General features: G+C 39.5%; 1 long non-coding RNA gene and 2 pseudogenes across 1 annotated transcript; 2 read left to right on the top strand and 1 right to left on the bottom strand.

The window, feature by feature from the left end:
• The first annotated feature begins 77,744 nt into the window (after nucleotides 1-77,744).
• On the top strand, nucleotides 77,745-106,097 carry LOC123606307. The gene is made up of 4 exons (XR_006716220.1): nucleotides 77,745-77,759; nucleotides 82,335-82,340; nucleotides 93,640-93,644; nucleotides 105,673-106,097. It is a non-coding gene; the product is annotated as an uncharacterized LOC123606307 (long non-coding RNA).
• On the top strand, nucleotides 104,399-105,706 carry LOC123606300 (annotated as a pseudogene).
• Nucleotides 106,098-110,249: 4,152 nt separating the features above from the next.
• On the bottom strand, nucleotides 110,250-111,077 carry LOC123606303 (annotated as a pseudogene).
• Between the last annotated feature and the right edge of the window lie 33,102 nt (nucleotides 111,078-144,179).

Below are 144,179 nucleotides of genomic sequence, written 5' to 3'. Positions count from 1 at the left end.
CATCAAGGTAGAAACTCATAGTAAATAATCACTGTCTCAAGCAATACATGATTAATCTAGGAAATATGTTAGACAAGAAAATACCAGAAAGACCACAGGGCTATGTCATGTGTAAAATATTCCATTTAAATTACTTAACTCTGAATTTTAGAGATTTGTAGCAAGATTTACTGGAACAGCTTTCCCCAAATTGTGTCCAGGAAGACACTGTCACCATCCCATCAACCCTTTCCCACTCTTTGTCTAGCAACTAGGCTGTAACTCAGTGACCCTTCCTTTCTGCACAGGTGAAAGAGATCCAGGGTCCTCCCCTACATGTTTTTTTTCTAGATTCTACCACATTGCCCCCACCAATAACTTTTCAAACTACTCAGTAAGATGTATTTTATATGGTAGTGAATTTTAATATAAAATGCATTTATTTTGAAGACAATATTACAGTAACATTGATTTTAACTTTTTAAAAAAATTTACTCAATATCAATATTCAATTATCTCTTTTCATGTTTCCTTAGTTCTGCTCCATTTCCTTAGTTCTGCTCATATAGCTTTTCCACTTACCATCCAATTATTTCTCCATATTTTTACACATTTAATACTTAATGCTTCCATTTCTTCATCACAATATATTTCTTTCACCAGGATGTTACAATACAATATTTGTAGGGTATTTAGGACATGAGGATAATGTTTTCAATTTTTTAGGATTATAAAGTATGTTCATATGCACCTCTTCAACATTTTTCTTCTTTCATTACTTCCCTAGGATAAAAATCCTGGGTCAAGAAGTAAGAAAAAATTTCACACTCCTTAATACATATCACTATAGTGATTGCTTTTTTATTTATTTTGAGAGAGAGAGAGACAGGGAGACAGAGAGCATGAGAGGGGAAAGGACAGAGAGAAAGGAAGAGAGAGAATCCCAAGCAGGCCCCACGCTATCAGTGCAGAGCTGACACAGGGCTGTATCTCATGAACCATTAGATTATGACCTGAGCCAAAATCAGGAGTCGGACACTTAACTGACTGAGCCACCCAGGCATCCCATCATATTGATTTCTAAGAAGATCATACCGACTCATAATACTTCAGCAACAGAGGAGTATGGTTTTATCCAGCCTTGGTAGCACTAGATGTTTTATATATTTTGAGCATTTTGGCCTATAATTAATTATTAATTATTTAATTTGTATTTCTTTTATTACTAGTAAGAGGAATATTTTATATTTCTTAACTTCTATTTATTGTTATTCTATTTTTCTCTTTGTGATCTTTTACAATTATTTATTTATTGTGGTCTCTTGGTGGTAAACATTTAAAACAAAATAATTGGTCTATTATGCTGTTAAATATTAACTCTTTTATTACATATCATTGTATGTATTCCACAGTTATTAAAATTTTCACTGAAATTTAGAATTAAGGTCTACAGAGGTAATATTTTCTTTAGAGATTAGTTTTTTATTATTACACCTATATAGGCATATACCTTGCTTTAAAGTTTCTGGTTAGGTAGTGAACAAGCAATTTCCTACACTCTGGCTTTTACTGTTTTCAACATTTTAATCTGTGATTTCAGTAAGATGATAGGTGACAGCCTTATCAGACAGAGATCCATGAAGTGATAGGACAACTAACACCTCATTCTGAACTATGTGAAACAATGAACCAGTTCTAAAACATGTAATTTCATAGAAATAAGTATAAAGTTTAAACCTGGGGTCTAACAACTCAACTGTAGAAATAGAACATAAAGGAACTATTTCTTAACAGCAGCACATGTTTAAAGGAACTAAGGGGTTCAGTTGGCAGCAAGCTTACTATGAGTCCATAGTAGACATTTACTGCCCAAGACCTTATCTGATCCTACAATTATCCAACAAATAATCACTTTGCTCTGTACTCCTTAGACCATTCCTGGAGTATTGTGTTTGGTTCTGGGACTTTGGTACACTGAGCCTATTTCCCAGAAGAATGATAAAGGAAGATGAAGTGACTCAACACTAGGTCATGGAAAGAATGGGAAGTTGGCTTGGGATATTTTGGCTGATGACTAGAAGTCTCATGTAGGAGGTTATTACTGACCTGCAAATATTTTAATGTTTCCATGTCCTCTGAGGATCTAATTAGGGAAGAAACTAGCCATGGAGCCATCGTCTGATTAGAGAAAAGCATCCCCACTAGACAGATGAATTAGAGAAAAGTGCCATCTTCTCTGGACAAACATAGTGTCACACTTTGGTACAGAGAATGGCAAAGGGAGTGTGGCTACATTTCAGTCCCCATCTGTTACCTTGGTCACTCACTTTTGTGTACAGATTATTTAATTTTATACAGTGGCCCTAGTGCTAAAGAAGCGTCAGTAAATTATGGTCATGGACCAAACCCAGACTGTTGCCTGTTTTGGTTAATAAAATTTTGTTGAGGGGCGCCTGGGTGGCTCAGTCGGTTGAGCGTCCGACTTCGGCTCAGGTCACGATCTCGCGGTCTGTGAGTTCAAGCCCCGCGTTGGGCTCTGTGCTGACAGCTCAGAGCCTGGAGCCTGCTTCAGATTCTGTGTCTCCCTCTCTCTCTGCCCCTCCTCCGCTCATGCTCTGTTTCTCTCTCTCTCTGTCAAAAATAAATATTTAAAAAAATTTTTGTTGAAGACAGCCAAACTCATGTGTATTGTCTATGTCTGCTTTCCCACTACAATGGCAGAGCTGAGTTGTGGCAAAGCGCTATAAGGTCTGCAAAGCCTAAAATATTTACTGTCTAGCTCTTTACAGAAAAAGTTTACCAACTCCTGCTCTATAATGCTTTCTAATTTTCTTCTCTTCACAATTACCAGAATTTGTGGTGGCCACTAGGGACTTTAAGGGTGAGTGCTTATTTTTAAGAAGACTTTGGAAGAAAAATTGTTGAATCTTCCTGATTATTATGCTATTTGATCATCCTTCAATGAAATGTTGTTCTTAAAGTATGTATGTGTTAGATGCTTCCACTTGTGAATAACTGAAATTCACTTGGCTTTAAGCAGGAGGAGGTTATTGGAAGGGTAGCTTGATATCCATGAGAATCTAATGGCGGAGGTATGGCTGGGTCTCAGATAAGGACCAGAAGCATGGACTGAGCCTTGTAAGTCCTTGATCCCCATTTCCTATATCTCTGCTTCCCTCTGTGTACCCAATTTCTTTCATTTCTAATAATTTTTTATATGAAATTTATTGTCAAATTAGTTTCCATACAACACCCAGTGCTCATCCCAAAAGATGCCCTCTTCAATGCCCATCACCTACCCTACCCTCCCTCCCACCCCCCATCAACCCTCAGTTTGTTCTCAGTTTTTAAGAGTCTCTTATGCTTTGGCTCTCTCCCACTCAAACCTCTTTTTTTTTTCCTTTTTTTTCCTTCCCCTCTCCCATGGGTTTCTGTTAAGTTTCTCAGGATCCACATAAGAGTGAAAACATATGGTATCTGTCTTTCTCTGTATGGCATATTTCACTTAGCATCACACTCTCCAGTTCCATCCACGTTGCTACAAAGGGCCATATTTCATTCTTTCTCATTGCCACATAGTACTCCATTGTGTATATAAACCACAATTTCTTTATCTATTCATCAGTTGATGGACATTTAGGCTCTTTCCACAATTTAGCTATTGTTGAGAGTGCTTCTATAAACATTGGGGTACAAGTGCCCCTATGCATCAGTACTCCTGTATCCCTGGGGTAAATTCCTACACTTTTAATAATTTTTTAAATGTTTATTTATTTCTGAGAGAGAGCAAGATCATGAGCAGGGTAGGGGCAGAGAGAGAGAGAGAGAGAGAGAGAGAGAGAGAGAGAGAGAGAGAATCCCAATCAGGCTCTGTACTGTTAGGGCAGAGCCCAATGCAGGGCTTGAAGTCACGAACCATGAGATCATGACGTGACCTGAAATCAAGAGTCAGATGCTTAACTGACTGAGCCACTCAGGTGCCCCACTTTTAGTGATTTTTTAATCAAATGTGTACTTACAAATTTTAAAACTCTTTGTTATATAAGACCAATGAAGAGCAGTCCCTGCCCTGCTGTTTCTCACTCCTTGATTGTCATTTCCCAGAAGCAACCCAGAAGGAATGTTTCTGGCATTCCTTCCACCCATGTTTCTAAATAATGTGCCTATACTGCCATTTCTTGATTCTTTGAGTTTTAAATATTATTTATGTACTTCTTACTATGGAAATGAGGATTCTCCTTCCCTCTGCCTCCTAAGATATTTATATCACATATTTTTGCTAATCTTTAGGTATCTGATGTTTACATTGCCATGACTATGTGAATAAAGCAAACTTGCTAACAGTAAACCCTTCCAAAAATGGAAGAAATAATCTTGTGAGCTTACTGAGGTCTTAAAAACTGTATCAGGAAGCAGATATTTTCTTATCTTTATATCTCCAGTACCTTCTACAATGCCAGTATATGTGATGTAATCTTTAGAATGTATATTGTGAAAGAATTTAGCATTTAATATTTCCCAAAAAAGCATCAAAGTAGTTATTGTGGGGATAAAGATCATGTGTTCACTGGATTAGCACTTTTATTTTCCTTCAAGAATTTTTCCTTGCATTCACAGCTTGGCTGCCTGGTGCAAGAGGCCAAGCTATTGACCCATCTTGACATTGGACATGGCTTCCTCACTAAGCTTAATCATTTCTAGCTTTTGATTGAAAGTGAAAGACCTGGGACTCTTCTTTTCACGTACTTAGAGGCCACTGCAAGGTTATTAACTGGCTTAATTTCAATACTGTTGTGTCTCAGGGAATGAGGGACCCAAAAAGAGGGAGAGAGACTGGGGAATGGCCCATCAGTGGAGCAGTCAGACACGCTCAACATTTATTAAGCTCACCATCTTATATGGGTGCAGATCATGGCACCCCAAAACAATTACAGTAGTAACATCAAAGATCACTGATCACAGATCACCATAACATAATAATAATGAAAAAGTTTGAAATATTTCCGTAAGTACCAAAATGTGACACAGAGACACCAAGTGAGCAAGTGCTGTTGGAAATATGGCACAGATTGACTTGTTTCACACAAGGTTGCCACAAACCTTCAATTTGTAGGGGAGAAAACCCACAAAAATAAAAAAAATGCAATATCTGCAAAGCACAACATAACAAAGCACAGTAAAGCAAAGTATGCCTGAAGAGAGTAGTAGATAAGAGGAAGAGAACCATAACCCTTTCAGTGTTTCCAGCTTCCAAAGGGCATCCTGATGTCCTGAATGTGATGTCCTGAACCTAGCACACATATTTCACAGTGTAAGGATATGTTGGTTCAGTAACAAGGATTGAGATGAAGTCCGGTTTAGATTTAGGATATTTTTATTTCTATCTATTGGGATACCATACATCTATTAAAAATGCATGAATTTTTGTTACAAAAAAGCTTACTAATGTTCATACAGAACTAGGGGCAGAGCAGGAAATGGGTTTCTGTGTAGAACCAGATAAAATTGCATGTAACTGAGAGGCATACAAAAGTCAAGGCCTTTATTTAACTTTCAAGACTATCAACTTGACCTACAGTTGACCTTTATGATCATTATTACTGGGATTTTATGTTATAATTATTCACTTTATTTTATAATAATGATGAATCTTTCATTCACCTGAAATGACATTGATTTCATGTATCGATTTCTTAGTATAAAGTGGGGGAGGAGGAAAGGGTGCTATCTTTTGTTAAGCAGAGTGCTAGCTTCCGAGTGGGATGCTTTATCATATTGATTTAAGTAAGGGTTCCATGAGAACCAAGAAAAAAAAAATCAGAAACTTTATCTACTTTGAGCTATAGAGTCGGTCTTCAGTGAAAGGACATGGACTTTCCCAAAAAGATTTTCCCAAAGATGAATTCCTGTTTTGATATAGGAATGGTAGCTTTTGGTCAGGGGTTGCAAATCCACAGAAACACTTCATTAAAACTTGCACAGAATTTTAATAAGTATGAAAACTTTAAAAAAAATTATGGATCTCTGCCTATTCTTGAAAAATTGTTACTTCTGTCATCACTGGATCCTCAATCAACATGGTCACAAGGGCTGGACCTGAACAGGTTTTGTAACCTGTGTGTCCTCAGTAATATTTAAATTTACAATTCTTGGACTCTGAAGTATCAAGATTATCAAAGCTCCTGCCCTTAACACTGGTAGTATTTCACCCCCCTCCCTTCACTATTTATCATATCTTGGGTAGCATTAGGGGAGTGAAGTTACATCTTGGTGCTTTGAGGAGAGCTTTTACATAGTCCAATGGATATAGCTTTGTCATGATGATGTTTAGCAATTCATATTTTTTATTCTATCTTCTTGAAACTGGTCTTCTGTTTTTGTTTATTTGCTTATTTGCAAAATTTTTGGACTATATTTATGAAGCCAAAGTTCCTATGGGCCATTGATTCATTAAAAGGTAGGACAGAAAACACGGAAAAAATATTCTTTTGATAGAATACCAATGGGGAAGATATTAAGTAAATGATTGACTAATGTTAGAAAAAGTGGTACCATATTACAGTAGTACTATATTACAAGACACCATTTCCCTGAATTCCCTGAGGATCTTTCTAAATCACTAAAGACACCTCACTTTGAAAACCAGAAACTACAATTCAGAGTCACCTCAATAATAGTGTGTCACTGCCTCTTGCCCACCCTGAAGTCAGGATATCTACAGTGAACAATCTGAAGACTAATAGGTAGAAGTTATACTATAATGTATTTTAAATGCCACAGAGAAAACTAAGAATTAGTTCCATCTGAAATAGGTAGAATTATAGTTTAAAAAAAGAATTTTCTTGTTTTGTTAAGACTATTAGCACTGCTCTTTATGTAACTTTAAAAAAAATTAACATTTATTTTTGAGAGACAGAGAGACAGAACAGGAGTTGGGAAGGGGCAGAGAGAGAGAGGGACACACAGAATTCAAAGCAGGCTCCAGACTCTGAGCTGTCAGCACAGAGCCAGATGCAGGGCTTGAACCCACAAACTGTGAGATCATGACCTGAGCTGAAGTCGACACTTAACCAACAGAGCCATCCAGGCGCCCCTCTGTAACTTGTTAATCCACATCTGAATGTTAGTAGTTATTTTATAGTTGCTTACAGTTTCTTTTCTTCAAAAGTCTTGAAGACACAAATTAAGTTCAACTTCCTTTGAACCCCCAGCTTTTAACAGAGCACTTAGGTGTTCAGTAAATACTTGATGAATGGATAAATATATCAATTCACTAATTATACAACAGAAGACTTTTGGGGTAATTACTATTCAAATTTTAAAACTTGGGTTCTAAAACAATTAAATGTTTGGTCTCTTCTTTAGTTTCAAGTCTGTGTGTATGTGTATGTTTTCCTTACTATCTTCCTTTTACTTGTATCTTCTAAAGATGTTTATGTGGTTGATGTCATCCCACAGAAGACTGGATCTTAGGCTTGACAAAATGCCCAGCTAGGCCCATAAGCTTATAGAAGTTACAGTTCATTTCAGTAAGCATAAAATGTAGATTCTTGGGGCGCCTGGGTTGCTCAGTAGTTTAAGTGTCCGACTTTGGATCAGGTCATAATCTCACAGTTTGTGGGTTTGAGCCCTCCATGGGGCTCTGTGCTGATAGCTCAGAGCCTGGAGCTTGCTTTGGATCCTCTCCCTCCCTATTGCTCCCTCTCTTCCTCCTTCTCCTCCTTCTCTCTCTCTCCCTCTCTCTCTCAAAAATAAACATTTAAAAAATTTACTTATTTTTAATTTTTTTATATATGAAATTTATTATCAAACTGGTTTCCATACAACACCCAGTGCTCATCCCAAAAGATGCCCTCTTCAATACCCATCACCTACCCTACCCTCCCTCCCACCCCCCATCAACCCTCAGTTTGTTCTCAGTTTTTAAGAGTCTCTTATGCTTTGGCTCTCTCCCACTCTAACCTCTTTTTTTTTTTCTTCCCCTCCCCCATGGTCTTCTGTTAAGTTTCTCAGGATCCACATAAGAGTGAAAACATATGATATCTGTCTTTCTCTGTATGGCGTATTTCACTTAGCATCACACTCTCCAGTTCCATCCACGTTGCTACAAAGGGCCATATTTCATTCTTTCTCATTGCCACATAGTACTCCATTGTGTATATAAACCACAATTTCTTTATCCATTCATCAGCTGATGGACATTTAGGCTCTTTCCATAATTTGGCTATTGTTGAGAGTGCTGCTATAAACATTGGGGTACAAGTGCCCCTATGCATCAGTACTCCTGTATCCCTTGGGTAAATTCCTAGCAGTGCTACTGCTGGGTCATAGGGTAAGTCTATTTTTAATTTTTTGAGGAACCTCCACACTGTTTTCCAGAGTGGCTGCACCAGTTTGCATTCCCACCAACAGTGCAAGAGGGTTCCCGTTTTCCACATCCTCTCCAGCATCTATAGTCTCCTGATTTGTTCATTTTGGCCACTCTGACTGGCGTGAGGTGATATCTGAGTGTGGTTTTGATTTGTATTTCCCTGATAAGGAGCGACGTTGAGCATCTTTTCATGTGCCTGTTGGCCATCCGGATGTCTTCTTTAGAGAAGTGTCTATTCATGTTTTCTGCCCATTTCTTCACTGGCTTATTTGTTTTTCGGGTGTGGAGTTTGGTGAGCTCTTTATAGATTTTGGATACTAGCCCTTTGTCCAATATGTCATTTGCAAATATCTTTTCCCATTCCGTTGGTTGCCTTTTAGTTTTGTTGATTGTTTCCTTTGCAGTGCAGAAGCTTTTTATGTTCATGAGGTCCCAATAGTTCATTTTTGCTTTTAATTCTCTTGACTTTGGGGATGTGTCAAGTAAGAAATTGCTGCAGCTGAGGTCAGAGAGGTCTTTTCCTGCTTTCTCCTCTAGTGTTTTGATGGTTTCCTGTCTCACATTCAGGTCCTTTATCCATTTGGAGTTTATTTTTGTGAATGGTGTAAGAAAGTGGTCTAGTTTAATTCTCCTGCATGTTGCTGTCCAGTTCTCCCAGCACCATTTGTTAAAGAGACTGTCTGTTTTCCATTGGATATTCTTTCCTGCTTTGTCAAAGATGAGTTGGCCATACTTTTGTGGGTCTAGTTCTGGGGTTTCTATTCTATTCCATTAGCCTATGTGTCTGTTTTTGTGCCAATACCATGCTGCCTTGATGATTACAGCTTTGTAGTAGAGGCTAAAGTCTAGGATTGTGATTCCACCTGCTTTGGTCTTCTTCAAAATTACTTTGGCTATTCGGGGCCTTTTGTGGTTCCATATGAATTTTAGGATTGCTTGTTCTAGTTTCGAGAAGAATGCTAGTGCCATTTTGATTGGGATTGCATTGAATGTGTCGATTGCTTTGGGTAGTATTGACATTTTAACAGTATTTATTCTTCCAACCCATGAGCATGGAATGTTTTTCCATTTCTTTATATCTTCTTCAATTTCCTTCATAAGCTTTCTATAGTTTTCAGCATACAGATCTTTTACATCTTTGGTCAGGTTTATTCCTAGGTATTTTATGCTTCTTGGTGCAATTGTGAATGGGATCCGTTTCTTTATTTGTCTTTCTGTTGCTTCATTATTAGTGTATAAGAATGCAACTGATTTCTGTACATTGATTTTGTATTCTGCAACTTTGCTGAATTCACGTATCAGTTCTTGCAGACTTTTGGTGGAGTCTATCAGATTTTCCATGCATAATATCATGTCATCTGCAAAAAGCAAAAGCTTAACTTCATCTTTGCCAATTTTGATGCCTTTGATTTCCTTTTGTTGTCTGATTGCTGATGCTAGAACTTCCAGCACTATGTTAAACAACAGCAGTGAGAGTGGGCATCCCTGTCGTGTTCCTGATCTCAGGGAAAAAGCTCTCAGTTTTTCCCATGGAGGATGATGTTAGCTGTGGGCTTTTCATAAATGGCTTTTATGATGTTTAATTATGTTCCTTCTATCCCAACTTTCTCGAGGGTTTTTAGTAAGAAAGTATGCTGAATTTTGTCAAATGCTTTTTCTGCATCGATTGACAGGACCATATGGTTCTTATCTTTTCTTTTATTAATGTGATGTATCACATTGATTGATTTGCAAATGTTGAACCAGCCCTGTATCCCAGGAATGAATCCCACTTGATCATGGTGAATAATTCTTTTTATTGCTGTTGAAGTTGATTTGCTAGTATCTTATTGAGAATTTTTGCATCCATATTCATCAGGGATATTGGCCTAACATTAAAAAATTTAAAGAAAGGTAGCTTCTCAGTCAAGAACACCACAATTTCAGTATGGTTTCCTGAGTCTTACAGTGGGAGATTTTGGTTGATGGCAATACCAATTTGCTTGTCTCAGGTAAGGTCCTACCAAGTGCAGGAAACACTGAGTAGAACCTCTTCTACCCTCTAATCATGTCACTCAAAAACTTGAGCATAATTACCTTAAATGATTTGTGGAAATAAAAATCTGCTTTTCACAAGCCAGATCACCTGGATTTCCCATTCAGATGGCTGACACTATTTCTTGTGTGCCACCAGCACCTTTTTGCTACATTGTCCACCTGTTAGACAATAGTGACCAGGCATGAAATACTCTAGGTGCATATGTGACAGTGACCACTCTGTGGGCATGCTCCCATAATCAGATTAGTGGTTCCTTCTCTTAGTATTCAATAGAATAACCTGAAGAACTTGCTGGACATATATTCCCAGACCGCACTCCTATATATTTTAATTCAGTAACACCAAGATGAAGCCAGTTAACCTCTGATTACAACAAGCACCTCAAGTGATTCTGATGAATCAGCATGGAGCCTGATGTAGAGCTCAATCCCATGACCATGGGATTATGACTTGAGGTGAAATCAAGAGTCAGATGCTCAACTGACTGAGCCACCCAGGCATCCCTGTTATGCACCTCTTCAATGGCAGCAATCCACTGGCCATCTTTCACTCCTACCTCCCAGATCTCCATACATCCTTTATGAATCTTTTTCTCATTGTAACTCATTTTTCTATATCAGCACAGACATAGAGCTATTTTCTTACTGTTTTGAAATGTCTTTTATATGCTTTACTCAAGGCCAGCAGTTTTTATGATATGTCCTGTGGAAATTCAGCATTGTATGAAGCTTTTCTAAGGGATTTTAAATTATTCATAGGAAAAGAAATGTTTTCCTTTGAAGTATACTTTATTTGGAGACATACAAAATATGCACAATTTCTACCACCTTGAAAAGGGCAAAAAGAAAGCTGTTAGACTAGTTGACAACTTTATAATGTATTTATGAATGTCTGCTTAGTTAAAAAAAAAAATACTTAAAAACCTGTGATCAGGGTTTTCCTATACAAAACTTCCAAGAAAATTCACAGGTGACAAAAGAGCAAGTCAGATTATATTCTAGGTTCACTGCACACCAGACAGGCTTCCCATAAATCTTCAATTGCTTTGCAGCCATATGCACTCTCCAATCAGAGACAGACTCTAATCTTATTAGAATTAGGGGTTCAGCCCTCATTTGTAATATTCGAAGTATGAGAATTAAAGGCAGAGTAGAGTTTCCAGGAGCCTATATTTTCATTAAATCAAATTCTTCCATGCTTCTGTGCTTCCTGTCTTCAAATGCTTTTCATTCTTTTGTGAGGGTCTGGTCCATTAAGATGTCTGAAATGCGCATCCTTTGGGTGTGCTTAAGTAAAAGCCCTGCATGGCTGGCCTTCCAGAGTCCATCCCCTGTGAATGAAGTTGAATGCACTTGAATGAACAACAATGTATGAATATCTTAAAAAAAAAAAAAAAAAAAAAAACAGTACTGGTGATGGAGTTCAGCTCCATTCCAAGCACTAAACCCTTCCAGATGCAATGGAGCAATCTCCACCAAGTCAACTGGGAAAGCAAATGCAAACCATCCAGCTTTATTTAAACAGCCAGAGAAGGAGAAGAATAAATGCATGCTTATGATGAGGCTTTAGTGGGCCTTTAAGAACAAGTCATGCTAAATCAGCAATTATTTATTGAGCACATTCCATATGCAAGACTATTAATGCAAAATTTATATTACTATAGGACTCAGAAAGCTATTCCATTCACAGATATACCCCAACCCCCAGGCATACTGTAGAGGGCTTGAAAAGAGATTTGTCTGGTCCAGTGTGAGATGGTCCCATTGGACCCTGCCCAACACCAAACCACTTTAAGAGTCCTATGAGAACAGTTGGCCAAAGGATAAATACTGGGTGGGAATCAAGTTTTCCGTGAGAGGTGGGGTCCAAAACATCAGATGGTTGAACTAGATTCGTGTTTTTCAAATTGTAGTTTATGAAATTATTAGTGAGTCCTAACCCAACACATTTTTAAATATAAAATAGAGAAGAAGAAAAGAAAGTTATCATTTTTAGTTTGTTTGTTTGTTTATTTATTTATTTATTTATTATTTTAGTGATCTCTATACCCAACATGGGGCTCAAGCTCACAACCCTGAGAATCAAGAGTTGCATGCTCTTCCAAATGGGACAGCCAGGTTACCCCTCCATCCACTCATAAGTCCTGCCAGTTCTCCCATTTCAGACATATTAACCTCCTTTTCCAGCCACTCCCTCTTGTTGTCCTCTAGCCTATTACAAATAGTAAGTCTAAGCACTTCCATGAAATATATTAGTTGTGTGGGAGGAGAGGGTAGATGTGTGTGTGTGTGTGTGCAAGCCCTAGGTTTTATGCAAATACATTCTGATGGTGGGTAATGGTCCAAAAAATTTGAAAGCTACTCAACAAATATCTACTAAAACCTTTTCCAACACTGAGATCCTGCAGTTCTCAAATTTTCTAATTTCTACATGATTTTTAAATTACTTTGTATCAGTTATACTTGTATATAGTTTTAAAACTCAAATAATTCTACAAAATTTTTTTAAAAATCCAAACTCGGGCGACTGGGTGGCTCAGTCAGTGAACCATCTAACTTCGGCTCAGGTCATGATCTCAAAGTTTGTGAGTTCAAGCCCCACATCAGGCTCCATGCTGACAGCTCAGAGCCTGGAGCCTGCTTCAGATTCTGTGTTGCCCTTGCTCTCTGCCCCTCCCCCTGCTCATGCTCTGTCTTTGTCTCTCCATAATAAACATTAAAAAAAAATTCAAACTCCAAATTTTACCTCTTCCTTTCCCAGTTTCCATTCCCTAAGTAGTAAATGTTTACATTAATTTAGACATGAGAGGTCACTTTTCTATTTATAGCTGTTATTCTGGTTGCTAGCTCCATATTTCTAAATAGTATGCTTATACTGTTTGACTTTTTTCATCTGAAACATTATTTATTGATTTTTCCCACTGAAAGATGGGTATTTAGCTTCCTTACACCACACACACACGCACATACTTCCTCCCCCAAAATCTAATTCCATTAGTATTATGATTATGTTTAACTCAATTGTCACTATATTATATGACTAAATGACTATTATTTATATTTCTATATGACTATTATTTCTAGCTGAAAATACAGAGTAATGTGGTTATATATCTTTGCTTGCTTATTTTTTGTTGTCCCTGGAGTTATTCATAGTTTATTTCTTTAGTTTCTATATACATCTATCTCTTATTCATATACAGACTTTCAACAAAACTATAAATACTCTCTCAAAACTGTTAAACACATCTGGCAAAATGTCAGTTTCATTACTTCTTCGGGACTTCCCTCTTGGTATCCTCAACCCTCATGTGCCATACCGAATCAGTTTTTTTCCTGACCTGCTTGTCTGCTGTCATCCTGGATTCTGTCTTTACTGCCAGCCTGGGAAATCCCTGCATCACTCTCCTGTGTTGGATCTTTTTGGATTTCTGGATCCTATGTCATCGTCTTTCTTGGCTTACTCCCTCATTTAGTGGAATACCTCCTCTAGTAGCTTCTTGGGGGGGGTGGTGGGGAGGGAAGATGCATGTACATTAATTTTTTTGAGAGCTCTGTACCTCTCATAATTGATGAAAAGTTTGAGAATAGAATCCCGGGTTGGTAAGCACTTCCCCTCAGCATTTTAAGGAGACTATTTTGCTTTCTTCCAGTTTCTAATTTTACTGTGGAGAAACTTAATGCCATTCTCATTCCTGAACCTTTGTATATGACCTGTTTATCCTTTCTCGAAGCATTCGTGTCTTCACTTTGTTCTCAGATGTCTTAAAATTGATGATTATTGTTTTGTTTTGGGTTTTTTTTTTTTTTTTTTTGCCACATGCATCATGTTGGGTACTTAATACGGGAATGTAAACATTTCCCTTCTGGGAATTTTTTGTACTATTTTTTAATTTTCCCTCCTTTGTTTCCCTATTCCTAGAACTCCTTTCCTTTGACTAATTTTCTTATTTCTTTTCTCTTTTCTTTCTGTCTCTATTATTTTTCTGCATATTGAAATCTTTCATCTTTACCTTCTAACTCGTCTATTAAACTTTTTACTTCTGGTATTGTATACTCAATTTTAAGATCCTTGTTGTGTTCTGTGAATGATCTTTTCATGTATTATTTTCTCTTACCTCTCAAATTTTAATTATAATTTTCTAGTGTTTTCTGCCCCTTGCCTTGTCTGTGTACCCTCCATGTTCCTTTTTATTTTTTCTTCCAAGTTTTTATTTAAATTACAGTTAGTTAATATACAGTGTAATATTAGTTTCAGGTATACAATATAGTGATTCAACAATTCTATACATCACGCGGTGCTCATCAGGACAAGTACACCCCTTTATCCCCATCACCTATTTAACCCATCCCCTGTCCACTTTCCTGCCTGGTCACCATCAGTCTATTTTCTACAGTTAAGAATCTGTTTCTTGGTTTCCCTCCCTTTCCTCCACCATGTTCATTTGTTTTGTTTCCTAAATTTCACATATGAGTAAAATCATATGATATTTATCTTTCTCTGACTGGCTTATTTTGCTTAGTGTAATACTCTCTAGCTCCATCCATGACGTTGCAAATGGCAAGATTTCATTCTTTTTAAAAAATGTTTATTTATTTTTGAGAGAGAGACAGAACGTGAGTGGGGAGGGGCAGAAAGAGAGGGAGACACAGAATCTGAAGCAGGCTTCAGGCTCTGAACTGTCAGCACAAAGACCCATATGGGGCTTGAACTTGTGAACCAGGAGATCATGACCTGAGGCGAAGTCGGATGCTTAATCCACTGAGTCACTCAGGTGCCCCAAGATTCCATTCTTTTTCATTGCTGAGTAGTATTCTATTTTTTTATATATACCGCATCTTCTTTATCCATTCATCAGTCAATGGATATTTGGGCTGTTTCCATAATTTGGCTATTGTAGCTAATGCTGTTATAAACATCAGGGTGCATATATCCCCTTGAATTAGTATTTTTGTATTCTTTGAGTAAATACCTAGTAGTGTAATTGGATCATAGTGTAGTTCTATTTTTAACGTTTTAGGAATCTCCAGACTGTTTTCCAGAGTAGCTGCAACAGTTTGCATTCCCACCAACACTGAAAGAGGGTTCCTTTTTCTCCACACCCTTGCCAACACCTGTTATTTCCTGTGTTGTTAATTTTAGCCATTCTGACTGGTTCCAAGTTCCTTTTTAAATTTTTTTCCTTCAGTTCTGTACATTCTACTTCATGTTTAAGGAGTTCTTCAATTTTCTGGTGCTCTTTGGATCTCTAATAATTTTTAAAGATGAAGCACTGAAAATTGGACAGTGAGTAGACAGGGCTTTTAAACTTCACTTGGACAGAGGTACAGCCATTTATGGGAATCCCAAACCAACATTATCTGTTGGTTTTTCTCTTGGGTTGATCAGTCCCCACAAAGAAATCCTCCAAATTCCTGTCTGGGGTGTGTAAGCCTCTCTTTCAACATCTTCTCTATAGACAGGGCACTTAGAGTGCCTTTTTTTTTTTTTTTTTAAGTAGGCTCCATGCCCAGTGTGGGGCTTGAACTCATGACCCTGAGATCAAGAGTCACATGCTCTACCAACTGAGCCAGCCAGTCATGCCTCTGTCAACATTTTCTTGGAGCTGTGTAGGCTGCAGGAAGAAAGAATTCAATCTATTTAATGCACAGAATTACCCTGTTTTCAGGACAGTGCTCTGTGCACAGATGTGCCTGCTATCCCTGAGGCCAGAGTTCTTCTGATTCAAAGAGTCACCTTCTATCTTCTTCCAGGATGGGAGAGGAGTAGTGGCCTGGTATTGGGGTAAGGGAAGGAGACCTAGGAGCCTAACTGATTCTCATTTGGAGTTTCAGATTCAATTTCTTGGTCTTTCTGAAGTTCTGCAGCAAAATCTTACCTGATCCTGGGAATTCTTCATTATTAAATTAGTCTTTGGCTTTTTGTGGTCTCACATTTGTTTTTGTACTCCCCAAGTTTTGTTGCAATTGCCTTCTTCATTTACCTTGTCTTTTTGGGGTTTGTGCCTTTAAAACTTCATTTTTGTAGTTAGCATGGGTTAGTAGAAGCCATGTTTTCTTAGCTTTTAAAAAGATGACATATAATACTATGTTTTATATATGATTTTCACAAATCAATTTTCAATCATAAATTACAATGCTACACAAGAAATTCAGGGTGGGTAGGAGGTCAAATTAGCCTATTGTATTTTTAAATGCAGTTTGGTATTGGATTATCAATATAGCATTTTTTATCTAATGCATTAGAGGATTAGTTTAATTTAAACTAAACAATTCTGTTTGCTTCTCAACAGTGGAAAGCAGCATCACATAGAAGGGTACAGTTTTCATTCCCTCCCTCCTCCATTCCCAAGGCATTGAGCCACAGATCCATTACACATACACTTTGTTTCCAAACATAACTTGGAACCTTAAGGAGAATGCAGAAGACAGCAAAGCAGAAAACAAACTGTCTAATGTATTTGTCTGGTAATGCCTGCCTTGCAGTCAATCTGTATGTACTTTTTGTAGCATAAGAGAAATTTTGGTTGCTTTACTGGCTTCCTTTTCTCCCTGTACTTATATTTATGTGGCATCAAAAAAAAAAAACAAAAAAACAAAAAAACCCTGCTAGTTGCCCTTAGATGCTATGCAAGGAGAATGAGCAAGCAGGGTGGAAAGGATTTTCCTGATTCAGTGTCTGAATTACCTATTAATTGCACCCTCCTGGAATCATAGAAAAGATTGGGGCAAAACATCAGTGACCAGAGTAGAAAATAATTTTCCATAATGGAGAACGAGATGACAAAACACACCTCTTGTCAAATGGTTCTTTCTCTTTCTTTCCCTCTTTTTAGATTGCAGGTGCCTTGCCTAGACAGAAAAGTTCCTCCTCTGTGCATTCATGAAACAGTATCTTACCCATATCCTTCATTCACTCTTGTAAATACTTCAGAGCACCAAGGAGTTAAGAATTTTATGATTCCACTTTTTCATCAAAAGTTACAGAGGTAGTTTAAGTAAACTTGATACACTTTGCTATTCATTTATGAGATCCCCTGAAGTTTCTCAACATGCACTCCTTGTTACAGATAAGTTCTGAAATTTGTATAACCAACTTAGCTATTCTGAGAGGCAGCCTTGCTCCCCCGGTTGGAGAAACTGTGACCAGCATGAATGCAGCTCTTTCTGTAAGAGGAGGAGGGGGTCTGGAGTACTGGAAGGGGTAGGTAAGTTCAAATTCTGGCTCTGTCATTTATGAACTGGTTGATTTGGGTTCAGTATGAATTTATGCATCCTCTCAACAGCAACTGAAAGCTATGTAACTTAATTGCTTCCTTTCTTTGCCTTAGTCTCCAGAAAATTTGGAGCTAAATCCATCACTTCATTGTACCAGATGACTCATTTCAGGTAGCTGGCAGAGTCTCTTCCCTTTGTTTCCTTAAATGATCTTTACTGTGTTTGATTGCCAGTGTTGTATTTTATATTTCAGTCTATTTTGAGCCAGATAAAGTCATCAGGTAGGAATCGAAAATCATCTTTCTGCCATTGATGTTTCTATAAACTGTCACTAATCTAGGCTGACCTTTCTCTAGGTGGCTCTTTATATTTTACTCTCTGACAATTTTTCCTAGATGAGTATTGTGATGTACTGATTTAATTTAATGTTCTCCTTTTATAGAAAGGCAGGTTGGTGCTGATATTTTAAAATCTGATTTTCAAAGTTGTAAAGTTTTCTGAAAACCAATGCGGAAGGGGAAGCACATGGAGCTACACAGTTTTCACTTCCTATCAGAAGAAATTATACAAGTTCAAAATCTGACTTAGAACTACCACCAAGAGGGGCGCCTGGGTGGCTCAGTCGGTTAAGCGGCCGACTTCGGCTCAGGTCATGATCTCGCGGTCTGTGAGTTCAAGCCCCATGTCGGGCTCTGCTGACAGCTCAGAGCCCGAAGCCTGTTTCGGATTCTATGTCTCCCTCTCTCTGACCCTCCCCCGTTCATGCTCTGTCTCTCTTTGTCTCAAAAATAAATAAACGTTAAAAAAAATTAAAAAAAAAAAAAAAACTACCACCAAGAGAAGAGACAGAAACAAACCACAAGAGACTCTTAATGACCGAGAACAAGCTGAAGCTTGATAGGGGGAAGTGGGTGGGAAATGGCTGTTAAGGAGGGCACTTGTTGGGATGAGAACTGGCTGTTGTATGTAAGTGATAAATCGCTGAATTCTAGTACTGAAACAAATATTGCACTATATGTTAACTAAAATTTAAATTAAAAATCACTACCAAGAATTAAGTTCTATTTAAGTATACACGAAATTCACTCAGCAAGCATTTGCTGAATATCTATTATGCGCCAGACTTGTACTAGTCTCTCACAGTACCGACATGAAGACAGATCTGGTTGCAGAAATATGTGGCAGTCTAGTGGGAAAAACTAATAATAAAGTAAACAAATACAATAAAGTGAGATGAATACTATAATACAATGCTATGGGAACATGGAGTTGAAGCCAACTATTTCTAACAGGAATCAGAATTCTGATTCTTGAATGGTTTTGAATACATTTAGCCTTCATGGATACTAGTTTTCCAAAGTTGAAATTAGAAAAAGAAAAAAAGTTGAAGTTGAAACAATTTATTGTCTTATCAGCAATGCATTTGTGTTTTAGTGATTTCACATCTTTAACAACACTATTTGTCACATATGTCATGGTATCTCATTCTGGTTTTATTTATTTATTTATTTATTTATTTATTTTTAAGTTTATTTATTTTGAGAAAGAGAGGTGGGGGGAAGGGGCAGAGAAAGAGGGAGAGAGAGAATCCCAAACAGGCTCTGTGCTCTCAGTGTAGATCCTGACCCAGGGCTTGACCCCATGAACCATGATATCATGACCTGAGTGGGAATCAAGAATCAAACATTAAGCAACTGAGCCACCCAGGTGCCCCGCATTCTAGTTTTAATTTGCATTTCCCTGATAAGTAGATGTTGGTAGAGGTCACAGGACGAGAAGGGTGGAGGGAAGAAGAGGCATCAATGACAGAGAAAGCAACGTATATACAGGAAGACACAGAGACTAGGGATAATGGTGTGTTTGGCAGGTTCAAAGGATGACAACAGATGAGACAAGAGAAAAGACAAGGAGCAATATAAAAGGTTTTGCATAGCATGCTTATTTTCATAAAATCACTGGAAATCTGGTCATCAAGATTTTTAAGTAGGAAATAAATATAACCAGACGTATAGTTAAATGATCCCTCTAACAACCATGTGGGAGACAGACTAGAGGAAGAAATACTAGAGGAAATAGCCAGGAAAAGAGACAAATAGGGCCTGAAAGAGACAGTTACATCAAGGACCATGCAAGAAGGTGGTGTCAAGAGACATTTAGACAATAAAAGCCACAGAACTGAATGGTCAAAGGGGGTAAGGAGAAGTGAGCAGCACTAAATGACACACAGGATTCTGGCCTGGGCAACTGGTTAAATGATGATAATATTTACCAGCTTTGTAAATAAAGAAAAGAAGCAGACACAGGGTAGGATGTGGTGAGAGAAGGTAGGAAAATTCATGTGGGACATGTTATACTGGAAGCAGTGGTAGAACATCCAATTAAAAATTTTTCTCTCCACAGCCTCAAACACTCAGAAATCCAGCAGTATGTGCTGGAGACCTGATATTGCCTTGCCTTAGAAAAAAAGTCTAGGATTTTGTTTTCACAGCTTAATCTATAGGATTAAGACCTATATGTCCATGAGGGTTGAAATAAAAGATGAACACAAAGTGCCATGGCCTTCAAGAGGAGGAAAAGGCAAATTCTGAGAAATGAAGAGGGATGCTATGAGGGGCACTGCTATATCTCTCTCAGAGTAGCTGGCAGTAGTCAAAACAAGACTTCAGAGCAGAAAATAAAGTCTAAGATGCTGATTTCTGTAGATTACATCCTATCATCATCATGTGTAAGGTGGTTAAAGCCACGGAAAAGGGTAAGCTTACTCTGGGTTACCTTACTTAGGGTGAGAGGCGAAAAGGGCTAACATAATGGGAAACATAAGTGTTTAAGGAGTTGACAATGGAACAGCAAGAATCTGAAAAAGAATGTCTAGAGAGGCAAGAAGAGAAGCAGCAAAGAGCAATGTCATGGAAGCAAGGTAAAGAGAGTTTCAAGAAGGACATGACCAATATGGTCAAATACTGGAAAACAAGTTAATTAAGGTAAGGATTTTAAAGGATTAGAAAGTCATTAATGACTTTGCCAGAGCCATTTCACTGGATTGATGGCAGATAAGCCTGATTATAGAGAGCTATAACATGAATGAGCAAGGAAGAAGTGCAGGGAATGCACTTTATATTCTTTTATGAGGTTTAATAATAAGTACAAAAAATACAGGGTGATCTCTAACAGAGATTACAAGTTTGGGGAAGAGAGTTTTCCTTTAATACAGTAGAAACTTTGGCATGGTAAAAGGCTATGGAGAAGAAACCTATAGTGATAGAGAAATTGAAAAAAAAAATGAGAGTAGAGGTTAAGAAGGAATAACTGAAGCATCAGAGGGAAAAACCAACAGAGAAATCTATGAGATTGGAAGATTGTAAACCAGTTGCTTTTAAAAACTGATAAAACTTAAGGGCAGAAAATAGTTTGCTGTATTTGTCAACTAAGACACTTTTTTTTTGAGAAAACTTGAGTGTTGGAGGCAGAAGCAAGAGTGCAAGGAGCTGAGATCTAAAGGGACTATGGGGAACTGAGAACAGAAACTTTAAGATTATGTTTCAAGACATTTGGCTGTGACTGGAATAGGTAAATGTACTAAACCTGTGTATCATCTCGGCTGTGCTCATGGTCTCCATGAGGTCTCCAACCTTGCTTTGCTTATTGGACTGGGGCAAGTACTATTCAAGGGAAATGAACTTTACAGGCACAGATATCAATCAAGGTGGGGCATCTAAAGTAATACATGTTTGCTTCCTTTTGGTGGAAACCCTTTCTGAGGGAAATTAAAAGTCTACTCATGGTCCCAGTGACACTACTGAAAAAGATCCTTATGTTCTTGGAAAAACACCCCTCTCTTTTTTCCTGAAGATTAATTGATCTCCAAGGTACTTAGCTGTCAAGATAATGTTCAGAAGCACAGTATCTGTTGGATTGCCCTTCAGAGATCACATCTTTCCTTTTCCATATTTCCCATTATTTTAAGCCATGAATACAAAAGTAAAGGACCATCGAGGACCTAGAAATCAAATACTTTTATTTACATTATCATGATCTCCAAATATCTAAGTAATCAGTCAATACACACACACACACACACACACACACACACACACACACACACACACCAAGTAAATTAACAATCATTGATGAAGTCTGACTTGTTTTTGTACCAACTTACTCATTCTGTAAGCATGGGTACTTGTAATTATGTCCTTAAAGCTAGCCAGGATTTTCAAAACTCAAGTATAACCATGGGCTGTGGCTTTTATTAGTCACAGCCTCCAGAAGTGTTGATTCAGCTGAGCAGGAAGCAATAGGAGGATTCACTCAGAGTTCGTAGTCATGTGTGGGGGAAGGGTACTAGGCTGGGTAGAAGATAAAAAATAATATAAGCAAATGTTTTTTAAAATTACATTAAAAAAACACCTTTTACTATGATTAAGAAAGTAGCATTTTTTAATGCTTGTAATGTGTTCACCTTCATAATGAAGTTTACTACAACATTTTAATGGTATCTGAGCAGAGGAAGAGCAGGAAGGAAATTACTGAGCATGAGCATAGGCAATTGGTGACAAATACTTTTGCACCATTAAAAATATTTAACACCCTCTGCCTTTATTGTGTAAGGGTATACTACCATTTCATTATCATTTTTTAAATGTTACAACTCAAATAATTGAGCTACCATGTCTAAGCTGTTAGAGATGAAGAAAACAAAACCATCATTAGTGAAAGATTCCCCAACAAATTAATGTTCATCAATCTGGAGACACCTGCCTTTCTGAGTACTTGAGAACATTCTTTAAAAATTTTTAAAGCATTCAAACAAAAGCCAAAGCTAACTCAAGATAAACATTGTGCTTGCAAGAATTGTTTGGGTATGGATAGACTTAATCTTTCTGAGAGAAAAGGTCTTTTTGGCCCACTCTTGAAACCCCACTTCCACCCCATCTCTCCCACTCCACAACCTAATACAGCGCCTGATGCATACTTTTTCAAGAAATATTTATTGAGCATTTTTCGCATGGCAGGCATTTGCTAGGAGATGGGGACATAGGAATAAGTAAGGAAATACCTACTTTGTATTAGTCAGTATATGGCTAATACAAAAAAAAAAAGGAAAAGAAAGGAAAAAACAGCTTCATGATGTATTCTATACACTAACACCTAAGTTTATATATGTTGCATCATAAATTGACAGAGGATACACAGAGGGCTACCTATGCAGAAATGTCCAATGGGTCAGGAAAGACTTTATAAGAGGTATAAGCTATATTTGGTTGGAAGATTTCTCTCTGGGGAAAGTGATCAGACCAGGAGAAGAGACATTTAGATAGTGAGATAGTTCAGTCCCATAGCAAAAAAGGTCTGGGTCCTGCCTGAGGACCCAAGAGCAAAGCCTTCCATCAAAATGCCCAGCCTCTACACACAGAGCCTTCAGTCAGGTTTTAGTATCTGGTTGCAAATATGGGCAGACAGTCAAAGATCACCAAACATTTGAGGAAAGCCTCCAATGTGAAAGACAGAATCCAAAACAAACCACAACTCAATAGCAAGTTGAGAAGAAACACAAATTCAGGAGAAATAATTTCTAAATATCATAACTGATGTCCTTAGGAAAATATCAGAAAAAATGATGCATTCACAGACAGAGACAGAAAGGTATGGAGAGGGGCATTTGGAGAACAAAAGAAATTTAAAAGCAATATTAGAAATATAAAACTTATTAGAAGAGGTGAATGACAAAATTGAGGAAATTTCCTAGAAGGTAAAAACAAAAGAGGATGATTATAGATAATCCAACATTCAATCATAAGAGTTCCAGAAAAAAAGAACAAGGAAGGAAAGTAGCAATGAAATAATTCCCACAATTTAAAAATAAGTTTCCAAATTATAAGTGTCCACAGAGGGCCCAGCAAAACATGACAAAGTTTCAGAATCCAGGAACAAAGAGAAGCTCTAAAGTCTCTGTGGGTACTCAGTGGGGGATGATTACATCCAAGTGATCTAGAATCAAGATGCCATCAGACTTCTATTGCAAAACTAGTAGCAAAAAGACAATGAATGGACAATGCTCCCAAAAACGTGAAGGAAAATTTACTTCAATCTACGATTCTATACTCAGACAAAGTATCAATCAAGTGGTACCGACTAGAGACATTTTAAGATATCCAAATTCTTGAAATATTTCTTCTCCAGCATCCTTTCTGAGGCTGCTACTGGAACATGTGCTTCAGTGAAACAAAAAAATAAGCCAAGAAAGAGGAAGGCATGTGACCCACAGGTATCAGAGATCTTACAGAAGAGAGGTGACAGGAAAGCCACAGGGTGACAGCAAATAGAAATCTCAAGATGGCGCTTGATACAGGCCCAGAGAGCACCCAGTCCAGACAGGAACAAGACAAATCATACTGAAAGAAAATAGAATATCTCAATATCTGAATGTATTGAGAAAAGGTACAGATTTTCCAGACAGCTTGAACATGAAATAATGTAACAGAAAATGAAATCAAAACTGAGAGAGATTATTAAAACGAAAAATTGTACAAGAAAGGAAACAAGTTGGTAGTAGTACACTACAGGACTCAGGTAGGAATACTGGCAATATAGCTGTAATATTGTAAATGGTGAATACTGACCTAACTAAAAATGTAACGGTATTAGGAGGAGAAGAAAAGTGGGGAAGATGTGTATGATGCCTTGAGAAGTGAAAGATGGTAAGAGAGCATGAAATACTTATTTTCTATAATCAGAAGTCAATATATAGGTCTAACTGGGGAAAAAATCAGAAGAAAGCAGTATAAGGATACTACTTAGAGAAAAAGAAGCAAATACCAACAGAAACATCTAAAAGATTTGAAAGTAGCTGCCTCCAAGAAGCAGAAATGGGGGTGCATGCCTAGAAGAAAACTGATTTTTATTTTTTAAAAAGCCACAAAACTTTGAGAAGTACACATTTCACTGGGTCTCAATGTACTCAGATGCACTATTTTATGCACCACTAAGAAGAAAGCTGATGGGGCGCCTGGGTGGCTCACTCAGTTAAACGTCTGACTCTTGATTTCAGCTCAGGTCATGATCACACACATGGTCGTGGGATCAAGTCCCACATCAGGCTCTGTGCTGATAGCATGGAGCCTGCTTGAGATTCTCTCTCTCCCTCTCTCTCTGCCCCTGCCCATTCCTATTCTCTCTCTCTCAAAACAAATATTAAAAAAAAAAAAGAAAAAAAGCTGAAAAACTAGGACAAAATGCTCTCCTATAGCTTAGAATTTTTATACTGATTGAAAGGGATATTTGGAGATTTTGTAGATTTTTTTTATCCTATCTCACTCTTATACATATATAAAAAAGAAAATGTAAATAAAATAAATTGGCCATAGAATTTCTAAAACTTCTTCCTACCAGTCCCAAATCTTCTGAGCTCTCTTGGATTCAAAGTGGTTGATTGCTGTATTTTTCCAGACAATATTGATCTCTGTGCTATCTAGAGCATTAGCAACATACAGCATCTATTAAAAGAGTGCTTACTTTGCCTTCCTAAGTAAGCCACTTAATACTTTAATATTGTCTTCAGGTTTTCTTCCAAGCTGCTGAAACCATTCTGTAGCTTCTGATGCTGTCATGACTTGAGTTTACCAGAAGGTGTCAATAAAAGTTTATCATACAACAAACAAATGGTCCTTCCTCAAACAGTCCTTGAACAACTGTTGAATAAAACACCAGGGGGTTGTAGTTGTCCAGTGATATCACCCCAAATAATAATCAAGTTTGTGCAAGCAGATGATGATCATTATGTTGGAACAGCTTCCTGGCTGACCGCAGGTAGAAGATACCAACAACTGTAAGATGTATCCAATATCAGACATGTTAAAATATAAGAATACACCAAAAACACAATTACCTTCAATACACATTTTAAAGCCTAGAAGAAGAAAAGGAGGGATGTAGAGAAAAAGAGGAAGAAGAAAAGATTCTATATTCTATATTCTATATATTCTATATTCTATATATTCTATAGTCTATATTCTATAGATTCTATTTTAAGAATCCAGACAAGAACTAAGGCACAATCAATGGGGATGAAGAGAAGAGGGTGGATTCAAGACATATTTAGAAATTGGAATCAACGGGTCTTGCTGCTGATGGAAAGTTGAGGAAAGGAGCAACAAAGGAACAGAGAATGACTCCAATGCTTTTAGGATATATACCTGGATAGGAAGGAAAAAAAAAAAAAAACCTATTGGGGGAAAAGTAGTTCAATTTTGGATACACTGAATTCAAGGTTTCATTTGACATTCTAGATAGACAAGTGCAGTAGACAGTTGGGAATATAAATCTGGAGCTTAATAGAGTTGCCTGGTCCACAGATATAAAATTAAGAGGAATCAATCTATGGTACTAGATAACATTGTCCATGGATAACCTATTGAATTTAAAACAAAATAAAACACCCAATACTCTATTAGTCGTTATTTACAAAGTATATACAGAACAAAGAATTCACTGTGGCTAGGTTAAGAGGAAAGGAATGTATTACAGAATATTAAGAAGGCCTACTTAAGAAGCCTAATGAAAAAGACTCCATGCAAAGCCACAGTGCAGAACTGAACAGCTGAAGAAGCTGCTGCCTGTAAAGTGATCAGGGATCTATAAAATCAGGGAATTGTCTGATACATTAGAACTAGTATTATAGGTACTTGCTCCAAAACCACATTATGACCACTTGAATCTGTACCAGCGAAAAAAAACCACTCCCATGCCCTGACTCTGTATTCAGATTAGCTCTAAATCTAAATCTCACACAAATGTTATCTGATTGGCAGAACTTAAATAACATACAGAACTCTAGAGCATACGAAAAATGTTTTGCTTTGTTGATTTGTTTTGTGGGGTGGGGGTTGTTTGGTTAGCATTCTGGCTTCCACGTGTTAGAAGGAGGCTGGTCTGAAAAGCACAATGAGTGAGCCAAAGCACATTACCTACCATAAAGATCAAAGACAGAATGCTGGGGAAAATGAACACTAAAAGTGTGAGAAGTCAGTTAAGGAGCCAGAGAAGGCATGGTCAGGATGGTCAGCACCATAATGGGCACACTGCAATGAAAGCCAGGGAATTTTTAGAAGAAGGGAAAAGGGAATTTTTGGAAGAAGAAATGAGTGGTAAACAGTGTCAGAAGCTGCTAAGAAGTAAAAACTTTAAATAGCTAGATAAAATCTTCAGTTAAGTATCTGACTTCGGCTTAGGTCATGATCTCGCAGTTGATGAGTTGGAGCCCCACGTCAGGCTCTGTGCTGACAGCTCAGAGCCTGGAGCCTGCTTTGGATTCTGTGCCTCCCTCTCTTTTTCCTCCTGCCCACTCACACTCTGTCTCTCTCTCAAAAATAAATAAACATTAAGGTTTTGTTTGTTTTTTTTTTTTTTTTTTAATTTGAACAGCTAGATAAAATCTAAAGACTGTCTGATGGAGTTAGCAGAAAACAGTATCCTTTGGTGACACAGGCAGGAGCAATTTCAGGGATGTGGTTAAGAAGAATATTTGAGAGGGGGTAAAAAGTAAATGGAAAGTACAGGCTGTGACTTCATGGAGTTTAGCCTTGTCTTAAATAGGAAGTAACCTCTGGGGGGGGGGGGGGAAGGAAGTGACCTGTAAGAGCCTGAGGTTCCTCATCTGGTGAAATGGATTTTTAAACACCTTGGTAGGTTTGCTCTAAGTATAACTTAGTGTGGCCAGGCCTTTACCACTATAGTGAAGATAAAAAAAAATAACCTCACTTTTGCACCTGGGACTTCCCCATGTACTTTCTATTTGGGGTTTCAGGAAGCTCAATCCTTTACCCCCTTAGCACTTCCAGCTTCTTTCTCCATAGGTCATGAGACCTGTAGGGATCAAAGTATCAACTTTTTAAATGGTAAACCTGGAATGAAGAGCACACCTTGGGCTTGAGGCTAAACTGAACTTGCAACCCCATCCAGGGAAAGGAGCTAGACCCTCCCTGGTATGCTTGCCACAGCCCTTACGCATCTTTGAGGCAAGGAGCAGGAGGGCAAGAACCCTGAAGAGCAGTGACTCTGGCAGGAAAACAGGAGGGGGAGCCAAGAAAAGGATGCAGAGAACAATGAACGTTTCCTCCATGGTACAATGCAAAGACGATAAAAGTGTCTGTAGAAACCATAGAGGAGAAGAGAAAGGTTCTGTCCACCTGAACACTGGGGGCATCTCCCACTGCCCATGAACAAGAGGGCTTCCATATCATCACCCATGCATGGTAAAGGGGAGGCCTGGCCAAGGTGGAAGATGGCTCTCCTCCAGTTGGTTCTTCATTTGCCACAAAAGCTCACAAGGAAATGAACAGGAGGCAGCCTGACCAACAGCCTTCACTATGCCAGACATTCCAGACTAATAAGTAGGTAAATTCAATTCATTAAATAGGACAGTTAGGAAACATAAAGCAATACCGACATACCCAAATTCCCCTTCCTGACCAATGGCCAAGAGTACAAACAGCAGACAGCGTCCAGCTGACATAGTCTTCATAGAGTCTGAGTCACCTGAGAGAGCTTCCTCACCTGACCTCACACCATTCCCAAGCAGCCTGCATCCAGTGACCAATTAAAGCAGGGGTATAAAATCTTGGCTTTTTTGGTTGATGTGAGACAACTCTGATGTGCAATATTTGGTCCAGGGCTTCCACGCAGCTTCCCTGAGGCTTTCCTAGGCCTGTACTGCAGTTCACTTTTGGCTCGTCTTGCTTTGTCTCCCTTTCTTTCACAGATGTTGATCTTTAATAAGTGTTTTGCATCCAAAACTCCATCCCTCTATCAGCTTCTAGACAACCCCACCCTCATCAACAGTGTAGGGAAAATCAAAATTAAATTAATAGCAAACATGGCTATTCCCTTTCACTTCCCCAGAGAAGAAGCCTTCCAGACCAGCTTCCACAAAGAGGCTGCTCCTCTCTGCTTGCTAACCTGCACCCCAACCTTTCTGCTTCACTTCGATTTCCCATCCCCCCATGACCCAGTCTCCCCTTCACAATTCTCAGTGTGGTGACTCAACTCATCTCCCTGACATAAATCCATCTCATTACTCAGGAGGCTGTGCCACTCCTGCTCACATTCCGTATCTGCTGTCATATGCAAAGCCTCAGGACTTCAGTAAGAAGTTTGTGGAAGCTTTCCTCCGTTAGCACTGATCTCTGAAGGTGCAAAACAGAAGGGCTTGGTTTCAAGCTGGGAGCAAGGGGGATATGAGTGCTTTAAGCCCAACTCAGGGTTTCTACTGGAAAGAACTTTGACTCACATATATATAGTAAAGGATTTGTATCTGGATATATAAAGAACGCTTACAACTCAATGTTAGATAACTTATTTTTCTTTTGAGAGAGAGAGAGAGAGAGAGAGAGAGAACTTGCACCAGTGGGAGTGGGAGGAGGGGCAGAGGGAGAGAGAGAATCTTAAATTTTTTTTTAACGTTTATTTATTTTTGAGACAGAGAGAGACAGAGCATGAACGGGGGAGGGGCAGAGAGAGAGGGAGGCACAGAATCGGAAGCAGGCTCCAGGCTCTGAGACATCAGCCCAGAGCCCGATGTGGGGCTCGAACTCACGGACCGTGAGATCATGACCTGAGCTGAAGTCAGAGGCTTAACCGACTGAGCCACCCAGGTGCCCTGGAGACCGAGAATCTTAAGCAGGCTCCATACCCAGTGTGGAGCCCGACTTCGGGCTCAGTCCCACGATTCTGAGATCATGACCTGAACCGAAATCAAGAGTCAGTTGCTTAACTGACTGAGCCACCCAGGCACCCCCAGATAACCCAATTTTTAAAAGGGCAAAGGATCTGAATAGATATTTCTCAAAAAAAGATGTACAAATGACCAATATGTACATGAAAAAATGCTCAACATCATTACCCATCAGAGAAAAACCATAGTGAGAAAAAGACAGTTTTCAAGTACACTATGATTGGCCTAAGCATTACAGACATAATAATTTCATACCCATTATAATGTCTATAATGTCAAAAAGTCAGAGAATAACAAGTGTTGACAAGGATGTGAAGAACCTGGAAACTTCATACACTGCTGGTGAAAATGTAAAATAGTGCAGCCACTTTCTCAAATAGTTAGAGTTATCATATGACCCAGAAATTCCACTCTTCAGTACATATACCCAAGGAAAGTAAAAACATAGGTCGACACAAAACCTTGTACATGAATGTCTATAGCAGCATTGTTCACGATAAGGTGGATGCAATCCAAATGGCCATTAAGTGATTAACAGACAAAAAAAAAAAAAAAGATATATTCATATACTGAAATACTATTCAACCATTAAAAATGCATAAAGTACTGATACATGTTAAGATGTGCATGACCCTTGAAAACATTAAGCTAAGTGAAAGAAGCCAGTCACGCTGGGCCACATACTACATGATCCTATTTATATGAAATGGCCAGGACAGGCAAATTTATAGAAAAATAAAGTAAATTAGTGGTTTCCCAGGGTTGGAAAAGGGGAGAATTGGGGGTGGGGGGGGGGAGCAGTGACAGCTAAGGAGTTTCTCTTTGTGGTGATGAAAATTTCTGAAAACATGGTGGTGGCATTTGCACAACTCTGTGCATATATTAAAAACCACAGAACTGTACACTTTAAGTGGCTGAATCATATGGTATGCGAATTCTATGTCAATAGTGAACTTCTTCTGAAACTAAATAAAAGAAGTGAAAGAGGTTGCAAGTATAGACAAGTTCACTGGTTGGGGTCAAAAAATTGAAATTCCTCACTGAAAACCTCAAGGTTTTTGTTGAAATGGAAGGTAAAGCCACATTCTAAGGAGTGGAGAATGTGTCCAAGGCCAACACTACAGAGGTGGTCCAGTTCCTTGAAATCAAGTTCCAACATGCGTGATAAGAGTGAGCGGCCCAGGTGGAGTGGAGAGACAGGTGTGGAGACCCAGGGGAGACCTGAGGCTTAATGCACCTGGAAATTATTCATTTAATCAAATCAAAACCACTTCCCCTGCTAGCCCTGTATGAGACAGCATTAAGGTGTCATTGTCACCTTAAAAATATTAGAAATTGTCACTACCTTTGCCCTAGGAAAATCTCATTTTCATTCTACAAAATTCAGGGATGGTTGTATGAGTTTGGTTGGAGACCATACTCAGGTTATCTTTCTTCTGTGGAGGAGAAAAAGAAAAGGTTTTTCAAGTACACTATGGTTGCACGAAGAATTCAAAAACTATTCAGGAGAATAAGCTTCCCGCTATTTAGAGGCAAAACAACACATACAACAGTAAAGAAAATATTAACACCTTCATCTACTGATGGAAGAAAGTCATCTGAGACCCTCTTCCTTTAGCGCTCCAAGGTAAACAGAGTTAGAGGGAGGTATCTGGGAGCCCTAAAGGCTTTTTCCCCTCACCTTACCCCTAATTGAGAACACCTTCTTAGGTCCCATGTGATTTTCAGATCCCTGGGATCAGCCAAGTTTCTTTCCATAGAGACCACCATTCTCTCTCACTTGTGGGGTCCCTACACTCCCCCATCTCAAAATAAGGCTTGGAGTTGATATAATGTCCACACTTCCCTTGCCCCCAAACCAACGTTCTCCCCTTATTAACATAAACACACAATAACAGTACAGGGTCAGGGTTTCAAGAGGGACCAATCTAGTTATATTAAGCACAAAGGAATTTAATCAAAGGAATTGAATGTTTACAAGTTAACTAGAATGGCTGGAGGAGCAGCCTCTAGGCTGAGCCTCCAACGACAACTTCCAGAACGATGCAGAACCAGCCAGGCAAACTACTAGCTCTGCACCAATCTGGACAGTGAGCTATCAGTAAGCAGATACTGGAACGACTGATTTCATGAACCATGCGGTTCACAACCATAGCTGTGATGCAGGGATCAGAAAGGAAGAATTTCAGGAAGCTACTGCCAACACACCACAATGGCCTCTTAACACCCATGAAGTTAGTGGCTGCGCATTAGAATACCACTTCAGAAAAACCTCCAACCTCTTGTTCACCAGCAGAGAAGTAGCCAAAAACTAGAAGAGTTTGTGCTTTAATTTTGCTTTCTATGGGTAAACCAAAATGTATAGGAAAAAATTCACCCCAGAAGAGTCCAAGCAAATGTGGTTTCCTGCTTTCCAGCCTCTGCAGTACAGAAAGTCACCAAAATGAGATAGAAATGGATCCTGAGTGCCAATCAGCACTATACATCTGTCTCTCTCCCTCCCTCCCTCCCCCCCCCCCTCTCTCTCTCTCTCTCTCTCTCTCTCTCTCACACACACACACACACACACACACACACACACACACACACACACACACTACTCATGATGGTGAGATTACTGGCCTTTTTTGTTAGGCGAATTTTTCTGATAACCCTCACAGGAAACATACCAGAAATATAAATGAAAAACATGGAAAATTTTAAAAGTTCCAACATTTCACATGAGCTTGAGCTATATAGTCCTGGCCTATAAAGTCCCTGTGACTGATCTCTTCTAAGGGATTAAGGAGATGTCTGATGAACAGTCTTGTGCTTTTAGTACCCTCAAGGTCCAGGCTCACCAGGGCTCTCTGGTACTCTGTAATAGGGAGCCTGGTGCCATTTTTAATATTTGATGGCTGACAACATTCAAGCCCTGCTATTCCCCCTTCCCCTTTTGCCCCACATCTGGGAAGTTGATAAGAAAACCCATGTGCTCCCTCCTTTGGCACTGGGAAAAAATTTAGATCATGCAAATCTTGGCCAGTGTGAGGCAAAGGACCCCTCACCCCAGCCTTATCTTCTAACCATTATAAACCTAAGTCAGTCACCCCTCTCTGCTCTCTCAAGCCCTTTTCAAACCTACTTGGGAACTTGCCCTGCTGTCCCAAAAAAAAGCCACATCATGTGAATAATAAAACTTTCATACCCTCTTGGTCTGCATCATCCATCTTGACATCAGAAACAATTTCATGTGGGAGGTCCATCTTGCTCCTCAGGGATGCCCACAAAATACTCCACCACATACTACACCATACATACTACAACTCTCCCACACCATACATTTCTGACCCCATCTTTGCTTCCCAATGGTCCCTATTTCCATCAAGGCAGAATGATGTCTCTTTGCCTTAAGTGGGGAGTCTTATCTGCAGGACAAGATTGCATGAGTCCCAATTAACTAGGGCTCTGCTTTGCCCGGGAATATTCTTTCCAGAGCACATCCTCCCAGGGACCAAATTACCTTTTGACCCATTGCCAAATCCAGATTAATGCCCCTTGCCCACATGAAACTCTCTTATTTCATAATTTCATTCACAGTCACTTGCTGCTGTCATCTATGTCTATTGTTCAGTCTGCTATGTTCCTTGGGAGCCTGATACCCAGTTTAGCACCTTCACCACCTCAAGACTCTTTTCAGCTTGGAGCATGTGTGACACTACCCTCAAAGTTCAGACACATTTAATTCCAATGACATTTACCTACAACAACTAATACCAACATCCTGCCTTTCATCATAGTTATCCCTCACTGCCAGCCCAAATTCAGACCTCTCTAGCCTCCTGTCTTCTGCCATAGTTACTTCTTAATACTACTTACTTTGCCTTGAATAAAGTGCTTTTACACCTTCATCTGGATAACTCCCTTCCATTCTGCTAGACTCTGTTCAGAACTCTCTCTTCTTTGCCAGTTAAGGCTGCCCTTCCACTGTCCCCACTACAAAGGTAAAATAAATAAAAGATAACAGGGATTGCAAGCTGGCAACTTACAGTCTGATGCTGGTAAGAAGCAATATTTTATTTGGCCTACAGAGGTTTGAAAAAACAACAATACTTTATTCCAAAAGAACTCAAAGCAGGATCACAAAGAGATATTTGCACACTCATGCTCACTGCAGCATTATTCACAATAGCCAAGAGGTGGAAGAAGCCCAAATGTCCATCAACAGATGAATGGATAAAGAAAGTATGACATATAATAGAATATGGCATAAAATAAAATATTATTTATCCTTTAAAAAGCAGGATATCCAGGGGTGCCTGGGTGGCTCAGTCAGTTGAGCGTCCAACTTTGGCTCAGGTCACGATCTCGCAGTTCATGGGTTCGAGCCCAGTGTCAGGCTCTGAGTCAGCTCAGAGCCAAGAGCCTGCTTCATTCAGATTCTGTGTGTCTCTCTCTGCCCCTCCCCTGCTCATGGTCTGTCTCTCTCTCTCTCAAAAATAAACATGTTTTTTTTAAGTGGGAAATCATATCACATAAACTTTGAAGACATTGTTAATACTGAACCATATTTAAATTGTTTGAATAAAACTTATTTGTTTTGTGGATATGGTTTCTTTAATATTTTGTTATTTTCTCTTTTCTAATTTTTATTTGTATATATTATGTATATAATTTCATTAAAAATTGGCATGTAGTTTTTGTCTTGATGCTATTTTCTCAAATTTTAGAATAAATTTCATGATGTCTCCATTCTCTCTTAAAGAGCTTAAAAATTTTTTTTAAATCACTTTGTGAACATGTAGAACAACTTACCTATAAAAACTTCTGAACATGGAGGCATTTTTTTGGATAAAGCTTTACATTTTTCCAATTTCTTTTCTAACGTATTCACATTTTACACTTCTTTTGTAGTAAAATTTGGAACTTTTTATTTTCAAATTTATCAACAAAGAATTTTATCTACTATTGTCTCACTTTAAATATTGTCTTTTTCATGAGGATGCAAACAGCCAAATTAAGAATGTGAAAAATGGGGTTCCTGAGTGGCTCAGCTGGTTGGACAGGTGACTTCGGCTCAGGACAGTTCATGAGTTCGAGCCCCATGTTGGGCTCTGTGCTGACAGTTCAGAGCCTGGAGCCTGTTTCAGATTCTGTGTCTCCATCTTTCTCTGCCCCTCCCCTGCTTTCTCTCTCTCTCTCCCTCAAAAATTAAAATAACAAAATAAAATAAAATAAAGAATGTGAAAATTTTAGAGGACATAGAACCTTGTTTCTTTAACAAATAAACAACATGTGGGGGGAAAGGAGTGGATAGCTATCACAGATTGAGCAACATATTAACCAAATGCAGTATACGAACCTTGTTTAGATACTGACTGGAATAAAACAATTGTTAACAAAAGTTTGAGACCATTAGAGAAAGTTGAATACAAACTGGGTATTAGATGATATTAAAAACTATTAATTTGTTCAATGTAATGATGTCATGGTTAAAGTATACATTTTCAAAGTCCTAATTTGTTAATGATATATACTGAAGTATATGTAGGTAAGATGGTATGTTGCACGGATTTTCCTAAAATACTCCAAGGGAAAAAGAAGTGGGGAGAGAGAAAGAAAGAGAGGCATAAATAACAAAAATGACGATGTTGATAATTGTTTACACTGACTGATAGGTACATGGGGGTTCACTGTACTATTTTAAATATGTGAAATGTCTAAAATTTCCCTCTGTATTTATAGGTTATCCCTGTATGTATTTGTTATTTGTGTTGTATATGTTATTTACATTTTCTCTATTTCTTCCAGATTAATCTTCTGGAGATATTTTCATTTTGTTGTGCTTCTAGAGAACAAGATTTTATATTTTTTTACTCATTATTATGCTTTAAAAGTAATTTAAGTTTTAATCCAAAAAATTAATTCATTCTATTTTAAAAGTTATTTTTGTTCATTGTACAGCTTCTTGAGGTGAATACAGTAGTTTATTTTTCTGGTTACTAATCAAAGTAGCTAAGGCTATGATTTTCCCTATGAGTACAGTTTTAGTGTATCCCGTAAGTTTTGACAGGCACTATTTTTGTGTGTGTGTAAGAAGATAATGTGCATATGATAGATTAGGTCTCAGTATTCACGCTACTGTTTTTGCTTTTGTTTTTGTTTTTAATTCAAGTTAGTTAACATACAATGTAGTCTTGGCTTCAGGAGAACCCAGTAATTCATCTCTTACACCTGATAGCCAGTGCTCATCCTGAAAAGTGCCCTCCTTGAACAAACCCTCAGTTTGTTCTCTATACTTAAAAGTCTCTTATGGTTTGCCTCCCTCTCTGTTTTTATCTTATTTCTCCTTCCCTTCTCCTATGTTCATCTGTTGAGTTTCTCAAATTCCAAATACGAGTGAATCATATATCTGTCTTTCTCTGACTGACTTATTTCTCTTAGCATAATACCATCCACATTGTTGCAAATGGCAAGGTTTCATTCCTTTTCATTGCCAAGTAGTATTCCATTTTTCCATATATATTCCATTCCATATATAGATATGTATACACACACACACACACACACACACACACACACACACACACACCTTCTTAATCCATTCATCGGTTGGTGGATCTTTGGGCACTTTCCATAATTTGGCTATTGTTGACAGTCCTGCTATAAACACTAGGGTACATGTGCCCCTTCAAATCAGCACTTTTGTATCTTTTGGATAAATATCTAGTGCAATTACTGCATCTAGGGTAGTTTTGTTTTTAATTTTTTTGAAGAACCTCCATAATACTGTGCTTCTGATGTGCCTTCCTGAACTGCACAACCCGGAAAGCTAAAACTACATTTCCCAGATTCCCTAGAAGGTAGGGTTTTGAATGGGATTTATTTTGGCCAATCAGATGCATCCACGCAAGTTTGGGAAGACAGAAGAAAGGCAGAGGCTGCTTCTGCTGTTGAGCATAGTTGGAAGTGATTAATTTTTCTGCAGCTGAATTAGCAGAGGCTCCAGGGCTGAGCACTAATTTTATGAATATCACATGGCAGGCACAGGGCATCATTTTGCTGGTGCAGAACACAGCATAGGCTATGTGGTTCTAGAGCCTGTGGTAGTTATGACAGTTTCCTGTTTGTGGTAGCATCCTCCTCAGGACAGTACGTTTCTGTAGCAGTGGCTTTATGATGTGGAAGATACATAAGCTGCTTTGGTGACACCATCTGCAGTGTGGTTTTCAAAGTCATTTCTGAAAGCTCAACCTAGCATCTTTAGCATACTCAACATTTCTACAAGCCACTTAATCTCCTTTAATAATTCCCTTCCTAAACTGGCCAGAATGAATTCTATTCCTTGTATCTGAACCTTGGCTAGTATAATAAATGAAATTAGCAGTGTGGCTTTATACTATTTATGATATAAGAAGAGTTGCACTTGACAGACCCAAAGTAGTAGTGACTTTTAAAAATTAACACTGTATTTCTCTCTAATATAAATGTCTGAGCTGTTATGGCTGTTGTGCTCTGCAAAGTTTAGGCCTTTTTGTATCTTTTTGCTCTAATATCCCTCTGCTGTTGCCCTTGTCCACGTGGTCCGAAACAGCTCACCACTATATGTGTCCAGCCAGAGAGAAGAGAAGAAAGAACTGGAGGGACCATCCTTCCTTTTAAATGTGTAAGCCAAAAGATCCTCACATCCCATTGGCCAGAACCATATCACATGGCCACACTCGGTTGCTAGGGACAGTGGCCTTTTTAAACTGGTCTCTCTGCCTCTTGATATCTTGAAATATCTTATCATGATTACAAAACTCAAAAAAATTGGCATGGCCTACAAAGAGGAAGCATCCTTAATTGTGCCATATCCTTTACTGCTTATAATTTTATAAATATGTTGAGGTACTAGTTTCCATCTCTTTTTTCATCCAAGAGTTGTTTAATACCTTGCTATTCGAAGGGTGTTCTATGGGGGTCATCAGCAGGAATATCACTTGGGAGCTTACTGAAATGCAGGACCTCAGGCCTGACCTCAGACCTGACCTCAGACCTACTGAAACAGAATCCACATTTTAACAAGAACTATTGGTTTCAGAGTCAGTGATCTACTGCCAGACCTTGAGGTAGTTGAAGCAGCAACCCCGCCCCCCCGCCCCGCCCTCCTACCCTTTTCCCCACCAACTCAACCCATCCTACTCTGGAAGAAGGCTTCAGGGAAACTGTGTTTGATGCAAAGTCAATTTACCAGGAGCCCCACCTTGTGGTGAAAATAGCAATAGAAGACAATGAGGTGTCACTGGAATTTGCTAGGGTTCAATTCCAGCCCTTCTCTGCACTCACTCCACCAGCCTTTTCTATAATTTTTATCAACTAGCCTTTTTTTCCTTCCTCCCTTACCATTCCCTCACCCTTCCTCACATGCTCTCTTCTCTCTCTCCTCCTCACCTCTTTATTTTAGGGTCTGTGACTAGTTGGCCCAGAGCCTGGGTTCACATTGTTTTGATTAGATGTCATATTATTTTAAGAAAATATGAATTTGAATCACTCTTGATAAGCATGTACTCAGGATTACACCACATTCCCCACCAATCCCTACAATCCTGCACCCTGCCCACCCAATTCAGTAATTTACATTACTTCCCTGGCCCCTAGGAACATTCCTTTTTGTTGGTGAATTGACCAATGGTCTTTTTTCATATGCCTCTTGGAATCCCTCCAGGGTTGAAGAGTTTACCATCCCCCACTGTAAAAGGATCAAAGCACTGTTGGTGACCAGTTCCTTTCAATTTATTTCCCTCATTTTTTTTTTTTTTTAGTGTTACATTTGGGAGGTTTTTTTAATTAAGGTTTTTATTTTAATTCCAGTATAGCATTACTCAGTGCCCATCATAAGTATACTCTTATTTCCCTCGTTTTTATTCTGAAATTCCCCACATCGGTTATTTCCTTTCTCTCTCTGAACTTCTCATATTACATCATTTCTAGCTTAGTCTCTCTATACTGTATCATGTCCTAGGAATGTGAACCTGATAAGCTAGTATTACTGGATGTGAACTTTAAAATAGTCTGTAACTAATAGTTTGTAACCATACTCAATTTTAATCATCACTGACCTTATGAGACCCACGGGAGCATTATTTCCTTCACCATACTTTAGCAGTAGGTTGTTCCTCATTCTTTTAGAAATCAGTTCTTTTTAATATTTGAAATCCATTTAAGAAGCATAGAGTTACCCTATGACTCAGTAATTCCAGTCCTAGTTATACACCCAAGAGGAATGAAAAAATGTGTCCATACACAAACTTGCATACAAATGTTTATAGCAGTATTATTAATGATAGCCAAAAGGTGGAGACAACCCAAATTGTCCTTCAATGGATGAATGAATAAATAAAATGTGGTATATCCATGTAAGGAATATTATTCAGGTATAAAAAAGGAATGAAGTATTAATAGGTGCTATAATGTGGATGACATTTGAAAACATTATGGTAAGTGAAAGAAGACAGTCACAAAGGGCCACATGTTATATGATTCCATTTACAGGAAATGCCCAGAATAGGTAAATCTATGGTGACAAAGGGTTTATTAATGGTTGCCTAGGGCTGAGGGTAGTTTGAAGGTGGAAGGTAACAACCAAGGTGTCTGGGGTTTCTTTTTTTGAGGGGATAAGATATTTTAGTCTTTTAAGTTTTATTTATTTAAGTGATCTCTACATCCAACATGGGGCTCAAACTCATGACCCTGAGATCAAGAGTTGGATGCTCTAGGGGCACCCAGGTGGCTCAGTCAGTTAAGCATCCAACTTTGGCTCAGGTCATGATCTCATGGTTGGTGGGTTTGAACCCAGCGTTGGGCTCTGTGATGATAGCTCAGAGCCTGGAGCCTGTTTTAGATTCTGTGCCTCACTCTCTCTCTCTCTCTCTCTCTCTCTCTGGCCCTCTCCAATTCTCTCTCTCTCTCTCTCAAAAATAAACATTAATTAAAAAAAAAAAAAAAGAGTTGGATGTACTACCAGCTGAGCCAGCCAGGTGCCCCAAGGTGATAAAATATTTTAAAACTCATTGTGGTGATGGGTGCACAACTCCAGTACTTAATGAATATACTAAAAAGCCATTGAATTATACACTTAAAGTGGGTGAATTATAGGGTGTTTGGGTTATATCTCAATAAAGCTATTTTTTAAATCCATATATGAGATATTACAGATATAGTTGAATGATTTTTAACGAGGGGGCCAAGCCCATTCAGTGGGGGTAAAGGATAGTCTTTACAATAAATGTTGTTGGGGAAACTGGGTATCCATATGCAAAAGAATAAACTTGGATCCTTACCTTATACCACATATAAAAATTAACTCAAATGAACCAAAGATCTGCAACTATAAAACTCTTAGAAAAAAACATCGGGTAAAAACTTTATTGCACTGGATATGGCAATGATCTCTTGGATACCACACAAAAAGAATAGGCAACAAAAATTAAAACAAATTGCACTACATCAAAATTTAAAACTTCCATACTTCGAAGGACACAATCAGCAGATTGACAAGGCAACCTTCAGAATAGAAGAAAATACTTGTAAATCACACATTTGATAAGGGGTTAATATCCAGAATATATAAAGAACTCCTATAACTCAAAACAAAACACAACAAAAAACCAACCCGATTAAAAAGCGGCAAAGGACCTGAATATATATTTCTCATAAGAAGATACACAAATGACCAACAAGTATATAAAGACATGTTCAACATCATTAATCATGAGGGAAATGCAAATCGAAACCACAATGAGATTATCACCACATACCCATTAGGAGAGATGCTATCAGGAAAAAAAAAAAGCAGAAAGTAACAGCTGTCAGTGAGGTTGATGTTTATTTATTATTTTTGAGAGAGAGAGATACAGAGTGCAAGTGGGGAGGACAAAGAGAGGAGACACAGAATCCTAAGCAAGCTCCAGGCTCTGAACTGTCAGCACAGAGGGGCTCAAATGCACGAACTGTGAGATCATGATCTGAGCCGAAGTTGGATGCTTAACCGACTGAGCCACCCAGGCACCCCACAACTGTCAGTGAGGTTGTAGAGAAAATGGAATTCTTGTCCCGCTGCTAGTGGGAATACAAAATCATACAGCTGTTGTGGAAACCAGTGTGACAGTTCCTCAAAAAATTAAAAATAGAATTACCATATGATCCAGCAATAGTACCTCTGGGTATATATCCGAAAGAATCAAAAGAAAAGGCTTGCACACCCATGTTCAGGGCAGCATTATTCACAATAGCCAGAAGTGGAAGCAACCCAAAGGCCAATCAATGGATGAATCAATAAACAAAATGCAATATGCAATATTATTCAGTCTTCAAAAGGAAGGAGAATCTGACACATGCTATAATACAAATGAACTTTGAGGACACCGTATTAAGTTAAATAAGCCACTCACAAAAAGACAAATACTGTACTCTACTTTCATAAGATATTTAGAGCCAGCAAATCATACAGACAAAAGCAAAATGGTATTTGCCAGGGGTTGAAAGGAGGAAACAATGAAGAGCATTCAATGGATACAGAGTTTTAGTTTTGCAAAATAAAAAAGTTCTAGATATTTGTTGTACAACAATATGAATATATTTAACACTACTGAATTGTATGTTTAAAAATGGTTAAAATTAGGGTGCCTGGGTGGCTCAGATGGCTGAGGGCCCGACTTTGGCTCAGGTCATGATCTCACAGTTCACAAGTTTGAGCCCCATGTCGGGCTCTGCGCTGACAGCTCAGATTCTGGGGCCTGATTCAGATTTTGTATCTCCCTCTCTCTCTCTGTCCCTCCCCAACTCGTGCTCTTTCTCAAAAATAAACAAAAACATTAAAAAAATAAAATAATAAATTTTGAATAAATTTTATATTTTACTACAATCAAAAATAAAATAAATAACAAATCTATATACATTGACATGAGTTTAGGTAAGTGATCTCTCATTCATTAGCTTGACTGTTACTTTAAAAACGGAAAGAAGTTAGTTGCCTCACACAGAGCAGGTGCTTCCACTGGTTCAAGGTAGTTTTGTGTTTATTTTTAAAATCAGGGCACCTGGGGTGGCTCAGTCAGTTCAGCCTCTGACTTCAGCTCAAGTCATGATCTCATGGTTCGTGGGTTCGAGCCCTGCATCAGGCTCTGTGCTGACAAGTCAGAGCCTGGAGACTGCTTCAGATTCTATGTCTTCCTCTCTCTCTGCCTCTCCCCTACTCATGCTCACTCGCTCACCCTTGCTCTCTCTCTCTCTCAAAAATAATCATTAAAAAAAGGTTTAAATAAAAAAATCAGAATATGCAGCATGCACTATCTGCTAAATTTAATGTTTTCTTGGGGAGGTTTCTTTTTAATTAAAAATAGTTGCAATACCATTAGTATTCAGGAAATATCAACAAAGGTACTCAAAATGAGTACTTTGATTCTGGGGCATAGATAGAAGGTAGGAAGTACAGTACTTGGTCCTCTCAATCAGACATAGGTTTTTTTTGGCTCCAGAATCCCTGTAGCCTGAAAAGATTCCTTCTACCTGTCAACCTATCCAAATGTAGCTTAGCTTCCTATCTCCCCATTTCCTTGTCCCAACTGCCCCTTTCCCTCTGGTCTCGGACAGCACACCAGGTATAGGCTAGTACAGTAATTCTGTAGCCTGATGTCCACATGTCTCAGAAGTGAGAAGTTGTTGACTAAAATCTCCTAGAACTCATCCCTGATTATGCAGAAAATTACTAGAATCTTCCTCGTTGGTGGCAGAAGGTCAACAAAGAATCAAGAGCTCCTGGTTCCAGATTCTCTACCTCCATTCTTTCAGTGCTCTTGCTTGCCAATTTCTCTGCACACTCTATGTTCTCATGATTTTCCTGGCACCTGCTCCCTTGCTCTGGCTTATTTCCTGTTCGTTTTCCCCTTGGCCTCCTGATCCTTTGTTTGGGGTTATCTGCACATTCTGCTATGAGCAGTGGTGATAGGTGAACCCCAACTCCAGATTATGTACCTGATTCTAGATGCTTCTAGCTCCTCTCCCAGGCCACCTCTTTATGAATGGTTGGAGGCCACAGGTGTTTCCTAACTCATGGCTTCCAGTCATTGGTACACATCAGAATCACCAGTGTGAATATTGGGAGTTAAAAAAATACATATATATGGATGCCTTCTGAATTAGTAGTTCCAGGTGTGGGGCTCAGGATTGTGTCTTGTTGAAAAGACCCCAGAGATTTCTGATGGCAGGTATAGAGCTGGAAATCAATTTCCAACTCCATCTTTTTCTGATTGGCCTTCAATTTTCTGATTGGCTCCATTGACTCCCATCCCTTTAAGCCCCTGAAATTAGTCTTCCTTTATACGGGAGCAGGTATAATAAAATAATATTTAGTTTAAAATTAGGGTAATTGCTTTTTACCCCATGGCTTTTCCACCATTAAAACTAGATTATGGGGCTGAGTGATGCTTAGAAAGGCAGATCATGGAGAACAAAAGACAGATTTGGCCTCTCAGTTTCTAAAATAGGCTCTTGAATAGACTGGAAAGCCAAGGAATTCAATAGCAAGAGTCTGTACTTTTAGGGGTCTATTCAGATCTGAAAAGGAAAGGACTCAGTGCACAAGGTTTATGCCATAAGCAAAATAGCTGGGGAGATTCCTCGATTGAGGAAGAGCCAGTGTTCCTGCTTCAAAAGAGTTAAAGTTAGTCTCACATAAGGGATTTAGCTACTGGGACGTTGTGCTGTACCTCCACTCAGCATAACCACAGGAGGGGACCCAAGGGAAACCCTATAGGTTTGAGTCATATCCCAGTGATTGCAGGGAGGCAGCAGACTTCCCAGAGCCGTCCTTAGTGTCAGCAAGGAGCAGCAACCATGTGACAGATATGGCACCAACTATGTCAGCTAATCTTCTAAGTCTTCCTTAGACCCAGAGGGACAAGGCTTCCCAAGGTTTCCCTTGCTCTAGGAGGGTTGCAAAAGTGGCAGAAAGAGGAGTGATAGATGTGAAGGGGCTCTGAGGGCGTCAGGAGAGGATGTCATTGGAAGGAGCGGCCTGGATGACAAAGGCTGGCATCCACAGCCAGACCCCTGGTTTCTGCAGAACAGAGGCTGCCGACCAATGACCAGAGAAACAAGTTACATCTCAGGATAAAGTGGAGAGGACAGAGAAGCATTCAGGATCTGACACTCCTCCCCATGGGTGCCTTAGGCTCCTTCCCTCAGCTGCCCCTCTCCCCTATAGACACAGAACTCAAGGGAGACCAGGAGAGATGGTTCTCTGAATTAACTGGGAAATCTCTGAGGTGACTGAATCTGACTAGAAAGGACTGGGTTACATTTTTGCTGTCAACAGAAATGGGGGCTTGAGGTAAGATTAAATTTAGTAATGGGGTGGGGAAGGGGAGTTATATGCCTGAGGTTGGCTGATTGCAATCATTCTTAGTTGATACACAGGAACCTAAAAACAGCACTGAACTGCATACATTCAGTAATAATAATGTGATAATTCTTAATTGTACATTTTGTTGGACACTTTGGAAGATTCAGTTGGCAAATATGCTGACAGAGGTTCTTTGGGCAACTCTCAGTCCCAAAGGAAAGGGAGTGCTGTTAGGAATTTATAGAAGCTTTCAGAAGACTGTCCTAGCAACTGAGAGAGCAGTATGTTCTGGGATCCTGTGGTTTATTTTTATCTGAAACCAAAATCTGTAGAGAGATGTCATTAGTGCTGATTAATGATTTTCAAATGATTATTCCAGGCTCTGATTTATCAGACAGTGTGGTAGTGATTGTTAAATTTCCAAAAATTAAATTTTCAAGTGTGGCTTTTAAAGTCAGTACGGCAGATCATATAGGATCTAGAGCTGTGGTCTTCAGACTTCTCCATCAGTAAAATAAGTAAATAGCTAAATAACTCTGAGGATGCAGCCCCAAATCCAGCCCCACAGCTGCTAACTTTAGGGGAGGTGGGGCTTTGGTAACATCTGTCAATCCTACCACAAATCCTCGGTTTATTCACTTTTACTATCCTAGGAGATTATTGTCACCCCTTCTTCACAGTCCTTAAACCTTTACTTCTCCCCAAGCTCACTCAGCTGTTGACCTTGCTTTTTACCCTATTGAAAAAAACTTAGCAGTCTAAAGAACACTTCCACTTCCTCCATCCCCACATCTACCAAGACACCCACTCTATGCCATAAATTCTTGCCCTCCAGTTACTAGGAATGAACTGTGTGCTCAGATAAGCCAACTGGTCCCTTCTCACCTCCTCCATGACATGTCTCCAAGTGAGTGTGCCTCCTGAAATTCTCTACCCATGCTGCCTTGCTTGCCTCACCAAGTCCTGGCTCTCTACCTATTGGCACCACCTTAAATAATATATGTGGCATTGACTGCTTCTTACCATCTCTACTGCCACTGGCCTTGGCCTCATTTAAACCATGACAACAGTTTCTGTAGCTAGTGAACTAGCTCGTCTCTCCACATTGCCACCCTTGCTGCCTGTTCTCAACCAGGTAGACCCAGTTCTTTTAAATGTAAGTCACATGAGGTCACTCTTCTCTCAAGGCCCCCACTGCCTTTCCCTCTACTCAAAGCAAAAGTCAAAGTCCCAGCAGTGGCCTGAGGGCTGATGTGAAGACATCACCTGGAGCTAGCTACGTCTCTGACCTCAGCTCCCATCACACAGCACTCTGCGCCTCCACCCTGCGCCCAGCCACTCCGGCCTTCCTGCTAGCCTTTAGCAAGCATGCTGCCTCCCCTGCCTAGAGTGCTCTTTCCCCACATACCTTCATGGTTTGGGCCCCTTTATTGACATCTCTGTTCAAATTCATTCCATTATCAGAAAGACTTTCCCTTGACCATTCTACCTAGAAGAATGATCCCCTTTATCCTGATGGATTGCCCTCCATCATCTTATCAACATCTGACAAATTTCATTCTCTCTTTCCTCCCATTTCCACCCAAGTAGAAGGTAAACTATATGGCACCTCGTCAGCCATTTTGTCCACTGATGCACATAGTAGGCCCTCAATAAATAGGTCTTAAATTAATATACGCATACTTATTTATACTTATTTTCATGCACATCAACTCTTATAAGCAGAATTAATAAATATTTCTTCATTTTAGGATAAAATTAAGTTCTAATATTCCCCTTTCTCTTCACCCCATCTTATTCTATTAAGCTTCCTTAGCAGGACCACTATGCCCATCCCCACACCACTCCCTGAGAGTCCTTTGTCATGGTCACCCATTATTCTGCAGTGACTGGTGTCATACTTTCCAGCATGCTTGGGAGAAAAGTAGGATGAGAACTACTGGTTCAGAGTTTACTCTCTTATTTTTACCATAACATTTCAGAAATGGTCTACTGCTTCTATCAAGGAAATACAGCTGTTCTCTAGAATTCCATTTTTAAACCACAAAAACATCTTGACTACCCCCAGCCCAATCACTCAGTGATGATGAATTTATTCAAATCTAAATTAAAAATTAGGAAAAAAAAGTCACATTTATATATAAACGTATTCATATTGGTATATAATGCATGTGTAGACAAAAATTTTCTACTTCTGTAAATGCAGATACATGTTTACCAAACTATCAACTATGCATATATGCTTCCCTTAAAAAAACAAAGCTGTTATTAAAAATTTACTGTAAAAAGCTATAAAAATTAACACCAACTGTTATTGACCCAAATAAAGTGTTTTTAACTTTTTTTTTTAATTGAGAGACAGAGCATGAGCATGAGCATGAGCATGAGCATGAGCATGGGAGGGGCAGAGAGAGGGAGAGACAGAATCTTAGGCAGGCTCCAGGTTCTGAGTTGTCAGCACAGAGCCTGACATGGAGCTCGAACTCACGGAGCACAGGATCATGAGCTGAAGTCAGACGCTTAACCGACTGAGCCACCCAGGCGCCCCCCAAATGAAGTGTTTGGAAATGTAATCTGGGTGTTCCAAAATGCAAAGCTTCAAGGGTGGTGTTCATCTTAGTCTAGAGCCATAACTCCCCTGAAGTTGACCAAAGACACTTTTTTCTCTTGTGGTTTCCTTAAGTGGAAATAATCAGAGCCCTGGCTATCCTTTCCCCACCTCTGCTTTGTGACTGGGGACCTTTTTATCTCCCCGTTTTTGGCTACATGGACAATGCAAGGAACAGTGAGGACAGTGACCAGGAGGAGCAAATGCACTGGGTTCCACTCAGGGAGGGAATCCAGGTAGATGGAGGGGGGTGAGGGCAGCATAGGGCTTGATTTGTTCAGAAAAAAAGAGATGATGCTTATGCTTCTCCATGGAGAGGTTGTCCCGAGACGTGCAAAGTCAGTGCAAATGGAGATTTCCACAGGGGGAGTGGGTGGCAATAAATAGGCATGCAGGGAGAGGAAAATTGCCTCTAATTTTTCTCCTGCTTTAAATTGCGTCCAAGGGCACAGACGACCTGATTTTAGCCTGTTTTCCTTTGCTTTCTGAAGGTACCACCAAAGGTTAAGCACAGCCAGAGCACAGTCATGTGCACTGGAACACTTACATAATAACAAAAGAGGAGCTATTGAGACATCGATTCTGAGCAGACAGACTTTACTGGAATTGAGTACAGGTGGTCCTGGTGTTGACTTTAATTCATTTCATCAGTCTGCACCTCAAATACGCATCTCTGCTTCCTAACTTCCTTTACCCAACTGTGTGGGCAACAGACCCTCAAGGTGCTAAAGCTTAGGGGCAAGTGAAGGGGGTGGAAATCGCTCTAACTGTTCCATTTTTAAAAAACCAAAATGGAGGCTCCTATATGCAATAAGCCCGTGGATAACACTCCCCACCCTACCCCTCTGGTGGGCAGCGAGGCAGTGCAGCCGGTGTTTCCACACTTACCTGGCCACTGCCCCCTCCAACTTCGCCTCTTCAGGCCTGCTTGCCAAGTGACGGAGGAGAAGGGACAAGAGCGGAAAGTCAAGCCAGACGATCTGAGTCAAAAATCCCAGCTCACCAGTCTCTCACCCTCAGTAGTGCGTTGGAGGTGGCTAGTAGTCCCAGGTGAGAGCCCCTCACGCCCACCTGTCCCTGCTCAGCAGGGTAATCACTAGCATCTGGTGCGTTGGGAGTGTTTATACCAAGATCCACAAACATGACAAATCAGGGTGATTATTCTGGTGTGGGGGTGAGGGTGGGGGTGGGGCATTGTTAAACACTTAATCAGCACTTAATTGTCCTCAACCCTAACATTTGATCTAGTGGTCAAATTTAAATGCCCTAATATCTAATTCTGAAGGCACAATCCCACATTCAAGGTTAGGGCTTTCAGACACATAATGATTCTTTAGTATTTCTGTCTAATATTGAAAAAGTAGCAAAAGACACTCAACTTTTAACAAGTTTTGTATTTTTGTGCGACGGGGCACCTGGGTGGCTCAGTCCACTGAGCATCTGACTCTTGGTTTCACCTCAGGTCATGATCTCCTGGTTAGGGAGTCTGAGCCCTGGTAGGGCTCTGCACTGACCATGCTGAGCCTTCTTGGGATTCTCTCTCTCCATCTCTCTCTGTGTCCCTCCCATGCTCATATCTCTTTCTTTCTCTCTTGAAATTTTTTTAAGCTTTTTTTTAAAATGTTTATTTTTGAGAGAGAGACAGACAGTGTGAGCGGGGGAGGGGCAGAGAGAGAGGGAGACACAGAATCTGAACTAGGCTCCAGGCTCTGAGCTGTCAGCACAGAGCCCAGCTTGGGGCTGGAACTCACAAATTGCAAGATCATGACCTGAGCTGAAGTCAGACACTTAACCGACTGAGCCATCCAGGTGCCCCAAAGTTTTGTTTTTTAATTGAAATAGCTTTTATTGATCTGATTATGATCAGATCGATAATCACTGGGAAGATATTAGATAACACAGAACAGGATAAAGAATGTACAAATCTTTAAGCTTACTGCCTTAGAAATAAACACTGCTGATATTTTTTTATGTGGACTTTTCCAGGCAAGTGTGTGTGTGTGTGTGTGTGTGTGTGTAGGTGTATATGTGTGTGTTGTAACTACCTTTTCCTACTGTAATTATTTTTACAAAATGATACTTGTAAAATAGTACTTTTTTACTTATTTGTGAATACTTATTTACAAAACAGTATTTGCTCTTCAACACAGATTTCAAACACTATCAGTAAGGTCAAAAGACCCACCTTCAACTCCTCCCTCTTCCCCTTCAAACCCCTATTCCCTAGTATAATCACTGTCCACAGTTTATCGAATATTTTTCTAGAACCTTCCCGGAGAGGGGGTTAGACTTCTTAATTAAAGACAGCATCACATATACTCTTTCACAAACTGGTCTTCACTCAATAAAATAGTACAGATAGATTTCCATGTCAGTTTCATAATAAGAGCATATGGTAGCTTATCCAAGCATTCCCCTAGTGGTGCAAATCGTCTATCTCCCAACCTTCCTTCATCTGTTTATTTATTTTCCCTGTTACAAACAACACTGCAGTGACCATCACTGCACCCATACTTCCAGCACCTGCGTGAGAGCTCCCCTTTGTTGCTGTTGATGAGTGAAGAGACAGGGGGATTCATACTAACCAGTGGTCTGGGTTTCCCCTGAGTCAGGCAGTCCCGGTTCCCCTACAGGAGGACGGATGGCAGGCTCCCAGTTAGTGGATAGGTACTTCATCAGGCTGATTCCTCTAAGTTTCATGGTGACAACAGCCAAGGTTGGCAGAACGTTGACCAAAGTTCTCCTGCATTTGATTGTTTTTTCCTTAGCCTCTGCTGTGGACACCTGGTAGCCGCTCAGCTCAGGTCTGTTTATTCATCAGGCCCAACAACTATCCAGGGAGCCCTATCCTCTCCAAACAAGTCCCTCTTTTCTTTTTCTTTTCTTTTATTTTCTTTCTTTCTTTTTTTTTTTTTTTTTTTTCAGCTGTGAGTACCTGCAGTTTGGCCACAGTGCTAGCCATTCCGGACGCACTGCTTGAGGAAGGTCTGGAATCTGTTTGATCCTGTGTTCCTAATGTGGAAAGAGTACCAGTTAATTGCCCTGTTCATTAACTTTACAAGCCATCCCTGCCTTTCATATTCACTGATTCTGACATTAGAGCTTCCTGGTGTTCCTTGGAAAGAACGTATCTTTGACGTTTTGGTTCTAAGGTTGTTGTTCTAGTTTCTCTGTTGATTTATATATTGGCTCTATCTAATTTTTATCTTCTAGGAGTTTCCCAATTTTTCTGTTCTGCCAATGGCACATTCTCTTCTTTTGCAATGCTATTATGATCTCATACCTTTTAAAATAATAAGTTTTTCGGGGCGCCTGAGTGGCTCAGTCGGTTGAGCGTCCGACTTCGGCTCAGGTCACAATCTCACAATCTGTGAGTTCGAGCCCCGCGTCAGGCTCTGTGCTGACAGCTCAGAGCCTGGAGCCTGCTTCAGATTCTGTGTGTCCCTCTCTCTCTGCCCCTCCTCGGCTCGTGCTCTGTCTCAAAAATAAATAAAAACATTTTAAAAAATTTAAAAAAATTTAAAAAATGAATTTTCTATAGTTTGAATAGGGCCTAGAGAGAAAACTGTAGTTGATGAATATTCTCAGTCTGCCATCTTGAATTTGATGCCCTAAAACCTATTAATTTTTTTTAAAAAATTATCTTACAAATACATAAATTGTATATGAATGCTCTCATTGTGAAAGTTTTAAAATATGTAGTTATGTAGACTAAAAGATGTACTTATCCCTTTTGCCACCCATCCTCACTCCCAAATCTTTCTTAGGAAAGTACTACTTTTCTTTCTTTCTTTGTTTGTTTGTTTGATGTTTGTTTATTTATAAGAGAGAGAGAGCATATGTGAGGCAGAGGAGGGGCAGAGAGAGGGAGACAGAGGATCTGAATCAGGCTCTGAACTGACAACAGAGAAGCTGATGCAGGGCTCAAGCTCATGAATCCTGAGATCATGGCCTGAGCTGAAGTCAGACACTTAACCCACTGAACCCAGGTGCCCCAGAAGAGTAGTACTTTCAAAGTTCTGGGCCATCTGGGGAGCTCAGTGGGTTAAGCATCTGACTTGAGCTCAGGTCATGATCTCATGGTTTGTGAGTTCGAGTCCCCCATCAGGCTCTATACTGACGGCTCAGAGCCTGGAGCCTGCTTCAGATTCTGTGTCTCCCCCTCTCTCTGCCCCTCCCATGCTCATGCTCTGTGTCTCTCTGTCTCTCAATAATAAATAAATGTTAAAATATTTTTTTAAAGTTCAGTGGGCAGCCTTTTAGTTTTTCTCTGCACAGAGATATAATGCATTTATATGTAGTAAAGGGGAACATACCAGAAGTACTATTCTGTGACAAATTTTTTTCACTGACAGTACTTCCTGCAGGTATTTTCATTCAATGCATTAAGTTTAGCTCATTCTTTTCAACAGTTGCGTGGTATTCCATGGGATAAATTTCCCACAATTTGTTAAGCCATGCCTGTATTAATTGGTTATTTTCATTTTGTTACTGAATTAAAACAATGTTACAATATGCATCCTTACATGTACATCTTTGTGCACATGTAAGTATTCCCACAGGATAAATTTCTAGACAGGTGATGCTGCCTTGGAATTATTCACATTAAAAAAAAGTTTTTAATGTTTATTTTTGAGAGAGAGAGAAAGAGAATAAGCAGGGGAGGGGCAGAGAGAGAGAGAGACACACAGAATCTGAAGCAGGCTCCAGGTTCTGAGCTGTCAGCACAGAGTCCAACGTGGGGCTCGAACTTGTGAACCATGAGATTGTGACCTGAGCTGAAGTCAGATGCTTAACCAACTGAGCCACCCAGGCACACCTAACGTTTAAAATTTTAATGGATCTTACTAAACTGCCTTCCAAAAAGGTCTTACTAACATATACCCCTCCAATAACATGAACATTCACTTCCCTATATCTTGATCATACCCATAGTTAAAATTTTTGCCATTCTGAGAGGTAAAATGATCTTTTACAGTTGCATTGCCTGCTTGCTAATGAAATTTATGTCTTATGTTCATTTGCCATTTATAGCTCTTCTTCCTTGAATTGTTTTGTTTACGTTCTTTGCTGGTTTTACTACTAATCTTGTCCTTATTCCTTATTGATTATGGGAGCTATTTATATAACCTGGGTAAAATGTGTTTTTGTATAAAATGCATGTTAACTACTTTTTCACAGCTTTACTCTTTAAATTTGTCTTAACAGATTATTATTTGTTTTGTGGGGTTTTGTTTGTTTTTACTACAGTGAACCCATATATGTCAATATGTTGCTTTAAAGCTTTAGTACCTTGCTTGGAAAGTAAGCTGATTAAAAATATCCTCCTATATTTATTTCAAATAAATGTGTATGTATTTTTTAAGCTCCTTTTCTGAAATTTACTTAGGGGTATGGTATGCAGTATGAATCTAATGTGATCCTTTTTAAAAATGGATAGTGGGGGCGCCTGGGTGGCGCAGTCGGTTAAGCGTCCGACTTCAGCCAGGTCACGATCTCGCGGTCCGTGAGTTCGAGCCCCGCGTCAGGCTCTGGGCTGATGGCTCAGAGCCTGGAGCCTGTTTCCGATTCTGTGTCTCCCTCTCTCTCTGCCCCTCCCCCGTTCATGCTCTGTCTCTCTCTGTCCCAAAAATAAATTTAAAAAACGTTGAAAAAAAAATTAAAAAAAAAATGGATAGTGAATTTCATATCACAGTGTATTGAATTGTCAGTTCTCCTCGCTGATTTAAATTTACCCTTTTAAGATAAGCTGAATTCCCATATATACCCAGGTCAGTTTCTGAATCTCTGTGCTTTTCTTTTGGTCTATTTGTCTCTTCCAGTACCAATACCACACTTGTATATAACTATCATGTGGTGGGCAGCTGCCAAGGTGCTCCCAATGATTCCTGCTTCCTGGTATTCACAGTCTTGTATAGTCCCCTCTTCTCTTATACCAAGGCTGGTCTGTGCAATCAATAGCATATGACAGAGAAGATTGTATGTCACTTCCGTTTTGGATTTCCCTCTCTCCCATCACTTGCACTGGGAAAAACCAGATGCCCTGTCCTATAAGCAGCCTGTAGAGAGGCTGTTATGGCAAAGAACAGAAGCCTCCCACCAACAGGCACATGTGTGAGCTTGGAAATAGATTTTCCAGCCCCTTCAGATAACTGCAGTGCTGACCGACATCTTGATTGCAACTTCAAGAGAGAGCCTCAGCCAGCTAAGTCATTCCAGATTACTGATCCTCAGAAACTGCGTGACACAATAAATACCTGTTATTTCATTTTAGTTTTTAATGTTTTATTTATTTTTGAGAGAGAGAGACAGAGAGAGAGAGAGACATAGTGTAAGAGGGGGAGGGTCAGAGAGAGAGAGAGAGAGGGAGAGAGAGAGAGAATCCAAAACAGGCTCCAGGCTCTGAACTATCAGCACAGAGCCCAACATGGGGCTCGAACTCGGGAACGGTGAGATCATGATCTAAGCCAAAGTCTGATACCCAACAGAGCTACCCAGGCACCCCTCTGTTGTTTTAAAATGCCAGATTTGGAGGCACTTTGTTACACAGCAATAGATAACTAGTACATATTGCTTTATAACACATCTTGGTATTCAATAGAGCAAGTCTTCCATTAAAGCTCATTTTCCTCCAACAGTTTCTTAGCATTATCTTCTCATTTTATGAACTTCAAAATTCACTTTTCAAGTTCCATAAAGAATCCTCTTGGGATTGGGACTGAGACTACATTGATTTTAAGAGATTAAATTTAAGACATCAGACAACTGTAAACATTGAGTCTTCCCATCTAGGAAAATGCATGTCTCTCCATTTATTCAGGTTTTTTCATATCTTCCAGAAAAGTTTTATATTTCTCTTCATAAAAGTATTTAATATTTACTTAATTTATTTCTAGGTCTTTTATCTTAATTCCATTGAGATATATTCTTTTCCCATCACTTTTTTAAATTGTTGTTATTGTTGCTGTTTTTTTTAATGATTACAGGAATAGAATTTAGTGATTCATCATTTACATATAACACCCAGTGCTCATCCCAACAAGCGCCTTTCTGAATACCTATCAACCATTTAGCCCTTCCCCCCCCACCCAACTCCCCTCTAGCAACCCTCAGTTTGTTCTCTGTATTTAAGAATCTCTTGTGGCTTTTCTCCCTCTCTGTTTTTACATTATTTTTGCTTCCCTTTCCTTATGTTCATCTGTTTTGTATCTTAAATTCCACATATGAGTGAAATCATATATTTGTCTTTCTCTGACTTATTTTGCTTAGCATAATACATTCTAATTCCATCCATGTTGTTGGAAATGGCAAGATTTCATTCCTTTCGATTGCCAGGTAATATTCCATTATGTATATATACCACATCTTCTTTATCCATTCATCAGTTAATGGACATTTGGGCTCTTTCCATATTTCGGCTATTGTCAATAGTGCTGCTATAAACATTGGGGTGCATGTGTCCCTTTGAATCAGTATCCTTTGGATACTGTATCCTTTGGATAAATACCTAGTAGTGCAATTGCTCAGTTGTAGCGTAGTTCTATTTTTAATTTTTTGAGGAACCTCCATACTGTTTTCCAGAGTGGCTACACCAGTTTGCATTCCCACCAGCAATACATCCTTGCCATCATCTGTTGTTGCCTGAGTTGTTAATGTTAGCCATTCTGACAGGTGTGAGGTGATATCTCATTGTGGTTTTGATTTGTATTTCCCTGACAATGGGTGATGTTGAGCATTTTTTTCATGTGTCTGTTAGCCATCTGGATGTCTTCTTTGGAAAAGTGTCTATTCACGTTTTTGCCCATTTCTTCACTGGATTATTTGTTTTGGGGTTATTTATTATGATAAGTTCTTTATGTTGGACACTAACCCTTTATCTGATATGTCACTTGCAAATATCTTCCCCCATTCTGTTGGTTGCCTTTTGGTTTTGCTGATTGTGCCCTTGGCTGTGCAGAAGCTTCTTATCTTGTTGAGGTCCTAATAGTTCATTTTTGCTTTTGTTTCCCTTGTCTCCAGAGACATGTCAAGTAAGAAGGTGCTGCAGCCAAGGTCAGAGAGGTTGTTGCCTGTTTTCTCCTCTAGGATTTTGATGGCCTCCTGTCTTATGTTTAGGTCTTTCATCCATTTTGAGTTTATTTTTGTTTATGGTGTAAGAAAGTGGCCCAGATTCATTCTTCTGCATGTCCCTGTCCAGTTTTCCCAACACCATTTGTTTTTATTCCATTGGATATTCTTTCCTGCTTAGTCAAAAATTAGTTGGCCATATGTTTGTGGGTCCATTTCTGGGTTCTCCATTCTGTTCCATTGATCTATGTGTCTGTTTTTCTGCCAGTACCATACTGTCTTGATGATTACAGCTTTGTAATACAGCTTGAAGTCTGGAATTGTGATGCCTCCAGCTCTGCTTTTCTTTTTCAAATTGCTTTGGTTATTTGGGGTCTTTTCTGGTTCCATGCAAATTTAAGGATTGTTCTATCTCTGTGAAGAATTCTGGTGTTATTTTGATAGGGATTGCATTGAAAATGTAGATTGATTTGGGTAGTATCGACATTTTGCCAATATTGTTCTTCTAATCCATGAGCATGGAAAGTTTTTCCATTTTTTTGCATCTTCTTCAATTCCTTTCATAAGCTTTCTATAGTTGTCAGTGTACAGATTTTTCATCTCTTTGGTTAGGTTTATTCCTAGGTGTTTTATGATTTTGGTACAATTGTAAATGGAACCAATTTCTTGATTTCTCTTTCTGGTGCTTCATTATTGGCATATACAAATGCAACTGGTTTCTGTATATTGATTCACATCCTGCAACTTTGCTGAATTCGTGGGTCAGTTCTAACAGTTTTTTGGTGGAGTCTTTTGGGTTTTCCAGATAGAGTATCATGTTGTCTGTGAAGAGTGAGAGTTTGACTTCCTCCTTGCCCATTTGGATGCCTTTTATTTCTTTGTGTTGTCTGATTGCAGAGGCTAAGACTTCCAATACTATGTTGAATAACAGTGGCGAGAGTGGACATCCCTGTCTTGTTCCTGACCTTAGGGGGAAAGCTCTCAGTTTCCCCATTGAGGATGATATTGGCATTGGGTTGTTCATATATGGCTTTTATGATCTCGAGGTATGATCCTTCTATCCCTACTTTCTTGAGGGTTTTTATCAAGAAGGGATGCTGTATTTTGTCAAATGTTTCTCTGCATCTATTGAGAGGATCATGTGGTTCTTATCCTTTCTTTTTTTGATGTGATGAATCACATTAATTTTTTTGAGGATATTGAACCAGCCCTGCATCCCAGGAATAAATCCCACTTGGTCGTGGTGAATGATTCTTTTAATGTATTGTTGGATTTGGTTTGCTAGTATCTTGTTGAGAATTTTTGCACCCATGTTCATCAGGGAAATTGGTTTCTGTTCAGTGGGCTCTTTGTCTGATTTTGTAATCAAGGTAATGCTGGCTTCATAGAATGAGTTTGGAAATTTTCCTTCCATTTCTATTTTTTGGAATTCTCTTCAAGAGAATAGGTGTTAACTCTTCTTTAAATGTTTGGTAGAACTCCCCTGTAAAGCCATCAAACCCTGGACTCTTGTTTGTTGGGAGATTTTTGACTACTGATTCAATTTCTTTACTGGTTATGGGTCTGTTCAAATTTTCTGTTTCTTCCTGTTTCAGTCTTGGTAGTTTATATGTTTCTAGGAATTTGTCCATTTTTTCCAGATTGCCCATTTGTGGGCATATGATTGCTCATAATATTCCTTTATTATTGTTTGTATTTCTGTGGTATTGGTTGTGATCTCTCCTCTTTCATTAGTGATTTTATTTATTTGGGTCCTCTCCTTTTTCTTTTTGATCAGTCTGGCTAGAGGTTTATCAATTTTATTAACTCTTTCAAAGAACAAGCTCCTGGTTTCATTGATCTGTTCTATTTTCTTTTTATTTTGATATCATTGGCTTCTGCTCTAATATTTATTATTTCCCTTCTTCTGCTGGTTTTGGGCTTTATTTGCTCTTCTTTTTACAGCTCTTTTAGGTATAAGATTAGGTTGCATATTTGAGACTTTTCTTCCTTCTTTAGGAAGGCCTGGATTGCTATGTAATTCCTTCTTATGATCACCTTTGCTGCCTCCCAGAGATTTTGGGCTCTCATGTTTCATTTTCATTGGCTTCCACGTACTTTTTAATTTCCTCTTTCATTTCTTGGCTAACCCATTCATTCTTTAGTAGAATGTTATTTAATCTCCAAGTATTCATTATCTTTCCAATTTTTTTCTTGTGGTTGATTTAGAGTTTTATAGCATTATGGTCTGAAAATATGCAAGGTATGATCTCAATCTTTTTGTCCTTGTTGAAAGCTGATTTGTGACCCGTATGTGATCTATTCTGGAGAATGTTCCATGTGCACTCAAGAAGAATGTGTATTCTGCTGCTTTAGGATGATGTGTTCTGAATACATCTGTTAAGTCCATCCAGTCCAGTGTGTCATTCAAAGCCATCGTTTCCTTGTTGGTTTTCTATTTAGATGACCTGTCCATTGCTGTAAGTGGGGTTTTGAAGTCTCCTACTATTATGATATTATTATCAATTAGTTTTTTTATGTTTGTGATAAATTGATTCATATATCTGGGTGATTCCACGTTGGGGGAATAAATATTTACAATTGTTAGATATTCCTGGTGGATGGACCCCTTGATTATTATATAATGCCCCTTTTCATCTCTTATTGCAGGCCTTTCTTTAAAATCTAGTTTGTCTGATATAAGTATGGCTACTGCAGCTTTCTTTTGATGACCATTAGAATGCTAGATGGTTCTCCATCCACTTACTTTCAATCTGCAGGTGTCTTTAGGTATAAAATGAGTCTCTTGTAAACAGCATACATATAGGTCTTATTTTATTATCCATTTTGACACCCTATGTCTTTTGATTGGAGCATTTAGTCCATTGACATTTAGAGTGAGTACTGAAAGATATGAATTTATTGCCATTATGATGCTTGTAGACTTGGAGTTTCTGGTGGTGTTCTCTGGTCCTTTCTAGTCTTTATTGTTTTTGGTCTTTTTTGTTTTGTTTTGTCTTTTCTCTACTCAAAGGGCCCCACTTAAAATTTCTTGCAGGGTGGGTTTAGTGGTCACAAACTCTTTTAGTTTTTGTTTTTCTGGGAAACCCTTTATCTTTCCTATTTTGAATGACAGGCTTGCTGGATAAAGAATTCTTGGCTGCATATTTTTCTGATTCAGCATATTGAAATATATCCTGCCACTCCTTTCTGGCCTGCCAAGTTTCTTTCGATAGGTCTGCAGCAAACCTAATTTGTCTTCACTTAAAGGTTAAGGACTTTTTTTTCCCTTGCTGTTTTCATAATTCTATCCTTATCTGTGTATTTGTGAATTTGACTATGATATGCCTTGGTGATGGTCGGTTTTTATTGAATATAATGGGAGTTTGTGCTTCTTAGATTTTGATGTCTGTGTCCTTCCTCAGATTAGGAAAGTTTTCCACTATAATTTGCTCACACAAATCTTCTGTCCTTTTTTCTCTCTCTTCATCTTCCAGGACTCCTATAATTGGATGTTAATCCATTTTAATAAGTCACTGAGTTCTCTAAGTCTTTTATTGTGACATATTTCCTTTGTTTCCCTTCTTTTTTTCTGCTTCATTATTCTCCATAATTGTATATTTTATATCGCTGATTTGCTGCTCTGCTTCATCCATCTTGCTGTCATGGCATCCATTCAAGATTGCATCTTAGTTATAGCATTTTTAATTTTGCCCTGACTAGGTTTTACTTCTTTTATCTCCACAAAAAGGGATTCTATGCTTTTTCCAACCCTAGCTAGTATTCTTATTATCGTGATTCTAAATTCTAATTCCGATATCTTGCTTATATTTGTGTTGATTAAGCCCCTGGATGTCATTTCTTTCCGTTCTTTCTTTTGGGGTGAATCCCTTCATCTTGTCATTTTGGAGGAAGAAAAAATTAATAAAATTACAAATTAAAATTAAAACTTTCAAAACAAAACAAAAAAGCCAAATAGGGGAAGCTAGATCCTACTGTGTGTTTTGATCTGATTGTTGAAAGAAGCTTGATTAGAATAGAGGAAAAAAAGGGGGGAAAAAAGGAAAAAAGGTAAGAAAAAATTTTAAATTAAAAAATTATATAATAAAACAGAATAAAGTGAAATAGAATAAAAATTTTAAAAAATAAAATGAAAAAAATAAAAGAAAAATATTTTTTTCTTTCTGAATCCAAGAAAGGGAAAAAAAGAAAGAAAAAAAGAAAACAATTTAAGCAAAAACAGAAGCAAATAAAATGAACAAATCAATGAACCAGCAAACAGAATGAAACCTGAATGAAGTTACGTCCAGCCTCCCCTCGAACTGAAACTATGAAGCCCTTTATAGTCCATACACTAAGCAGGTGGAGTGACTTGTGCTGGTCTTCTAGGGAATGTGCTTGGAGGGCACAGCTGGGTGAGGCTTGGTGTAAGCCCACTAGTTGCCACTGCGTAGCTTACTATGGTGGATCTGAGTGGCATGCATGCATATCCTTGCACATGTGCGTGTGCAGGAGGGGTGAAAATGGCTTCACCCAGCTCCCTCATCTCTGTCACGGGAACTTTAAGCTCTCACTTACCTGTGATCAAGGACCCCCCCTTTGTCTCAGGCTTCTGTCTACTCTGCACCTGTGCCCTGTCCATGTCCAAGCTCTCTGCCTGCCAGGTGGCACCCCCCGCTCCAGAGTTTTATCTCAGATGGAGTTATGTTTCAAAATTCCACACTTCAGAGACCCCTGTGGCTTGGACCCATTCTGACTCTCTGGGGGAGGGTCTCACTGAGCAATGGCTGGTTGCTGGCTTGCCCCAGAAAATGTCTGTGTGATTGTGCAGTGACAGAGGTTCACAGATTATGGCGAACCACAAAACATAGCCAGCACCAGGTTTCACTGCCCTCTGGTATCTTTGTCCCAATTCCAGCAAATGTAGCTGCTTTCTGGGGTACACTGGGACCTTTGCCTAAGGGAAGGCCATATGGCCTCTACCAAATGCACTCCAAGCAGGGGGAACTGCTATTCTCCATGTGACACACAGACCCCTCAGACCTCACTGCCTACTCCTGGGGATTTGTCCTACTTCCTCACCAGAGCACCACCAGGCACTGAGCTATGAAACTTCAGATTGTGTTCCACTGTTTATAGAACACTGATGGTATTAAAACCCTCTCCTTTCTTCCCATCAATGGTTTTAAGGAACAGATTTCTTGTTCAGTCCTTTGCGAGTGTTACTCTCCAGCTACTTTTGGGGGAGTGCTTTTCTTCCGTGATCCCAATGCACTCTCCCCCTTTCTCTTTCTCTGTCCTCTCTCCACAAAAACAGCTCCCTACCCTCTGCAGCTTTTCTTTACCCCAGTTCACCTCTCCACACCACGTACCAGCCAAGTTCTGTGGCTCAAGTTATGCAGATTACTGTGTTAATCCTCAGATCAATTTCCTAGGTATACAAAATGGTTTGGTGCTCATCTACCTGTATTTCTGGGACAAGAGAAGCTCAGGTCTCCATGCTGCTCTGCCATCTTAACTCCTCTCCCCATTTTCAAATTGCTTATTGATAATACATAGGAAAATTATTGAGTTTTGTACCTTGATTTTGAATCTTCCTCTTTTACTTTGAACTCTCAATTCAAGTAGTTCTACTATTGATTCTCTTGAATTTTCTAGGGAGGAAAATATGACCTGCAAGTACTGACCATTTGATATGACTCTTCCTTTCCAAGATTTATTCCTCTTCTATTTGTGTCTTATGACACTAAGAGCCCCAAAATAATGTTAATTTGAAGCAGAGACAGTAAACTTGTTGGGCTCTAGCGGAAATGGGTAAGGACTTTGTGATTAAGATTGATTCACTGGGGCATTCACTTTCACATGTCCCCCTTTCTGCAAAGAAAGCTTTCATACTCCTCTTATTTTCTAATCTTATAATCTAATAAACTTTTGCCTGCTGCTTATTAAAAAAAAAAAGATTGATTCACTGCACTTTCCTAGTAGATATTGTTGATCAGGTTGGGGAATTTCCTTATATTCCTGGCTTACAAATGGTTATTTTTGTTGCTGTTTTTATTACAATTTCATGATTTTTTTCCAATTTTTTTGGCATCTATTCAGATAGTTGTATTATTTTTCCTTTATTATAGTCATAAACTGATAGTGAATCTTCCATGTATAATGGGCTAGTCCTATTACACCATGATTTATTGTTCTTTTAATATTCTGCTAGATTCTCTTTTCTGAAATTTTATTTAGGATTTTTTATTTCATAAGTGACAATAGACTATAGTCTTCTGTGCTATTTATTGCATGGTTTTGCTATTGAGACTACTGTAGTGTGGAATGAGTTAGAAAACTTGTCTACATTTTGTATAATCTGGAAGAGTTTCCACAGTATAAACATTTTTTTTCTTATAGGTATGGGAAATTAAACTATCTGTAAGTATATTTTCAATTTTTTTATTTTTATTTTTTAGTTTAGAGAGAGAGCGAGAGCATGTGAGTGGGGGAAAGGAGAAGGGGAAAGAGAATCTTAAGCAGGCTCCACACTCAGTGCAAAACCCTACACAAGACTCATTCCCACGACCCTGGGATGATGACTGAGCTGAAATCAAGAGTTGGTTGTTCAACCTACTAAGCCACCAGGAGCCCCTCAATTTCTTTTATACTTCATGAGCTATTCCACTTTTTAGTTCTTCTTCAGTTGATTTCGATTATCCATATTTCTGCTACAAAAGCATTTCATTTTATTTAAATATTCATATAGGTTGCCATACAATGTATTAGATGATCTCTTACAATTTTAGAAATTCCTCTACCCTATAGTTATCTTTTGTCATTCCTAATAATTTATCAGATATTCCTCTCTTCCTTTTCTTCATCAGACTTGTTGCTGGTTTGTCTATTTTACAGAACCATACTTGGTCTTTTACAGAACCATACTTGGGTACTGATCAGGATTGCAATCATGGAAGGGTTTTGCTTGTTACTTATTCTTTAAATTATTATTTTCTGCTTTTCTTTTTATTGCTTCCTTCCTGATATGTACTTTGGATTTATTTTTTTTTTTCCCTTAGCCCTGGAGCTGTGTCCTTAATCATTTACTTTCTATCTCTCTTATTTTTCTAATAATGTATTTCAACTATAAATTTTCCTCTGGGTTCTACTTTGGCTGTATTCCACAGGAAATATTCCACATTCTTGTTTTTGTTCCTTCTAAATAGTTTATAATTTCAGTTTTTATTTTCTTTCTTCCAAACATGATTTAATTTTTAATTTCCAGGTCTGTAGTTTGCTTTTACTTCTGTTTTGTTGTTGTTGTTTGCCTATCCTTTTGTTGTTGTTGTTGTTAATTTCTAATTGTATTACAATGTCATATGTGATTGTGGCCTATGTGACTTCCTATGTGCTGTTGGACACAGTTCTTCATGTATCTATTAGATTAAGTTTATAAATTATGTTATTCAAAATTTACCTGTTGTCACTTACTTTTGTCTACTTAGCCTGCTAATGTCTAAGGAACATGTTCCATATAAAGTTTCATGATTTATTTAAGAAATAAATGAGTTTGCTGGTTTGAACTTTTTTTTTTAATTTTTTTTAATGTTTATTTTTGAGAGAGATAGAGACAGTGTGTGAGCAGGGGAGGGACAGAGAGAGGAAGACACAGAATCCAAAGCAGGCTCCAGGCTCTGAGCTGTCAGCATAGAGCCTGACACGAGGCTCAAACTCATGAACCGTGAGATCATGACCTGAGCTGAAGTTGGTCGCCCAACCAACTGAGCCACCCAGGCGCCCCCAGTGGTTTGAACTTTTTATCAGTATGAAATAACCATTTTATTCTGTAATGCTTTTGCCTTTATTTCTATTTGGTCTTGAATTAGTATTGCCATATATCCTTTTTCAAATTTTTATTTGCCTCATACTTTTTTCTTCTTTATTTTCAAACTGTTCATTTATTTTTAAGTCAAGTCTCAGATTGACAACATGAAAGTATTTAACAAGAGAACCTTTGTTTTTTATAGGTGTATTTAGGCTTTATTTATATGTGAAACTATTAATATTTTTAGGCTTATTTCCACAATATTATTTTATTTTATATTTCATATTCACCATGGTTTCTTGTTTGTTTTGTTTTGTTTTATTCTTCCCTGACATTTTTTGACTTGGTTGCATTTTCTTTCCAACAGAGTTTTTCCTCTTAATGATTTGAAAGTTGTATATTCTATTTCTGTTTTCCTAAAATCTAAAGCTATGGTTCTAAACTTTACTGTGCATCAGAATCATTGGAAGAGACTTTTAAAACACAGATTGCTAAACCTCACAGCCAGATTCACTAATTCAGGAATTCTAAGGTTAGATCCAAGAATTTACATTTCTAACACCTTCTCAGATGATGTGGTGCTCCTGGTCTGGGGAACTGCACTTTGGTTCTGGAAGTTTCTCTAACTTTGTTAAATTTAACATTGAATTTTTATTTTTTTTTAATGTTTTTATTTATTTTTGAGACCGAGAGAGACAGAGCATGAGCAGGGGAGGGGCAGAGAGTGAGGGAGACACAGAATCCGAAGCAGGCTCCAGGCTCTGAGCTGTCAGCACAGGGCCTGACGTGGGGCTCGAACCCACGAACCATGAGATCATGACCTGAGCCGAAGTCCAAGTCAGATGCTTAACCGACTGAGTCACCCAGGCACCCCAACATTGAATTTTTCTATAAATATTTATATTTTGTCTATTTAATTTTTTGTTTTATTTAACAATACATTATTTAATTTTTTAATGTTTATTTAGTTTTGAAAGAAATAGAGCACAAGCAGGGGAGAGAAAGGAGACACAGAATCTGAGGCAGGCCTCAAGCTCTGAGCCATCAGCACATTGCCCAACACAGTGTTCAAACTCAAGAACTGTGAGATCATGACCTGAGCTGAAGTTAGATGCTTAACCCACTGAGCCACCCAGGTGCCCCAACAATAAATTATTTAAATTGCTACAATGTTTTCCCTTACATTGTTTGAACCTATCACAAGTAGTGAACCTATCATAGATTCACTAATCTTTTACTGGTAAATATTTAGGTTATTTCTAAATTCTTACCATGATAAACAATACTTCAACCAACATTCTAAAACATTCATCTTTGCATATTTGTCCAATTATTTCCTCAGAAAAAATACTTATAAGTAGAGCAAATGGATCAAAGGTATGCACATTTCATATGAATTAATATGTATTGTGAGATTTCCCACCAAATATATTTGATAAAAGTTGTCAAATTTCCCTCCAAAAAGATTATACCAAATACTTGAGAAAAGAGTGGAGGACATCAGTGAGACCCTTAACAAAGAGATAAAAAACAAATAATCAGAGATTAAAAACACAATAAATGAAATTAAAAATATGCTAGATGGAATAAATAGCAGACTAAAGGAGCAGAAGAATAAATCAGTGACTTGGAGAACAGAGTAATGGAAAGTAATCAAGCTGGGCAGGTGATAGAAAAAAAATATGCAAAAGAGAATAGACTTAGAAAACTTACTGTCACCATCAAGCTTAATAACATTTGCATTGGGAGGAGCCAAGATAGTGGAACAGCACAGAAGCTTTTTGTGTGTCTTGCATCCATGAAATACAGCCAGACCAACACTAAACCATCCTATACACCTAGAAAACTGATTGGAGGGTTAACACAACAATCTGCACAACCTGAACCACAGATTTCAGCAGGTACGTGGCACAGAGAGCTGAACTTGGGGAGTGAGAAGCCATGAAAGGTAGGGAACCACTTTTGCAGGCTACGAGAGGATGGAGACTGGGGAGGGGGGAGCATACAGGAACAGCACCCCTCCCCAAAAGCAGCTGGAGAGAAAGAGGAAAATTGGAAACAGCCATAGGGACTAAACTAAAAGGGAGAAAGGAGAAAGGAGAGGGTTTAAATTCCATTAAGACTGTAAACAAGGGGAGCGCAAAGGCTGCAACTCCGGAGCTCAATACCTGGCGGTGCTCTGGTGGGAAAGGCAAATCCCCAGGAACAGAGTGGGGTCCGGGAGGCTCTCGGGCCACACGGGGAAAAGCGGTTCCACTGCTGGAAGGATATTTGGTAGAGACTGTTGAAGCCACCTGGTCCCAGCAGACCCCGGAAGGCTGCCACATTCACTGGTGCTAGGGCAAGGTCGTTGAGGGTGAGGCCTGGTGCCAGATGTGTGTTGGGATTTTCCATAATCCCTGAAATGCTGCTGCTACACTGTCTCATGAACTTTTTGGGGGGCGGGCTGGCACCTGCCCACAGTCTCGGGGCGCCAGCAACAGCAGGGTGTTCCTGGGTGCAGCCAACATTCAGCCATTGCTCATTCGGCCATTGCTCGGTGAGACCCTCCTGCAGAGGGGTGGAACGGGTCAAAGCCACAGTCCTTCAGAAGTAAGGGGCCGGGGAAAACAGCCGCATCTGAGACAAAACTTGGGAGAGAGGTACTGCCTGGGGCCTCGTCAAGGAGAGTGAAAAAGCAGGAGTGGACAAGAGCTGAAGACAGAGGACCAGTGCATGATTGCTGATCCGGGAGAAAAGACTGGGTAGCTAGGTGGTGCCATTTTCACTGCTCCCGCGCATGCGCATACGCACCTATGAGCACCGCAACAATCCACCCCAGTAGGCTAGCAGCGAAATCTAGTGGAGAGTGGAGCTGTTACACCAAGCCCTGCCCAACTGGGCCAACTTCACTCTTCAAGAACACAAGTCTCGGCTTAATTTATAGACTATAAAGAGCTACATAGGGGCGCCTGGGTGGCGCAGTCGGTTAAGCGGCCGACTTCAGCCAGGTCACGATCTCGCGGTCCGTGAGTTCGAGCCCCGCGTCAGGCTCTGGGCTGAATTAGCTCAGAACCTGGAGCCTGTTTCCGATTCTGTGTCTCCCTCTCTCTCTGCCCCTCCCCCGTTCATGCTCTGTCTCTCTCTGTCCCAAAAATAAATAAACGTTGAAAAAAAAAAAATTTAAAAAGAGCTACATAGACTGACCTCTAGGGGAAAATGAAGCAATTTCAGTCCTACTTCAATCTGTTAGCAGTTTCATCTATTCAATTTTTTTCTTTTTTTTTCCTTTTTCCTTTTTCTTTTTTATAATTCTTTCCTTTTTCTTGAATACAGAAAGAGAAAAGCTTCATTTTTATTTTCAATTTTTATTAAAAATATCTGTCTTTAATTTTTATTACTATATTTTTTACTTTTGTGTAAATTTTTTCAAATTCTACTTTACTTCCATCATTTCATTTTAGTCTACTTCAGTGTACTCACGTTTTCAAATTTTCAAACAATTTCCTTTTTTCTTTCTTTTTCTTTTTTTCTCTTTTTCAATCTTTTTCTTTTTCTTGAATGCAGAAAGAGAAAAACTTCATTTTTACTTTTCAATTTCTTTTAAAAATATTTGTATTTAATTTTTATTACTATAGTTTTTGGTTTTATGTAAATTTTTCAAATTCTACCTTACTCCCATCATTTTATTTTAGTCTACTACAGTGTATTCACCTTTTCAAATTTTCAAACGATTTCTCTTTTTTCTTTTCTTTTTTCTTTTTTCTCTTTTTTGTTTCTTTTCTTTTTCTTAAATACAGAAAATGAAAAAATTCATATTTTTAATTTTTATTAAAAATATTTTTCTTTAATTTGTTTTTCTACTATATTCTTTACTTTTCTGTTTATTTTTTTAAATTCTATTTTACCCCCATCATCTCATTTTAGTCTACTTCAGTGTATTCATTTTTTCAAATTCTCAATTTCCTTTTTTCTCCCCCCTTTTTTCCTTTAATGTCACATCATCTATTTGATTTGTGTGTGTGTTTTAATTTTTAATTTTAATATTTTTTAATGTTAAATTTTTTTAATTTCAATTTTTCTACATTATTAATTCCTTTTCTCCCTTCAAAATGACAAAACGAAGGAATTCACCCCAAAATAAAGACCACAAAGAAATGACAGCCAGGGATTTAACCAACACAGACACAAGCAAGATGTCTGAACCAGAATTTAGAATCACGATAATAAGGATACTAGCTGGAGTCAAAAATAGATTAGAATCTCTTTCTGCAGAGATAAAAGAAGTAAAAAATAGCCAGAATGAAATTAAAAATGCTATAACTGAGCTGCAATCATGGATGGATGCAGCGGCGGCAAGGATGGATGAGGCAGAACAGAGAATCAGTGATATAGAGGACAAACTTATAGGGAATAACAAAGCAGAAAAAAAGAGGGAAATTAAGGCAAAAGAGCACGATTTAAGAAATAGAGAAATCAGTGACTCATTAAAAAGGAACAACATCAGAATCATAGGGGTCCCAGAGGAGGAAGAGAGAGAAATAGGGGTAGAAGGGTTATGTGAGCAAATCATAGTGGAAAACTTTCCTAACCTGGGGAAAGACACAGACATCAAAATCCAGGAAGCACAGAGGACCCCCATTAGATTCAACAAAAACCGACCATCAACAAGGCATATCATAGTCAAATTCACAAAATACTCAGGCAAGGAGAGAATCATGAAAGCAGCAAGGGAAAAGAAGTCCCTAACCTACAAGGGAAGACAGATCAGGTTTGCAGCAGACCTATCCACAGAAACTTAGCAGGCCAGAAAGGAGTGGCGGGATATATTCAGTGTGCTGAATCAGAAAAATATGCAGCCAAGAATTCTTTATCCAGCGAGGCTATCATTCAAAATAGAGGGAGAGATAAAAAGTTTCCCAGACAAACAAACATTAAAGGAGTTTGTGACCACTAAACCAGCCCTGCAAGAAATTTTAAGGGGGACTCTCTGAGGGGAGAAAGATGAAAAAAAAAAAAAAAAAAAAAATATATATATATATATATATATATGTAGAAATAATACAATATATATACGTATATATATAATTTATATATATAAGTAAATACCGAAAGCAACAAAATATTAGAAAGGACCAGAGAACATCACCAGAAACTCCAACTCTATAAGCATCATAATGGCAATAAATTCATATCTTTCAGTATTCACTCTAAACGTCAATGGACTCAATGCTCCAATCAAAAGACATAGGATAACAGAATGGATAAGAAAACAAGATCCATCTATATGCTGTTTACAAGAGACCCACTTTAGACCTAAAGACACCTTCAGGTTGAAAATAAGGGGATGGAGAACAATCTATCATGCTAATGGTCAACAAAAGACAGCTGGAGTAGCCATACTTATATCAGACAATTTAGACTTTAAAATAAAGACTGTATCAAGAGATGCAGAAGGGCATTATATCATAATCAAGGGGTCTATAGACCAAGAAGACCTAACAATTATAAACGTTTATGAGCCAAATGTGGGAATACCCAAATATATACATCAATTAATCACAAACATAAAGAAACTCATCGATAGTAATACCATAATAGTAGGAGACTTCAACACCCCACTCACAGCAATGGATAGATCATCTAATCAAAAAATCAACAAGGAAATAATGGCTTTGAATGCCACACTGGACCAGATGGACTTAACAGATATATTCAGAACATTTCATCCTAAAGCAGCAGAACATATATTCTTCTCCAGTGCATATGGAATGTTCTCCAGAATAGACCATATAATGGGACACAAATCAGCCCTAAATAAGTACAAAAAGATCGAGATCATACCATGCATATTTTCAGACCACATTGCTATGAAACTTGAAATCAACCACAAGAAAAAATTTGGAAAGGTAACAAATACTTGGAGACTAAAGAACATCCTACTAAAGAATGAATGGACTAACCAAGCAGTTAGAGAGGAATTAAAAAGTATATTGAAGTCAATGAAAACGATAGCACCACAACCCAAAACCTCTGGGATGCAGCAAAGGTGGTCATAAGAGGAAAGTATATAGCAATCCAGGTCTTCCTAAAGAAGGAAGAAAGATCTCAGATACACAACCTAACCTTACACCTTAAGGAGCTGGAAAAAGAACAGCAAATAAAATCCAAAACCAGCAGAAGACAGGAAATAATAAAGATTAGAGCAGAAATTAATGCTATTGAAACCAAAAAAACAGTAGAACAGATCAATGAAATCAGGAGCTGGTTCTTTGAATGAATTAACAAAATTGATAAACCAGTAGCCAGTTTGATCAAGAAGAAAAAGGAAAGGACCCAAATAAGTAAAATCAAGAATGAAAGAGGAGAGATCACAACCAGCGCAACAGAAATAAAAACAATAAGAGAATATTATCAGCAATTATATGCCAATAAAATGGGCAATCTGGAAGAAATGGACAAATTCCTAGAAACATATACCCTACCAAAACTGAAACAGGAAAAAATAGAAAATTTGAACAGACCCATAACCAGTAAGGAAATCGAATTAGTAATCAAAAATCTGCCAAAAAACAAGAGTCCAGGGCCAGATGCCTTTCCAGGGGAATTCTACCAAACATTTAAGGAAGAGTTAACACCTATTATCTTGAAACTGTTCCAAGAAATAGAAATGGAAAGAAAACTTCCAAACTCTTTCTTTGAAGCCAACATTACTCTGATTCCAAAACCAGAGAGAGACCCCCGTAAAAAGGAGAACTATAGATCAATTTCCCTGATCAACATGGATGCAAAAATCCTCAACAAGATATTAGCCAACCAGATCCAACAATACATAAAAAGAATTATTCACCACAACCAAGTGGGATTTATACCTGGGATGCAGGGTTGGTTCAATATCCTCAAAACAATTAATGTGATTCATCACATCAAAAAAAGAAAGGACAAGGGGCGCCTGGGTGGCGCAGTTGGTTGAGCGTCCGACTTCAGCCAGGGTACGATCTCGCGGTCCGTGAGTTCGAGCCCCGTGTCAGGCTCTGGGCTGATGGCTCAGAGCCTGGAGCCTGTTTCCGATTCTGTGTCTCCCTCTCTCTGCCCCTCCCCCGTTCATGCTCTGTCTTTCTCTGTCCCAAAAATAAATAAAAACGTTGAAAAAAGGAAAAAAAAAAAAAGATAGGACAAGAACTATATGATCCTCTCAATAGATGCAGAGAAAGCATTTGACAAAATACAGCATCCCTTCTTGATAAAAACCCTCAAGAAAGTAGGGATGGAAGGATCATACCTCGAGATCATAAAAGCCATATATGAACAACCCAATGCCAATATCATCCTCAATGGGGAAACTGAGAGCTTTCCCCCTAAGGTCAGGAACAAGACAGGGATGTCCACTCACGCCACTGTTATTCAACATAGTATTGGAAGTCTTAGCCTCTGCAATCAGACAGCACAAAGAAATAAAAGGCATCCAAATCATCCAGGAGGAGATCAAACTTTCACTCTTCGCAGATGACATGATACTCCATATGGAAAACCCAAAAGATTCCACCAAAAACTGCTAGAACTGATTCATGAATTCAGCAAAGTTGTAGGACATAAAAAATCAATGCACAGAAATCAGTTGCATTCCTATACACCAACAATGAAGCGACAGAAAGAGAAATCAAGGAATCGATCCCACTGATAGTTGCACAAAAAAACATAAAATACCTAGGAATAAATCTAACCAAAGAGGTGAAAATCTATACAGTGAAAACTATAGAAAGCTTATGAAAGAAATTGAAGAAGACACAAAAAAATGGAAAAAGATTCCATGATCCTGGATAGGAAGAACAAATATTGCTAAAATGTCAATACTACCCAAAGCAATCTACATATTCAATGCAATCCCTATCAAAGTAACACCAGCATTCTTCACAGAGTTAGAACAAATAATCCTAAAATTTGGACAGAACCAGAAAAGACCCCGAACAGCCAAAGCGATCTTGAAAAAGAAAACCAAAGCAGAAGGCATCACAATCCCAGACTTGAAGCTATACTACAAAGCTGTAATCATCAAGACAGTATGATACTGGCACAAGAACAGACACTCAGATCAATGGAACAGAATAGAGAACCCAGAAATGGACTCACAAACGTATGACCAACTAATCTTTGACAAAGCAGGAAAGAATATCCAATGGAATAAAGACAGTCTCTTCAGCAAGTGGTGCTGGGAAAACTGGACAGAGACATGCAGAAGAATGAACCTGGGCCACTTTCTTACACCACACACAAAAATAAACTCAAAATGGATAAAAGACCTCAAAGTAAGACAGGAAGCCATCAAAATCCTCAAGGAGAAAGCAGGCAAAAACCTCTTTGATCTTGCCGGCAGCAACTTCTTACTCAACACGTCTCTGGAGGCAAGGGAAACAAATGCAAAAATGAACTACTGGGACCTCATCAAAATAAAAAGCTTCTGCACAGTGAAGGAAACAATCAACAAAACTAAAAGGCAACTGACAGAATGGGAGAAGATATTTGCAAATGACATATCAGATAAAGGGTTAGTATCCAAAATCTATAAAGAACTTATTAAACTCAACACCCAAAAAACAAATAATCCAGTGAAGAAATGGGTGAAAGACATGAATAGACACTTCTCCAAGGAAGACATCCAGATGGCCAATCAACAGATGAAAAAACGCTCAACATCACTCATCATCAGGGAAATACAAATCAAAACCACAATGAGATACGACCTTACACCTGTCAGAATGGCTAACATTAACAACTCAGGCAACAACAGATGTTGGCGAGGATGTAGAAAAAGAGGATCTCTTTTGCACTGTTGGTGGCAATGCAAGCTGGTGCAGCCACTCTGGAAAACAGTATGGAGGTTCCTCAAAAAACTAAAAATAGAACTACCCTACAACCCAGCAATTGCACTACTAGGCATTTATCCAAGGGATACAGATGTGCTGTTGTGAAGGGACACATGCACCCCCATATTTATAGCAGCACTATCAACAGTAGCCAAAGTATGGAAAGAGCTCAAAGGTCCATCGATGGATGAATGGATAAAGAAAAAGTGGTACATATATAAAATGGAGTATTACTTGGCAATCAAAAAGAATGAAATCTTGCCATTTGCAACTACGTGGGTGGATGGAACTGGAGGGTATTATGCTAAGTGAAATTAGTCAGAGAAAGACAAAAATCATATGACTTCACTCATATGAGGATTTGACTCATAAGAGACAAAATAGATGAACATAAGGGAAGGGAAACAAAAATAATATAAAAACGGGGACAAAACAGAAGAGACTCATAAATATGGAGAACAAACTGAGGGTGGCTGGAGGGGTTGTGGGAGGGGGGATGGGCTAAATGTGTAAGGGGCATTAAGGAATCTACTCCTGAAATCATTGTTTCACTATATGCTAACTAATTTGGATGTAAATTTTAAAAAATAAAAAATAAAATTAAAAAAATAACATTTGCATTATAGGATCCTAGAAGAAGAGAGACAAAGGGTGCACAAAATTTATTTGAAAAAATAATGGCTGAAATCTTCCTGAATTTGGAGAAGAAAACAGAAATTCAGGAGGCACAGAGATCCCCCCAAAAATCAACCCAAGTTGTCCATTCCATGATACATATTAATTAAATGGCAACAGGTACTGATAGAGAAATATAAAAGCATCAAGAGAAAAGAAAACTCCATAAGACTATTAGCATGTTTTTTAGCAGAAACTTCATAGGCCAGCAGGGAGTGGCATGGTATGTTCAAAGTGCTGAAGTGAAAAAATCTGCAGCTAAGAATATTCTATCTAGTAAGGCTTTCGTTCAGAATCGATGGAGAGATACAGAATTTTTCAGACAAACAAAAGTTAAAGGAATTCATCACTACTAAATCAGACCTACAAAAATGTTAAAGGGGACTTTTTGAGTAAAAAGGGAAGAAAATAAGTAATACTAAGAAAAGTAGGAAGCACAAAATCAGCAAACACAAATATATCTATAAAAATCAGTCAAGGGATTCACAAAATAAAAGGATGTAACATATGACACCATATACCTAAAATATGGGAGTGGGGGGGAGGAGTAAAGGATAGGTTCAAACTTAAGCACCCATCAACATGATACAGACTACAACATGCAGAAGATCTTATATACAAACCTAATGGTAACCATAAATCAAAACCAGTAATAGATATGCAAAAAATAAGAAATAAATGCAAGTGTACCACTAAACAAAGTCAACTTATTGTAGGAGAAGAGAGCAAGGGACGAAAGGAACAGAGAAGAACTACAAAAACGGCCATAAAACAAGTAATAAAATGGCAATAAATACATATCTTTCAAAAATTACTTTGAATGTAAATGGACTAAATGCTCTCATGAAAAGACAGTAATGGAATAGTTTAAAAACAAGACCCATTTATATGCTGCCTACAAGAGACCCATTTTAGTCCTAAAAACACATGCAGTTGAAAATAAAGGAATGAAGAAGTGTTTATCATGCAAATGGGTGTAAAAAGTAAGCTGGGGTAGTAATATTTATGTCAGACAAAATAAACTTTAAAACAAAGACTGTAACAAGAGACAAAGAAGAACACTGTATAATCATAAAGGGGGCTATCCAACAAGAAGATATAACCATTATAAGTATTTATGCACCTAATATGTGAGCACCCAAATACATAAAACAGTTAATAACAAACATAAAGGAACTAACTGATAGTAATACAATAACAGTAAGGGACTTTAACCTCTCATTTACACCAATGGACAGATTACCAAACAGAAACTCAACAAGGAAATAGTGGCTTTGAATGACACATTGGACCAGATGGATTTAACAAATATATTCAGAATATTTATCCTAAAACAGCAGAATAGACCTTCTTTTCAAGTGCATATGGGACATTCTCCAGAGTATAGATCACATATTAGGCCACAAAACAAGTCTCAACAAATTCAAAAAGATCAAAGTCATACCATGCATTTTTTTCTGACAACAACACTATGAAACTAGACATCAACCACAAGAAAAAATCTGGAAAGTGCACAAATAACATGGAGGTTGAAAAAATGCTATTGAACAATGAATGGGTCAACCATGAAATCAAAGAGGAAATAAAAAAGTAAAAACAAAGGGAAATGAAAACACAATGGTCCAACATATTTGGGATGCAGCAAAAGCTATTCTAAGAGGGAAATTTATAGCAACACAGTCCTATCTCAAGAAGCAAGAAAAATCTCAAAAAAAAAAAAAAAACAGACTAACCTTACACCTAAAGGAGATAGAACAAGAAGAATAAACAAAACCCTACAACAGTAGAAGGAAGGAAATAATAAAGATTAGAGTTGAAATAAAATAGAAACAGAAAAAAAGAACAGACCAAGAAAAAGGAATAAAAGGCATTTCAAGTTGGTAAAGAAGTAATACTTTCACTTTTTGCAGATGACATGAAAATATATGTAGAAAACCCAAAAGACTCCAACAAAAAACTACTAGAACTGATAAATGAATTCAATAATGTCACAGGATACAAAATTAATGTACAGAAATCTGTTGCATTTATATACTCTAACAGTGAAGCAGCAGAAAAAGAAATTAAGAAAACAATCCCATTTACAATTGCACTAAAAATAATAAAATATCTAGGAATAAACTTAACCAAGCAGGTGAAAGATGTGTACTCTAAAACTATAAAATATTGATGAAAGAAATTGAAGAAATTGACACAAATGGAAAGTATTCCATGCTCATGGATTGAAAGAAAAAATATTGTTAAAATGTCCATACTACCCAAAGCAATCTACAGATTTAATACAATTCCTATCAAAAAATACCAACAGTGTTTTTTCACAGAAACTAGAACAAATAATCCTAAAATTTGTATGCAACCCAAAAGACCCCAAAAAAGCAATCTTGCAGAAGAAAAACAAAAATTGAGGCATCACATTCCAGATTTCAAGTTGTACTGCAAAGCTGTAGTAATGAAAACAGTATGATATTGTCATAAAAATAGACACATAGATCAATAGAACAGAATAGAGACCAGAAATAAACCTGCAATTATATAGTTAATTAATTTTCAACAAAGGAGGCAAGAATATACAATAGGAAAAGGTCTCTTTAACAAATGGTACTGGGAAAACTAGACAGCTACATAGAAAAGGATGAAACTGGACCACTTTCTCACAACATACACAAAAATAAACTGAAAATGGATTAAGGACCTAACCATGAGACCTGAAACTATAAAAATCCTAGAAGAGAGCACAGGCAGTAATTTCTCTGACATTGGCCATAACATCTTTCTAGATATATCTCCTGAGCCAAGGAAAACAAAAGCAAAAGTAAACTACTCAGACTACATCTAAATAAAAGACTTCTGCACAGCAAAGGAAATAATCAACAAAACTAAAAGGCAGCCTACTGAATGGGAGAAGATATTTGCAAATGACATATCCAATAAAGAGTTAGTATCCCTGATACAACTCAACACCCCAAAACCAAACAATCCAATTAAATTGGCAGAAAACATGAACAGCTATTTCTCCAAAGAATACATACACATGGCCAACAGACAGGTGAAAAGTTGCTCAACATCACTCATCATCAGGGAAATGCAAATCAAAACTATAATGCGAATCATCTCATACCTGTCAAATGGCTATTATCAAAAACACAACAAGTGTTGGCGAGGATGTGAGGGGAAAAAAACCCTTTGTGCAAAGGACGTGGGAATACAAACTGGTGCAGCCAATGTGGAAAACAGTATGGAAGTTCCTCAAAAAATAAAAAATAGAACTACCTACTATCCAGTAATTGCACTACTGGGTATTTACCCAAAGAATACAAAAACACTAATTTGAAAGGACTTATGCAGCCCTCTGTTTATTTCAGCATTTTTTACAAGTTTTTACAATTATGGAAGCAACCCAGGTGTCCATCAGTAGACGATTGGGTAAAGAAGAGGTTGTATATATACACAAGGGAATATTACTCAGTCATAAAAACGAATGAAATCTTGCCATTTGCAAGGACATAGATAGAGTTAGATGCTAAGCAAAATAAGTCAGAGAAAGACAAATACCATATGATTTCACTCATATGTGAAACAATGCTCATATGATTTCACTCATATGTGAAAACACATGAACAAAGGTGAACAGAGAGAGAGAGATCAAGAAACAGACTCTTAAATATAGAGAATAAACTGATAGTTACCAGAGGAGAGGTGAGTGGGGGGATGGGTGAAATAGGTGATGGAGATTAAGGAGTGCACTTGTCATGATGAGCACCAGGTGATGTATGGAATTGTTTAATCACGATATTGTACAGATGAAACTAATATAACACTGTATGTTAACTGAATTAAAATAAATTTTAAAAGTATAATAAAATGAAATTTAATTTAATTTAAAGAGTAAACCAATTTATTCAACTAACAGTGTATGAAAGTGCCAGAGTATCCATTTTTATAAACATTAAAGACTTTAATGAATGTATGTTTTCTCTTAGATTTTTTTATTGCTTTGTTTTTTGCATTTCAACCCTTAAATTTATTTGAAACTTACTTTGGTATCATATGTGAGGAAGATGCTTAACTTTGTTTTTATTGAAATAGCTATCCAGTTATCCCAGCATCAATTACTAAATAATCTACATTGAGCAGTCTTACCCCAGACATGGTATTTATAACACAATATTTATATTCCTGTCAGTTACCATCGTTGACCAAATCACAGTTATCAAGAGCAGGGTCTCATAGAAAACAGGGAATTTCTTGGGAGAACATGGCATAGAAATAAAAATTACAATAAATATATACTCTAGGAATCAGAATCCAATTTTAAACCAAATCAGTTTGGGTTGGTAAAGTATCACCGTTTTAACAATATAGGAAGTTGTTCCATAACACATACTGAGTGCCAGGCATTTTTCTAATAATTTTTCACGTATTAAATGCTTCATAATAGGCCTATGAGGTAGGCATGGTAGTTATCCCTGTTTTATAGCTGATGAAAATTAAGACGCACAGAGGTTATGTAATGGAAATACACTGATCCATTTTGGAACTATCTGTTTAATTTTATTAATCTTTCAGGCTCTATAGCTCAGTTGTCATTTCCAAAGCTCTAAAATAAACTTAATACCTGGTAGGGCTAGTTTCCTCTCATAACTCTTCTTCAAAAATTCCTAACTAATCTTATATGCATGTTCTTCTAGGTAGATTTTTAAAATAATTTTTAAATGTTTATTTATTTATTTTGAGAGAGAGAGAGCACACCCACTCAGGCACAGAATCAGGGGAGGGGCAGAGAGAGAGGGAGAGAGAATCTCAAGCAGGCGCCACACTGTCAGGGCAGAGCCCTACATGGGGCTGGATCTCACCAACCGTGAGATTATGACCTGAGCCAAAACCAAAAGTTGGACACTTAACCAACTGAGCCACCCAGGCACCCTTAAATAATTTTTTTCAAGTCACAAAAAATCCATTAGAATTATTATGAGATTGGATTAAATTATTATGCCAATTTTCACTAAATTAATCCATTGACACAATGGAAACTTCCTGTCCAGGTATTATTTTTTCCCTTTGATTAGGTCTTTCTTTATTTCCCTCAGTAGAATTTATAGTTTTGTCACATAAGCCCTGCACAATCCTTATTAAGATTGTTCCTAAGTATTTATATACATTTTTTATTCTCTGGCTTATTTCTCATTATACTGTTTAATTAATGTTAATAGGGAAAAGTTATTTTTTTAGTATTTATAGTTTACCTGACCTCTACTGATGCTTTTATTAGTTTGTGTGTTCTTCTCATTTCCTAGACAATCATATACTCTGTAGATAATTTTATCTTTCCAATAATTATATGTTGTTATTTCTATTTTGTGTTATATTGGTTAGAGCTTCAAGAACAATTAAAGTGCTTTTATAAATGGTATGTGGCTCAACCATATTATCCCCAAAGCCTTCATATACTCAAGAAGGCAAATTCAACTGTTAGTTAAATATTTAACGCGTGACTACTTTTGCTGGTTTATGTTATCTGCAAGGTATAACACCTGTATTATTATATATTGATCATTACGTTTCTGCACCTTCATTAGGTGTGATCATTTTATGTACATGGTATAAAACTTGTAATGTAAATTTCATATTCCAAATAATCATAGCACTTCTAATGTTTGCATCCTTGTTTTCATGGTAAATTATTAACTGAACTTAAATGTATCTGATGTCAAATGCTGGCTCATAAACATAATTTTCATATATAATGTTTCTATGGAAAATAACAGTCTGCTTTTTGACCATCCACTTTATTTTGGTTTCCAAGATCATATTCCAAGCAAAAAGCAGGAGCTATGCATAAAAAGTTAGCTCTAGATATTAAAAGGCTTCTATAAACTGTTGGATTTGCAGAGTATGTTGGTATTGGAATAGTGAACTAGGGGCCAAGTTGAAGGATCTTACAAGTAGGAGAGTCACAAATATTTCAAACCATGAAGGCCAAACACAATAATATAGCTAACAAAGAAACTCTCCCAGGACCTATAATGACCATTGTATACATTAAATGTGAGCTCAAAAGAGAGTTTACCAAACTGTTCAGACAGTGGTTAGGCAGTTTCTGCAGGTTGCTTAATCAAGGCCATGCAGAGTAAATGGTGTACAAATTGACACTTCCTGATCCCTGGTTTTGTGAGGGTGATTCCTCACCCCCAAATCCTGGAACATATTTTAATTTAATAATCAAATTCTATTAAGGTGGCTTCAACTTAACTCCTTTGTTCTTCGCCTTGAGCAATTAGTGTCCCATGTGGCACCCCAAATCCATCCCAAAACCCTCACCTCTCCTTTTGTGCTCTTTTGTGACAGAAACACAAGCAGCTCCTGGTGCAGGAGGTGGAGCTGGAAGCTGGTTTGGAGGGCAGTGTTCCAGGTCAGCTGGAGTTGGCAATCCCCTGCCCAGGCAAAGTGAGTTCTGCCATGGATCCTGATGGACCTCTGAGCTGTGGGCTGTATCATATCTCTGAAGCACTGATGGACATACACTCTTTGGTTGCCCTCAGCTCTCCCAGACACAAAATAGCAAATAGTATTTATCTCCTAAGAAGGTAGAGAGGATGGCTGCCTATAGCTATGAAGTAAGAGATGCAAGAAAAGCCCCTCTAAATGCCTAAGACTGGCCAATTTCTATGCTGACCTGTTTTCAGTTGTTACTTATACTCTCCACATACAAGGGGTTTACAGAAACTTTAGCAGTGAATTTTGGCCAAAGGGACTATGGTCAAGGGGATCAAAGTTCCTTATTTTATTTCTCTGGTAACCAAGAACGTGTTTCATTCTATGAGCACAGCCATTTACCCTTGGAAAGTGATTCGTTAATGGCAAATGGTCGATGTGCCAAGATCTGTGAAAAGTCTGAAATTATTTCATGGATGCTGGAAGAAGGCACCCGACTTCTAGGCCAGAGACAAAGGACTTTACCATTCAGAGCACAGAAGGCAGCATGAACTTCAGGCGCATGTCAGTTTCCCTGCTCCCCAGCCCTGCAGAGCATCCTGGAGGGATGCTGAACATGCAGATTTGCATTACAGCTGAGAATTCCAAGTTTAACGAACGCTATCTTTTATAATAGGCTGCAAGCAAACCTGTCCAAGTTTTGTCTTCAAGGAGAAATTTTCTTTATTATATCGGGCAGTTAACAAATCTGCCCCCCACTCTGTAGGGAGACAATATCTTAATTTTCTAATACCGTTCACTACACAAAAATCCTTGAAAAGATAATCCACAATAATCATTATGTTATATACCTAAAACTAATACCACGTGATAGGTCAGCTATACCACAATTTGAAAGAAAGGAACGGGGCGCCTGGGTGGCGCAGTCGGTTAAGCATCCGACTTCAGCCAGGTCACGATCTCGCGGTCCGTGAGTTCGAGCCCCGCATCAGGCTCTGGGCTGATGGCTCGGAGCCTGGAGCCTGTTTCCGATTCTGTGTCTCCCTCTCTCTCTGCCCCTCCCCGGTTCATGCTCTGTCTCTCTCTGTCCCAAAAATAAATAAACGTTGAAAAAAAATTTTTTAAAAAGAAAGGAAGGAAGGAAGGAAGGAAGGAAGAAATGAAAGAAGAGACATAAATACAAATCCTTTGGGGGGAAAAAAAAAGATAATCCAGAACAAAGACAATCAGTGCCTCTACATGCAAAATGTGCAGAAATGTTAGAGACCTGTCTTAGTCTATTCAAGCTACTATAACAAAAATACCATACTGGTTGGCTTAAACAACAAACATTTATTTCTCATAGTTCTGGAGGCTGGAAAGTTTAAGATCAAAGTGCCAGCAGATTCAATGTCTGGTAAAGGCCCATTTCCTGGTTCACTGACGGCCATCTTTTCACTGCATTCTTATATGGTGGAAGGGGTGAGGGAGGTCTCTGGGGTCTCATGTATAATTTACTAATTCCATTCATAATGGCTCCATCCTCCTGAATAATCACCTCCTAAAAGCCCACCTTTATCACCTCCTAAAAGCCCACCGAATATCATTACATTAGGAATTAAGGTTTAAACATGAATTTGGGCGAGGGTGGCACAAGGCTTCAGGCTATAGCAAAACCTAGGAAGAATTGTCTCTGCATGCAACTCTATTTATCAAGCCTTCAGAGAAAATACAAGGAACGTTGATCTTTTATAATGGGCTGAGCCTATCTATATACTCACCGCTGATATCTTATCTCACATTGAATGGTATAAGGAAAAGGAGTATTTTCTCTCTCTTCATAAGAGAGTTTTCAAAAGAGAACCATAGTTTGATTTGGGAGGGAATAAGATACATGATGCCAGCAATGTACTGTTCTCCTTTTTGCCATTCTCCATCTCAGGGCCTTGCAGCATTATAAGCCCAGCTGTTAACCACATGCAATCACTTGAGCCACAAAGAGTGTGAGAATAAAAATATTAGCATTATTTCCATGGCACTTGAGTCACATGGTTATTAGAGAAATAACCAACTTCAGCATATTACAATATTTATTTTGTTCTTGAATGCTGTAACACCCTAGGGAGAAAATTATCTTTATTTGAAAAGGGTTTAGAATGAAAGTAAACATTATATACATATACATATACATATACATATACATATACATATACATATATATATATACATATATATATATATACATATATATATATATATATATATATACATATATATATATGTTGGGAAATGGTGAAAAATGAATTTGTTGAAATCATGTGGAAGGGAAGAAGGAATCAATTAAAAACAGAAATCTAAAAACAAAGAGAGAGAGAACCACAGTATGGTGATCATACTATGAAAATGGGTATCAGGGATCCACATAAAAAATGTTTCTAGGGGCGCCTGGGTGGCTCAGGTCATGACTTCATGGTCCGTGAGTTGGAGCCCCACGTCGCCTCTGTGCTGACAGCTCAGAGCCTGGAACCTGCTTCAGATTCTGTGTCTCCCTCTCTCTCTGCCCCTCCCCTGCTTGCACTCTGTCTCTCTCTGTGTGTCTCTCTCAAAAGTAAATAAACATTAAGAAAAAAATGTTTCTAAAGTTCAAGATATAGTATGTCATCAGCTAATTCCACTTTTGACTGAGGAAATATGGTTCTGAACAATTGTCTTCAATTTTTAACAATTTTGAATTATTATTTGCCTTTGTGATGAAATGAAAATAATAATGAGACTGGGAAATCAGGGCACATTATTGGATGTCTTCCCAGAATGACTTGGGGCCTTAGTTTCCTCATCAATAAAATGAAAGACCACACAACCTGTGTCAAGTTTTCCTGCTCTCAAATGCTAGTGTACTTGTCAGAGAAGGGAATTTATTTTAAGTTTATGTATGTATTTTGAGAGACAGGAGGCGGGGCAGAGAGAGAGAGGGAGAGAGAAAATCCCAAGCAGGCTCTGTGCTGACAAACCATGAATTCATGACCTGAGCCAAAATCAAGGGTTAGATGCTCAACTGACTGAGCCACCCAGTCACCCCTCAGAGAAAGGAATTTAATTCATTTTAATATATTCCCATTATTAATTGCTGCATACTCATATGCCTAAATGAACTATGCATGCCTGAAAAAATATCATGAAGAAAATCACAACCTAAAGTTGGTAAAATCCAGATAAGGTGAATGAATTCACACGAATTCTTAGAGCTTATGTACTTCCTTATGTACTTCCCATTTAATGCTGCATGTGCATGTCTTTTTTTGTCAGTATACCTTTAGAGGACTCTCCACCCTGTCCCCAGAACAAAAATCGTCCCTTGAGAATCCAATGATTAAGAAAACACAGAACACAAAAGAACCAGTATGAATTCCATAATGCTTTTAAAATTAAAACCCATTTCATTTATTGCATATATTTTAAAAATAGTAAATAATTCACATTATTAATGTGAACACAGTATGTGAGGTGTATATGATCTCAAAGAATCACTGCAGTAACCATTGCCTTTTTCTTCTCACCAACCCCACCACTAAGGTCTTCAGTCCATATGCCAGGACCTACTCCTCCACAACATGCCATCATAGACTAATTTTAGAGATAAAGAGACTTCAAGAAATACTTTTATTTTACAGACTGTTAGAAATAGAGTATCAGAAAATTATCAGTAGCAAAACCAAAGGTAGAAGGCTGGTGTCTTGATTCCTTATCTCATTCCTATTCTGGAACATGACCAGTCGTCTCTGGGTAGTAAGTGCTGTTGGTGCCCTACCCGGATCCCATTTACCTGGACAATTCTTTCATCTTTCAACTGTTGTTATTAGCTGCAAACAGACTGCAGATATATCCCTGGCCTGAGAATTGCCTCCAATTGACCACAGATGTACCCCTGGCCTGAGAATTGCCTCCAATTGCCTTGCATGGAAATGTCTATCAGAGCTATACTTCACCACCTCACACACACACACACACACACACACACACACACACACACACACCTATGGACACTCCACAGGCAATAATGGAATGATATAGGGGCACAAAAGACCCATCTCCCTTGTCTCCAGGCAGGACAACTCTGTGATACCAGTCATGCTCCAGAATTCAGTGGGGTCAGGTTGAGGTTAAACTTTAGCTGAACCTTCATCTTTGCCTAGCTTCTTCCCCTCCCCTATCCTGCTTCCCTTACTTCTCTACAAGCTTCTTCTGAGAGTACTCTGTCAGGTGATTCATTAATCAAAATACCCATTTCAGGCTCTGCTTCTAGAGAACATGACCTAAGACACTCTTCAACTTTTCCAGAAATAGAGCTGACAACCCTGCAAAGCATGCCATTCTGTTTTGGGACAGTTCTGATCATTAGAAAGTTTTTTGATTATGATTACGATTCTGGTGATTATCTTATCACATCTGCCTCCATAATTTCCACCAATGAATCTATAGAGGATGAGTCTCATTCCTGTTCCACATGACAAGTCCTCATATTTGAAAGGGGAAAAAACATTATGTTCTGCTCAAATCTTGTTTTCTAGGCTGTGAGAAAAAAAGAGTCATTTATTTTTTTTTAAATCACCAAATGATATTTTAACTCAGGGTAATGTCTCTCTGACAACAAAATCACATGAATCAGAATAATGGAAAATCTACCAGAAGAAAATATGAAGAAGGCTATGTTCATATCCACTGGTTGGTGGGGTTGGAAGGAGTTTGGAGAGACCAACCCAGTACAAGAATGAGGAGAAGATCAAATCTCAGGAAACAAACCAAATCAGATATAAACCACTTCAAATCAGACACTGCATGAGACTGCAGAGATCCCATGGAAAAGAAACCTTCTCAAGAGGACATCTCATAGAAGTAGGTCAGGAAGGAAGTCTAGGACTCAAATGTGTATATGTCAATGCACACAGCACATATATATTTAAGATTTTTAGATAAGGAAAGGTAAATTCTGTCTCAGAGTAAATCTCAAGATTTATTGATGAGATGCCTGCCTGAAATACAACAATAGAAGACCATAGTATGTCTTGTTCAAAGGGAAAATGTTTCATTGAAAGGATAGTATAGGAAAACTGTATCGAGAATGTATATTGGGATACCTGGGTAGCTCAGTCAGTTGAGCATCTGACTCCTGACTTTGGTCATGGTCCCAGGGTCGTGAGATTGAGCACCACATCAGGCTCCATACTGAGCATGGAGCCTGCTTAAGACTCTGTCCTCCTCTCCTGCTCATTCTCTCTCACACACAAAAAAGAGAATGTGTACAATTTTCCTATCCTATCCTTTCAATGAAACATTTCCTTTTGAACAAGACATACTATATTATTGCTATACTCTAGACATGCATCTCATAAAAGAAAAGAATGCATACATTCCTATGAAAAAGTATACTTGAAGCTTTTGCTTGAACTGGGAAGAGAAATCACTAGGTGGCTTCTCAGAGTCTTCTGAACCCAAGATTCAATAAAGGTTAAATGGTGTGAAAGGGATTCCTGAGAATCATTGAGTCTTAAAGCTACAGGAAAACTTGAAGCCATCAACATTTGAGTTTAAAAAGTTGTAGTCTAAAGCCTAATTCACCTATTTTAATTCTATTAGAAACGTATGAAACCTTTGGAGCACTTCCCTTCTTTTCTTTGATTTATTCTTAGAATGTTTTCTTGGAGGTAGAGCAGGCATCAACATCCCTGTTTTATGGACCAGAAAATGGAAGTGATTCCAAAGCGAACGCAAGGCCAGGCAGGATGGAAAGTCCATTCCTGCAGGCATCTGATAATCTTTCTATAACATCACTGTTTATTGCAATGGATCTTGCCAAGATTTTCTAAAATCAAATAAACAAAACAAAAATTAATTTGGTTCTCTTTAAAGCATATATATATATATATGATATAAGATATATATGATATAAAACAGATATATATATATATGATATATAATATATATATATGATCTGTATAAGAAACACATTCAAGAAAAAAACTGATAGAGAGTTACAACTCCAAAAAGACTAGAAGTCAATATTTATTTAAGGCTTTCAGTTATTCAATACCATCTTGTCAGACATTTAATCATGTGACTTGGATCTCCATCCACATGGTTCTGTGCAAATTCATTAGCAGCAAGTAAATAAGAGCTGTGTTTAAATGTGATTTTGAAAAGGCAGTCCTGGCAAGCCAGACCAGCACCAAAATTCCAGGACTGCCTTTGCAAAAGAGCTCTGTACTGGAAATCCAGGATCATATTCTAGCCTGGCTCTGCCACTGAGACATGGGATCTTGGGCAAATCAAGTAAACACCTTGAAACTCAACTTCTTGGTTTCTAAAATTAAAAAGGTTTTCAACTAACTGATCTCTAATGGTTCTTCCAACTTGCAACACCTCTAAGTCATTGCCTGTCAGGAACCTTGACTTACTTGTGATGGCCCTTCCCTCTTCCACAGCCCATGGCCTGGTTTAGTTTATAATCCTCTTGATTTGTGGTGTTTTATAGCCAGGTCACATCAGCAGGAACTTCACATGTATGTTTAGCCTGATTTCAGCAACATTTTTAATCTAATAAGCTTAACCAAGCAATTATTTTTTGACTAGCACAATTTGGGATAAAATTTTTAAAAAGAATATAACTTTATAACTTTTTGACTATACTACTATTTTAGTTTAGCATTATGCTCCTTCTTCCCTCCTCCCCCCTTCACCCATATTCAGCAATGTTAAAATATGCTGTCACACTCATGGGGATTTAATGCCAGGTTTCATATTCTGGCACCCATAAATAGCCACGGTTCCAATCTGAGAAATACATAGATGCATCTCAAGTCTATCTACTGGTTCTTGGCTGGTAGCTTCTCAAATATCTCTATTTCCTCCAACCCTTGACACTCACTACCAAGCAATGGGTAGGTTTCTAGTGAGATTAACTGCTGGTTAATGATACGTTGTGTGCTTGGCTGAAATAAAATAACCTAGATGAAAATAAATCCCCTTACGATTCTCCACCCCATCCCCTGGTTGCTCCACCACCTGGCTCAGTGGGCCTGAGCTGACAGCCCTCACTGGCCTCTTACCGAGGACCCAGCTGAGTCTCAGCTCCTCACTCTCCTGGGGGCTCCCATGTCTCCCAGTAGTTTCCTGATGATGTCTCTGACACCCAGGCCACCGTGGTGGCTGGAGCTGTTCTCACTGCACTGACCTAACTCCCCCAAAGACCCCACACACCCATTGTCCACAGTCCCTCTGGGAGCAGAGTGGGTCCCTGATCCACTGGGATCTGTTGACAAAAAACAAAAAACAAAAAAAAACCAGTATTGTTTTACAAAAAAAAAAATCTCTGTAATTAAATACATGTTACTAACCTTGAACTTTTAGTTTCTTAAAAGAAAAACAAACCAAAAATAGAGAAAGTATATTCATTTCATTCATTACATCCAGTTCTCCACCAACAAGAATATTCAAGTTTTACTACCCAACTGGATGCTCAAATTAGGACATCTTTCTATGGAAAATTTTCATAATGTCACGACCTAGTATAGTTATTTTTTTTCACATTTTGATTTGCTACCATAAACACAAATAAAAATTAAGTAGTCAGAAATTTTATCACCTCATAATAATTTAAGTAGCCAATGACTGTATAACTTGCTTATTTTTATGTTTGATATAAGGCTTTCTAAGTATGTAGTAATCTATCATTGTGGTTTTTTGGGGGTGGATTTAACAAGTCTCAGTGACAAATTTTTGGCAGGGAGGGACTTCAGATGAGAGGGAAGCCCAAGAATGCTTACTTTGCTGCCTTTCTTTATTCACTGTAAATATTTCAGTTAAAAGAAAGTCATATAAGAGCAGGTGGTTGGATCTTTCAGTTTCAAAGAAGAAAGCAGTTTTGCTTTTATCACCCATCCTATCAGTGGCTACCTAACATTGCTTTCTGATGTTGTGCAGGGAAGGGATAGTTTTAGATACCAAGTTCTTACACATGCTCACTGTTTTCATCCTTTGATCCCTCACCTCTCTGCTGCTTTGTGATGTCAATACACCTCAAAGCCTTGACTCAAATGGTGTCAAAACATAAAGACACACACAGTGTTGAATCAGTTCATGAATCCTCAAAATGAAAGTTATTCTATCCTAGCCATGTGTCCACCAGCCATTTGTGACAGAGTAGTGAATAACAGGGCAGGGAGGTGAATCATGGCCACACTGAGAGTTCCCTTGTCTATTCTATTAGCTATTTCTTTTTTTTTTTCTTTTATTTATTAACAGAAAGAGAGAGAGAGAGAGAGACAGAGAGAGAGAGAGACAGAGAGAGAGAGAGTCCTTGTCTATTCTATTAGCTATTTCTTTTTTTTCTTTTAAGTTTATTTATTAACAGAAAGAGAGAGAGAGAGAGAGAGAGAGAGAGAGAGAGAGAGTGTGTGTGTGTGTGTGTATGTGTGTGTGTGTGTGAGCAGGGGAGGAGCAGAGAAAGAGGGAGGGAGAGAATCCCAAGCAAGCCCTGTGCTGCCAGCACAGAGTCCCAAGACTGTGAGATCATGACCTGAGCCAAAACCAAGAGTCAGACACTTAACTGACTGAGCCACCCAGGTACCCCTTACCTGTTTCTGAAGAATTGTAGCGATCTGAGTTGAAAGTGTGACCAGAAAGTATTCAGATGGACTTTTTCTCACCTACAACACAACAGACTATACAGTCAACCACCTTCAAAGTAGTCTGTTTATTTAACAGAGTAAGTACCTTTCTAAAATTTATTTCCAACAGTTACAGAAAAAAAATAACTTTATTATAGTCACTGCCCATGTTGCCTGTGTCTGATCCTTTTTTCCTTATTTCCTCTTCTCTCATCCCTTTGTTGCATTAAATTGACCCTATCACTCCCTTTGTCCTGCCGTGTCCTCCCTCCCCTACTGCGCATCCCTAAGGGTTTGTCCCAGGGCTGAGTAATAATCCAAGCAAGTTCCTGGGATTCCAAATTTAGGGAGGGGTCAGGAAAGCCTTACACAACGAACCCAGAAAGATTAAGTGGTTCCTTTAAATTCATCCATATAGTCCAGGTGGATGAAGTAATTGACTGACAAGCATAAACATAAAATGTTAAAGTTCAAATCTCTATGAAACTGTCACTTCTGTAAAAGAAGTACCTTCTTTTCAACAATTTGTTCACTATGCATTTGTTCTGCCAATCTTTCCATTTTTCATGATTTCACCTTTCCATTGTTTTCCCGAGCTTGGCTAAACCTCATCACTTAACATATCCAATAAATTGAAGTAAGTTCAATTGTCCATCTTTGTATTTGCTGAAGAAAGCCAAGATAAAAGAAGAAATTCACTAACACCAGAAACCAAACTAAGGAAGTGTACTACTAATTAGACTGAAAACCAAAGCGACCTTCTACAAGTTAGATGCAACAATTAGAAAGACAGACACAGGGATACAAACCGCACAGTTTGAGGGCTACACTCCTCTTTCATGCTAATTCTCTGTCCATGTTTTAGATGCTGACTGGGACCAACGTGGGCTTTTACAAAACTTCAAATATTATTCGTGTATGTAAATAGCGTTCTGTAAATATAAAAATCAGTAATACTTTTTTGCTAATACCTCACTCTTCCCAAGAAGTGTTCCTATAACAAATAAATGATCCGAGAAGTTTTTATTTTCCTCTCACCCTAAATTGTGGCCTATTATTCTGTGGGACAGTGATCAGTTACTAAGCCAGCAGGGACACTAGACTGTCATAGATGAAACCTGTCACCGCTGCAACTTCAGACTATAGCAACTCTATCAAGGGACAAGGACACATGTGTTTGTAAAGGTATTTTTAAAATATTTTTCTTTTTTACATTTATTGATTTATTTTGAGAGAGACAGTGCAGAGCCTGATGCAGGGCTGGAACTCATGAAACCCCTAGATCATGACCTGAGCTGAAACCAAGTGTCAGAAGCTTAACCACCTGAGTTACCCAGGTACACCTGTAAAGGTATTTTTTAAAAGCATCTTTTGACATGGACAGACCTCAACTTGCACAGAATCTGATGGGGCTTGTCGAATGAAAATCAGATCTCCCTGCCCTGCAGCCTCTTCACATTAATGCCCCTCAATTCCTTTCCATAATGGGCTTCCATGGAGGAGGAGGTAGCATCTATCAGTCAGTACTTTCTAAAAGCAGCAAAGGAGTACTCACTGAATTGTGTTTAGGAATAAACCATGCTTAGCTCACTTAACAAACAAATCACACACCAATCTTCATACCATTGCTTTCAAGTGGCACCCAGGTAAAATTGCAGAGTGATTCTGGTGTTAATTAGCTAGGTCCTAGCCAAGTCCACCATCCCCTTTTGCCAGTCCATTCTCTCTTGTTGCATAGTTCTGAGTAACCTACCATTCATCCATTCACCAAATATTTGCTGAGCACATATTAGGTGTTGACAGTGTTCTAGACTCAGGGAAGAAAAGAAGCACCAATAAACATCACGGAGCTTGCATTCTACTGGGTGACACACAGAATGACCAAAAAACATAATACAAAAGTACATCACATAGTATATGAGAATGTAAAACATGCCATAGAAAGAAACGCAGCAGGGTGAAGGAGAGCTGGGATGCTGGGCAGGGTCTCCAACTTTAAACAAGGAGGCCAGGGAGGCCTCACCAAGAAGTTGAAATCTGAACAAAGATTGAAGGCATAACGTTACTTAAAGGAAGGGCAGTTCAGGCAGAGGGAACACCCAGGGCTGAGGCTAAGAGGCAGGGTGCGTTCTTGGTGTGTTCAAGGAAGAGGAGAGAGAAAAGCCTGGGAGAAGAAGGAACACCAGGGAAGAGGAGGAGGGATGGTCAGGAAAGTCATGGTGGTGGTTCCCAGATCTGGTAGGGCTTCGTAAGGACTTGGACTTTTGCTCCAAATGGAGCAGAGAGCCATTGTAGGGTTTCAGGAGAGGGGGCACTAACATGGCTGAAGTGTCACACAAATCCTTCTGGCCACTGCCTTGGAAATAGACTGCAGGGATGGAGGCTAGGCAGAGACTGAGGCCATCATCGGGGCGATGGTGGTGGGTGCCAGGTGGTCATGGTGGGTACAGTGTGAAGGCAACAAACTCCAGACACACTCTGAAGGGAGGCTCGGCACAAGTCCCTGTTAGCTGTGAGGGGAAGGAGACTGAGTCTGGGGAGGCCTGACCCAATGAAGGATGGAGCAGTAGGAGAGAGGGTGAGATTGGGGCTGCAGTTTTGGATATGGTGAGTTGGGACATATTAGATATCCAAGTGGGGAAGCTGAGGAAGTCAATGCATATCAGCCTATAGTCCAAAGGAAAGATTCAGGCTGGAGACATAAACTTGATTTGGGTCATACCTAAATCCATGACACTGGCTGAGATCAGCCGAAGTTAGTGTAGATGGAGAAGACAAGAGGCCCAAAGTCAAAGCCCTGGGCATTGCAGAAGCTGAGAGAAGAAGAGGTGCCAGCAAAGGACACTGAGAAAAGTGGGCCAATGAGACAAGCAGAAAACAGCAGAGCATCCTGGAAGCCAAGGGAAGAAAGTTGTTTCCAAAAGGAGAGAGTGATCAACTGTGTCAATTGTCACTAATAAATCATATAAAATGAAGACTAAAATGGGCCATTAGACATCACAACTTGAAGGTCTTTGGTAATCTTGACATGAGAACTTTGGGGAGGGGTACATAAACTCAATGGGATAGAACTTAAGAGAACGGAAAGAGAGGAACTGGAGAAAGTAGGAATAGACAATTCTAGAACCATGCTATGAAAAGCAGCAGAGACAGTAGAGCTTGGGAGAGAGCTCCTGGCAGATGTGGGGTCAAGAAAGTTTGTTTTTTTTTTTTAATTTTTTTTTCAACGTTTATTTATTTTTGGGACAGAGAGAGACGGAGCATGAACGGGGGAGGGGCAGAGAGAGAGGGAGACACAGAATCAGAAACAGGCTCCAGGCTCTGAGCCATCAGCCCAGAGCCCGACACGGGGCTCGAACTCCCGGATCGCGAGATCGTGACCTGGCTGAAGTCGGACGCTTAACCGACTGCGCCACCCAGGGCCCCAAGAAAGTTTTTTAAAATACAATTAATATGAGAGAAATGTGAATATGTTTGTGTGGTGAGAGCAACGACCCAATAGAGAGGAGGAAGTTGATGATATAGGAGAGAGTATGCTTGCCAAACAGCAATTAAGAGCCAACTTAGGGTTTATGTTCATGAATTTAAAATGAGAAGAGTCAGCATGGTTATTTTTCTCCAGCCACATTTGGCTTCATGGGATCAAACACCAAGTAGGTGGAGAACTCGATTTTACCAGGGTTGTGGTTTAACCAAGAAAGTCAACAAAGTGAGAGCTACAAGGAAGCAAGCAAAGGAGCAGTCTTAATGAGATATTAGGGTATTGGCACTAGATATGGAGGGAGGGGAAGGCATTAGGGAAGCATACAAGATAAGATTACAGGTCCTAGTGGTATTGAAAGATTGCTGGAGATGGAGTATGTTATGGGTTTAATTTGTGTCCTTTCAAAATCTATATATATATTTTAATGTTTATTTATTTTTGAGAGAGAGAGCATAAGTGAGGGAGGGGCAAAGAGAGACGGAGACACAGAATCCAAAGAAGGCTCTGGCTCAGAGCCAGATGCAAGGGCTCGAATCCATGCACCATGAGATCATGAGCTGAGCCAAAGTTGGGCGCTTTACTGACTGAGCCACCCAGGAGCCCCTCAAAATCTATATGTTGAAGTCCTATTACCTCCACACATGACTTTACTTGTAAATACAGCTACTACAGATATAATTAGTTACATTAAGATGAGGTCATATTGGAGTATGGTGGGTCCCTAAATCCAGTATGACCGATGTCTTTACAGAAATGGGAGATTTGGACACAGATACACACATAGGGAGAAGGCCATGTAAAGATGAAGGCAGAGATTGGAGTGATGTGTCTATAAGCCAAGGAACACCAAAGATGGCCAACGAACCACAAGAAGAAGACAGGGAAGAGACATGGAACAGATTCTCCCTTGCAGCCCTCAGAAGAACTCACCGACCCAACACCTTGATCTTGGACTTCTAGCCTCCAGCACCATATGAGAATACATGCCTCTTGCTTAAGTCGCCCAGTCTATGGTACTCTGTTACATAGTCCTAGCAAACAGGATGCTACAGGGAATGCACTGGGTGGGAGGGAGAGTCAGAGAATGGGACCAGCGCTTTGCAATCACAGATAGAATACAGGATAGGCAATGACAGGGTCTGGTATGACCTTGGGAGTGACAATTCAGCCCACCCAGCCCCCAGACCCACCCCATCTCTAGAGGAGAGGATTGCAGATGGGCTTCCAAATCCTGCCCCAGAGCATCCCCCTGATTTGTTCCCTCACTGGGCTACACAATGAGGCCAATCCAGAGGTCACATTTCTTTTTCCTTCTCATCGATTTTTCCTTCCCCCAGGCTTGGCTTGAAGGACTGTTTCTTGATCAGAAGAAATCAATTCTAAGACATTAATAATTTGAATGCATAGATCAGGTCTAACCCCAAACATTTGTGGAAACTGAGGCAAGAATACCACAAAGGCCCAGAAACCATATGTCTACATATTTAGAAGTTATAAATCAAAGCTAAAGAGCTGCTGAATAAGACATGTTCTGTTCTCCTACCTCATAAATATGCCTTCAGAAGCACCTGGAACACCAGATGTCAAGAATGCTGGGGTACATGGCCCAAAGACTACACTCCGGGTCTGCCCACAGCCTGGCCTCTGCTTGAGGCTTCTTCTGACTACTAGTAGACACTTCAGTTCACACAGCGGTGTTCCATTCACATCCCCTCAAACAGCTGCCCCCTAGCCTCCACTGAGGCCTAAGGCTGTCCACAGCTGGGTACCCATTCTAGAGGTCAAACCTGGGGAAAAACCCATACAAAACCTAGGCATCAGCTCAGTGCCATTTGAGTGGAACATTCCAGGGGACCATGGTCTAGAAGGCTGGTCCTAGGCTGCAGGCTGGCATATTCCCTTGAGCCCACAGACTCCCCATCCCCCCTAAACCACAGACCTCATACTAGACCCTCTGGCGTGGATAGAAAAATGGTACTGCCACTAATTATTTAATTTTTATCTCAGCCACTTCAATGAGTATAATCTCAAAACATGGTCCAGAAGAAGCCTGTGAAAATATAAATTCCTGAATCCCAACCCAGACGTATAATCCAGATTGAGTTTTCAAACAGCTCAGGGTTGGAGCAAAGGATCCTGCTTTTCATACTGAGCCCATCAACTCCATCTTACAAAAGTTGGGCTCCTGAATGAACTGATAAACTGCTCTCTGTTCTAGAGACATTACTATCTCAATAACCCTGTTGGCCCTCCAGAAGCTGAGGCCAGACACTTCAGGACAGTGTTAGATAGATACTGCATGATTCGTACTCTCCAATTCCAGGAAACCATTACTTAATTTCTGGCAAGTTGCAATGTAATTTGAGTGGGTTGCAACTTCTTTATATCAGTTTCAATTAGCCAACATCCTGGGAACACCATGGTCTCTTGATGAAGATCCTTGAAATATGCATGGTTTCCCAATGGTAGTGGGGCAACTCTGTACTTTTAAATTCCTGTTACCCTTTCCTTTCACCTACTATTCAGCAGCCAGTGGGTACCTTCTGTACTTACCACCCTCAGGATAGGATCATCCAGGCAGAACATAAACGGTGGATTATGAGCTAACTCTATAGCAGAGACCCTGTTCTGCAGGCCATGGCTTTCTATTGTGAGTGGCAGGTGTTTGAAAGAAAAGATTTCTCCTTTTTTTTTTCTTCTAAATACCAAAGGCTTAACTTTAAATCTCAAGGTCCAAACCCCAAGGATTCAGAGAACCTTATACTACCATAAACCATTTTTGGAAGAAAAATGTAAACGTAGATTAAAATTAGTTAAAAATTTAATAAATGGGGGGGAATCACAGAGGATATGACTAGAATTCATGTGTAAGACGCTGAGACGGTCCCCAGTTCTCCATTCCCAATACCCTAAATGGGATGTGGGGGATAGCAAGTTTGATATTCAAATAGAAACCCCAGATCTGTTCATGGAGGGGTCTAAAAGAAAAGGGCCAGAGCCTAGCATCCTAGTGAGATGCAAGCTTCCTAGGGAAACCCTAAGCCCAACCTGGCACATGAGTGATAGATGAGCAATGGCAGAAGCAAACAGCCAAGCAGATGGGCCTCAGAGAGCCCGCATACCCCAGCAGGGCACAAGAAATGGAACGAAAAGGAACTACATGCTGGGAGAGGGTACTTGGACCAGAAGGGGTCCCTGACAGAGGAGAACACAGAGTATATGAATGTCACAACTGAAGGCCACGATGGGGCCAGCGATACCACTGTCCATGGGGCAAGAGGAGACAAGATGCCCAAGACTGGAGGGCATGAATCACACCTCAGCAGAGGCCAGCAGAGACAGAAGGTACCTTAGCCTGAATTTACCTTATTCCACTACACCACCATGAAGAACAAGGAGGAAGGGAGTCCGAGTTCAACCTTGGAGCAACTGTCTCCTTTCTAAGTTTCCATGATCTACCACTGGGAGATTAGAACCAGAAAGCAAAGTTAAATTTCATGACAGAGCAATGATATTACATTTTTGCACATTGGGGTTACACAGTCTGACACCATAACATATGTAAAATACCAAGCCTGCCACAGTACCAACAAATCTCTTGGACCTAGTCTGTCCTGTGTATGCCTGTTTCTAGATAAGTGTGTGACAATTTTTGCCAGCTTCCTTTTGACAGGTCTCTTTCTTGACTCTTGGATTCTTGAATTCAGACTCTGGGGATACACCCCATTTGAAGCCCCATAGGAGGCGCATCATACCTTACACATCCTCACACATGGTCCTCAAACATTCTCGAGCAAGTTGTGTCATTGTCTTGTCAGGTCTAAGATTAGATTTTTTTTTTCATTTTTTTTTTCAACGTTTATTTTATTTTTGGGACAGAGAGAGACAGAGCATGAACGGGGGAGGGGCAGAGAGAGGGAGACACAGAATCGGAAACAGGCTCCAGGCTCTGAGCCATCAGCCCAGAGCCCGACGCGGGGCTCGAACTCACGGACCGCGAGATCGTGACCTGGCTGAAGTCGGACGCTTAACCGACTGCGCCACCCAGGCGCCCCTAAGATTAGATTTTAAACTGGATTTTAATTAGTACAAACTGATCAGTTACTCAGATACTATTTCCTGGATGCTGGCAGAAGACACAAAGCTCATAGGTCAAAGACAAAGGACTTGATCACTTACAGCACAGTAAGAAGCATGAGTATATTTGTGAGTATATATTTGAGTTTCTTTGTCAGTACACTTGCCTAGGTTACAATTGGCCTCAAAACCCATAGGGCAACATGATGGGCTCAGATGGATAATAGTATGCAGTGGGCTTCTATCGTAACTGAGTTTGAGAAAAATATACTTTTATAGCAAACAGTAAGCTCAGCTTATACCTCGGGGTGCTTGTTACCTGATCTCTGCAGGTTACCAGCTACATAAACAACCTTGAGAAACAGCCCAGGTAAAAGAGCATTCAGGGCCTTGTAGACTTGGTACAATAGCATGATGTGTCAGAACAGATGAGGCCCAAAGGGGACTGTCTTTTCCAATGTGCAGAAGAAGAAACTCAGTGACTCAGGCTACAAAGTGCCAAAAACTTCTACGAGCCTAAAGTGCCTGAGTTCCATCCTATTCTGTCATTTAAAATTTTTTTAATGTTTATTTATATTTGAGAGAGAGAGAGAGGGATGGTGCGTGAGCAGGGGAGGGGCAGAGAGAGAGAGAGAGACAGAATCTGAAGCAGGCTGCAGGCTCTGAGCGGTCAGCACAGAGCCCAATGCAGGGCTCAAACTCACAGAACTGTGAGATCATGACCTGAGCTGAAGTCAGACTCAACTGATTGAGCCACACAGGCACCCCCTATTTTGCCATTTAGTAGCCACACAATGTGATGTGGTCAAAACTTAATCCTTCTAAGCCATAGTGTTCTGATCTCTAAAGTGAGAGTAAGAGGCACCTGGGTGGCTCAATCGGTTAAGTGTCTCTGCCCCTCCCCAACTCGTGCTTTTTTTCTCTCTCTCTCTTTCTCAATATTAAACATTAAAAATAAATAAATAAAGTGAGAGTAATAACACAGGTCTTGTCTGCCACAAAAGGTTGTTGTTAACATCAAGTAAGCTATCTTATGTGAAATCACCTTATAAACTATAAAACTCTACACACATATAAGGAGTTGTTATAATTATCACAAATCCATCACCATCTTCTTTAAACAACTCATATGACACCCACTTCAAATATTTTGTATGGAGAAACATGGGATATAAATGAAAAGCACTCAAAGCACATATTCAGTGACTTCCAACTTCAATTAATTTCCAGTTTTCTTCTATGCTGAACACGCCTTGAGAGACCTTCTTTTTATGTTCATCTTTGTGTCTCTGGCACTTAACACAGTCCCAGGCACATAGTAATCATGGGTATGATAATGGAGAACTGGTCTCCAACTTAATTAAATCCCTCAGAAAAGAGAACCAGTTTTAGCATAAATCCCCTTTGCAAAATCTCATCAATAATAGATGAGATCATGTCTCAGAAATTCAGAACTTTGGGAACTGGGTGCATTTTTTTTTTGGTAATTATTTCTCCAGCTCTACTTTTCTGTCACTACAGCTCATGTCAACAGCACACCTAGGTCTGCTTTTCTCTATGCTCTAAATATTTCTGTCCACTTCTTCCTCATGAAGTCCATCATCATCGATTGTTAAAATTGTAAAGACTTGACACATTAAATCAGTGGTCCTCCAATTTTTTTCTCTTGTACCTCCTAAAAGAATTTTGAAAAGTTATGAATCCCCTTGCACATTTTCAGATAGACATCTAAATTTTTTCATCACAAATTTGAATAGCTTCAAAATAGTATTTTCTAGCATGCTACAGATATTGATTTTTTTCATTTTTGTAATGTTTATTTATTTTTGAGAGAGAAAGAGAGACAGAACATGAGTGGGGGAGGAGCAGAGAGAGAGGGAGACACAGAATCCAAAGCAGGCTCCGGGCTCTGAGCGCTCAGTACAGAGCCTGATGTTGGGCTCGAACTCGTGAACCATGAGATCATGACATGAGCCGAAGCCAGATGCTTAACCAACTGAGCCAACGCAGGCACCCCTGATTTTTAAATAAAACTTACATCATAGTTTGCATCCAATAAACTCTAAATGCCAAAGTAATTTGATACCCATCCTTACTCATTTAAAAATCCACAGACAAGCTCTTTTTTGACAATTAGAGAATGTATGTCATTCCTTTTTCTCCTTGATCTCATATTTCCCAAAAAAGAAATGTAATGTAATGCAATAGATTTTTGTATTTGAAAGATTTTATCTGATCACTCTATTAAATTCACTACAATAAAAAAATAATTGTCTTTGGGCTGAAATTTAAGCACTGCAATTTTGCATTACCACAAAGTTCTAAGTTTTTTAAAGGTTTCTGGGTTGACTTATCTCAACGATGATTTTGAGTACACAATGGACCAAAGCAACATAAATATGTAATGTATTTTGAGAAATAATTATCAAACATAGCAAGTAAAGTTTTATTTGAAAATCAATAAAAATTAATAAATGAATCTTTTTAAATAAGTTCATGTATCTTTGGCTGTTAGTTATTGTTGAAATGAGACAGGATTCAGCAGCCATTCTTTTCCTATTTTTCACTTTTATAGACATAAGCCCCAAGAAAACTTGTTCTATTAAATCAGTAATGAGGATGTTAGGCATTTTCTCATGGAAATGTCACTCTTTCACTTGGACACCTTCTTAATTATAAGTCAAAAAGTGCATAGTGATCTATTATCAAAAAAATATTTTCATTATCTGTTGACAACTTGGTTAGGTCCTCTATTTTCTTGAAAAGGGAGAATTGGAAACTGCCTACCCAAAAAAACAAGCCAAACCAAACTACTATTACCCAGTCTCTAGAGTTCTGCATTTTCTCAGTTTCTAGGAAGTATGAAAAAAAAATTTTACTCAAGACTTATTACGTGACTATTGATTATACTGTTCATCTTTTACTTAGAAGCATCTTGCTTATGGAGCTAAAATATATAAAAGTAGAGTTAAAAACAAAATTGCAAATTGTGCATTTTAGGACTTTTCTCCTTGACTGTGAACAAACACTTACATGCTAATGTCACATTTCATTTTTTTTAGGTCATCTCAAAGTGTGTAGTAAAGATATGACAAAAAGTCAGACACAAATGAACATGGGGGAAGGGAAGGAAAAATAAGATAAAAACAGAGAAGGAGACAAACCATAGGAGACTCTTAAATACAGGGAACAAACTGAGGGTCACTGGTGGGGAGGTAGGTGGGGGGACGGGCTAAATAGGTGAGGGGCATTAAGTAGGGCACTTGTTGGGATGAGCACTGGGTGTTATATGTAAGTGATGAATCACTAAATTCTACTCCTGAAACCAATACTACACTGTATGTTAACGAACTTGAATTTAAATAATTTTTTTAAAAAGAGAGAAAGTCAAATAAGCTAGCTGATTGGGGAGATCATTCATTCACATATTTGTTAATTAGTCATTCATCAATCATCAAAGATGTATTTGCACTTCTAGGCATCAAGCATGAAAAAATGAATTAGATACTTCTGTATATTTGAAAATTTTTATCTAACTGTTGCAATTAATGGGAAGAAATGACACAGACACTGGAGGGTATTTTATATTTGTACATTAATGATTTCTTCCCAACGTTGGTGGAAGTCAATGATGTTTATATAATTATAGGCAGAATTTCACAGTATATCAACATCTGAAAGGGAGACATTAATACTAATTAAATCAAACTGATTTTCTAAATCTTGGGTCATTTTATACTAGATTTGTATCTGGGGAAAATTTTGACTTGCCTTTGAACCTAAATAGGTGGTCTACTTTTAAGAGTACAGTTTAAATATTTTATGTAAATTGACAGGAAGGGAAAAGACCCAGTCACTAATAAATACAAGCTTACAAAAGTACACTAAGGATTGTTGAGCACATTATTTAGACTATAATCTGCAACATATTATATTATATTATATTATATTATATTATATTATATTATATTATATTATATTCCTGTTACATTACCCTCTCTCTGCCCCTCCCCCGCTCGCACTCTGTGTCTCTCAAAAATAAATAAACATTTTAAAACAATTTTTTTTTAAAGGAGGCACCTGGCCGACCCCTGTTCTAAAATATTTTTGGTTGGGGACACCTGGGTGGCTCAGCCGGTTAAGCCTCCGACTCTTGGTTTCACCTCAGGTCATGCTGTCACAGTTTGTGAGTTAAAGCCCCACGTTGGGCTCTGCACTGATGGTGCACAGCCCGCTTGGGCATCTTTCTCCCTCTCTCTCTCTGCCCCGCCCCCTCTCGTGCTGTTTCTGTCTCTCTCAAAATAAATACATAAACTTAAATTAAAAAAAATATATTTCTGGGGGCGCCTGGGTAGCTCAGTCTATTAAGCGTCCGACATTGGCTCGGGTCATGATCTCACGGTTCATGAGTTCGAGCCCCACATCAGGCTCCATGCCAACAGCTCGGAGCCTGGAGCCTGCTTCTGATTCTGTGTCTCCCTCTCTCTCTGCCCCTCCCCTGCTTGCATTCTGTCTCTCTCAATCTCTCTCTCTCAAAAATAAAATAAAACATTTAAAAAATATTTTTAATATTTCTGGTTATCACACCAGCAAGAAGAGAGCCTTGGTGAGTCTTGCATAGGGAAATAAATAAATAAATGAATGAATAAATAAATAAATAAATAAATAAATAAATAAATAAATAAAAGGAGGCACCTGGGTGGTTCAGTCCGTTGAGCATCCAACTTCAGTTCAGGTCATGATCTCACAGTTCGTGGGTTCGAGCCCTGCATCAGGATCTGTGCTGACAGCTCAGAACTCAGAGCCTGGAGCCTGCTTTGGATTCTGTCTCCCTCTCTCTGCCCCTCTCCTGTTCTCACTCCATCTCCCTCTTTCAAAAATAAATAAACATTAAAAAAATTATATTCCTGTTAAGTTAAACCTAATGTTATGGATTGAATTGTGTACATACCCCGCCCCATCACCCCTACCCCTGTATTCCTGTATCTAAGCCCTAACCTCCAATGTATCTGAAGACAGGGGCTGTGAGGAGGTGATAAAGGCTAAATGAGGTCATAAGGGTGGTGCACTAATCCAATGTGTGTCTTTATAAGAAAAGGAACAGACACCAGAGCTTTCTGTCTTCACCATGTGAGGACACTCTGAAAAAACAAACTTCTGTTGGTTAAGCCATCCTGTCTGTGGCATTTTGTTATGGCAGTCAGAGCTAACTAATATTCCTAATAAGTACATGGTAGGATTTAATAAATAAGCAGAAAAGTTGTTGATGAGTGACAGCGAGCAGGAGACTGGTAACTGCATAAAAATGATTATGGAGTTCATATTTTGCTAACTTTTGGCAAAAATCAATGAAAATGTTTTTCCTATTAATTTGAATAAATATTCAAGAAAATACAAAACACTAACTTGCCTCTAATACATGTTTCTCAATATAAAAGACAACATTGGTATGATGGAAGAAACTGTGGGTCTTTTCATCTTGTAATCATGCAAATCATACTATTGAAATGAGACTAATATGCAGATAAATCAGAGTATTCACTGAACCCATCCTCATTACTGAGATGCTAAAATTGCAGAGAGTACAGCTCATAGCAGATTGGCATTTCCCAGGATGCTTTTTACAAATCTTGAACATTTCAAGATAGATAGATAGCTGAAGTACAGAAACCTATCATGAGTTTGTCACCTGAGTGAATAACATGCTGCCATCGTCAATATTTCCAAGAGATGTTCTTTTTGCTCCATTCTTAAGGGAGTCTTTCCTCAAGAACAATATCTTCTTTGCCAGTAGTGAAGACCAAAAAAAAGCCATTATCCACCCAGCCTTCACCTAATCCATAATATACTTGAAAGCAACACATCTAAATATATGTCAGCAGCCAGCACACCTGTTTATGGTATCGTTTTAGCCAGTTGAGGATGCTCTGCCAAATTACCATAGACTGTGTGGCTTATACAAGAAGCATTAATTTCTCACAGTCCTGAAGGCCAGGAAGGCCAGATCATGGAAGATCTGGTGTCTGAGCTGGGCCCTCTTCCCTGTTTGCAGATGCCCATCCTTTCCTTGTCAGAGAGCAAAGAGGGAGCCTGCATATCTCTTCTTACAAAGGTGCTTATCCCATTCACGAAGGCTCCATCCTCATGACCTAATTATCTCCCAAATTCTTTGCCTCCTAATACCATCATATTGGGGGTTAAAATGTTAACATATGAATTTTGGGGGGGAGGGGGACACAAACATTCACTCCATAACAGTTATGCTTGGCCTTTAACAGAGATAAGCATAAGCATAGGACAGGGAAAGACATGGTGCCCTATTGTTTGGATCATGGTTCCATTTTGATTAATGGAAGCTCTCAAATACCTATAGACTAAGTTGCCTTTGCTTGGCATCCCAGAGCTTTCTTCACCCGTGGCAATGTACCATTGTATGATATGAAAAATATGCCTCTTTCTTAAAAGGCAGAATAAGGGAAATTGTAAAAGGAAAGATGGAAAAGGAGAAGCAACCTGAGGCAGATGTATTTGCAAGCAGATGAGTACAGAAAAAGTGTTTATGTACAGAAACGTAGAATCTGGAAATTGACTCCCTTAAAATTATCTAAATCTGTATACCTCTTTAATGTCTTCATGTACCCCCAAAGCTAAGCAAGCCCCAGTCAGAACTAAATATTCTAAATTGCTGCTATTACTAATAATTATCATTGCCATGCACTAAGAGCCTACTTTAAACTAAGTATTGTATTGGATTCTTCAAATATATCAGCTCGTTAAAATTGGGTCTTTCATTTTTATTAACCCCACTTTATAGGTGAAGAAATTGGAACTCAGAGAAGATAAGTATAGTTTTCCCAGAATCTCACAGCTAGTAAGTGCCAAAGCCAAATTAAATCCTAGCTCCATCTGAATTTAGACCCTATGTTTTGTGATGATCCTATGTGGCTTGTACATGTGTTCTTGATTGACAGCAGCTTTTTATTTTTTTTAATGTTTATTTATTTTTGAGAGGAACAGAGACAGAATGCGAGTGGGTTAGGAGCAGAGAGAGAGACCGAGACACAGAATCCGAAGCAAGCTCCAGGCTCAGAGCTGTCAGAACAGAGCCTGATGCGGGGCTCGAACTCACAAGCTGTGAGATCATGACCTGAGCCGAAGTTGGATGCTCAACCAACTGAGCCACCCAGGCGCCCCTTGATTGACAGCAGCTTAATATGTCTCCCTCCTGGAGAGCTGGTACTCCCCAAAGAATAGTTCTCTAATGGTAGATTTCTAATGATACAAGACAGTCTTCCTAGTGCTTCCTCAAATCATGAAAAAAATAACATATATATATATATATATATATATATATATATATATATATTTCTCTTCTCCTGATACACATATGACTCTATTTCTTAAACTTGATGAGGTTGCAATGGGGAATAAAATATGAATAACAAGTAAGTATTTAAATTAAGAAAACTTGAGATTATTCCAAGGTCTTTATATGGCCCACTATTAGAAATTTTCTCCCATGTTTTCATACTTAATTTAGGGACTTTGTGGTCACTAGATTTTTCCCTCCAAAATATCCCCCAAAGGACTAATTCTTTAACTTTCCATTTTTGGTGTAAAACTGTGAATGTATCTAAAAATACTTCCATTGATTAAACACATAGTTAAAAATTGAAGGCAATGATGATCATAACCCCCATAATAGCAAACCCTAAAAAATACTCTCCTGTTTTCTGCAAAAATAGACAAATTTACAGTACTTAAAAAAAACTGTCTTCTCTTCAAACTATTCCACATGTGCACATGCACAGTTTTCACTAGAACTGTGAGTAATGTGAATCTACATTTGTATTTCATAATGTTGATTAAACTAATATTCATATATCTATTCTTTAAGACAAATTCAAGCTTGTTTCCTTGGGTGGACTTAGGGCCTGTGTTTTTTCAGGCACAAAGACATCTGAGAAGTAGCAAGGCATAGGGTGAATAATCTGGGTCGGTTTCCTACATTACAGAGTTAGGAGAGGAGAGTGAGCTTAATGATCTAACTAGAAACATGGTGTAGCAGTTACTAACACAAAAGAGCATCTCTGGTAAAGCCAGCCAGAGCACACTACTGAGACACTGCTAGAGTAGGAGGACTGCTAGAGTGAGAAGGGAACCAAAAAAATCTAAGACCGAGAGAGCAGGAGAGGGAGACTGTGCTAATTCTTAAGGTATACTCCAGAACAAGAATGAACAAAAATATATGTCTATTTGGTCCACAATGAAATAAAACAATGTCATATATTTATGTTTTGCTTAAAGAACTTTCATGTAAATGGATAACAGCCCATGAAGTGTGTGGGGTAGACACTCTTTTCATGATGAGGCAGAAAAGGAAACCCAGGCACAGAGAGAGTGAGTGAATTGCCCAGTGCCCCTCAGCTGCTTCCTGGCAAAGTAATGACCAGTCCAAGGGAAGACCACCTCTTTCTAGTAATCTCAGGCGCTCTTCACTTCCTCTGTCCTCTCTCTTTTAATGCCTAATATTTGTAATAGCTTCTTCCTCTCACTTCCAGGAACCTCTTTCTCCACCTAGTCAACCCTCCTATATCAACATCTCTCTCATTTCCTCATTTTCAGTGAAGATAGAGACCATAAGAAAGATCCATGCCCCAACAGCATTCTGTTAGTGGTACCAAGGGCTGGGGCCCAGAAGTCCCCACTATGAGAGACTGAGAATCTACATGACCCCCATATCAGGCTATAACTATGAACTCTGGTGATGCCCTTTTACCCTACTGCTGGGCTATTTTACTTGCATGGAAATCGTGACCATTTTCTCATAGTTGATAATCTAAAACAGTGACTTTGCTTTGTAAAATGTCAACAAGAATATGAAAAAAAATGCATTTGAGAATCTATACAGTTGTAAACAAGGGACTCTTGTTTTCACTGAATGGATTTAAATTCCTTGTTATTTTGATCCTGGGCAAACTTTGCTATTTCAGGATGAAGACATATGTTTATAAGCATATATCAATGAACAAAAATTGTACAAATATTTAAGTTAAAAATTGCAAGTAAGTTAAGTTAACCTCCCCACTTTTTTGTCTATACAAACATTTTTTTTCACATGAGCTCCCTACTTGGACCTGTCTTCCCTGTAACTACCCAAATTTTGCATAATAGGCAGCATTTCTTTGAGTATAGTTCTAAGTGTTCTGCGTGTATTATCCCAGTAAGTTCTCAAAACAACCATCTAAGGCAAATACCCTCATTAATCCCATTCTGCAGATGCAGAAACTAAGACAGAGTTTACCATAGTTCCCTAGGGCTCCCAGGTAGGGCAGGCATTTAAAACCAAGCAGCTTGGCTCTAGAACCCACATTCTCAACCATCACACTAAACTCTGATATGGCATGCTTATAAATTTTATCTTGGGTGCTTGTATCACCTGCATACCTACCATATTTTCAACCTCTTTGACTTTAAAAGTTGAATGTATTGGGGCACCTGGGTGGCTTAGTCAGCTGAGCATCTGACTTTGGCTCAGGTCATGATCTCACTGCTTGTGTGTTTGAGCCCCACATCAGGCTCTGTGCTGACAGCTCAGAGCCTGGAGCCTGCTTTGAATTCTGTGTCTTCCTCTCTCTCTGCCCCCCCCCCCCAACTCACTCTCTCTCTCTCTCTCTCTCTCTCTCAAAAATAAATAAATATTACAAAAAAATTTTAAGTTGAACATATTAACTTATAGTGGATTATGGACATAGATGTAAAACATAAAATGATAAAACTTTTACAAATTAAATGGGAGAACATCTTCATGATTAGGTGAAGAAATTTTAGATTTGACACCAAAAGCATGATCCACTAAAGGAAAACTTGATAAATTGCACCTCATCAAAATGTAAAACTTCTGCTCTGTAAAAGACACTGTTAAGAGGATTACAAAGATCAATTATACAGTGGGAGAAAATATTTGCAAATCAGGTGTCTGATAAAGGACTTGTTTCTAGAATATATAAAGAAGTCTCGAGATTACTCCTTTCCACCCGTGGATGTCGCTGAGTAAGCATCGTGAAAGTCTCCCCTCCCACTGCCGTCATGTCTAAGTCAGAGTCTCCCAAAGAGCCTCAAGAGCTGCGGAAGCTTTCATTGGAGGTTTGAGCTTTGAAACAACCGATGAGAGTCTGAGGAGCCATTTTGAGCTTCCCCGTAAGTGGGGAACGCTTACGGACTGTGTGGTAATGAGAGATCCAAACACCAAGCGCTCCAGAGGCTTTGGGTTTGTCACCTATGCCACTGTGGAAGAGGTGGATGCAGCCATGAATGCAAGGCCACACAAGGAGGATGGAAGAGTTGTAGAACCAAAGAGGGCTGTCTCGAGAGAAGATTCTCAAAGACCTGGTGCCCACTTAACTGTGAAAAAGATTTTTGTCGGTGGCATTAAAGAAGACACTGAAGAACATCATCTAAGAGATTATTTTGAACAATATGGGAAAATTGAAGTGATTGAAATCATGACAGACCGAGGCAATGGCAAAAAGAGAGGCTTTGCCTTTGTAACATTTGACGACCATGACTCTATAGACAAGATTGTCATTCGAAAATACCATACTGTGAATGGCCACAACTGTGAAGTAAGGAAAGCTTTATCTAAGCAAGAGATGGCTAGTGCTTCTTCCAGCCAAAGAGGTCGAAGTGGTTCTGGGAACTTCGTTGGTGGTCGTGGAGGTGGTTTTGGTGGGAATGACAACTTTGGCTGTGGATGAAACTTCAGTGGGCGAGGTGGCTTTGGTGGCAGTCGAGGTGGTGGTGGATACGGTGGCAGTGGGGATGGCTATAACGGATTTGGTAACGATGGAAGCAACTTTGGAGGTGGTGGAAGCTATAATGATTTTGGCAATTACAACAATCAATCTTCAAATTTTGGACCCATGAAAGGCGGAAGTTTTGGAGGCAGAAGCTCTGGCCCCTATGGTGGTGGAGGCCAATACTTTGTCAAACCACGAAACCAAGGCTGCTATGGCAGTTCCAGCAGCAGCAGTAGCTATGGCGGTGGCAGAAAGTTTTAATTACTGCCAGGAAACAAAGCTTAGCAGGAGAGGAGAGCCAGAGAAGTGACAGGAAAGCTACAGGTTACAACAGATTTGTGAACTCAGCCAAGCACAGTGGTGGCAGGGCCTAGCTGCTACAAAGAAGACATGTGTTAGACAATACTCATGTGTATGGGCAAAAAACTCGAGGACTGTATTTGTGACTAATTGTATAACAGGTTATTTTAGTTTCTGTTCTGTGCAAAGTGTAAAGCATTCCAACAAAGGGTTTTAATGTAGATTTTTTTTTGCACCCATGCTGTTGATTGCTAAATGTAATAGTCTGATCATGACTCTGAATAAATGTGTCTTTTTTAAAATGTGCTGTGTAAAGTTAGTCTACTCTGAAGCCATCTTGGTAAACTACCCCAACAGTGTGAAGTTAGAATTCCATCAGGGTGATGCCAGGTTCCATTTGAAATTTATTTGCAACCTGCTTGGGCACAGAAGCCATTGTCTCCACAAATGTTGGTGTGGTTGAACTGACAGTTAATGTGTTGTGACCTGGAGTTCACCGTTAAAAGGGTCACCCAAGCAAAGTCCTGGAGTTTATTTGGTTATTAATATGATTGTTGGCACATCCTATGCAATATATCTAAATTGAATTATGGTATCAGATAAAATTATAGATGGGATTAAAGCTTGTGTATTGTCCATTATCATGTGTAATCAATAAATGATTTAATATTCTCTTGAAAAAAAAAGAAGTCCCAAAATTCAACAATAAGAAACAAATAATCCAATTCGATCCAATTAGAAAATGCACAAAGACATGAACAAAAATCTAACTGAAAAGTATATACAGAGAGCAAGTAAATACACATGTGAAAAGATGTTCAACATCTTAGCCATTAGGAAAATGCAAATTAAAACCTCAGGAAAAAAAAAAAAAACCTCAGCGAGATATTATTATACACATATCAGAATGGCTAAAATTAAAAATAGTAATAATACTAAATCCTAGAAGCCAGGCCACTCATGCATTGCTGATGGGAATGTAAAACGGTACAGCTACTTTGGACAGTAATTTGGTAAATTGCTTTTTTTATTATAGTTATTTTAGAGAGAGAGCTCATGTGAGCAGGGGAGAGGGGCTAAGGGAGAAAGAGAGAGAACCCCAAGCAGGCTCCCTACTCAGCATGGATCCCAACATGAGGCTTGATCCCACAACCATGAGATCATGACCCAAACTAAAATCAAGAGTTGGACACTCAACTGACTGAACCACTCAGGTTCCCCATAATTTGCTAAATTGTTAAAGCTAAACATATAATTATCCTATAGCCTAACAGGTGCATCTTTGGGCATATATCCCACAGAAATTAAAACTTATGCTCAAAAACCTGTATGAAAATGTTATACATTTAACTTATACATGTAATTATACATGTAATAAAGTTGCACAGTCTACACATACACACAGACACACACACAAAGACACTCACATGTAACACTGGGTAAAATATGAATAAACTCTGTGGATTGTACCAACACCAATTTTCTGGTTGTGGTACCATACTATAGTTATACAAAATGTTACCAATGAAAGAAACAGAATGAAACATACATACTTCTATACATTTTTTATAACTTCTTGTGAATTTATAATTATTTCAAAATAAATCATTAAAAAAAAAGTTGAATAGTCGGGCCCAATTTGATACCTCATTCCAGGAAGAAAAATGGCATAATCAACACTATTTGAATAAAGTTATTTCTACCAGCTGAAATTAACCTAACAGTATGATCGAGTCTGCATTTCACCATCTCAAGCAATACAAACAAACAAGGGGGACTTTAATTTATTTTTTCTGAAATTGACATAGATTCGGTCCACAGCCATCCTCCAACCTACAAGTCTGAAGACCCCACCAGTGAGATTACTGGCAAGACCAGTCCTTGGTGAAGCTATGTTGGGTCCTGGGGATAACTCCTTTTCTAAATTCTCATAAACCACATTTAGTCAAGTTTTCTGATTTCCCCATTTTCTCTTACCTGTTGGTTGGTCTTAACTTGCTTTCATTCTTTCATTTATTTGTTCATTAATCACACACGTCCTAAATGTGCATCTTATATGCACTGCCACTCTTCTGTGGGGTCATTTGCCTTTCTGCTATCCCTTGGCTCCAACTTGTTCCTTACTTTTCTGTGAAAACAGAGGAGGGAGCATCTAATTCAATGTAGAGGGACTAGGCATCTTCCCAATGGGGGCACTTAAGTTGGTTTCCCAGGATTTTTCTCTCCCTCCTCCAGAAAACTGAGTGGAAAAGCTTTCTTCATCAAGGCAGCAATTCTGCCAAACAAGTTTTTCTCACTCTTTGAAAGATCCACTCTGTTATGTTTGGCTAAAATCCAAGAAATGTAATCTACCTCTAAACCAAAAACAAAAGCCAACTCTTCCTTTCCTGAGGCCCTTTCTTCCAAAATCAACTGAAAAGAAAAAATAAATAAAAACTCTTATCTATGCTCTAAAGCCCTCTATTTTCTACTGAAAACTCCAACAACAGAGATAAAATTCCAACTTCTTCTTACAGTCATGGAATTCTGTATCGGGAGTGGATATTAGAGGCCAGCCTCCTCATTATAGAGAAGAAAAAAAAGAAACAGATTTGGAGGGGTAGTGCAGCAGCCCAAGAGTCAGGCAGCCTGGAGGAGAACACAGATTCTCTCCCAGCCAATGCCCCCTCCGCTCTGCCATGTTTGCTAAATATTTTCTTACCAATATTTCTTGGTATCATACCTTAGGATAGCTGCTCTAGGAAGAGGACTAGGAAGTCATCCTCTGAAGGACTATATCAGATTCTCTACTAATCTCTTGTTTTCCAAAGGAACAGGATAGGCTCCTTGAAGGTAACATCTGAGGTTCCTTCTGCTTCTCTTCTCTCTCTCTCCCTCTCCCTCTCTCTTCAAATGCTTGTCAGTGACTGAGTCCCAAGAAGTCAACATTTACAAAATCCCCACTGCCTGACAGAGGGAATCAAAAGGGAAGCCCACCAACTGGTTCCAAGCTCCAGATAAGATCAAGAAAGTTCTCCCCACATTCTCTTCCACATTGCCTTTGGCAGGAACCAAGAGGGGACTGTTAATACTTCTGGCAAGAGCCCAACCCACCAACTCCCCAACCTTCCCATTTCACACCATTATCTTCCTCGAGACAATCAAGACCAATCCCAGAATACTTATAACTCTTTTTTTTCTGTCAGCACAAGAAGCCCAGAGCTCCTTGTCCCCCATATAGTTCTATGAGCAATGAAAACCCATCTCCCCCCAACACACACACACACACACACACACACACACACACACACACACACACATGAGTCCCTATCTCTTTTCTTGCCCTTCTTTTTTTTACTCAGCAATTTTTGATCACCTGACAACTCATATGCTCTACTTGCCTTTCCATCCTCCTCTCCTGGAGTAAAAAAAAGCTCTATAAGGACAAGAATTTTCGTATGTTTTACTCACTGCTCTACCCCTAGTGCTGGCACATTGTAGGAGCCCCAAAAATATTTGTTAAACAAATAAATCCGAGACCATTTTTTAAAGTCTGAAGCAAACAATGTGAGGGCCAAAGGGTGTCTGAGAAGTTTGAGAGAAAGACAGAGATCATTTGTGACAACCAGAAAACATGAACAGAGGAAGGTTTGAGCCCTAAGGATTTCCAGAAATGGCATCTATCACATGAAAGAAGTGTTACTAAGAGGATATTCAGACTGTATACAGGGCCAGACATGAGCAAATGGTGTGCTTTTTGAAACAAAATAGAAATAATTTGGCACCTACTGTGTGCCAAGCACTGTGTTACTAATTTATCACAAGAACTATACAAAGTGGTATTGCTATCCCCATGTACAGATGAAGAAACTGAAGCAAAGAGAAGCAACGTAACTGCCTGAGATCCACAGTTAGGAAGGGGGGAAGCCTCCAAATCTGTCTCTCAGGGTCACAAATCCATCCCCTCTCCTCTCTCTGAACTTGTATGTCCCCTCTACTCCAGGCACCTTCCAAGTGTACCTGGTGTCAATCTCTCAAGGGCTCCTCTAAACCCCAGATGATACCAGGATCTATTTGTTCCCAGACATGTGTTAATGAATGCTATCAGGCTTAGAACCTGGATGCTGTCTTCCTCTCTTCACCTTTTTCAGCTCTACTGAAGTATAATAAATAAATAAATATATATATAGTGTACAACATGATGATCTGATATATGTACACATTGTGAAATGTTTGCCACAGTCAAGCTAATTAACACAACCATCCCTCACATAGTTATACTTTGCATGTGTGTGTGTTTAGAGCACTTAAGATCTACTCTCTTAGCAAATCTTAGCAAATTTCAAGTATACAATACAGCATTATTAACTATAGTCACTATGCTATACAGTAGATCCTCAGAAGTCATTCATCTTATAACTAAAAGTTGGTAACCTTTGACCAATATCTCATTTCCCCTGTCCCCAAGCTCCTGGAAACCATTATTCTATTCTCTGCTTCCATGAGTCTAACTTCTTTGTCTTTTTTTTGAAATCCCATATATAAGTGATACCATGCAGTATTTGTCTTTTTCTCACTGGCTTATTTCATTTGGCATCATACCCTCCAAGTTTATCCATGTTGTCATCAAAAATGGCAGAAGTTCCTTATTTTTTAAGGCTGAATAATAGTCTATTACATGTATAAATGCACATATATACACACACATACATACATATACATACACACACACGTATACATACAACACGAGAAAAACTACAGAACTCACTAGAAAGTACTTTTAATGATTATATTATTTTCCCCCAAACTAATACAGCTTTTATTGTATCTGTTTTTAAGTTTATCTATTTTGAGGGGGGGGGGAGGGGCAGAGAGACAGGGAAAGAGAGAATCCCAAGCAAGCTCCATGCTGTCAATGTAGAACCCAATGGGCTCAGACTTACCAACCATGAGACCAAGACCTGAGCCAAAATTAAGAGTCGGTCACTTCACCGACTGAGCCACCCAGGCACTCCTTATTGCATCTTCAAAATATCACAAGTAAGTCTGAAAAATCATCTGCCTTCTTGCTGTTTCTGTAGCTGGACAACTTAGATCTTATTCATCAGTCTGCTGAACTGTTCCTTTTTCAGAAACACAGATACCATCCCCAAATTTTCTGATATCCTTCTTTTTAACTGTTGTGGCATGCCTGAATCAAGCAACTGGGTTTCATTCAAGTTCAATGTCATTCCCTTCAAGCATTAACTCATCTTTCGGGGCTCAAGATACTGGACAAGCAACACCTGGCCTCATCTGAACCCTATGGATATATTTTTCACCGAAGGAATTTCAGATTTCAACAAGAGAACCATTCCTGAAGAACAACTCTGATGGGGAAGTGAGCATACACAGACCCCATCTTGGACTGGAAGCCCAGAGTAACACCCTTCATCATGCTCTGTACATGACTATGGATGGTGCACACAGCAGCCAGTTCTTTTCTATTTCCCCACCATTTGTCAGCGCAGAGCCTCTTCCTTTTCTCTCCAAGCAGACTGAGTTCTACATTGAGGTGACTGAGGTTCCTTCACAGGGTTCCTCTGGGGCCCTTCACAGTAACAGTGCATCCCTTTAGAGTGATGTCAACATTTTCTGCAATGCCGACAGTCTGATTGCCGAGAGTAGTCTTCATTCTCACAGTAGATGCGGCAAAGTGATTACATTATCAACAAAAGAAAAAGTACAGTGAAAAAGGTTTGGGGGTGGCTCAGTCAGGACAGCACGTGACTCTTGATCTTAGGGTCATGAGTTCAAGTCCCACACTGGGCATAGAGCCTACTTAAAAGTATGTGTATATTTTTGGGGTGCCTGGGTGGCTCAGTCGGTTAAGCGTCCGACTTCAGCTCAGGTCATGATATCATGGTTCGTTGGGCTCTGCGCTGACAGCTTGAAACCTGGAGCCTGCTTCAGATTCTGTGTCTCCCTCTCTCTCTGCCCCTCCCCTGCTCGTGCTTTGTCTCTCTCTGTCTCAAAAATAAACATTAAAAAAAATTAATATATATTTTTAAATATTTTATATCATATATTTGTGTGTGTGTGTGTGTGTGTGTGTGTGTGTGTGTGTAACACCACAGCCTGATTCTAAAGCTCTTTACTACTTTGTCATACCACATTTGATACCAGTTAAGTGCTCACTCTGTACCAACAAAGGGGTTGGTAAGGAGATAATTATGAGAATATAACCTACTGGTATATTTTGTAAAGCGTTTATGAGTAGAATTTGATTAATCATTTGCAAACCTTAGGAGAACAAGCAAAAGAAACTTTTAGATAAAAGCAGGAGAGAGGTGGTTTTGTAACATGAGGATGATGAAACACTTGGATGAATTTTTACTGGGGTCCTGATCCCTGGAGAAACCTTCAAGGAAAGAATTTACCACATTCATCGTGGATGGTTCTTACCGCCATCGTGGAGTGCTTTTGTTTTTGTTTGTTTATTTTTTTCAATTTTATTTAAATCTAAATTAGTTAACATATAGTGTAATAATGGTTTCAAGAGTAGAATTTAGTGATTTGTCACTTACATATAACACCCAGTGCTCATCCCAACAAGTGCCCTGCTTAATGCCCATCACCCATTTAGCCCATCCACCCCCACCCAACACCCCGCCAGCAACCCTGAGTTTGTTCTCTGTATTTAAGAGTCTTATCATTTGCCTCCCTCTCTGTTTTTATCTTATTTTTCCTTCCCTTCCCCTATATTCATCTGTTGTGTATCTTAAATGTGGAGTGTTTTGATCCAGATTAGAGGGTGCCTCACTGCTGCCACCAATGGGGAATCTAGGAGGAAGAATGTCCATACTCTGCATTGGTCCCACTTGACATCAGCTTTTCACAGCTGCAATGCTTGCAACATTAAGGTCACATCTAATGAGTGTGATTATTGTTCATCATGAAATGGTAAATATATCTATGGAATGACATTGATTAAAGGTATTTTTGGGCTTTTAACATTTTAACTGGATGAAATCGTCATAACCTAAGAAACTTAAAATCTAATATGGGCCTTTACGTTTAGTAGGAGAAGTGGGAAATGGAAGCTCAAAACTAGGATAGTTGTAAGAAAGATGCTTCTTAAAGATCGATGCAATGAAGAAAACAAAATTTCGGTTTCTAGACACCAGTGCTGCAGTTACCCGTTATTTCCCACCTGCCCAGTAGGCGTCAGTGTAAGACAATGTTCCTACAACTGAACAAACTTTAAAGCAGAAACAAAACAAAAGAGTATCAAGTTATAAAACAGAGAAGATGCAATAAAGATGGGGCTACCCAAATTTCACATGAGCCTTAAAATGTCATCATTTAAAGAGAGATGATCTAAACAAAGTTCCCTCATGACTAAGAGGAGGGACCACAGCACCTCAGAAGACCCCATCTGGCTCTCATATTCCTTGTCAATTCAGCAGGAACTCCTGGAGCATCTCACAAGGCTTCTAGGAGGACTCAGCATTGCTGTAAGAGTCAATCACTATGAACTAGTGTAGTAACCAGAACACTCCCAGGGAACTAAGCAGCATTCGGCCCAGTGCCCTCCCTTTGAAAAACAGATACTATCCCCACTTCTCAGAGACAATATTAACATAATATATCACAATAAGGAATATATCATAATAAGGATTACAAAAGTGGAAAGAAGAAGGGAGTTAAAGTTTGTATGTGGGCTTTGCAGAATGTGTTGAGTCAGTCAGGGTGAGCTTCCTGGAAGAGTTGGCCTTTGAACTGTGATGGAAGAGAAGAGAGACACAAAACGAGGGCTATCCTAGCCTCACCTTTCTGCTTTGCATTCAGTTTTCCTCCTCCAAATACAACCACCCTATACTCTGATAAAGGGTAACCAATAAAGGGAAAGAAAATAAACATGAATTATTTTTAAAATTCACTATATAAAGGTACTTTTGATATTTTAAAGGGAAAATGATAGGAGGTTGGGGGGAGGGTGGCATCTGTTGAGTACCTAATACACACACACACGTTGTGACATACATTCCTTACCAAAATCCTGAATGTAAGTGGTATTACTCTCATTTTTAGATAAAGGATCTAAGACTCATAGACGTTATATATCTCACCCAAGATTATGACATCTAATATTTATGAGTAATTACTCTGCACCATATTAAACTAAGTGAATTCACAATGATCCAATGAAGAAATGATTCATTATTCCCATTTTGCAGAGATGGAAGTTAAGTCTAACAGAAAATAAGTTATTGCTTCCTCAAGATTACAGCGCTCCTAATTAGTTGAAATTCAAATTCATGCATTGGAAGTAGGGTTCTCTGGGAAGCAGACTGCGAAATGGATTAAGGTTGTGGTTGTTTATTAGGGAATACCTTTAGGATTAGCATCTGTGGAAGGAAGGGACCAGAAGTAGGACTGGGAAACACATCTGTGTTGTCCAGCACTGGGCCAAATGGCCAAGCTTGTATACACCTGCCTCGGTCAGTCATTAGATGTGGACATGGCCCTGGGGGAGACCCCAAAGGGCTGATGACTGACAACTGTCTGCGGACACTACTCCCAGGGCTGGGACCACGAGTCCTTCCTGGGAGGGACATCTTGGCAGCACATCTCCCTGCCTGTTGCACTGTGTCCATATGGTACTCCCAGCTCATCATGTTTTTCTGCTATACCACAATGGTGGGGGGCCAGAAAGGAGGCAGGGCTGTAGTGGTGAGGTTGCAGAATGGTGAGCCTGGGCCCCAGGCTTCTTGGGGAGATGAGCACCAAGGTCTCATCCCTTATAACCCTCAAATAGCATCAGCTAGGAATCAAGAAAGGGGTGGAGGCACAGAACGTTGAGTCAACAGCAGGATCAGTCATTAAATGCTTGTTGTTCAGTTGATTGACAACTTCCAGGGGGTCAAGTTAGGGAGGTACCAACCCACGTGCAGACTCAACAGTTGGTCGTGCAGACTCAACAGTTGGTCGAGGCATTTATGCTATTTAGTAACATCTCATCTCCTGCTGCTTGCCACACTCATCCACCCCAGAGGCTGCCCAAGATGGCAAACCCATCTGGGCATGCCAAAGTGCTGGCCTGGTTTCAGTGCACTGTCCTAACCTACCCTAGGTGACAGTAGCATTGAGTGCACTGTCTTCCATGTGGAAATATAGCCAGCTCACAGTATCTCAAGTGGTAAGGATGGCAAAATTCCAGCCTGAGTGGCAACAAATTCTCATACTTCTGCTTGAATTCAGAGAACAGCTGACTTGACAGAAGGCAGAAAGCCGGTGAGCTTACTTCACTCAGTGACAAGTGAGCACAAAGCAAAACCAGCTTTCCATGGTGAAATTCTTCTCAAACGTCAACCTGGTTGTGCATGGAAGAGAAAGCCTGAGAGAAGGCAGGACAGCCGTGTACAAGGAAAACACATCACCTGGTTGGTCTGCAAGCGAGTCTGCCTGAAGCCTCAGAACCGCCAGTTCTTCCCTGGGCTACAGTCACTGCCCCCCCACCCCCCTCCATGCACTTCAGTGCCTTGGACCAAGCCAGTCATTGCTCTTGGAACACTGCCTCCCCTTTGCCACAGGTAGCAAAATCCAGCCAAAGCCCTGGTTCAAAATTTCCTCCATGAAACTATCTATCCCCACCCTCCAGCCAAAAGCAATTTCTCTTATAATTCATTTGGTACCTACTACAAAGCGGTGGGAGTTCTAACATTTTAAATTGTGCATAAGAATCACTCAAAGTGCTTGATTAAAAGCCAGGGCCTTTGGCCCTGGGCCCCAGACACTCTGATTCATCAGGAATAGAGAGGTCTGGGAATCTGCCATTTTCCTAGTCAGCTCTGATATTCCTGATTTGCTTGGTCAGCAGAGGATACTTTGAAGAGTACTGGCATCGTGCTGTTAAGATTCTGTCCCTGGGGGTGACACAATTGCTACAGAGTTGGTGTCCTCTGAAGGGCATGTTTTAATGCAATTGGAGGACAGAGACCCTGTCTTTTTCATAGCTCTCTCTCCTACAATATCCAGCATAGTGATTCACATATAGTAGGTGCTCAAACATTGTTTAGTGATCAGCTAAGAGTTTTTCTGGTCTCCTGATCGTCTTTTTACTCTTCCAAATGGCTTCAGGTTTGGAGGGAAGCCTGCCTCTCACTCCCATTTCTCATGTATTCCTTCTCGTGCTCCCTCGTGCTTCAAGATCTATCCTGCACCCCTTTGATCTGCCCTGCTGTGTCCTCCTTTAGTTGATCTTTTAGCTGTTTAACAAAATTTTAACATGATTTTTTATTCTCTCTTTTATCAAAGACCATATTTACTCAAAATTTTAAAACATCCATGTTCACTGGGCATGTTTTAGAAATTACAGTTCACCATTGAACAACGTGGGCTAGAACTGTGTGGGTCCACTTACACAGGAATTTTTTCAATAAATACAGTACAATACTGTAAATGTATTGTGGCTCCCTTATACTTTTCTTCACATTTTCTTTTCTCTTGCTTATTTTATTGTGAGAGTACAGTAATAATACATAGAATATACAAAATATGTATTAACAGACTTTCTATTATAAGTAAGGCTTCTGGCCAATAGTAGGCTATTAACAGTTAGGTTCTTGGGGAGTCAAAAGTTATATGCACATTTTCAACTGCATGGGGGTTGGCACCCCTAACCTCTGCACTGTTCAAGGATCAACTGTAAAAGTATTAAGAAGAAAACTTACCTGTAATCTCCATTTCCTATTGAATGCACATTTTCACACATCCTGAAAAGGTTCATTTTTCTGGGGTCTAGGTCAACAGTCTTCTTTATCCTTGGACGTCTCCCTCATTTCTGAAAAACCTGGGATATTATTACAGATTAAGAAGGGGAGGGGTGACTGGATGGTTCAGTCGGTAGAGCATGCAACTCTTGATCTTGGGGTTGTAGGATCAAGCCCCATGTGAATGTAGAGATTACTTAAAAATAAAATTTAAAAAAAAGGAAGAAGGGGATTTAGGAGAAGAGAGAACCTAAAGTCTATTTTAAGAGAACAAAAGTTGTTCTATGATTAGCCCCCACCTATCAAAAGTTAAACAAATATGAAGCTAATAGGCCAACTTTGACCAAGCACACTGCATAGAGGACCGATATTTGGGCAATAGTATTTTAAGGAACACAGTCTTTTCCTGGCTTTCAGAATGTACAACAGGTAGATAATTAACTCAGCACAACGGGTAGAAAGGGTAGATAGAATATACACAATAATGACAACAAAATAGCAAACATATGTTACTCCCTATGTGTTGGGCATTGATATAAATGCTTCTATACATTAACTTACCTAACTTCACAATAACCCTTTGAGGTAGGAATTATTATTGCCACCATTTTACAAATGAGGAAATGAGTCACAAAGAGTTAGTAACTTGCCCAAGTTCACACAGCTAGTAAGTGGCAGAGTTAGAATTCAAACCTAATCAGGCTCCAGAGTCCATGTTCTTAACTACTAACTGCAAGTCAACTAGTGTTGCCCAACAGTTACAACACGTTAGTCATTTAAAGACCTTACGTAACACTGGACTTGAACTTTTGTCCGAGACCCCAAATATTTCAGAGTGTTTACTTGGGAAATAAGTCCACAGTTGAGCCTCAGTTAGACAATTATTCCACTCATAATTACCGTCATCCAGTCTTATCTGACAGATCTTGCATATAGTCTGGTTGAACAGCCACACTTTAAAAAGATGCTTCTTTTATTCCTGGACTTGGTTGCTATTCTGAATTCCTTTATTCTACAAATTTACCAAGCAACTGCTATGTGCCAGGCATTATTCTAGGTTCCTGGCCCAGAAGATAAATGAGCTGTGCTGTTTACCCCCCAGTAGAGGACTCAGCCTCTAGTGGATCCATGGTCATGGATAGACAAAGAGTTAGGGATGGGTGGCATATTTGTACATAAGAAAAACTGCTTAGTAACAGGTGAGCATGGCTCTAAAACTCACACCTTCTGCAACCATGGCATGTCTGAAGTATAAGAAATGCAAGTAATCTGAGAGCAGAGCAAGCATTTTGGTTTATGAGAAGAGCCATAGGCATAACCATGGCCAGAGCCAATTATTCACTCAGTACCACTGTCTCCTGGCCTTCTGAACTGGGTGTGGATGGGGCCCTGGTTCCCTATGTTGATTTGCAAAGCCATCTTCTCTTCCTAGCATTACCTTCTTCTAGCTTCCCTGTCTTCTACAGTGAATAAATATTTTCTCTAATTCACCCAAGTACTAAAGACTTCATGTGCTGTCACTGAAATAGCCAAGCAGTATAGCCACTAAACAAAATAAAGATCTCTGCCCATGTGGAACTCACATTCAAATGGGGGAGGCAGGCTGCAAGCAAGAAACACTAAATATGAGGTAAAAAGTAAATGATAGAGTATGTTGAAAGGTGACAGGTGCTATGTGGAAAACAGGTAGAGCAGGGTAAGGGGGATCAAAGGTGCTGAGGTGGGAGGGGAAAGGGTACAACTGTCAAGAGAGGGGTCAGGGTAGGCCTCCCTGAGAGGGTGGTATTTGAGCAAAAATTTGGAGGCAAGGAGGTTTGATACGAGGCCCTCTGGAGAAGAGCCTGACCGACAGAGAGAAGAGCTCCAAGAGAAGCCCCAAGCTGAGAAGGGGGCTATTGAGTTGAGGAACAGTGAGGAGGTGAGTGGGGTTAGAACACACTGAACAAGGGGGAGAATGGTGACAGGTGAGGAGAGAGGTAATGGCACCAGTCACGTGGGCCTCTTCATCCTTGCAAGGACTGGGTCGTGAAACTAAGAGCTATTACAGAATTTTTTGAACAGAGACTTGAAACAGGTTTTAATAGGATCTCTCTGGCTGCTATAGTGAGAACTGACCATGGGAGGCAGAAGAAAGAAGCAGGGAGACCAGTTAAGAAGCTACTATAGGAACCCAGGCATGAGAAGACAGTGGCTCGAACCAGGGTAGTAGTAGAAGTGAGCAGATTCTGTACACTTTTTAAAGGGAGCATGTACTGGTCCAAAGAGATAGTTATGTTGCAGTAACAAGAGACCCCCCAAACCAACAGCTTACAACACTTCATGTCCAGTGTGAGGTGTGAGTCAGCTGTGGCTCTGCTCCTTTTGACTTGGCTTTGGGTCCGGGTCCAGGCTGGCAGAGCAGCCTCTGTCTGGAACATTGTGGATCATTGTGGTAGTGGGAGAAAGTAGATGTGCATACCATACATGGTGGCTCTTAGAGCATCCACCGGAAATGGTATTCATCAATTCTGCCCACATTTATCTAGTTAAAGCAAGTCATATGATCACTCCTAAACTCAACAAAGTGGGGATATTTAATCCTACAAGAAGGGGCACAACAGGAAAGGAAACTGGATTATTTGATGATAAGTAATACCATCAGCAACACAGAGCCAACACCTTCCCAACAGATTGGAGGTGGAGCATGAGTGAAAGAAAAGTGTCAAGAGTGACTTGAAGATCTTGGTCTGATCAGCCAGCCACAAGGATGGATTGCCATCAACCCAAATGGCAAAGCTACAGGTGAAGTTGTTTATAGAATATCAGGACTGCAGTTTGGGGCACGTTCAGGTCAAGCCGTCTATCAGATATCCAAGTAGAGATGCCCAGTGAGAAGCTGGATAATATAAGTGTGGATTTAAGGTCAGACATCTAGGCTGGAGAAACAAATTTGGAAAACAGTGTCATGAGGTTGGTATTTAAAGCCATGAGCCCAATGCAATTATAAAGGACATGTAGACAGAGAGAGGTAGGAGACCAAGGGGCACAGCAACATGGAAGGTTCTGGAAGAAGACCAGGAGCCAGGAGGGGAAATTCTGAGAAGAATGGAGCAGTGAGGAAACCCATGAGAGTGTTGTAAGCATTGTCTCCTTTTATCAAAGGAGACAAGAGGGGCTGATTCTATGAAATCCTGTCAAAGATTACAAATTTTACTATTGGATTTAGTGACATGGAGATCATTTGGTGACCTGGAGAAGAGCAGTTTCTGTGGGATGGCAGGAATAAAGCCTGAATAGAAAGGATTTGAGAGAGAATAGGGAAGAAGAATTTAAGTCAGAGAATATGAACCGCACCTTGAGTTTTGCTACGATGAGGAGCAAAGAAATGGGGACTAATGGGAATGGTGGGGTTGAGGGGAATTGTTTTGTTTCTCTTTTCAGATGGAATCTGTAATAGCACAGAAATAAATGCTGATGAGCATGGGTCCAGTAGTGTGTGGAAAATTATACAAAAGAAAGAGGAAAGAATTGCTGGAGTGCTCTTCTTGCCCACAGGAGAGGGGATGATTGGGCTTAGCTTCGGACAGGAGCCCAGATACTCCCTCTGGAAGACAGCAGGTTGCAAGTGCCGGTAGATGGGAAGGGGCAGGGGGGAGCATATGAAAGTTCTCTTCTTGTGGCTTTTATTTTCTCCACGAAGTCAGAAACAAGCTCATCAGCTGAGAGCGAGGATGGGGAAGAGGAGTTGGAGATTTGAGGAGAAAGGAAAAGGGGTGAGATTATCCCTCCAGATAGAAATCAGAACAGTGGTTGCCGCTGGGGGTGCTGGTGCGGGAATCAGCTGGGAGGGACTTAGGAAACTTTCTGTGGGGGGTGGGGATCTATAGTATTCTGTATTCGATAGGGGTGTCGGTTACACAATGCGTGCATTTGTCAATGTCATCACACATCATCTGTGCATTTCAGTGAGCGTAAATTATACCTCAATTTAACAAGAAGGAGGAAGAGGAGGAGGAGGAGAAGAGGGATCCAGGAGAGGAGAAAAGTCACCCAGAAGGTGAAAGAGTAAACGGAGGAGAAAAGTATGGCATTAAAGGCTCATTTGAGGTTTCTGGTCATTAATTCAATGAACACCACGGTGGTGGTGGTGTATATTCACCTGCCACAATCCACTGCACAGGTGCTGGGCAGGTTTGGATTGACCCAGGGCTGTGGTTTTGCCAAGCAGGTGGTGTAATGTGAGAGAGATATGTAAAGGGTTGTTTGTAGCAATTGACCACAGTGATTATAGTTTTCAAAATAGGATTTTATAGCAAATCCATTAGCAGACTGAAATAGACACCGTGGCTATCAAGGTAGAAACGTCCAGGTATTTTAGTGAAAATACTTTCTTGTTGATCTGTCTTGTAATCAGCATCACCTATGCTTTAATCATCTCTGATTGCATCTCATTCTGTTAAATGTATTCATGTGCTCTTTGAAGAGATACTATTCCAGGGAAGAGGGCCTCCTTTGGGAGGACAGGCAGAAATACATTATTCACCACGTGCACATTTTATGGCTCTCCATCATGTGGGCCAATGACTCAGCAATCTTTGCTTTTCTGGGTTATGAGTAGAACACTCCACCATTGCCATCCACCAGGGCTGGCCATGTGGTGGATCAATGAGTAATGGCTCAGAAGCAATGATTACAGAAGTGCAACCAAGCTTTTTACTCCTGAAAACATTTCTTGCCTCATGTCTTGGGCAATGTCTAAATGTCACCAGAATTATAGTCTTCCAGTTTAAGGCTTTGATCATAAATTACAATTCCAGTGATCTTGTTATGAGTAAGTTATACTTTACACTTGAAATTTCCCCATCCTCTCTTCTGCACTTCCACAATGTTTTGACAGAAGGGTGAAGGGTTGAGAAGTTCCCAACACAAAGAGTTCTGCCTTAGGGCTGACAGCCAGTATGTGCCCCTCTCTCTGCTGAGGACCCCATTCATGGTCCTGCTGCTCCCATTCAGGGTCTGCAGACATAGCATGGGCCCTCTCTTGTGCTGCCTTGACCTTGCAATCCAGCACCCTCAATTCCCCTATACCAGCCTATTTGAGACAACTTTACTGAACGGTCAAGGTAATTTTAAAGGGATTGAGGGAACGAAAAGTTAAGCTGAATGCTAGGTTTGGTTTTCTTCAGAATCCAAAGGCAACAGGAGCCCAAGATGTTAACTCTTCACAACAAGGTTCTTGCTCAGGCTCAGAACCAACCTGTTCACATCCTGAATCCGGAGCCCTCATATCTAAATGTCTCTCTCAAAGAGATTCTTGCCTCTAGTTTTTGGAAGGAAAATCTCCACACCTTCTGGAAAATTGCGCCCCTCACCCAGAGGGATCAATTCTCATCCTAGAATCCATAACCTCTCCCTATTAGAGCACACTCCACATCTGGGCCTTTCAGCAGGGGCTCCAGTAAGACCAGCCACAATGTCTATTGATGTCCCCACGTGGCTCAACAACCAGTAATTGGGAGGGAAGGGGCTGTCCAGGGTGGGTTCCTCACATGGGTGAGCTGAGGGTACTCACCTGTTTACTTAACACCTATTGATTTAAAGGTGGACCCATCACACCAGCTCCATCCACACATTCCCCCAGGGACAAACATTAGTGTTCCTGGACGGTCTAAAGCCATACTTACTGCAATCAGTAGTATTCCATAGAACCAAGAAGTCACATTATTACACAGAAGAGAATCCAGTTTTTTTCTTGCTCCCACATTCTTGCTTGGTGGACACATCCTGGGTTAAAAACAGAAGCCCTGGTGTAAGTATCTGTGGAGGAGGGTGTGCTCTTATCCTATTCAGCTCCCATCTTGTGTAAAGCGAGGCAGTGGTCTGTTTGACTTGTCTCCACACTGATGATTGTCCAGGTCCTCCCCCACTCCCTCCTCACACTGGCTCCCCTCCCCCACCACACTTAAAAGATCCGTGGGGGGGCCGGAAAGGGTTCACAGCACAGCCACACAGAGGAGGCATGAACTTTGGCTGCAGAATCGAGATGGGGACATGAAGCTGGGGAAAAGCATGTAGTGAGGTGACAGACACAAGCTTTAATGGCACACAGAGTTAGGCCACAAACAGACTTACAGGCCATGCTGTTCCTAGTCCTTTGACAATCTAAGGAAGGAATTCTGAGGCCTGACTTCGTCAGACTGCTAGCTCATCGGTGATCCAGAGGCTTTCACAGAAATAAAACTTTGAGGTCTTCAGATTTCCCAATGTTTTTGGGTTTTCTTTGTTTCTGAGTAAGAAAAAAAACAAAACAAAGGAAAAATTTAACAACTATTTGTCCAACATACATAGAGAATAAAAATGGCAATTTTCCAGAAATGTTGAGAAGATGGCTGAATAAAATTGAGAAGCAATTGGCAGGAAGTAATTTGGTGGCTAAGCATTAGTACACCATATAGTAAGCTACAGATGAAATAACACACCCAGTAATAAAAATATGAAGAGCTACTATAAAGCACCGGGACTTTGACACCAAAATCCTGATTCTATTAAAGTTTATTCACAACTATTTTTTTCTAAATCCTAGTTATTAATAATACTCCCTAACATTCGACCAGAAAAATGCTCTCACCTTCCTTACTTCACAAAAAGCCTGTAAGCAGAGTGTTATCACCATTTCTATCTGTGAGAAAAGAGCTCAAAGAATTCAGTGGCTTGCCCAAAGTTACACAGTGAAAATGAGATGACCGCCCACATCAAGGGGACCCAGCCTGTTCCTGCCACAGGACTTTTTACCTAGCCATTTCCTTTGCCTGGAATGCTCTTCCCCATGCTTCATGTGGCTGGCCACCCATCGTTCTACTTGTGCTCCAAATGTTGCCTCCTCAGAGGAGTCTTCTCTAACAGCAGGGTCTAAGGTCACCATCCCCCATGCCAGTGGCGCTGTATGCCAGGAGGCATCAAACTATATTTGCAGGCCAAATCTGGCCCACCTGTTGTTGGTTTGGGGTTGTTTGTTTATTTATCTTTGTAAATCAAGTTTTATTGGAACATGGCCATGCCCACTCATTCAAGTATTGGCTATGACTGCTTTCCCACTGCAGCTGCAGACTGGAGTCATTGAGACCAATCATACAACCTGCAAGCATAAAACATTTGCCATCTGGCCCTTCGCAGAAGTTTGCCAACCTTTGTTCTGTCCTGTCGTTCCACTTATTTTCTTCACAACATTAATCATAACCTGTGTGTCTATATCCTGCATCTAGAATGTAAGTTCCATGCCTGTGGTCTTCACCATTATGTCTCTAGCACCTACATCAGTAGATGATCAATATATCATCCTTTGTTGAGGGACAAGTGGGTTTTGGTGTGTTCTAATTTCACAGTCTCCAGGTTCTCTTTTAAGTTAGGCTGACCAAAGGAGAAAAATATCTGCTCCCCTTTGTTGTTATATATTTCATTGTCAATCAATAGTGCTCGTTTTGCTTTTAAAATAGGTGTCTGGGGGGCGCCTGGGTGGCGCAGTCGGTTAAGCGTCCGACTTCAGCCAGGTCACGATCTCGCGGTCCGTGAGTTCGAGCCCCGCGTCGGGCTCTGGGCTGATGGCTCAGAGCCTGGAGCCTGTTTCCGATTCTGTGTCTCCCTCTCTCTCTGCCCCTCCCCCGTTCATGCTCTGTCTCTCTCTGTCCCCCAAAAAATAAATAAACGTTGAAAAAATAAATAAATAAATAAATAAAATAGGTGTCTGGGGTGCCTGGGTGGCTCAGTTGGCTGGGTGTCCAACTTCGGCTCAGGTCATGACCTCATGGTTCATGGGTTCGAGCCCCGAATCGGGCTCTGCGCTGACAGTGAGGAACCTGCTTGGGATTCTCTCTCTCTCCCTCTCTCTCTGCCCCTCCCCCACTTGTGCACACACACTTTCTCTCTCACTCCTTCATTCAAAAATAAATAATAAAATAAAACTTAAAAAAATAAAATAGGTGTCTGAAAGGCATTGCCACATAATTCATTTCAACATTATATTAACTTATTTAAATTAATTGTTACTGCTTAGTTTTTTTCACTTTTTTTTTGATGTTTATTTTATTTTTGAGAGACAGAGAGAGAGAGAGCACGAGCAGGGGAGGAGCAGAGAGACAGAGGGAGACGCAGCATCCGAAACAGGCTCCAGGCTCTGCACTGTGAGCACAGAGCCCGACACAGGGCTTGAACTCATAAACCATGAGATCATGACCTGAGCCGAAGTCAGCGCTTAACCAACTGAGCCACCCAGGCACCCCAGTTACTGCTTAATTTTTAAATTATAATGAATACTGGCATTTTGATCATGATATTAATGCTCATTAATGAAGTTTCAAAACCCACAATCCATTTAATTTCTTAACATAATACATATTTTTCTAATAAAACAAAAGTAGGAATCATTAACTACTAAAAATTGCACACTGTAACCATTAGAATCTATGTCCTATCTTCTCTCTTCCCTACTAGAAAAGCCCTGAAAGATTTATCATGGAGAATATGAAAGAAAACTATTTTAGTCCTCTAACAAATTCTTATCTGGCTCCTTCCACCATCACCTTTTGACCTCTCTGGCCCAAAAAAACAAAGGGCAATTAGGGGTGGTGACACAGTAGGTAAATGAGATTTACCAGAAATTTCTTCAGATGAAATACTCAGGAGAAAGATTTGTTTTTCTTAAGGTGGGGGTGGGGTGGGGAGAGACTAAGAATTTCTAACCCAGCATTCTCCAGTAAGATCCCCCACCAACACAATCCCAGACATTAATAGATTGGCAACCATGCGTTTTAGCTTGAATCCATGACAGGAGTCCAGTTGCCTCTGAAAACAAAAGAAGATCCAGTACTTGACCTGTAATATCCACTCTGCAACACTGACCTCATCACATACTTTTCTTCCAAATGTCTACTGTGTCATTTAAAAAATTTTTTTTAATGTTTATTTATTTTTTGAGAGAGCACAAGCAGGAAAGGGGCAGAGAGAGAGGGAGACACAGAATCCGAAGCAGGCTCCAGGCTGTCAGCACAGAGCCTGACTCGAGGTTCAAACCCACGAACCATGAAATCATGACCTGAGCTGAACCGACTGAGCCACCCAGATGCACCCCCCTCCCCCGCACTGTGTAATTTAGATTCTCCAGGATCTTTACTTTTAAACATCAAGGATATCTTCACATTCTAAGCCAGGTGACTGTGCTTTCCTCCTTTTCTACTCATTATCCCCCAAATAACTTAGATTTTTTGTTCTAAGTTCTCCATCAGAATTGTGATGCTTCCCAACGTACATGATCAAAATTCTTAACTTCCAAAACCAATTTTCTCTTTCCTTTGCTGCCCCAAATGTTTCCCTTCAGAACATTTAAAAATAAATGCAGAGGGGAAACATTTTTTGAGGCATTTTATTTTATGTTTGTTGTTCCTATGTCAAGAATACCCATTGTGATGGGTTTATTCAAATAGAAGACTGACTTCCCTTCTAGGAGCTCCTTGTGAAAGAAGTTCCCAGGGTTAGGGAGAAACAATACACAATGCCAGTACTTCCCAAAAGATAGCCCCTGGAAATGCAAATACATCTCTTACATAATTTGCTAATTTAACCTACCCTGACTACCCTATCTCATCTAGTACCCACAATCATTGTCTATTCCTTTGACCTGCTTTATATTCTTCTAGACACGTATCACCAAGTTCTTACCTAACTCACGGATTGCCTCACTTACCTTATTTGTTTCCCTCACCAGCCTAGAAGCCCCAGTCTTCTATTCCACTCACTTCTCAAGCTTTAAGCGGTATCTACCAAATAATAGGTGCTCAATAAATATTTGTTGAGTGCAGCAGACGCTTTGGGTTCTCCATCCTAATCACATCCTTTTTATTCTTGTAGTGTTTCTTTGCACCCCTTTAAGTGCTTTTGATTCCAATGATCCCCCTCCCTCCAATTCATCTTCAGAGCAGTGCTCCCCGGCTACCAGAGCTGTTTTGCCACCGCAGGTAGAGGACCTGAGTCCCTGGCAATTACTCCTCCCCTGGGCAGCCCACAGCCAAGGGCTGACTGATAAGCAAAGAGAGCACAGCTCCCCTGCCCAAGAGGCTAGGAGGTGGGGTAGGGGTGGTGGGGGAGAGGGGGAGCGTTGGGGAAGGGAGCCAGTGGTCCTTAGCTCAGTATCTGTTTCTTTTTTTTTTTTTTTTTTTTAATGTTTATTTTTGAGAGAGACCAAGAGACAGAGCATGAGCAGGGGAGGGGCAGAGAGAGAGGGAGACACAGAATCCCAAGCAGGCTCCAGGCTCTGAGCTGTCAGCACAGAGCCTGACGTGGGCTCAAATCCACCAGCCGTGAGATCATGACCCAAGCCAAAGCTGGACACCTAACCTAATGAGCCACCCAGGTGCCCCGCTCAAGTATCTGTTTCTAAGGAGCCTAACCTAAGACACTGAATGAATGAGTGTGCTAACATTTTACACAAACTCAAATCATTCCTTGAAAATTTCACAGTAAAAACAAAAATATCAACCACATTTCTCTTAATTTTACTCAAAACAGTAATGGATTGATATTTACCACCTGAATCTATGGTAAAAGTAATTACCTGGGGCCTTTAGGAAGGGCTCAGCTTTAAAAGTAATTTCCCTGAACAGTAACTCTAAACCATTGGCAAAAAAGAAATGACTGAGTCAGCCCCCATTAACCATACAGAATTACACTTGTTTGTTAATGCTATCATTTGAAAAGCATTGCTCTTAAAAAACAACAGAGCTGTAACAAAGAAAAATTTCAAATGCATTTGCTTTGAATGCTGCCTGGTTCTCCTAAATCCCCACCAGTATCTCCATTTCTCAGTCCAAACGTAGGTTAAGTTTATTTTGCATCTTCAAAATGTCATTCGCAAAAATGAGAGCCTCTCTGCCTGATTAATTTTGATCAAACTGTGCTTCATCTAAATATCTAAAATGCCAGGTTTGCTTTTCAAACGTCCTCTACTGGGCTTCAACTGCCTCCCACATTCATTTTCCTCTCCTCTCAGGTGGTAAAAGGACACCATGTCAAAGGCCAAATCTGAGCCATTACTGGCAGATCTGGAAGTAGAGAATAGCAGCATTTTTGAGTGCAGATAAAGATAATTTCCTGAAATCAATCCTAACAAGAAAGACAACCACCTACATTTCCATTTCCCTGCCCTGTGGATCTTGCAGTGAGCAGGTCTTTTCCAGTAATGCTTTTAGGATCATGACTAACATTTAAAGAAATAAAGGATGTCAGTTTTTATAAGCAGTAGCTAGAATTACATGAATACCTCCATTTTTACACATTCTGTTCTCATATGTTTTGTTTCTGTCACCTTGTTACTTTAGCAAAGTCTTTCTCTGTATCCTTCCTGACACCAAAAGTATACTAAGTCAGAGTTATTCTCAACAAAAATCCACAGTGTCTCATTTGATTGTGTACACATTTCTCCTTACGTCCTGGCTGTAACAATAACACCGCACACTTTCACAGGATCGCTCTCTGGGGTCAGCTCTGATGAACAGATATTAGACTGTAAGTCTCAAGAGACTTTGTTCACTTAATGGTATTTGCTTACATGGACTTAGTGTGTATGCACGTTCACAATAGGCACTTTTGGTGCCAACACCCAAGACAATAGGGTGTTTCCACAAAAGCCTTGGGCCCACCCATGGTCTCACAAGGGCTCTTCCTCCGCACTTGAGGGGCCCCAACTGGACCTCCAGGGCATTACAGCTGAGCATCTAATCCCAACCACCCCATGAAAATTTCTATGGAGGAAAATATCTATGGAGATAAATAAGCGCTAGGAATTTAATGTAGTCACAGAAAGTGCATCTTCTATTTCATGCCAACAACCATGTGCCATGTGCAGTAAACTATGATAACTGTGTGTATGTGAACTCAGTTTAGTGTTATCAAAACTGTGCCGAAAAGCTCATTCAGCACCTTCACGGATGCGCCTAACATTTTGCTGCATAGTAATTATGCATAAATGGCAAGCAGTTCTCCTAAGTTGCTGAGATTACTTTGGCCAAACCAAGTTTTATAGTTTATGTTTTGGTAAGTTTGTCTGTTTGTTGCTATGCATGTGTGGTTTAATAATGTTTCTAGGGGCACCTGGGTGGCTCAGTCGGTTAAGCGTCTGCCTTCAGCTCAGGTCATGATTTCACCGTCCATGAGTTCGAGCCCCGTGTCAGGCTCTGTGCTGACAGCTCAGAGCCTGGAGCCTGCTTTGGGTTCTGTGTCTCCCTCTCTCTCTGCCCCTCCCCTGCTCGTGCTCTGTCTCTCTCTCTCAAAAACATATAAACATTAAAAAAATTTTTTTTAATGTTTCTAAATGTCAATTATCGGCAAATTTCCCTAACATCATATAAATCCAAACAATACAAGACATCAGCCCAAAGACTGAACCTCCAGTGGCTGGCGCTCCACGGGCAGTAGAGCTCACCCGCTGGTCCTAAAACCAGACATTGTGTTCTTATCTTCAGTGTGCCTCTTATCCTCCAGTTTGGTCACCTCCCAGCCATCTTCCTTCCAAAAAGCTGGGCCCCCTACTCTAAAGTCTCCACATGTTGCGAAAGCTCAAAAACAATATAGCAGAGAACCTAAGGTCACCACTGTCCCTCAGAGTCTAGTGTTCAGAACTGACACATTATAAACCATACTCCTAAACATCCATGCCCACAGCTAACACCATTCATATTCCAGGGCAATACTTCTTTACATGTCTTGTCCTATGCCCTATGATCTCAGAATGAAAGCTGATTGCAGCTGAGTGACATGACAGTTTATGGGAGGTGTCTTTGCTGACTTTGGAGACATGGTTTTGACTTTGAAACACTTAAGAGAAAACACAAGTTAATTTCTCATATCGTTTCTCTCAAAGTGAATTCAATAGATCCTTGTATTCACCAAGTAGCATTTTCCAGTGGTGTCAAAGCTTCTCCTCGTGTTCCAACCCCAGAAGGTTTGGTTCCGGGGGACACACAGATTGCCACTGTATTTTCAACAGTTGTATACTGGCCCTTAGGAATATATATATAGTAATATTAACAAGTTCATGTCACTCTTAAATTATATACATGTAAGTTTGGCTGTGACCTTCACGAAACATGACACCATTTTTAAATATTGCTGCATGACTCTAGACATTGCTTTGAGATGAATAAATCACAATTATATGTGATAATAATTTATATGACACAGAATGTGACATCGTGTGAACTTTTGGCCCACAAGTCAAAAAGTGTTTCTAAAGCGTAGACTCTGACTGTAAAGAACTTTTAACAATTCTTTTGACAATTTACTTCATTCTTATTTTTATTGTATGTGTACCATCGAATGGTGCTCTCATAGTGTGCCTGTGACCTCTTCAGAGTTCCAAAACCCTTTGTGGAGACCCACAACATCCAACTTATTTTCATAATATATTAAAATATTGTCCTAATTACTATACTAATATTTGCACAGATGATGCAAGAACAGTGATGGATACAACTGCTGGTGCTTTAGCACAAATCAACCAATGGCATGAAATCTAGTAGTAATCACTGTTCTTCACTACTGTCCACTCACATCAGAAAAAAAGAGAGAGAGAGAGGGGCGCCTGGCTGACTCAGTCGGTGCAGCATGTGATTCTTGATCTCGGGGTTATGAGTTCGAGTCCCACATTGGGTGTAAAGATTACTTAAAAATAAAATCTTTAAACAAAGGGCATACCTCAGACCACCACAATAAAGGGAATATCATAATAAAGTGAGTCAAATGAATTTTTTGGTTTGCTAGTGCATATAAAAGTTATATTTATGCTATACAATAGCCTATTAAGTGTGCAATAGTATTATGTCTAAAAAAACAATGTATACACTATAATATAAAAATTCTTTATCACTAAGAAATGCTTTACATCATCTGAGCTTTCAGCAAGTCATAATGTTTTTGCTGGTGGAGGGTCTTGCCTCAATGTCTTTGGCTGCTGACCGAGCAGGGTGGCAGTTGCTGAGGTGGGGTGGCTGTGGCAATTTCTTAAAATAAGACAACAATGAAGTTTGCCACATGGATCAACTCTTCCTTTCATGAACAATTTCTCTGTAGCACGCGATGCTGTTTGATAGGATTTTACCCACAATAGAACTGCTTTCAAAATTGGAGTCAGTCCTCTCAAACCCTGGTGTTGCCTTTTCCACTAAGTTCATGTAATATTCTAACTCCTTTGTGGTCATTTCAACAATCTTCACAGCATCTTCCTCAGGAGTAGATTCCATCTCAAGAAACCACTTTTCCCTGCTCATGCATCAGAAGCAACTCCTCATCCGCTAAAGTTCCGTCATGAGATTGCGGCCATGCAGCCCCATCCTCAGGCTCCATCTTCTCATCCTAGTTCTCCTACTGTTTCCACCCCATCTTCAGGTCCTTCCTCCACTAAAGTCTCCAACCCCTCAAAGTCATCCATGAGGTTTGGAATCAGCTTCTTCCAAACACCCGTGAATGTTGTGGATGGAGCTACAGTGTATTATGCTACGAGAAATAAGTCAGTCAGAGAAAGACAAATACCACATGATTTCACTCATATGTGGAATAAGAAACAAAACAGATGAATATATGGGAGGGGGTGTAAAAAGAGAAGAGAGGGAAACAAAAGTCTCATTACGAAAGTCCTAGATGATATCTTCCAATAGAAGCCTGTTTCATCTACACTGAAAATCTGTTGTTTAGTGTAGCCACCTTCATTAATGATCTCAGCTAGATCTTCCGGAGAGTTACTCCAGCTTCTACATCAGCACCTTCTGTTTCACCCTGCACTTTTATGTTGTGGAGGTTCCTTAAACCTCATGAACCAACCTCTGCTAGCTCCATATGTTTCTTCTGTAGCTTCCTCACCTCTCTCAGCCTTCACAGAATTGAAGAGAATTAAGGTCTTGCTTTGGATTAGGCTTTGGCTCAAGGAAATGCTGTGGCTGGTGTGCTCTTCTACCCAGACCACTCAAACTTTCCCCATGTCAGCTATAAGGCTCTTTCTTTTTTTTATTATCCATGTACTCACAGGAGTAGTACTGTTAATGCCCTTCAAGAACTTTTCCTTTGCGTTCACAACTTGACTAACTCTTTGGAGCGAGACACCTAGCTTTTGGCCTATCTTGGCTTTCTAGCTTCCCAACTGGGCTTAATCATTTCTAGCTTTTGATTTAAAGCAAGAGATGTGCAACCCTTTCTTTCACTTGAGCACTTAGAGTCCATTGTAGGGTTATTAACTGACCTAAATTCAGTATTGTTGTGTCTCAAGGAATAGGGAGACCCAAGGAGAGGGAAAGAGATGAAGAACAGTCAGTGGAGAAGTCAGAACACATACACTTATCAGTTAAGATCTCCATCTCATGTGGGTGCAATCCGTGGCACTCCAAAACAATTCCAATGGGCGCAATCCATGGCACCCCCAAACAATTACAATAGTAACATCAAATATCACGGATCATGGATCACCACAGCAAATATAATATTAATGAAGACGTTTGAAATATTATGAGGGGGCGCCTGGGTGGCGCAGTCGGTTAAGCGTCCGACTTCAGCCAGGTCACGATCTCGCGGTCCGTGAGTTCGAGCCCCGCGTCGGGCTCTGGGCTGATGGCTCAGAGCCTGGAGCCTGTTTCCGATTCTGTGTCTCCCTCTCTCTCTGCCCCTCCCCCGTTCATGCTCTGTCTCTCTCTGTCCCAAAAATAAATTAAAAAAAACTTTGAAAAAAAAAATTTAAAAAAAAAAAAAAAGAAAAAAAAAAGAAATATTATGAGAATTACCAAAATGTAATACAGAGACACAAAGTAAGCAAATGCTGTTGGAAAAATGGCACCAATAGACTTGCTCCATGCAGGGTTGCCACACTTATTACAACGAATTTTACCTCAGCTCTATTAAAGAATATCAAGAACTGTGTCTGTTCTGAAATGGTAGTGAAAATATTAAGCCCTGGCACCATTAAAAAAAATTTTAATATCAGATTATTCCTCAATTCTCTATAAGTAGTAAAGAAACAAACAGTAACAATTCTTAATTCTTTTTTCTAACACACTGCAGAGAAAAGAAGTCCCATGCTGTGGAACTGCACCAAACCTTACCTGCCCATGCTGACAGCAAAGATGGCCTAGCTTATAAACAGATAGAGTGGTCTTCGAAGACCCAGGAGGGCCATTTTAGCCCTGTTTCCCTTGCCACACTGTCAGGCCTAAAATTCCAAGACTAGAGACTGATTGGCTTAACATTAAAATAAAAATCTCCCTGAGAGGGGTGAAACATTTGAGGTCTTCTGCCATTTATAACTAGTGGAATTGAGTTTATCAGCTGCTGCCCAAAGATGTGGACTCAGGAACCTTCAAGAGAGTGCTTTTGCTCCCTCTGTCTGGATATCCTGAGAAATTTCACTTGGGGGTTCTCTTGCCTCCCTGGGAACTTCCAGGAAGCTGAGTCTAGGCCCCGTACTCTGTGCACCCACCTCTCTCTTCCCATCAAGCACTGAGGCTGGGGAAGAAATGGGAGGCTGTATGTTTAGTATAGGGTAAAATCTTTTCTGCATTTATTTCTGACCTGGACAAGTTGTCTTTTTCACAATGCACTTCATAATCTATTCATTAAGTTATAGGAACAAAATGAATTTTTGTTCTCTTGTCATCTATATCCCTTCCCTGAAGCAATGAGCACAAAACAAAAATCCATGATAACATTCTCTCCAATATCATAATTCACCCATAACATGACTACCATGAACTCCAGTCCTCCATCCAGCCTGCATTCTCAAACAAGGATAGGTTAATTATGGTAACTTCCTAGGAGGAGTGGAGGAATGACATGGAAGGAGGAGCAAGGCTGAACGGGAAGATGGTAGGCAACCCCAGATGAGAAAGCAGGAAGGAAGGTAGACTTCCACCAACAAATCTGGAAATTTCTGCAATCACCATTATAGTCCTGGAAGTCCTAGCCAGGCACAGGACTCATGATGGCCCCCCACTGATATGTCAGCTGTAGTGAACCAATATTATCAGGATGGTACTCACAGACCCATGGAATTCTTGTTCAGCTAACCAGGCACTCTCACCCCAGGCATTTCACTGCCCATGAAATAACCCAACCCCGTGGTTTGTTACTAATGTTTTTTAGATCACACTCTTCCTATTCTTTGTGGTAGATATCCACTGTAGATATTACTCATCATGCTTAACTGGAGAAAAGAGAAAGGAAAGATATAGGAATAAAATACATATATGTCTTTATCTCAAATAATTTCCTACTACAGAGGACATAGGAGGTCAGGTAGCATTAGGTCACCGAGATTTCACACTGGACACCTTGGACTATGGTTGTGGCAGTGTCCAGGAGACAGAACCTGAGGTTGGTTGGATACAGTTTATGAGAAGCAGGAAGGGTCAAAGAGAACCCCCAGGTTGCTGATTTGTGCATCTGGGCAGATGGTGGTGTCATGTAGTAAAACAGGGAGCACAGGAAAAGAGGGGGTTTCAGCTGGGAGAATGATGTATTCAGCTTTGGACCATTGGTTTTGAGATGCCTGTGGGACATCTTAGCAGATTTTGAGGACACAGCTGCGAATCAGAAGCAGCAGCAGCCACCAGCTGTGCCAGGAGTGGCAAAAACGGCCATTCTTTGTTCTCCGCAGCCAGGGGGAGGCCTGTTCAAGATGGGCCGGCTGATTGGTAATTAAGTACAGCAGAGTGGAGGCATACATCTCCATTTGAGCGGCTGCAGGCCATTAACACCCTGTGCAATTGTCTTTACTTAACACTGCACTCAAACAAATAGTACATCTGGAAAGTTAATGCCCATTCCAGAGCCATTAGGGTCTGCAAATCAAAACTTGTCTTTCAGTAACATGCAGAGTGAAACAAAATGGTGTTCAAAGGGGCTAAGTGATTATTCCATGCTACGTGATGCTATTCATGAAACTCATAAGGTGTCTGCTTGTCATTGTTCATTAACCAACCCTCTTTGCTCAATCCATAATCCTAAACCCAGGGTGAGGTTGTGCCAGCACCACCTTTCAGGGGAAATCACAGAGGCAATTTAGCATGATGCTGATTAATAAACTCATAGCAATATAGTGTCTATCACATCATCAACAGCAATTGCCCCCATGTGACACATTGCCTGACAAAAAGGATCTCCTTTTTCCAGAAACTAAAACCCAATGTCAGCTGGAAAATATTTTTGTTCCCTTGATAAGACAGGGATACCCGTATTTCTGTGTTGCAAACCAAACCTAAGCTAATTTGCTCAATCAACAAATTGTCAGATTAGAAGTAAGTGAGGCTATCACTCTACAAACTTGTATCATCATGCATGATGCAGTAGAAATCTCAAACTAAATGTTGCCATATATACAAATTTATTAGTAATCAGGAATAAAACCTGGTTACCCTAAGAGTAGTCCCTGCTCTCTGTCCTAGGCAATATAGTCCAACAGAAACCTTGCAAAAAGAGTTCCCTCTGAGACAGATGCATTGATGTTCTGACAGCAGAATCAGCAAACCTTCTAGGTGGCATGGTCCTTCACTAAGCAGGGAATGCAGGACCACATGGATTTCTAGACCTTGGGTCCTAACACCAAATATGTGTTGTTGTTGGGCCTGCTACTCGTGATGGTTTATTTATCCATGGGCCCATCAAATCTAACCACATATTTTTTAAACTATTAATTTCACCAAGGAAATTATTCCTAACATCTCTTATGCTAATTAACAAGCCCTGTGGTGTAGACTTAGATGTATGTATGTATGTATGTATGTATGTATTTTTTTTAATATGAAATTTATTGTTGGTTTCCATACAACACCCAGTGCTCATCCCAGCAGGTGCTCTCCTCAATGCCCATCACCCACTTTCCCCTCCTCCCCACCCCCCATCAACCCTCAGTTTATTTTCAGTATTTAAGAGTCTCTTATGGTTTGCCTCCTTCCCTCTCTGTAACTAGATGCCTATATTTAAAACACTAATGCTAACCTCCTTAGAATGTGGATTCCCAGGTAGAGGGCTCCAAGTACTAATTAAGCAATCTTGCCTAAAAGGTATATTCTTGATTAAAGCCTCTCCAAATGTTAGTTTAAGGCCCTAGGATTTAATGTTAACTTATACCCATATATATCACACACTGAGATATTTTAGAGTAAAAATCACACAGAGACAGTATGACATTCGGGTTTTTATTTTTGTCCTTGCTCTGATGTTAAAAATAAAACCAAAATTCATAGCATGGGCTATGTTCCAGTATCTTTTACCATATAACAAACTATCTCAAAATGTAGTAGCATCTAATGTACAGTGTGGTGATTATGGTTAATAATACCATATTACATACTTGAAAGTTGCCAAGGGAGTAGATCTTAAGTGTTCTCACCACAAGAAAAGGAATGGTAATTATGCGGTGTGATAGATGTGTTAGCTAACAGCTCTGGTGGTAATCATTTAGCAGCACATAAGTGTACCAAATCAACAGGCTGTACACCTTAGATCTACACCATATTATATGTCAATTATATCTCAGGAAATTATATCTCAAGGGGAAAAAAAACCTTAGTGGAGTAAAACAACACTAATTACCATTTATTTTGTTCACAAATCTACAATTTTGTCATGGCTAATTGGGAGTAACTTCACTCTGTTCCACAGTATCTGGGGCCTCAGCTGAAGGACTTGGGAGAACAGCATGAGGAGTCAGGGCTGGAATCATAGGAAGGCTTTCTGGCTCACCTATCTGGTACCTGGACTGGGAAGATTTGGATACAGGCTCAGCTGGCACTGTCGATGTGAGCATCTGTAAGTGGCCTCTCCACTTATAGATGTTTTGGGCTTCTCACAAAAAGGTGGCTGGGTTCCCAGAGGGTGCTCCCCAGAGCGAGTGTCACAAGAGAACCAGAGCATGGCCTTCGCAGGTCTCAGTGCAGAAATCACACAGCCTCACTTCCACGATGTTCTATGGTGACAAACCACCCCAGATTCAAGGGAGTGGAATTAGACCCTGCCTCTAGAAGGGCAGTGGTTGATTGCTGCACAAGATTGTGGGGGATGGGAGGTGTTGGTGTGATCAACCATTCGAAAAAGCAATCTGCTAAAGGCTAGGACTAAAAATGAATAATACGTGGTCACTGGTCCTTTATCCTAAAAAAAACCTCATAACTTAATTGTGGAAACAGAAAAATAAACTAATAATTCTAATATAAGATGGTGATAGATCAGGAATCAGCAAACTGTGACTTGCCTCCTGTTTTGTAAATAAATTTATTGGAACATAACCATGCTTATTCATTTACATATGGTCTCTGGCTGCTTTCATGCTACAATGGCGGAGCTGAGTACTTACAACAGAGGACATATGGCCCACAAAGCCTAAAATATATACTTTCTGGTCCATTAGAGAAAAATCTTGCTAACCCCTGCAGTAGATTCTAGTAAAAAAAAAAGCTTTGGCAGTGTTGAGGAAGGGAACATTAAATTTTTATAGGAATTTCAAAGATGTAAAAAAGGTAAAATTTGGGCTAAATTTTATTCAATGATTTATCCCTATTTGCCTTGTCTGAGAACAGATTTAGGGAAGTTTAGAAGGATGTGGAAAGAATAACTAAGGGTTCATCCACTAGTGGTGCTGGGGAAGGGACATTCCAGGCAAAAGGAGCGACATGTATATAACATGTCTAAGGAAATGAAAGGGTGGTATATGTTCAGAGAACTATAAAGAATTCAGTGTACTGGGCCATGTAGTGGACACTCCAGGGCCAGCAAGGAACGAGACGTCATATGAGACCAAGAAATATGAAATCTGAAGCATGGAGCCTGAAAACTCTCAGGAGAACAGTGATGAAGACTGGATCCAGGCAGAGCCAGTAAGAATGCAGAAACAGGGTTGTGTCATCATTCCCTCACTCAGCCGTCTCTTCATTTGTGACCTCATCAGAGATGTCTTCTCTAATCAGTGCATCTAAAATGGCAAATCCCTTCTATTACTCTGTGTTCCCTTACCTTGCTTTATTTTTTTCCCTAGCAATTACTACCAGCTACCATTATGTATTTATTTCTCTATGGCCTATTTCCCCCATTAGATATAAGTTCCAGGAGGATGGACTTTATCTGTTTTGTTTGTTGCCATTACCCCAGTGCCCAGCACTTGTACGATAGACTCATCTGTTGAATGAATGAGTGAATGAATGAACAGGGAAATGTCAAGGAGCAGAGTGTCCATAATTCAGGAACACCCTGGATGTGGGAGGTAGGAAGGGGAAAGCATGAGGGTCGTTCCAAGATTCCTAGTTCAGGGGCTCCTGGGTGGCTCAGTCGGCTGAGCATCTGCCTCTTGATTTTGGCTCAGGTCATGATCTCAGTGTCATGGGATTGAGCCACATGTGGGGCTCTGTGCTAAGAGTGGAGCATGCTTAAGATTGTCTCTCTCTCCCTCTGCCCCTCTCCCCTTCCTTTTCTCTCTCTCTCTCTCTCTCTCTCTCTCACACACACACACACACACACACACACACACACACACTCTCTCTCTCTCACACACACACACACACACACACACACACACAATTTTAAACAAGATTTCTGGTTTAGTTAGATAGGTAGATGTTGATGTCATCAGGTAAGGAAGTAGAGCAGGTGTGGTGGAGACTGAGGCATTGGGTAAGGAGACTGCAAGTTTGGTGTTTAGACTGTTGAGTTCAAGGTGCCTCATAAAACCTTTCAGAGTAGCTATTCAGTAGGGATCTAGGAATATGGATATTAAAGGAACTGAGTTTGAAGATTTGAGATCACCTCAGTTTAAATGACAGGTGATACCATGGCAGGATATGAGATTTTGAATAGAAAAACAAAAGGCATAAAGGAAGAAGAGAGCTGGTGACTGTATCTGGGAAGAGAAAACATCCTTTAAGAGGCTGGCACAGAAGAGGGAACCAAGGAGACTTAGGGGACAGTCAGAGAAGAAGAAAACCAGAGAAGAGCTAGTGCTAGGTGAGCCAAGAGAGCACATTTTCAAGAGAGACAATGGCCAACCAATTCAGATGCAGCAGAAGGTTTGTGATAGAAGGACTGGCGAGGCATTCCCAAGGAGATCTAGAATGTTCCCATGTGACTCTCACTGTTGAGCATTGTTTATCTCTTAGAGAATTTGCTGTAACTCTTATGACTTGTTTCTTTTTAAAAGATTTTTTCTGGGATCCCTGGGTGGCTCAGTTGGTTGAGCATCTGACTTCAACTCAGAGTCATGAGTTCGAGCACTGCATCAGGCTCTGTGCTGATAGCTCAGAGCCTGGATCCTGCTTCAGACTCTGTGTGTGTGTCTCTCTCTCTGCCCCTCCCCTGTTCACTCTCTGTCCCTCTCTCTCAAAAATAAATAAACATTTAAATTTTTTTTTAAAAAAAGTTTTTTTCTGCCAGCCTCAGAGAAATAAGTTTCATAAATCTAAAGACCAAAATGCTACTTCTGCAGCTGACAGCCTATGTTGTCTCTGTGACTAGGCAAATCCATGGTAAAGAGAATGTTAATCCAAATGATGTTAATAATACGACAACTGCAAGTACGTGGGCTAATCATTAGGGTGTCCACTCAATGACTAATGAACTCCCTGTCTTGGGTAATTAATGAAAACAATATGGAGTCATCGTTTTGAGTATGAATCACAGCCACGAATAGATTTGCTTCAGTCGTTAATTGAAGTAAACAAGGCATTTCAAGGGAGCCAGCACTGAACTCTTGGCTAAAGGTGGTAAATTTTTCTCTGAATCTCAGCCTATGTTTTTATTCCCTGTCTTTTGTTTTCTCAATATCCACTCTCACCTCGATATGACATCTATTCTCTTCACCCGCTGAAACTATTCTCTCCACGTCATGACCAAACACTACCTAATGGAATCCAATGATCTGTCCAGCATCTTTATCTGCTGTTTCTTACCTGGTTGGTCATTAGTCACCTTCACCCTCTCTGGGAAGGCTCTTTTCCTTTGGTTTCTCTGATATCAGGTTCTCCTATTTCTCTGTGTATTTCCTCTTATTTCTTTGAATGGCTGGATTTCCTTCTTCCGCCCCTAAACCATAGTTGTCTCCTAAAATCCAGTTGTCATTCTTCCAGCTTTCTACTACACTCATTCTTGTCTCTTCCACTTCTCTGCCCTCCTACTGTGTTCTAGCTGGTCTTATAGTTTATATTTCCTGTGAATGTCATCGTTATATGTTGATATATATATCAACAGGTGCAGTTATATACAGAATATTACCTACAATGTGTTGGTAAGGATGCTGCCTATTTAAGTCAGTGGCCAGTTTAGATCATCTTTTTATATTAAAGTGAAAGATGATATTCTGATTTATTATATACACAAAGCATTTTGAGATAGACTATCTGATAATATCCTCTCATCTAAGGATGAGATTGGGCAGAATTTAATTCAGACTGGGGACTAGACTAGTTCAATTAAGAAAACACTAACTCAGAGGGAAAATTCTATTAAAATCAAATAACTTTAGGGCACAATCTAGGTGCTAATTTACATATATTAGAAAGGCAATTGTATGAAGCCAGTTAAAGCTGCTTCTACAATAGAATTCACTACAGAGGTTAAAAGTTCATTACTGCACACATTTTCTTTAAGAAGAATTTAATTCATTAAATACTACATAAGTTTATTTTGTTACGTATTTAAAGTTTATCTTTTGTCTGTACCCTTTAAGACTCTAAACTTTTTAAAATAAGTCTTTTCAAATCTCATGTGTAAATTATACATTTATAGCATCACCAAACCCTCAGTCATTCCTATCAGACACTAGGTTTATCCTGGCAAATCCTCGAGCCAAAGTAAAACATATAATTGTTTAAAGAAATAGAAGGAAGGGTGAAGTCAGTCAATCCCAGTTTAAAATACAATAAGCCCCAAATACAATAAGTGATGTTCAAGATGTTAGCCCTTCAAATGAGATCTTTTTCTAGCTTTCCCATTTCTGTCAAAAGTAACATTATTCCCCTCGTGCACAGGCTCCACATCTTAGGGATTCCTTTGCCTCTGCCCACTCCTTTCTTACTTATCTCCAGCTTGTCTGCAACTATTACTCATTCTTCTTATCTCAGGGCTACTATGTGGTCTAGGCCATGAGTCCTTCAACAAAGGGAGTGAAATGCCTTCTCGATAGTCGTCCTGATCCCAACCCCTCACTAGTTAGGTTATTTCTTGTCAGGTAACTCTTTCGTATGATTCCATGACAGCCCAAGTTTAAGAGAGCTCAAAGAATTGTTTTAAATAATTTTGAGATGGACTTTTTAAATCATCTGAGACACAACTTTTCTGCCTTTATATATGTGCAAGTAAATATACGTCAACGTTGTATTCTTTTGATCAGTTATATATAATTGGAGATAAAATTTGTTTCCATTTTTGCCTGCATCTTTGTGACATCTGGATTTTTAATTTCTGAATACTTCTATTATTGTATTGAAAATTCAATCTTAAGTTGAAGATGGAAAGCAGGTGATATCAGCCACAGAATGAACTATTCGATATACTTCTAGTAATAGAGGCATGAAGATAATTGTCTGGAGAGGTGGAAAAGTAAAAAATATAAGTAGACTCAAGAAGGAGTTAGATACATTTGAGAATTAGGGATCAGTAATGAGTTATCAACACATATTTGGAATTTTATCCACTCTCACCTCATATTATTATGAGGATATTATAGGATATTATCATAAGCAGCATAACAAAAGATGCCATAAAAGTTTGCTCTCATGAACTACTGATTGTTTCCTGGACAGTGTGTTTCAAAGTCTCTCTACTGCCTGTCATATAAAAACCAAATTAAGAATCTGGGCTTCAGTTTCTTCAATTATGAAATGGCCATGCTGGTCTTGAAGAGTGGTCTTCAAAATTTTAAGCAGCCCAAATCATAAACCAGATTAAAGTAGAGCCATCAGATGAAAGCATCCACAGGAACCAGATTCTACCACTTCTTCCATGCCCAGAACCCCTGCCCAGTAGCCTCCACAGATAAATAATTGACCTGGAAGGTCTCTAAGTTTCTTCCTTGTTGCTAGGATTCACTCCTGAACTTAGATTTCAACGTCTTCCATCAAATGGTCTTGCCTTCCTTTACCAGATTCAGATTTCCCCATTCCCCCTCAGGGTTCAGGATACAAGTCCAAATGGCCATGGACAAGATAGAAATTGAGGCAATCCAGAAACCCATCCCTCATCTAAAGGGCTTACATCCAGACTTGCCAGATCTATCTTTCCATTTGTCCAAAGAGTCTAGAAATCTGGCTCTTTTAAAATCTAGAGATTTTGGGGGTGCCTGGGTAGCTCAGTCAGTTGGGCATCCGACTTTGGCTCAGGTCATGATCTCACAGTTTGTGATTTTAAGCCCCACATCGGGCTCTGTGCTGGCAGCTCAGAGCCTGGAGCCTGCTTCAAATTCTGTCTCTCTATCTCTCTCTGCCCCCCCCTTCTCAAGAATAAATAGACATTAAGAAAATAAAAAAGTAAAATCTAGAGTTTCTTTTTAATTTTGGTAACTATGATGGTTAGTTTATGTGTCAATTTGCTAGACTGTGGTGCCCTGTTGTTTAGTCAAACACTAGTCTAGGTATTGCTGTGAAGGTATTTTGTAGTCAACAATCTATTGACTTTAAGCAAAAGAGAATACCCTTGATAATATGAAAGGGACTCATTCAATCAGTTGAAGACCTTACGAGCAAAAAAATGAAGTTTCCTGGAGAAGAAAGAGTAAGGAATTCTGTTTCAAAAATGTAACATGGCAATTTTACCTGAATTTCCAGTCAGCCAGCCTGCCACACAGATTTTGGGCTTGTCACACACACACACACACACACACACACACACACACACACACATGCACATACACGCACACACACGCACGCACGCACACGCACACACACACACACACACACACACACACACACACATTCTTGGTTCTGGTTTTGTGAAGAACCCTGACAGCCAACTCAAACTTTTGTGAAACTGAGGCAAAACAAAAGACATGCATGAACCCAGACTATATTTGCAATTCACCAGTATGTGACCCAGTGCCCTACAATCCAGCCCATCTTCTTGGGAGCCCTTGTTTTACCCACTCCTGGTCATGGTTACCACCATGTCCTTTCCCCACCAAGAAAGCCTTTCCCATTTTATATTCCCAGCCAAATCCAGTGTTGCCCAAAGGCACTAGGCTCAAGGCTCTTCTCTTTCAGGAAGCTTCCATGATGATCTCTGTGAATTAGTTTTAATTCCATCTACATTTAATGTTCATAGATAGAATGTGCTATGCAATGCCATATTTATGATTTTTTAAATTGTTCTCAAAACATTATTCACCTTGTCTCTCAAATACTAATAAAGGTCTCATCTTTAAAGATTGTCTGCCATTATTCACCAACTTGTACCAAAACCAAATTGCTCTAGAAATTAGGAGACATGATGAGTTCCAGTCTCAGATCTGTCCCAAGTTAAGGGCATTACCTTGGAAATGTCTCCAAGCATCTCTGTAAAACAGGATAAAGCTAATTAATGGCTAACATTTACCTACTGCTCACCATGATCCAAGTACTATGATCTTCACATACTTTCATTCATTTAATCTTTAAAATTTTATGAGGTAGGTACTATTGTGTAGGATAAACTAAGACATAGAAATATAAAGTAAGTTGCCCAGGGCCAACTTACAGGCAATGGAACCAGGATTTGGATCCAAGCAGCCTGATTTCTCAGCCCACATTCCCAACCACTACACTAAGGAGACTCAAAATACGTATTGCATAATTCCCAGCAGCTCTAAAATTCTATGATTTTACTTCTTTTTTTAAGTGTTTATTTATTTTTGAGAGAGAGAGAGTGTGTGTGAGCAGGGGAGGTACAGAGAGGAGGCAGGGGACAGAGGATCCAAAGCAGGCTCCGCATTGACAGAAGAGAGCCTGATGTGGGCCTCAAACCGATTAACTGTAAGATCATGACCCGAGCTGAAGTTGGATGCTCAGCGGACTGAGCTATCCAGGCGCCCCTCTATGATTTTACTTCTAAAATAACCTTCACTCAGTATGTCTTTGTTATAAGACACAGTTAGGACTCACTAAATGTTTGTTAAAATGAGTCAATTACTTTTCAGTTAATTTCCGTTTCATTACCCTGATGGTGGGTCAGTTGATGTGAGTGTGGTGGACTAGGTTTGACTGAGCTCACAAGTCACTAGTGATAGGTTCTGTTCACAGGACTGACTTAGCCATCAAATGCCCTGTCTCTACTTCATCCTATTCTTAGACTTACAAGTCCCATTAGGTTCAATTATACTGACTATTATTTATTTCCTGCAAAGTAAGATGAACAAATATCTCCAGAATTAGTTTGTAAAGCTAGACTTTAACTGAAGAAAATGAAAACACGAATTCAAAAAGATACATGCACTTCTATGTTCATTGCAGCATTATTTACAATAGACAAGATATGGAAACAACCTAAGTGTCCACCAATAGATAAATGGACAAAGAAGATGTGGTATATTGGCACATTGCTCAGCCATAAAAAAGGATGAGATCTTGCCATTTGCAATAATATGGATGGACCTATAGGGTATAATGCTAAGGGAAATAAGTCAGACAAAGACAAATACAATATGATTTCACTCATATGTGCAATTTAAGAAACAAAGCAAACAAAGAAACAAAAAAGAGACCAAAAAACAGGCTTTTAAATACAGAGAACAAACTGGTGGTTGCCAGAGGGGATGTGGGTGAGCAGTTGGGTGAAACAGATAAGGGAGATTAAGAATATACTTATGCTGAGCATTGAGTAATATATATAATTACTGAATCATTATATTGTACACCCGAAACTAATATAACATTGCTTGTTAGTTATACTTCAATTTTTAAAAATAAATAAAAAATTTTAAATTCTTAATCAACAAAAACAAACAAACAAACAAACAAACAAACAATATATCACATACTACGAATGACTGATCATATGGTTGAGGTCAAAATAGTCAGTTCCAGC

Source organism: Leopardus geoffroyi, chromosome A2 (assembly GCF_018350155.1).
Source record: "Leopardus geoffroyi isolate Oge1 chromosome A2, O.geoffroyi_Oge1_pat1.0, whole genome shotgun sequence".
Classification (NCBI taxonomy): domain Eukaryota; kingdom Metazoa; phylum Chordata; class Mammalia; order Carnivora; family Felidae; genus Leopardus; species Leopardus geoffroyi.
Note: the sequence above shows the minus strand (reverse complement) of the source record. Positions and strands in the feature narration are given on the sequence as shown.